This window comes from Periplaneta americana, chromosome 15 (genome assembly GCF_040183065.1).
Source record: "Periplaneta americana isolate PAMFEO1 chromosome 15, P.americana_PAMFEO1_priV1, whole genome shotgun sequence".
Classification (NCBI taxonomy): Eukaryota; Metazoa; Arthropoda; class Insecta; order Blattodea; family Blattidae; genus Periplaneta; species Periplaneta americana.
In genome coordinates, this window is record NC_091131.1 from 43,621 (window position 1) to 165,516 (window position 121,896).

At 35.5% G+C, this 121,896-nt stretch overlaps 1 protein-coding gene across 6 annotated transcripts; it reads left to right on the plus strand.

Annotated features, from left to right (window-relative positions):
- The first annotated feature begins 18,856 nt into the window (after positions 1–18,856).
- On the plus strand, positions 18,857–121,282 carry Mms19 (MMS19 nucleotide excision repair protein). 6 transcript variants are annotated; one of them, XR_011336568.1, is made up of 20 exons: positions 18,946–19,296; positions 26,862–27,100; positions 30,206–30,350; positions 32,679–32,866; positions 33,025–33,186; positions 43,962–44,178; positions 45,909–46,021; positions 47,505–47,625; positions 60,229–60,406; positions 60,479–60,573; positions 60,805–60,964; positions 71,345–71,518; positions 71,595–71,670; positions 82,830–82,998; positions 83,558–83,837; positions 83,934–84,087; positions 91,610–91,777; positions 100,427–100,507; positions 115,173–115,335; positions 120,744–121,282. XR_011336568.1 is itself a non-coding variant. In XM_069848817.1 (19 exons), the coding sequence occupies exons 1-19, from the start codon at positions 19,143–19,145 to the stop codon at positions 120,852–120,854; spliced, it is 2,985 nt and encodes a 994-aa protein (XP_069704918.1). In that variant the 5' UTR covers positions 18,857–19,142; the 3' UTR covers positions 120,855–121,282. The 6 variants fall into 6 exon arrangements, 4 of the variants coding, with proteins under 4 accessions (XP_069704918.1, XP_069704921.1, XP_069704917.1 ...); XR_011336567.1 differs by lacking the exon at positions 115,173–115,335 and adding an exon at positions 118,894–118,995; XM_069848817.1 differs by lacking the exon at positions 115,173–115,335 and having other exon boundaries at positions 18,857–19,296.
- Positions 121,283–121,896: the final 614 nt, after the last annotated feature.

The following is a 121,896-nucleotide window of genomic DNA, read 5'->3' on the forward strand; positions in this document are numbered from 1 at the left end:
CTGTGAACGCGCGCACACTTGCGTACTTTTGCACGCAGGTATACATTTCCAGCACCCGTTACAAGCGTAACCTACTTGCGTAAGCTCATTGCGTAACTGTTACGCGTAACCTCATTGCGTAACTGTTACACGTAACCTACTTGCGTAGCTGTTACGCGTATCAGTTTGCGTAACCACGAACGCTTAATCTAGCACGCAGGTTAACCGTTTAGCTTATCACGTACGAGCTTATCCTCCTTGTGTACCGTTACATGCGTAACATTCTTGGGAAACTGTAACGCGTAACCTCCTTGCGTAACTGTAACGCGTAACTTTCTTGCGTAACTCTTAAGCGTGTCAAATTGAGTTACACAACGGAACAAATTGTAAACGTAACAATACATAAGCGTAACCATAAACGTAACCGTAAACGTAAACGTAACCGCAACCGTAACCGTTAAAGGAACCGTAGCTTTGAACGTAACCGTAACCGTTAAGGTAACTGTAACTGTAACCGTAAACGTAACCGCAAACGTAACCATAAAAGTAACCGTAACCGTAATCGTAAAGGTAACCGTAATCATAACTGTTGACGCAACTGAAACCGTAATCCTAGCCGTAACCGTAAACGTAACCGTATCCATAAACGTAACCGCAAACGTAACCATAAAACGTAACCGCAGCCATAAAAGTAAGAATAAACGTAACAAAACGTAAAAGTTACAATACATAAACGTACCCGTAAACGTAATCGTAAGAGTAAACGTAACGTTGTCCGTAAACGTATCAGAAAACGTAACCGTAGCCATACACGTAAGCGTAAACGTAACAACCAACCCTAATTATCTCAATATTTCCTAACATTTTCTAAATTTCTAAAAAATTTCAATTATTTCCAATACTCCCCCTGGCAGCACCGATAGGCTCGAGGTTACACATGTCAGCCACGGCATCCTCTGGGTTTCATCTGCAGGCTCGCCGCCAACTAGCACTACATTAAGTTCAAAAATTAAAGGATATTTAAGAACTTGTTAGAATTATCAATTTTTTTTTAATTTTTAAATATTCGTCAAAATTTTCAAAAATCGTCGAAATTCCAAATAATTTCAAAATTTTCAAAATTTTTCAAAATTTCCAAAAATCTTCAAAACTTCAAAAATTTCACAAATTTAAAATTTTTTTTCAAATCTTCAAAAATTTAAAAAATTTAAAAAATTTTCAAAAATCGTCGAAATTCCAAAACAATTCAAAATTTTCAAAAATTTAAAAAATTTTAAAAATTTCAAAAATTCTCAGAAATCTTCGAAATTCCAAAAAATTTCAAAATTTTCAAAACTGTTCATAATTTTCAAAAATTTTCAAGAATTTCATAAACGTTAAAATTCTTCCAAATTTTCAAAAAATTTTAAAAATTGTCGAAATTCCAAAAATTCTGAAAATTTCCTAACAATTTCTAAATTCCTCAAAAATTTCAATTATTTCCAATACTCTCCCTGGGAGCACCCATAGGCTCGAATCTACACGTCAGCCACGGCATCCTCTGGGTAGCATCTGCAGGCTCGCCGCTACCAACCAGAACTATGAGTTCAAATATTAAAGGAAATTTAAGAATTTGTTAAAATTATCAAATTTTTTTTAATTCTTACAAATTTTGTCAAAATTTTCAAAAATAGTCGAAATTCCAAGAAATTTCAAAATTTTAAAAATTTTCAAAATTTTCAAAAACTTCAAAATTTTCAAAAATTTCAAAAAAATCCAAAATTTTCAAGTATTTCAAAAATTTTCAAAAATCGTCGAAATTCCAAAAAATTTCAAAATTTTCAAAAATGTTAAAAAATTTCAAAATTTTCAAAAATTTTTAAAAATTTCAAAAATTTTCAAAAGTCGTCGAAATTCCAAAAAAATTTCAAAATTTTCAAAAGTTCAAATTTTCAAAATTTTCAAAAATTTTCAAAAATTTCAAAAACGTTAAAAATTCTTCCAAATTTTTAAAAGAATTTTAAAATTTGTCGAAATTACAAAAATTCTGAAAATTTCCTAACATTTTCTAAGTTCCTCAAAAATTTCAATTATTTCCAATACTCCCCCTGGCAGCACCGATAGACTCGAGGCTACACATCTGTCAGCCACGACATCCTCTGGGTTTGCAGGATCGCCGCTACCAACTAGCACTACAATAAGTTCAAAAATTAAAGGAAATTTAAGAATTTGTTAGAATTATCAAAATTTTTTAAATTTTTAAAAATTCGTCAAAATTTTCAAAAATCGTCGAAATTCCAAAAAATTTGAAAATTTTGAAAAATTTTCAAAAACTTAAATTTCAAAACTTTCAAAAATTTTCAAAAACTCCAAAATTTTCAAAAATTTCAAATATTAAAAAAATTTTCAAAAAAAAGTCTAAATTCAAAAAAATTCCAAAATTTTCAAAAATTTCAAAATTTAAAAAAAAAATTTAAAAATCGTCGAAATTCCAAAAAATTTCAAAATTTTCAAAAATTTTCAAAAAATCTCAAAACTTTAAAATAAATTTTCATAATTATCAAAAATTCTCAAGAATTTCAAAAACGTTAAAAATTCCTCCAAATTTTCAAAAATTCTACAAATTTGTCGAAATTCCAAAAATTCTGAAAATTTCCTAACAATTTCTAAATTCCTCAAAAATTTCAATTATTTCCAATACTCCCACTGGCAGCACCGATAGGCTCGAGGCTACACATGTCAGCCACGGCATCCTCTGGGTTGCATCTGGAGGCTCGCCGCTACCAACTAGCACTACAATAAGATAAAAAATTAAAGGATATTTAAGAAATTCTTTGAATTATCAAATTTTTTTTAAATTTTTAATAATTCGTCAAAATTTTCAAAATTCGTCGAAATTCCAAAAAATTTCAAAATTTTAAAAAATTTTCAACTACAAAATTATCAATAATTTCAAAAATTTTCAAAATAATCCAAAATTTAAAAAATTTTTAAAAAATCGTCGAAATTTCAAAGAATTTCAAAAATCGTCGAAATTCCAAAAATTTCAAAATTTTCAAAAATTTCAAAAATTTTCAATAATCGTCGCAATTCCAAAAAGTTTCAAAATTTTCAAAAATTTAAAAAAATTTAAAAATTTTCAAAGATTTTCAAAATTTTTTTAAAAATTTTCAAAAATTTCAAAAACGTTAAAAATTCTTCCGAATTTTCAAAAAAATTTAAAAATTCGTCGAAATTCCAAAAATTCTGAAAATTTCTTAACATTTTCTAATTTCCTCAAAAATTTCAATTATTTCCAATACTCCCCCTGGCAGCACCGATAGGCTCGAGGCTCCACATGTCAGACACGGCATCCTCTGGGTTTCTTCTGCAGGCTCGCCGCAACCAACTAGCACTACAATAAGTTCAAAAATTAAAGGAAATTTAGAATTTGTTAGAATTATCAAAATTTTTTTAATCTTTAAAAATCCGTCAAAATTTTCAAAAATTGTCGAAATTCCAAAAAATTTCAAAATTTTCAAAAACTTGGAAATTTTCAAATATTTTCAAAATCTCAAAAAATTTCAAAAATTTAAAAAATTTTCAAAAATCGTCGAAATTCCAAAAAATTTCAAAATTTCCAAAAATTTTCAAATTTTTAAAAAATTTTCAAAAACTTCAATATTTTAAAATATTTCAAAAATTAAAAAAAAAATCCAAAATTTTCAAAAATTTTCTCAAAGTCGTCGAAATTCCAAAAACTTTCAAAAATCGTCGAAATACCAAATAATTTTCCAAATTTTCAGTTTTCAAAAATTTCTAAATTCTCAAAAATTTTCAAAAATTTCAAATATTTTCAAAAATCGTCGAAATTCCAAAAAATTTCAAAATTTACAAAAATTTCCAGAACTTTTAAAAATTTTCAAAAAATCAATTTTTTCAAAAATTTAAAAAATTTAAAAAATTGTCCAAAATCGTTGAAATTCCAAAAAAATTCAAAATATTTAAAAATTTTCAAAAATCGTCGAAATTCCAAAAAATTTAAAAATTTTCAAAATTTTTCAAAATATCCAAAAATCTTCAAAACTACAAAAATTTCACAAATTTAAAATTTTTTTTTAAATTTTCAAAAATTTGAAAAATTTAAAAAATTTTCAAAAATCGTCGAAATTCCAAAAAAAATCAAAATTTTCAAAAATTTCAAAATTTTGAAAAATTTAAAAAATTTTAAAAATTTCAGAAATTCTCAGAAATCTTCGAAATTCCAAAAAATTTCAAAATTTTCAAAAATGTTCATAATTTTCAAAAATTTTCAAGAATTTCATAAACGTTAAAATTCTTCCAAATTTTCAAAAAATTTTAAAAATCGACGAAATTCCAAAAATTCTGAAAATTTCCTATTTCTAAATTCCTCAAAAATTTCAATTATTTCCAATACTCTCCCTGGGAGCACCCATAGGCTCGAATCTACACGTCAGCCACGGCATCCTCTGGGTAGCATCTGCAGGCTCGCCGCTACCAACCAGAACTATGAGTTCAAATATTAAAGGAAATTTAAGAATTTGTTAAAATTATCAAAATTTTTTTAATTCTTACAAATTTGTCAAAATTTTCAAAAATAGTCGAAATTCCAAAAAATTTCAAAATTTTCAAAAACTTCAAAATTTTCAAAAATTTCAAAAAAATCCAAAATTTTCAAATATTACAAAAATTTTCAAAAATCGTCGAAATTCCAAAAAATTTCAAAATTTTCAAAAATATTTAAAAATTTCAAAATTTTCAAAAATTTTCAAAAATTTTCAAAAATTTTTAAAAATTTCAAAAATGTTAAAAATTCTTCCAAATTTTCAAAAGAATTTTGAAATTTGTTGAAATTACAAAAATTCTGAAAATTTCCTAACATTTTCTAAGTTCCTCAAAAATTTCAATTATTTCCAATACTCTCCCTGGCAGCACCGATAGACTCGAGGCTACACATCTGTCAGCCACGATATCCTCTGGGTTTGCAGGCTCGCCGCTACCAAGTAGCACTACAATAAGTTCAAAAATTAAAGGAAATTTAAGAATTTGTTAGAATTATCATAATTTTTTAAATTTTTAAAAATTTCTTCAAAATTTTCAAAAATCGTCGAAATTCCAAAAAATTTGAAAATTTTAAAAAATTTGAAAATTTTGAAAAATTTTCAAAAACTTAAATTTCAAAAATTTCAAAAATTTTCAAAAACTCCAAAATTTTCAAAAATTTAAAAAAAAGTCTAAATTCCAAAAAATTCCAAAATTTTCAAAAATTTTCAAAATTTAAAAAAATTTTTAAAAATCGTCGAAATTCCAAAAAATTTCAAAATTTTCAAAAATTTAAAAAAAATCTCAAAACTTTAAAAAAAATTTTCATAATTATCAAAAATTTTCAAGAATTTCAAAAACGTTAAAAATTCTTCCAAATTTTCAAAAATTTTACAAATTTGTCGAAATTCCAAAAATTCTGAAAATTTCCTAACAATTTCTAAATTCCTCAAAAATTTCAATTATTTCCAATACTCCCACTGGCAGCACCGATAGGCTCGAGGCTACACATCTGTCAGCCACGGCATCCTCTGGGTTGCATCTGGAGGCTCGCCGCTACCAACTAGCACTACAATAAGATCAAAAAGATCAACAAAGAAAAAACAGTGCATATGGTTTTCAGAAAGGGAGGAAAACCAGCAAAAGACGAGAAATTTACCTTGCAAGGAGATATGCTGGAGACCGTGAACACCTTTCGTTACCTAGGTGTATACTTGCAACCGACAATGACTTCCTACAGGATACATATCCAGGAAAGAGCAACGGCAGCCACGAAAGCCATAAACAGAATTCAGAACATCGGCAAACTCTCCCTCACCACAGCTATGTCATTATTTCATGCAGTCATAACACCGATTGCCTCCTATGGAATAGAATTAATATGGGAGAAAATGACGAACAACGACCTTGCAAAGTTAGAAAATGTGAAGGCAAGGTTCCTGAAGAGAGCCCTAAGAGTAGGAAAGCAGTTCCCTACCAGGATCGTCTACGTGCTGGCCAAAGAGAGTTTCTTCATAGAGGACCTCAGGCTGGAACTAATGCTACCATCAACAGGCCCATATCAAGCACACCTGGAGACACGGCGTAGGAAGCAAGAAGACATCGACCCGGACTTCTATTATACAACCGCAATGACGGACCGGAAGTGGACAGAGACGTGCCAGGACCAAAGACACGTGGTAACCAGACTCGCTATCCACGGCTTCCACCACAAGATATGTAGGACGCAAAGATTCCACCATCCAGACGACGACTGCATTTGCTCACTGTGCGACCGAAAGTGCGAACGCTATCACATTATGATGTGTGGAAAAAGAACAAAATCCATAACAGACTACAGTGAGTAATGTGACAGTGACAAGATCAACATATATAAAAGTCATACTTAATACTCTTTCGAGTGCTCCTTATATGTATTATTAAATACATACACATACAACATTAATAAGATTAAAAATTAAAGGTAATTTAAGAAATTCTTTGAATTATCAAATTTTTTTTAAATTTTTAATAATTCGTCAAAATTTTCAAAATTCATCGAAATTCCAAAAAATTTCAAAATTTTAAAAAATTTGAAAATTTTGAAAAATTTTCAAAAACTTAAATTTCAAAAATTTCAAAAATTTTCATAAACTCCAAAATTTTCAAAAATTTTCAAAAATTTCAAATAATAGAAAAATTTTCAAAAAAAAGTCTAAATTCCAAAAAATTCCAAAATTTTCAAGAATTTTAAAAAATTTCAAAATTTAAAAAAACCGTCGAAATTCCAAAAAATTTCAGAATTTTCAAAAATTTTTTAAAAATCTCAAACCTTTAAAATAAACTTTCATAATTATCAAAAATTTTCAAGAATTTCAAAAACGTTAAAAATTCTTCCAAATTTTCAAAAATTTCACAAATTTGTCGAAATTCCAAAAATTCTGAAATTTCCTAACAATTTCTAAATTCCTCAAAAATTTCAATTATTTCCAATACTCCCACTGGCAGCACCGATAGGCTCGAGGCTACACATCTGTCAGCCACGGCATCCTCTGGGTTGCATCTGGAGGCTCGCCGCTACCAACTAGCACTACAATAAGATAAAAAATTAAAGGAAATTTAAGAAATTCTTTGAATTACCAAATTTTTTTTAAATTTTTAATAATTCGTCAAAATTTTCAAAATTCGTCGAAATTCCAAAATATTTCAAAATTTTAAAAAATTTTCAACTACTAAATTATCAAACATTTCAAAAATTTTCAGAATAATCCAAAATTTTTAAAAAATTTTCAAAAATCGTCGAAATTTCAAAGAATTTCAAAAATCGTCGAAATTCCAAAAATTTCAAAATTTTCAAAAATTTTCAATAATCGTCGCAATTCCAAAAAGTTTCAAAATTTTCAAAAATTTCAAAAACGTTAAAAATTCTTCCGAATTTTCAAAAAAATTTAAAAATTTGTCGAAATTCCAAAAATTCTGAAAATTTCCTAACATTTTCTAAATTCCTCAAAAATTCCAATTATTTCCAATACTCCCCCTGGCAGCACCGATAGGCTCGAGGCTCCACATGTCAGAACGGCATCCTCTGGGATTCTTCTGCAGGCTCGCCGCTACCAACTAGCACTACAATAAGTTCAAAAATTAAAGGAAATTTAGAATTTGTTAGAATTATCAAAATTTTTTAAATCTTTAAAAATCCGTCAAAATTTTCAAAAATCGTCGAAATTCCAAAAAATTTCAACATTTTCAAAAACTTGGAAATTTTCAAATATTTTCAAAAACTCAAAAAATTTCAGAAATGCTCAAAAAAAAATTTTTTCAAAAATTTCAAAAATTTAAAAAATTTTCAAAAATCGTCGAAATTCCAAAAAATTTCAAAATTTCCAAAAATTTTCAAAATATTAAAAAATTTTCAAAAACTTCAAAATTTTAAAAAATTTCAAAAATTAAAAAAAAAATCCAAAATTTTCAAAAATTTTCTCTAAGTCGTCGAAATTCCAAAAAATTTCAAAAATCGTCGAAATTCCAAAAAATTTTCCAAATTTTCACTTTTCAAAAATTTCAAAATTCTCAAAAATTTTCAAAAATTTAAAAAATTTCAAATATTTTCAAAAATCGTCGAAATTCCAAAAAATTTCAAAATTTCCAAAAATTTTCAAAACTTTTAAAAACTTTCAAAAACTTCAAAATTTTCAAAAATAAAAAATTTTTAAAAATTTAAAAAATTTAAAAATTTGTCCAAAATCGTTGAAATTCCAAAAAATTTCAAAATTTTCAAAAATCGTCGAAATTCCAAAAAATTTAAAAATGGTCGAAATTCCAAAAAATTTCAAAATTTTCAAAAATTTTCAAAGCTTCAAAATTTTAAAAATTTCAAAAATTTTCAAAAAAATCCAAGATTTTAAAAAATTTTCAAAAATCGTCGAAATTGCAAATAATTTCAAAATTTTTCAGAGTTTTAAAAAATTTTCAAATCTTCCAAATTTTCAAAAATTTTCAAAAAATCCAAAATTTTCAAAAATCGTCGAAATTCCGAAAAATTTCAAAATTTTCAAAAATTTTCAAAATTTTCAAAAATTTCAAAAACGTTAAAAATTCTTCCAAATTTTCAAAAAAAAATAAAAATTTGTCGAATTTCCAAAAATTCTGAAAATTTCCTAACAATTTCTAAATTCCTCAAAAATTTCAATTATTTCCAATCCTCCCCATGGCAGCACCGATAGACTCGATGCTACACATGTCAGCCACGGCATCCTCTAGGTTGCATCTGCAGGCTCGCCACTCCCAAATAGCAGTACAATAAATTCTATAATGGAAATTTAAGAATTTGTTAGTTATCAAAATTTTTTAAATTTTTAAGAATTTCTCAAAATTTTCAAAAATCGTCGAAATTCCAAAAAATTTCAAAATTTTCAAAAATTTTCAAAACCTTCGAAATTTTCAAAAATTTCGAAAATTTTCAAAAAATCCAAAATTTTCAAAAATTTTCAAATATTGGAAAAATTTAAAAAATTTTCAAAAATCGTCGAAATTCCAAAAAATTTCAAAATTTTCAAAAATTTTCAAAAATTTAAAAATTTCAAAAATCTTCGAAATTGAAAAAAATTTCAATATTTTCAAAAATTTCAAAAACGTTAAAAATTCTTCCAAATTTTCAAAAATTTTGAAAATTTGTCGAAATTCCAAAAATTCTGAAAATTTCCTAACATTTTCTAAATTCCTAAAAAATTTCAATTATTTTCAATACTCCCCTTGGCTGCACCGATAGGCGCGAGGCTACAAATTGTCAGCCACGGCATCCTCTGGGTTGCATCTGCAGGCTCGCCGCTACCAACTAGCACTACAATAAGTTCAAAAATTAAAGGAAATTTAAGAAATTGTTAGAGTTATCAAAATTTTTTAAATTTTTAAAAATTCGTCAAAATTTTAAAAAATCGTCGAAATTCCAAAAAATTTCAAAATTTTCAAAAATTTCAAAAACGTTAAAAATTCTTCCAAATTTTCAAAAAAAAAAAAAAATTTGTCGAAATTCCAAACATTCTGACAATTTCCTAACATTTTCTAAATTCCACAAAAATTTCAATTATTTCCAATACTCCCCCTGGCAGCACCGATAGGCTCGAGGCTACACGTCAGCCACGGCATCCTCTAGGGTGCATCTGCAGGGTCGCCGCTCTCAATTAGCAGTACAATAAGTTCAATAATTTAAGGAAATTTAAGAATTTGTTAGAGTTATCAAAATGTTTTAAATTTTTAAAAATTTGTCAACATTTTCAAAAATCGTCGAAATTCCAAAAAATTTCAAAATTATCAAAAATTTTCAAAAATTTCAAATTTTTCAAAAAATTTTCAAAAACTTCAAAATTTTCAAAACTTTCAAAAATTTTCAAAAAATCCAAAATTTTCAAAAAATCCAAAATTTTCAAAACTTTTCAAAAATTTAAAAAATTTTGAAAAATCGTCGAAATTCCAAAAAATTTCCAAATTTTCAAAAATTTTCAAAAATTTCAAAACTTCCAATTATCAAAATTCTTCGAAATTCCAAAAAATTTCAAAATTTTCAAAAATTTCAAAATTTTCAAAAAAATCAAAATTTTCAAAATTTTCAAAAACTTCAAAATTTTAAAATATTTTCAAAAATTTCAAAAACGTTAAAAATTCTTCCAAATTTCCAATAATTTAAAACTTTGTCGAAATTCCAAAAATTCTGAAAATTTCCTAACATTTTCTAAATTCCTCCAAAATTTCAATTATTTCCAATACTACCCCTGGCAGCACCGATAGGCTCGAGGCTTCACATCTGTCAGCTGCGGCATCCTCTGGGTTGCATCTCCAGGCTCGCCGCTCCCAACTAGCACTGCAATAAGCACTAAAATTAAAGGAAATTTAAGAATTTGTTAGAATTATCAAAATATTTTAAATTTTAAAAAATTCGTCAAAATTTTAAAAAAATCGAAATTCAAAAAAATTTCAAAATTTTCAAAAATTTTCAAAAACTTCAAAATTTTAAAAAATTTTCAAAACATACAAAATTTTCAAAATTTTTGAAAAATTTCAAAAATTTCAAAAATTTTCAAATATCGTCAAAGTTCCAAAAAATTTTAAATTTTTAAAAATATTCAAAAATTTCAAAATTTTGAAAATTTTCAAAAATCGTCGACAAAACAAAAAAATTTCAAAATTTTCAAAAATTTTTTAAAATTTCAAAATTTTTCATAAATTTTCAAAAATTTCAAAAACGTTGAAAATTCTTCCAAATTTTCAAAAAAGATTTTAAAATTTGTCGAAATTCCAAAAATTCTGAAAGTTTCCTAACATTTTCTAAATTCCTCAAAAACTTCAATTATTTCCAATACTCCCCCTGGCAGCACCGATAGGCTCGAGGCTACACATGTCAGCCACGGCATCCTCGTTTACATCTGCATGCTCGCCGCTCCCAACTAGCGGAACAATAAGTTCAATAATTACACGAAATTTAAGAATTTGTTAGTTATCAAAATTTTTTAAATTTTTAAAAATTTGCCAAAAATTTTCAAAATTTTCAAATATTTTCAGAAACTTCAAAATTTTCAAAAAATCCAAAATTATCAAAAATTTTCAAAATTTTCAAAAATTTTCAAAAATCGTCGAAATTCCAAAATATTTCAAAATTTTAAAAAATTTTCAAAAATTTCAAAATTTTCAAAAATTTTCAAAAATTTTCAAAAATTTCAAAATTTTCAAAAATTTCTAAATTTTCAAAAATTTCTAAATTTTCAAAAATTTTCAAAAATTTCAGAATTTTCAAAAACTTCAAAATTTTAAAAATTTCAAAAATTTTCAAAAAATCCAAGATTTTAGTAAATTTTCAAAAATTTCAAATATTTAAAAAATTTTCAAAAATTGTCGAAATTCCAAATAATTTCAAAATTTTCAAAAATTAACAAAATTTTAAAAAATTTTCAAAACTTCGAAATTTTCAAAAAATCCAAAATTTTCAAAAATCGTCGAAATTCCGAAAAATTTCATATTTTCAAAAATTTTCAAAATATTCAAAAATTTCAAAAACGTTAAAAATTCTTCCAAATTTTCAAAAAAAATTAAAAATTTGCCGAATTTCCAAAAATTCTGAAAATTTCCTAACAATTTCTAGATTCCTCAAAAATTTCAATTATTTCCAATACTCCCCATGGCAGCACCGATAGGCTAGATGCTACACATGTCAGCCACGGCATCCTCTAGGTTGCATCTGCAGGCTCGCCACTCCCAACTAGCAGTACAATAAATTCTATAATGGAAATTTAAGAATTTGTCAAATTTTTCAAAAATCGTAGAAATTCCAAAAAATTTCAAAATTTTCAAAACCTTCAAAATTTTCAAAAATCTCGAAAATTTTCAAAAAATCCAAAATTTTCAAAAATTTGAAAAATTTAAAAAATTTCAAAAATCGTCGAAATTCCAAAAAATTTCAAAAATTTCAAGACAAAAAATTTCAAAAATTTTCAAAAATCTTCGAAATTCCAAAAAATTTCAAGACAAAAAATTTCAAAAATTTTCAAAAATCTTCGAAATTCCAAAAAATTTCAATATTTTCAAAAATTTCAAAAACGTTAAAAATTCTTCCAAATTTTCAAAAAATTTTAAAAATTTGTCGAAATTCTAAAAATTCTGAAAATTTCCTTACATTTTCTAAATTCCTCAAAAATTTCAATTATTTCCAATACTCCCCTTGGCTGCACCGATAGGCGCGACTACACATTGTCAGCCACGACATCCTCTTGGTTGCATCTGCAGGCTCGCCGCGACCAACTAGCACTACAATAAGTTCAAAAATTAAAGGAAATTTAAGAATTTGTTATCAAAATTTTTTAAATTTTTAAAGATTCGTCAGAATTTTCAAAAATCGGCGAAATTCCAAAAAATTTGAAAATTTTCAAAAAAATCCAAAATTTTCAAAAATTTTCAAAAATCGTCGAAATTCAAAAAAATTTCAAAATTTTCAAAAATTTTAAAAAGTTGTCGAAATTCCAACAAATTTCAAAATTTTCAAAAATTTCAAAATTTTCAAAAATTTTCAAAAATTTCAAAAACGTTAAAAATTCTTCCAAATTTTCAAAAAATTTTAAAAATTTGTCGAAATATTCTGAAAATTTCCTTACATTTTCTAAATTCCTCAAAAATTTCAATTATTTCCAATACTCCCCATGGCAGCACCGATAGGCTCGATGCTACACATGTCAGACACGGCATCCTCTGGGTTTCTTCTGCAGGCTCGCCGCTACCAACTAGCACTACAATAAGTTCAAAAATTAGAGGAAATTTAAGAATTTGTTAGAATTATCAAAATTTTTTAAATCTTTAAAAACCCGTCAAAATTTTCAAAAATCGTCGAAATTCCAAAAAATTTCAAAATTTCCAAAAATTTTCAAAAATTTAAAAAAATTTAAAAAATATTAAAAAATCTTCGAAATTCCAAAAAATTTCAATACTTTCAAAAATTTCAAAAACGTTAAAAACTCTTCCAAATTTAAAAAAAAAATAAAAATTTGTCTAAATTCCAAACATTCTGACAATTTCCTAACATTTTCTAAATTCCTCAAAAATTTCAATTATTTCCAATACTCCCCCTGGCAGCACGGATAGACTCGAGGCTACACATGTCAGCCACGGCATTCTCTGGGCTGCATCTGCAGGCTCGCCGCTCCCAACTAGCAGTAAAATAAGATCAATGTTTAAAGGAAATTTAAGAATTTGTTAGTTATCAAAGTTTTTTAAATTTTTAAAAATTTGTGAAAATTTTCAAAAATCGTAGAAATTCCAAAAAATTTCAAAATTTTCAAAAATTTTCAAAAACTTCAAAATTTTCAAAAATTTCAAAAAATTTCAAACAATCCAAAATTTTCAAAAATTTTCAAGTATTTCAAAAATTTAAAAAAATTTTCAAAAATCGTCGAAATTCCAAAAAATTTCAAAATTTTCAAAAATTTTCATCAACTTCAAGATCTTAAAAAATTTTCAAAAATTTAAAAAATTTCAAAAATTTTCAAAAATTTCAGAATTTTCAAAAACTTCAAAATCTAAATTCCTCCAAAATTTCAATTATTTCCTATACTACCCCTGGCAGCACCGATAGGCTCGAGGCTTCACATGTCAGCCACGGCATCCTCTGGGTTGCATCTGCAGGCTCGCCGCTCCCAACTAGCACTGCAATAAGTTCAAAAATTAAAGGAAATTTAAGAATTTGTTAGAGTTATCAAATTTTTTTAAATTTTTAAAGATTCGTCAAAATTTTCAAAAATCGGCGAAATTCCAAAAAATTTCAAAATTTTCAAAAATTTTCAAAAACTTCAAAATTTTCAAAAATTTCAAAAATTTTCAAAAAAATCCAAAATTTTCAAAAAATTAAAAAATTTTCAGAAATCGTCGAAATTCCAAGAAATTTCAAAATTTTCAAAAATTTTGAAAAGTTGTCGAAATTCCAACAAATTTCAAAATTTCAAAAGTTTTCAAAAATTTCAAAATTTTGAAAAATTTTCAAAAATTTCAAAAACGTTAAAAATTCTTCCAAATTTTCAAAAAATTTTAAAAATTTGTCGAAATTCTAAAAATTCTGAAAATTTCCTTACATTGTCAAAATTCCTCAAAAATTTCAATTTTTTCCAATACTCCCCCTGGCACCACCGATAGGCTCGAGGTTACACATGTCAGCCACGGCATCCTCTAGATTGCATCTGCAGGCTCGCCGCTCCCAACTAGCAGTACAATAAGTTCAATAATTAAAGGACATTTAAGAATTTGTTAGAATTATCAAAATTTTTTTAAATTTTTAAAATTTGTCACAATTTTCGAAAATCGTCGAAATTCCAGAAAATTTGAAAATTTTCAAAAATTTTCAAAAATTTCAAAAATTTTTTAAAAATCCACGATTTTCAAAAATTTTCAAATATTTAAATAATTTTCAAAAATCGTTGAAATTCCAAAAATTTCAAAATTTTCAAAAATTTCAAAATTTTCAAAAATGTCAAAATTTTCAAAAATTTTCAAAAATTTAAAAAATATAAAAAATTTTAAAAAATCGTCGAAATTCCAAAAAATTTCAAAATTTTGTCCTTGTCCCGACGTTGACCTGACCTTCACCTGACATTGCCCTGACCTTGACCTGACATTGACCTGACCTTCACCTGATCTTGACATAGACCTCACCTCGACCTAACATTGACCTGACTTTCACCTGACCTTGACTTGACATTGACCTGACCTTCACTTGACCATGACCTTGACCTGACTGTCCTGAATTTGACCTGACCTCGACCTCACATCGACCTGACCTTTTCCTTACGTTGGCCTTACATTGACCTGACCTTGACGTGACCACCTGACATTGACCTTGCCCAAACAATGACCTGACTTTCACCTGATATAGACGTTGAGAACGAAAGCTATTTTGAGATTTAATTAAGAAGAATATATTTAGGATAAACTTTAGAACACAGTTATCTTCCTTACTTATAGGTAGAAAATTCACCATAGTCCCTCCTATGAAATGTACATACGGTTATATTACTTAACTAGGGTTAAACGAGCGCTGAGGTATAATTCCGGTAACTTCTGAACTGAAAACAGTTGAATTTATTTTTTGTGGAGATGCATTTCATCCTCTAAGCAAGACATAATAAAAGCCTGAACTAACCGAACTAATTAGTATATGCAAGGTGTATGAATACGAAGGGAACTACCTCAGCGTTAGTTTAGCCCTGGTAACATATTAAACTAATCAGACTGGAGTACCGTATGAAACGAATAAATACAATTGAAGTGTAGACAAATTGCATTTACAAGTTATACGTAGCGTTATGCTTAATTATGATGCATAATAGCGAATATAGAAATAAGCCAAGTACTGATACAGTAAACATAACCTATAATGTCAACACATCAAAATATGAGTGCGATGCAACTGAAAATTGTTGAAACGTGCTTAAATGAATGTTCAAAAATTTCTTTATGAAGCGAGCGTGCTTTATTTCAATTAATTACAATATTAGATACTGTAAAAGTAATGTAAACTATAAGGTATAATTTTTCATAATATACTATATGTATCTCGCTTTTAGTTCAAATTGTGTATATTATCTAACGTCCTGTTATTTATAATGTAGATTATTCACATATTAGAAGGGCGCAATAATTTAAATTTAATAAAACAAATACGGTAAACTAACAATAATGGATTAGACATGAGTAACATCAGTAACGCTGCACTTAGGCCTAATCATATTTTACTTTACATCCCAGTCAATGTTTCATTTTCACGTGTATATTATTACGCATATTTACTGTTTATAACACCAAAAATTCACTTAACCACATAAGGGCGCAATATTTAATCGAAATAAAGGCAAGTATTACACATACGAACTTTGTGTGCAACAACGTAATTTTCACACCAAAATTAATATTATATCTTACGTTGCAAGTGAATTGTGTCACAAGTGTCTCATATTCACTGTTTACAATTTTACTGACGCGATTACACTGCATTTCAGAGGAATATATGTTATTTTTCATGTACTGCAACTAATTGATATGGTTGAAAGACTGCCCTTCGCGATCAGCTGTTAAGCGAGTCACGTGGTCTGCCTTACGGCCTGTATTAGATCACGATGGCAGTGATTGGCTGCGTTCAGCCGGGACAGCGCTGGGGTAGCGATTCATTTTTGCTGAGTTACAGCAGCTGTTTGTGGCTGAGCGTGCAAAATGTCCGCCGTGTTTACATAGAAACACGCCATTGTTCTGTCTACTCCGGCACCATTGGTTGATGTCAAAGAGTTTGTAATACTTACTACAGACACATACCCGTGAGTGGCAGGCGAGAAAAATGTCACAAATTGAATCGGCTAGCATCCGCCATTAAAGGGAGTGTTTGCGGCGCGAAATTCGAAAACAGTACCACAATACATTGATGTAGCCTGGTGATAGACACTATTTTAAACATCTTTTACAAAGGATGAGTCGTGATGAAATAAACATGATTGGCAGAGGAGCGCTATATTTATTAAAGTATTACAATGATTCATCTTTGGCGATATTCTAAAAAGTAAATTAAATCACCATATATACTCGGGATAAGTGTGTGAAATATTGAATAATGGCAATGTCAGCATTAATTTTCAATATTATTAGTATTGATTTAAAGACGTAATAATAGATATTTACTGTAATATTTAAAATGATCTATATTTCAGTCCTTTCATGCTAAGGAAGAGGAAGGTATATGGTGCTTAGAAAATATTTAGTGGTGAAATATGAGATCATAAAAAATCTGGAAACTGATTTAAAATATAATGAGACTAAATTTTATCATAAAACAATCTATTCATTGTGTAGTTGATGACCACCAAGTTAGAGGTCAGTACAGACTTTTTAATACAATTAGTAGCGGTAATAGTAGGCCTAGGAATAGTGGTAATAATAGGCCTAGTAGTAGTGGTAATAGTAGGCCTAGTAGTAGTGGTAATAATAGACCTAGTAGTAGTGGCAATAATAGGCCTTGTAGTAGAGGTAATAGGCCTAGTAGTAATGTAATAGGAGTCCTAGTTTTGGTAGTATTAGTAGGCCTAGTAGTAGTGGTAATAGTAGGCGCCTAGTAGTAGTGGTAATAGTAGACCTAGTAGTAGTGGTAATAGTAGACCTAGTAGTAGTGGTAATAGTAGGCGTAGTAGTAGTGGTAATATTAGGCCTAGTAGTGACAATAGTAGGCCTAGTAGTACTGGTAATAATAGGCCTAGTAGTAGTGGTAATAGTAGGGCTAGTTTTGGTGGTATTAGTAGGCCTAGTAGTAGTGGTAATAGTAGGCGCCTAGTAGTAGTCGTAATAGTAGACCTAGTAGTAGTGGTAATAGTAGACCTAGTAGTAGTGGTAATAGTAGGCGTAGTAGTAGTGGTAATAATAGGCCTAGTAGTGACAATAGTAGGCCTAGTAGTAGTGGTAATAGTAGGGCTAGTTTTGGTGGTATTAGTAGGCCTAGTAGTAGTGAGACCTAGTCAGTGGTAGTAGTAATAATAGACCTAATAGTAGTGTTATTAGTAGGCCTAGTAGTAGTGGTAATAGTAGGTGTAGTAATTGTGGTAGTAGTAGGTCTAGTTTTTGTGGCAATAGTAAGCCTAGTAGTAGTGGCAATAGTAGGCCTAGTAGTAGTGGTAATAATAGGCCTAGTAGTAGTGGCAATAGTAGGCCTACTAGTAGTGGTAATAATAGGCGTAGTAGTAGTGGTAATAGTAGGCCTAGTATTAGTGGTAGTAGGCCTAGTTTTGTGATAATAGTAGGCCTAGTAGTAGTGGTAATAATAGGCCTAGTAGTAGTGGTAATAGTAGGCCTAGTATTAGTGGTAGTAGTAGGCTTAGTTTTTGTGGTAATAGTAGGCCTAGTAGTAGTGGTAATAGTAGGCCTAGTTTTGGTGGTATTAGTAGGCCTAGTAGTAGTGAGACCTAGTCAGTAGTAGTGGTAATAATAGACCTAGTAGTAGTGGTAATAGTAGACCTAGTAGCAGTGGTAATAATAGGCCTAATAGTAGTGGTAATAGTAGGCCTAGTATTAGTGGTAGTAGTAGGCTTAGTTTTGTGGTAATAGTAGGCCTAGTAGTACTGGTAATAATAGGCCTAGTAGTAATGGTAATAGTAGGCCTAGTTTTGGTGGTATTAGTAGGCCTAGTAGTAGTGAGACCTAGTCAGTGGTAGTGGTAATAATAGACCTAATAGTAGTGGTAATAGTAGACCTAGTAGCAGTGGTAATAATAGGCCTAGTTAGGCCATCAGCTATATTTTCACTAATTTCTTTGCATTTAATACAACCAAAAACGAGAAGTACATGCTGTACAAAACGAAAATTATATGATTAATTCATTTGTTGTGAAACAAAAGAGTTTAGACAGATATAGTCTGCGGATTTTCTTATGCACTCTGCTATTATAATCCACTGTAATGTGATGGCATCTAACCCTTACATACATTGTTGAATTCAAGCTTATAAACCTGATTAATGTGTTTCTGGAAAAACTTTATTCAAGAAATATTCCGACATTCTGTAAACACATTTAAAGGAGGAACTGTATTTGGAACATTCTTCCAAATATTAAGATACGCATGCTTTCCTGAGCATCCTACAATAAGGAGCTGTGTTCGAACAATTATTTGCGGCGCAGTATTTCACCATTTTCTTATTATTTCCCTTCAAGTGTACTTATATTTATTCGTACTCCTCAATAAGCATGAACTATTTGCACTCCCGGCGAAGCATCAACTCCCTTTAATGGCGGCCGAAAAGCGGTTCAATTTTGTACGCGAAACTAGCGCCGTTGGTGTCTCTTTGGTTGATGTCTACCCCCTCCACTTTCGCTGGTTAGCAGCAGGCTTGCAGCGAAAATAATTTTGCTACGAAAAATGGCGGCCGCTATTTCAGCGCTGTCGGCCAGCAAGGCGTTCAGTGCTGTCGCTATATCAGCGCTACCGCAGCGCTGTCCCGGCTGAACGCAGCCATTGTCTTTATTATTAAAAAAAGACACACGGTACATGTGGCGTCTTATTATGTATTGTGTGTGTATAGTTTTTAGGTGAACACTTTCGTTAAGTGCGTTTGCTTGTAATTATGTAATTTGGTTTGTTGTAAGTTAAATTGATTATGAAAATATGAGTGTTAGGAGCATCCCTTCTTCGTTAAATATTTGTGACGGGATGAAAGCTGTCGAAACGACAGACAACGGATGGTTGGAAGAAGTAATAAAAGAGGCAATTGGGGACGACAAAAATGTGATGAATTCGAAGTGCCGTAATATTGCACGAAGTAAGTGTGCTTCTTGAGTATTACACACACACACATTTAAAGAACATCCCTCATTTTGTGTGCACGAAGTTTGAATTATGGGTCATGAGAGAAAGGAAGTTTAAAAGGTTAATTCTCGAGATTGTTGTTGACTGTACCACTACCGAGAGAGGTGCAGGAGGAGTTGCAAGGGCAATGTACGTCTGTACAATGTGGGAGCCCAAGGAAGTGAAAGAAAAAGGATTCTGTAATGATACAGTTGATTGGGTGAATTAGTGGTAAAAGGGGGGGGGGGAATTAGATACCAGGCAGCTTTTCTGCGTATAGAAGGATTGGTGAATGTTACTTATGGGACACTATAGGCCAGTTTTACACTAATCCTAAACATATTTAGTGTAACTTGTTGCTTGTGGCCATCCCAAACCCCGACTTCCACCCCTAAGAGCGCCAGTCCTTATTTACCCGTCAGTCAAGGCCTTCTGACAAAAGCATTTGACAATAGATATCTCAGTCATGACAACCTCATAAAATATCCTATCAATTGAATAATCGTTCTTCCTACGTACAACATAATTATATTATATTATTAGGAATAACTTCAGAAATGTACACTAGACACAAGTTAATAAATATACCACGCTTAATATACTAAATTTACACAATTCTACTCAGTAAACAGTTCTGTGGTTACAAAGCAAAATAACCTATGTCAATTTTTAGAGATAATGAGATTTTGCGATCTGTGTTTAGAATGGCCAACTGTGGTAAATAAAATTAGGCCTATCGGCGATTTTACACATGCAGCAAATTTGCATGAATACCAAGTACAGGTTCGACTAAGGAAACAGTTCCTTTTTATTGAAGAGTATACTTACCGGTACTGGTGACATCTGATATGAGGCTACTTATGTTCCGGGCACTATAGGGGATTTTTAAAATATCTTAAAATGCCTTTGAATTGTACTATGGAGTAGTAGAAATTGGATATGATCACTGGGAGAGCTGTAAGCCACCCAACCCGATCAACACACGTACCTTCCTCGCCCGTGAATGAAGATGACGGCCATATTTCATCATATTACTCGATGCCTGTGTTCGGCCGAAAGAAGGAGCATTTCCAACCTCTCATATATTACTACACGCCTAATCTAACCTAACCTTTGAGAATGCCACACACTTGATCTAACCTAACATAACCTAATATAATACTACACACCTAATCTAATCACTTCTCAGTGCCATTAATTTATTTTGTGTGCACAAGGTGGAATTTTGAAGTGGGCCTACTGTAATTTTCCACGAGGATGGGGGTTTGTGTGTGTGTGTGTGTGTGTGTGTGTGTGTGTGTGGTATTTTTTTTTTCACTAATTAAAAAACAACAATTGTTATAAAAATATAGTGTGTAGGCCTAAAATTCGTATAAAACATTTAATTTCTGCCTAAAGTTGGTATAAAATGTTTCATTTTTTAAATTCCTTGAACTAAAAACTTACAAATATTGATTACTTTAATTTCTTTCCTATATAAAACAAGCTTATACATATTTGTGATAAGTAGGTAGCTACCATACTAGGTCTATGTATTAATAAATTAGTGGTGTATTTATTTGCACATTAGGTAAATGGTAGGCCTAACTGATTTTCTGATATGAATTTAAAATTGTTTTAATTAATAATATTAATTACCGTACCTTACCCAAGGTATCATTTATCAATTCTAAATGGGCCTTTTCAGTGACGTGCAGTCCACCCAAGCAACCCAAGCACGGCTTGGTCCCAAAGTGCTTCAAGTATTCCTGCATGCCGTATATTTTCTGCTACTCTTTTTGGGCTTGCAGCATTTTTTTTCCAAATCATCAAAGCACACAAAATTTCTTGAGGACTTTCTGGGCCGACGATTACCACATGTTTCCCCAACAAGTTGAAATAGCTCGTCACGACTTACTAATCCTTAGAGTAGGCCTAGTCTTTTATAATAGTATTTTTAATTTTAGGCAGTAGTTGCAGTAGGCCTAATCTTAGGCCTATAGATTTTGTAAAAAAAAATGGTGCCAAATACCAATGTATTTTTATAATTAGTAATATTATAAGTATTTTAATCAAATATAAATAGTAAGAAGGAAAAGAAAACTTGACTGCGCAGCTGCTTGGGTAATCTGTTGGGCCACCGCACGTCACTGGCCTTTTTAAAATCTATGTTAGTTGTTCTATTAATATCATAAATATTTATACATATTGAATATTTTTGTGATAGTATTTTCAAGAATTTCAGTTAGATTAATTTAGTTTGAGTTAGCACAAAATATGAGGTAATATCAGCCCACTGAATCACTGATCCAAATTCCATAGTAGGCCTCCTCTACTACAAAAACAACGGCAGCATGATCAACTATGCACTCAGTGTTACGCAGTTATTTCTAATGTTTTGAAACATACAACATCTTAGTCAAAAATTTTGAACAAAGCAACACTTGATGATTTTTGCAGTAATAGAACAATAAAGAAAGTAACTTAGGAGGAGATTGTGGTGTTGTAACATATGATGACATCAAATATGTAGGCTAAGGCACTTGCTCGCTGATTCAGAGTTGTGCTCGGGTGCAGGTTCGATTCCTGGTTGGGTTTTTTCCAACCGTAAGGTGAATGTCAGGTAATCTATGGCGAATCCTCGGCCTCATCTCGCCAAATACCAATCTCATCAACGCTAAATAATCTAGTGGTTGATACAGCGTTAAATAACAAAGTAAAAAAAAAAGACTTCAAATTTCCGGGGGAAGTTACAAAAGCTTGTGGTGGCGAAGGATTTAAGGTGCCTATGATATTCAAGGAAGGAAAGTGCTACAAATGGCAGAAAAAGTGAACATATTGGTGTATTCGTCGCATGACATTACACAGGAAATATCACCATGGATATTTTAAAACTGAAAGTGTATTTTTGTGTAATCAAGTGTTGTTTTGTATAAGAACTGTAGGCACAGTATCTTTCACAAGAAGTGATGCATTATAGTGGTTTTAAAACAATTAGTAATTAACATGACATAAATGTTCGTGTGTCACAACATATTTGCAATATTTTTTTTTTTTTTGAGTTTGTGATTTAGGAATTACAAGTGCCTTAATAGTTTGGAAAACAACTGAATGCTTTTATCTCATGTGGCACAATGACATGGACATTTTCCATTGTGGTAAAAAATTAAGTGGCAAGAAAATGTTCGTGTGTCACACCATATAATATTTAATATTTTTACATTGTTAATTATTCCTTTTCATTAAGAATTTGTGTTTATTTGTATGTATGTTAAAAGACAGCAATGTCTTTTTCATGAACTACTAAGTATTTCATTAAATATTCTGCGAAGATCATAGTTGGTTACTTCGACAATGTTACGTGTCTCATTTTGGAATAACCCATGATAATATTACGATTGAAAGTAAAATTTACAGTGTCGTGTGTTGTGAGATATTTCTACACATGGCAGGATTGTAACAAACCGCATGTGTTTATAGCCTAGCATTCCAAAATTCAGCAATCTATTCTTTTTTTTTTTTCCTCCTATATCAGTGTTTAGAAGCAGTAAGTTATACTTACTGATTTACGGCTTTTAAGGAACCCGAAGGTTCATTGCTGCCCTCACATAAGCCCACAATCGGTCCCTATCCTGTCCAAGATTAATCCAGTCTCTGTCATCTAATCCCACCTCCCTCAAATCCATTTTAATGTTATCTTCGGAATATGTAGGCCTATGATAAGTCTTTATTGTGTTAAATTCTAACATACCTTGTTAACATGTTTCTACCATTTATGGGTCATCCTCAGAACCGGTCGTTGTTGGTCTTGGCGCCTCTTGTTTTGTTTTCTGTGGGGGTGTGTTCGTGTGGTGTAATGTAGAGTCAAAGAGTGTGTGTGTTCTGAAATTGAGTTGTGTGTTGAGAATTTCGTTGGGGTGTGTTTTCGTGTGTCTGTATATTTGATATTGTTCTAGTGTGTTTAGTTTCTGGCTTTTTGGTTGGATATGTAGTATTTTCATGTCTGTGTTGATGTCTCTGTGGGTGTGGTTAGCATTTGTGATGTGTTCTGCATATGTGGAGGTGTTTTGTTATTTTGTTATATGGCTGTGATGTGTTCTTTGTAACGTGTTTGAAATGATCTGCCTGTCTGTCCTATGTAGTTGTTGCAGGTGTTACATTTGAGTTTGTATACGCCTGTGTGTTTGTATTTGTTTGTTTGTGTGTTGAGATGTTTTTGTAGAGTGTTATTTGTTCTGTATGCGATGTTGTAATTTAATTTCTTGAATGAGGTTGCAATTTTGTCTGTGTTTTTGTTTTCATATGTTAGTGTGATGTATTTTTTATGTTCTTGTGCTTGTGTTGTATTCTTATTTTTTGTCTTACGTATTATGTTGTCTATTATGTTGGGGTTGTATCCGTTTTCTTGTGCTATGTATTTGATTGTGTTTAGCTCTTCGTTGTAATCCTGTTGGTTCATTGGTATGTTGAGTAGTCTGTGTACTATTGTTCGGAATGCTGCTTGTTTGTGTTGTGTTGGGTTGTTGGATGTTTTGTGTATGTGTGTATGGTTAATTTTATCCTCCCATCTACGTCTTGGTCTCCCCAAAGGTCATTTCCTGTCCGGTCTCACAACTAACACACTATATTTCTGGATGCGTCTATACATGCTACATGCCCAGCCCATTAAGAAGAAAATTTGGGCCTTGATAATTTTGGCACATTGGACTAACTTTTGTAAGAGCGTTTAATATAGGCCTAGAAGAGGGGTAAAACTAGCTCAGTTGGTTCTGGTGATTTCGAAAGTGAAAATCCGCCATTACACTACCTTACTACAGATCAGGGCTAAACTAGCACTGAGTACTTCACTTATTGCACCTTGCATATAAGAATCTGTGGCAGATAAGTTCGGTTACTTAGACTTTTATTATGCCGTTCATATATGATCAACTACATCTCGACAAAAAAAAATCCCTTATAAATTCAATGATTTTCACTTCCGAAATCAATAAATTCAATCTTTTTCACTTCAGAAATTACCGAAACTACCTCAGTGTTAGTTTCACCTTAATTTTGAAACAAATTGAGTGCAAGTGTCACACCCGTAACCATGGAATGGCCCATACCCTCGCTCAGTTTCAGTTCATCATGTAGGAACGTAACACAAATCAGATGTCAGTCCCGTGTGTGCTGCATGTGAGATTAAAGATTAAATAAGTCATCGTAGAAATGGCTCATAATGAAAGCATCGGTGCCTCTGATTCTGCATCGAAAGACATTCTCCAACCTAGCCAACATAAATTCTCACGAACTCATTGTCGATATCCTATAGCCATATAGACCCAGTGTCACCTCCTTGCAATTTCTTCTGTGGCTTGCCTAAGATTTTAAGCAGAAGCATGAAAACCTATTTGCAGCAGTGGCATTTCTTTTTTAACTGCTTCCATTGTGAGGCGTATAAGTGGAGTACGAAGGGAACTACCTCATTGCTAGTTTAGCCAAAATTAAGTTTAATCTAAAATACGTTTATTTTGGCACACCAATTATTGGAATATCTTCTTCCCAAGAAGAGCAAACACCTCCAAAAATAGATTTGAAAAAATCATTATAACAAATGAAGTAGGCCTAAGTATTTAACTTTGGTTATGGGTGTGACATTTTTCGGACATTGATTTGTGACCTTAAATGTTCTAATGAATAACTCTGTGAATTATGTTGAGAGTAGTGAATATAATTATTTTTCCAAAAATGTACAGTTAATGAGGTATCTATTCCATAGTATGAAAGTATTTTTGGATTATCTTTTAGATATGAATTTTTTTGTTTGTTACGGGTGTGAAGAGTCCACCAAGGTGTTGAATTAAGTGCGTAATAGCCTATGTAGGAAACAGTGCTTCATTTTACAACAAAACCTACGTATTGTACAAATGAAGTCAGAAATAGGTTTTGAAACTTCTTTTTTTAGTGAAGTACCTTTAGTAAGTAGGTCACACAATTGCAAATCATAGCCTAAAATGAACTTTGTAGGCCTACGCCCTTGTACAACACTGATCCTACTTTCCTAATTAGTTTGAAGTGGGAAATGTTATTTTACTTATTAACTAGGAAAACAAAATAAAAAGTAGTTGTTAACGATGTAATGAACCTTGAGCCTTGAAGTTGGTCATTCAGCTCTTCGAGTGGAGCTTCCACTTTCTAGGTTTCGACCGGCTGCATACTCCATTCCACCGTCTGTAAGTAACAGTCTTTTCCATATTTGTCTCGGTATGAATGATATGGTAAAAAATCATAGTTTTACAAATTAGCACAGTCTAGCCATAAATTTTTCCTCAGTAATGTTGCAAGATAAGATTTCCAAAAGTTGACCTGCTATTTCCAGGAAAATATGATACTTCCTTTTTTACAGCTTCAGCTTTCTAACATTGAAATTTGCATGACAGTGGCAGATGCAAACATTGTGAAGTGACCACATGAGGTCGTAATTCGTAGAACTCATTCACTGCCTTTTGAATTTTCTTCTGTAAATAATTGAAAGGCTTCCCTTACAATAACAACCATGTATCTGTGCTGCAAAATATGTTACTTACCTGTTTCTGGATCTTTAGTATCTCTTTTCCCCTGAGCGTGGCAACTAATGTCATCTCTGCAATAAAATATATACAAGAGTTCAATTTGCTCTCTGGAACATACGTTTGCTCCCTTAGCCATCTTAAATGCAGGCTGAATTTTCAGTGTTAATTTCATGAGAACAGCTTGCTGCTTCGATGAACTTTTGGGCATTGACATCTTGACTTTGCTGCTAGCCTTTCTGTGTGACTGAATGGACATTTCTTCCTAAGGTGGTTGCTGCATGGAAGCAAGTTTTTCTTCTTTCTGCACATTTCTTCTAACGAGCATTGACTCTTGCTTGTTTATCTTAACCTTTTAGAATCTGATAACAATTCAGACCATAGTTTCTGCTACACCCACGATGAGATGAGATGATGATGGAGATTTGTTGGGATGCCACAGGGAAACCAGAGCTCATGGAAAAACACCCGTGTTCCCTGATCATTGGTTTATCCAATAAAGTTTGTAACTCGGGGAGCAAAGCTGTGTTCTAGCCACTAGACCAGGATGGCAAATAATAAGCTGTGTTGCTTGAATGAATACCTACTGCTATTCCTTAGCATTGGGATCAATGGACAAGACGAATATACTTTAAATCTGTATAACTTCAAAACTTGAAGGTGTATAAATCTAAACTTTGGAGGGTAATTGATACACTTTATGTGTGTTTACTATTCCCCCTGAATTCTGTCCACTACTTCCCATTAGTAGTAACGACTACTTCTTATTTCCCCATTCAGAGTAATAAATTTTACTGCATACAATTTTTCTTTTTTTTTTTTTTTTTTTTTTTAGATTTGCTTATTTTTTTTCTGTTATTACAAGAAAATTTAGCCGAGTTTTTATTTAAAGTGATAGTGATATCTCTGACCATTACGACTTGTGCCCATTCTCATTTAATCACCAAAATCATTTTATCCCATCCTTCATGCTTTTAAAGATTTTAGAGATTTATATGATTTATTTTTTCAGGTATCCAAGATCAACGCACCGACCTCCTAAACTTAGTAAAAAAATTGGAGCCAATAGTGACAGAAAAACATTCAGATGTGAGAGAAAGAGGGACGCACATTCTTTCTGGAGTTGTCCAGAACCTACCGAAGAACTTTTTACACCAATCTGAATTGCATTACCTTACACTGTTCTTCTGTGATCGCCTTAAGGACTATAACATAGTTATCCCAGCCATATTGCAAGGAATTCTCGCTTTGGTATGTCTACTGTGAGGTGCATGTAAAGGATTGACATTTCGTGGAATTGTTCTGCAAGGAAGAACAACTTAAAGAAATAATCTATACTTTCTACCGTAAGACATGCAGTCTTAGCAGTCATTTGTTTAACATTGCATATAGCCTACATGCAAAACGAGTTCTAGCGTTTCTATCACATTGTTATGTATGGTTCTTGACTCCATACAGTTTTAACTTTCCTGTAATTTTGTAGTGAAGTTTTGTTATTTATGTAACTAAACATTTGTTGGTTTTCTATATCGTTACACCTTTGTCTTATAATATTCAAAACATTATTTTAACTTTAATGATTTTCTCTCAACAATTGTCCCAGACCAATCTTGTCAAGTTCATTTTTTTTTAACTGCTATCCCAATTTATTTTATTGCCATACTCTAGAATACCATGTAAGTACTTATGTATAAAGACTGTGCAAATTATAAATAATTAAAACACATGTTTTTTATTGATGGCACAAGGATAGATAAATAAATAAATACATAAAAAAGATATGGGCCAAAAATAAATAATTCGATAGAACAGTAATAACATGCATCCTTCTGAAGTAGTTCTGCCATTCGAAATGTTTGTTACAGCAGCTACTTTTGGAGTGGAGGTGGTGGGTTCATTAAAGAAGTGGCCTAGTTTTCAGTCTGTGAAGTTTCATCGAATTTTCTAGGTTGGTTATTTGTTTTGTTGGACACAGAACTGGTTTCTTCAAATTTCCGTACTAGATCTATCACATACTGCTACACAGTTTTTCTCAGGATGCCTGTTGTTGAAAGCTCTAGCAGTTCTGCAGGCACAACGATATTCAGTTCTATAAATGAATATGATTTCTGTTGTCTCTTAAAAGGTATACACCATTATAAAATAATTTAATACACAAACACAACTATTACATGAAATACTCATTAGTCTTTGTAGCATTATTCTCTTCAGCTCTAATCAACAATAACAGCAGTCCAGGTTACAAGGCGACGATAGAAAACAAAAGATGTATAAACATTTGAATACTCACAAGATAGGGGTGCCATTTGAAATTTCAAAGTGGGCTTGGCTGAGAGTGAGGAAGTGCAATTAAGACTGGTTTTAAACTTCCCCTCCCCCCCCCAATATCTAAATTGACGTGTTTTTTGTTTAATTAAATTCACTTTAAATTATATAGTTATTTAGACTGGGAAGTTTTGGTGACACTAAAGTATTGGACTTGTGTGCGGTATTTGTTCAGTTCTGTTATTTTGAGTGACCACAGAAAAAACAGACAATTTATGAATATTGTGGTGCAGACGCAATACTAAAGAAACTAGTAATTCATCCTGGACCTGTCGGCAAAGTGGAAGCCAAAGAAAGAGAGATTTTGATATGTGTTGCGTGATGTATAGTTATGAAGAGAGATGGCGTTGCTTATTCAGTTAATAAGATGGAGAGGAGGGGATGTGTATATGTGCTGAGAGTTGGCGTTGTATTGCGAATGTCATTCTCAGAAATTCCTCGCCATACAGAAACTGTACATAAGCAGACCTTTAACAATGTAAAATTAATCCAGCCATTTTCAGTGGCAAGTGAATAGTACACAGTCGGATTTAATAATTGTTCCAGGGCTGGGTATCAAACCCAGGACCTTTGGCTGAGCGTGTCAGTGCTCTACTGACTGAGCTACCCAGGGACGTGCCAGACACTGGCTCAATTTTTGCCTTTACATTCACATGCCTCAAGTGGCTGACAAGACGTCAAGGACCCAACATTGAGAGCAAACAAACTCTGTGAGACTTGAATTGTGGTGGATTTCTGTTCACCAACAGTGACATAGGCTATATTATGCAAATCTGGCTTTCAGATATGGCTACTTGGTCCTGGAACAATTTTTCCTTTGGAATTATTGAAATCAGCTTCACAGGGAGTTATACCTGAAAGTCAGATTTGTACTCAGCCAGATGTTTACTAAGCGCAACTTCCACTCTTCATTTCGCTTTATAAGTTAATGTAGTACCTTGTTGTACATTAAATTCAGTTTAAGATCAAGTAATAATGCCAACAAAGAAAGACAAGCTCAACTAATTTCAGACACTTATCATGTGTACTGCAAACATGTTTTTACTGCACTGGTTGGTAGTAGTAGTTGCACATGTACTTAACCTACAACTTCAATCACTTCTTGTATGTGTACTATTATTTACATGAATATGCCAAAGAATCATGTTATCATTAACTAATATAACACTCTTTTATAACAAGTATCTCAATTTTAGTATGTGTAAATCTTAATGGTACAAGGCTGTTTTGAAAAGTTTTGCCTCTTAATTTTTTACTTGAAAATGGTTATACTGTAGTTACTTGAGTAAAACAAAATATGGTAACTTCTTACAACTTTATTGTTGATATCCATATAATTATTTCTCCACATAGTCCCCCTGGCAATCAACTAATGGAAGACCAGTTTCTTGATACTGTCGCTGTAGAATATTTCACTCACTTCTGTCTGCACTGCATAGTTAGAACAAAGGTACAGTCCTCTCAGTTTTGGGAACCGATGAAAATCTGATGATGCCAGGTTGAGAATGATCAAAGACAGTGAAACCAAGTCCCATCATGCACCAAGTTTTCGGAATCCTATTGCCTGCACATACTCTGTCACACACCATTGCAAAGTACTGATGTCTAGGGTCTACACATTCATCTCCAAAACAGCCTTCATTCTTCTGATGAATGTCAATTGTTATATTTCCTTTATCACAGCACGCTGCTTCAGACATAGTGCTGTTACATGCTGCCTTGTTTCAGATTATGATTCAGAGCTCTCTAGTGGCAGAAGTACGAAACTTGCGCCAGTACTTAGAATAGTGTTAACAGTAACACAAAAAATTATGAAGCTTGCTTTCAAAACACCCCCTTATTTCCGTCTTATACTTACCTTTGAGATTTGTGTACTGCAATAACATACCGGAATCAAAATGACTTTGAAAATGATCAGTTTTAGAGATTAAGGTTGTGTACATACAAGTGAGATGAAATGATGGAAAAGGTAATTGAGGCTCTAATTCTCTCAAAAATGATTTTTTCACTTGACCACCTTGTATGTTATAGGTGCAGATGCACCATCTTCCACGAGATGCACCAGCCCACATAGTAACCACTGTGTTCGAACAAGTTCAGTGCCAGACACTCAAGCAAGATGATCGCAGGACAGTTTACAAGATCCTGGAAGTGCTCACTCTGAGTTACAAAGAAGGTATGTTAACATGTGACTGATCTGACAACTATGAATGGAAAAACAGCCAAGATGAGCATGCTAAAATTCAAGTGAGTTTGCGATATAATAAATTTCATTATTCTGTAATGCTTTCACAGTTGTGTTTGTTTGATCTTTGAAATTCTCTTTATCTCTTGTTACACGCACACACACACACACGTTCTGTCCATGAGCAGGTCTTTCACTGCAAACCCAGCATTATCCAAACTTTTCTATTTTCTGCCTTCCTCTTAGTCTCTGCATATGATCCATATATCTTAATGTCGTCTATCATCTGATATCTTCTTCTGCCCCGAACTCTTCTCCCGTCCACCATTCCTTCCAGTGCATTCTTCAATAGGCAGCTTCTTCTCAGCTAGTGATCCAACCAATTCCTTTCTCTCTTTCTGATCAGTTACAGCATCATTCTTTCTTCAACCACTCTTTCCAAATAAGCTTCAGTTCTTATTCTGTCCGTCTGCTTCACACGCTTCATTCTTCTCAATATCCATATTTCAAATGCTTCTATCCGTTTCTCTTCATTTCATTGTAATGTCCACATTTCTGTCCCGTGCAATGCCCTACTCCCTACAAAGGCACTTCACTAGTCTCTCCCTTAGTTCTTTTTCTTTTTTGTTGTTTTCCTTTTTGATTAAGTTTTAAGATGTGTTATATATTTTCCTTCATATTAAAGAGCATCGAAACACAAAATGCGTTCTCCATTCTTTCTTGATAAAATATGTAAGGAGAGGAAATGAACTGTAACGAGGGTTGCCATGAGCTCTTGGCTGCAGTTCATCTCGATTTAAAATCAAGACAAGCACTCTATATTCCGAGCAGAACAGCGTGCCACACATCTGTGTGGTGGAAACAACAGAAACAGAAAGGTAGAGCAGTGCAGAAAGTGCATGCATTTTAGTTTTAAACTATGTTATTAATTTTATGTATTGGTTTGTTGTGCAGCTCCAAATTGCAGAAGTAATAGTAGGCATGCAGAGTTTAAGTTCTACCTTTTACATGCTAACAAAGGAAGAAGTTCTATTCTGTATTCTGTCAGGAGCAGGTGGTACACACAATACATCAAAATGCTAAATTGAAGTTGGCATAGTGCAAATATCCGGAATTGACAGAAGGCGGAAATTCAACAAAATAACTTACAAAGATGTTTTACAAACAACTAGATACGTGATAATTAAGGCTAGGATTTGTATGTAATTACATGTTCTTTCCCTTTGCATATACATAACTAAAACTGATAAATGTTCGCGAATTAGAACGTTACCCACCATATACCATATGAATATTTATCATTACATTTTTTTTTTTACATATTTCATAATGATTACATATTTTTACTTTCTTTTATGTAAAACTGCATGTTCTGTCTCTTAATTTAAAAAAATTCGTAAATTGAATATAATTTGAAACAGTCTATATGACAATATTTGTTCACATTAGAAACCCTGGTACCTGACACTGAAACGGATTTTCCAAGCTATTCTAAAGCTGCTGAGAAAGGGTCAAGGAAGATTTCCATTCACTCAATACCGTAAATAAAGATAATACACTGCTGGTTTTCCAGCATTCCAAGAAATTGTAAAGGTATTGATGTAGAAAAGGGCATGAGAATGCACCTCACACCCTGCTTTCTTTCTTCACAGTTTGTGTTACTGTAGATAGGTCATTCATCGTTTATTTCAGTTGTCCAGGCACTATATTTCCTCCCACCCTGCAGAGAAGAAGTGCACCTCACAATATTGATTCTTGAATTCGTCTGGCAATCACAGTGTTTCATTGCATCACACATAGCAAAGTTAAAATAGACGATTCGTTCACTACTGATGGAGATGTGGTTCTGTGCCAGGCTTGTAATTAGATAGGATGTTCAATGAAATCCCAACTTGACCAACATGTCCGCAGTGTCTGCTTTGCAAACATCTAAAAAGCAAGTGCTTCTGTCTCAAATGCAACAGTCTTCAAATGGAAGAAATGACGTGTAGTGCAATTATCCCTTGGTATAAACTCCAGGTACCTAAATATCGCTCATTTTTAAAGAAGTATTGCGAGATGCAGATACCTAATGATTCTATGCTCCGAAAAAGCTAGCTGCATTTAAACGCTGGCATATGTGCGATGTCATATAGGCAGTAACTTGAACCTAGTCTTACATTCTTTTATGTGTTGCATTGTTTCTTAATGATATGACATTTTGTGTAAGTGTGGGTTTCATCTGCTTTTCTAATTATTTGTCTGTTATTTTGATATAATGTAACTCATACAGTTGGGGTCTTCCTGAAGATAACGTTCTTCAATCTGCTTTTCTTACAGAACTGCGTGTGCTGGGTCCTGAGTTAGTTGCTGGTGTTATCGCAACAATTGATGGAGAGCGAGACCCCCGTAACTTGATGCAGCTGTTCGCAATGTTGCCGAGTTTTTTGACAGCATTTACACTTGGCCATCTTGCAGAGGAAATGTTTGATGTGATGGCATGCTATTTCCCTGTCGATTTCTACTCGGTGCGTATCAATACAAAGTGGTTTCATAGACTGCTGTCCTTCGGATTATATTTTATAAATATTATTTCTTCTCAATTGAAATTGCCTTTAAAGCCGTATTTGCATTGTGCAGTGCATTGAACCATGGTGCCATGGTCTTTCTTATCTGCTTTGTTTAGGTTCCCAGCCATCCCAATGCAGTAACTCGTGATGAGCTGGCCACTGCCCTGAAGTTGTGCCTTGTGGCTGTGCCTGAATTTGTGGACTTCTGCATGCCACTGCTTCTAGAGAAACTGGACTCACAGCTCCGCATTGCCAAGATAGATTCTCTGCAGTTGCTGGTGAGCGCATATACTGTAAATAATGACTGTACATCTTCATTCTCTTTGGAACCTTTTTTCTTTAAGATTTCTTTCTTTATTCTCACTTTAGTAGAATATTTATTTCTGTTATATTTATTCACTTATTATTTCATAAGTTCAAACATTTATTAGGCTTCTGTTCTATAATTTTCGTGTAACATTTACAGTCCATTTACTGCGGATCACAAGAGAGAGAGAAAAATTATATTCACAAATGGACATCAGACGCCATATTGTCACTGTATGCTAGATATCATGTTTGATGAAAGAATGCAACAAGTCTCACACAGTGCAGCGAATGTGAACACAACAATAAACTACAGTGGCGACGATAGAGTGCGTTCATTTTAATTGATCGAGTAGGTTGCGTGGTACCAGTGGCCATCATGCTGTTAAAATTATATATGTATACATGGTATTAGATACGGTTTCTGCACTAATATGAAATGTATACTCGCTCATAGGAGCTATGTCTGGTGATAATTCCATCGACACACACTTATATTGTAACATTAATTTACATTGCAAATCAGCATTAGCACAAACACATGTTCTGTATCGTAGGCCTCCGTTTCACAGTTAATTACAGTGTTGCCAACGTATAGCTCCGGCTTGTAACTGAAGAAGGCTCTATCTTATGTCATATTTTCTTGCGACTTCTCTTTTCTTCTCTCCTCTGTCTGCTTCTTCAATGACTTTTCTCTTCTTGTCTAGCGTAAACTGCTTTCTTGTCTTTTTTCTGCCATACCTGCTTCTTTACTCAGTCAATGTAGAATATCCACTGCCCACTGAACGAATATTTCACACTTTTATCACTGCCAATGCTGCGCTATAAACCAATTTTCGGCAATCTAATGTAAAAGACTGCCTACAGATATTTGAAAAGTTTCAGAGAAAATACACAAATTCAATCTTCTAACACGATTTTTTTGTTTTTATGAATTAAGTAATTTGCTGGGAGATAGCGTTAGATATAGACCACTCTTACACTAAACCTGTGGTAATTTGAGCTTATTAATCAGATATGATTCTACTTGCTGTTTTTTTATATGCTCACCTGTATGTAATGTTTATTTTATACATATTTCATTGTTATTTTCCATCCAAAGATAATTAAGAATGCTGAATATTACTTAATATCTCCTATCTTTCTTCAAATAGTGATTATATGCCATGTTGATTTTTATTTGTTTTCATAAGTTAACAATGGTGCACATTGGCAGCAACATATAAGAAATTATTTTCCTACACAATCCACGCTATATTCACGTTGTTTTGAAATGATTAATCGAAGATGGTTTGCTTATTGTTTATTACACGCACATTAATTGTATGTAATTTCTATTCCATACATTTTTTTTTCTATCCCAAGATCATTAAGAATGGTGAATAATATTTACTTTTGGAGCAAGCCGCTACGGAAAGTTTGGGCACAAAAAGAAAATGGTCTAGGAAAAAAGGATTAAGAACATGGGATGATGACACAGCGAAAGTCATATCAGATAAAAAAGAAGCCTATAAGAAATATTTGTGTACTAAAGCAGAGGAGGATAAAATAGAATATCATAGAAAAAGAGCTATCACTAAAAGAAAAGTACAGAAAAACCATAGACATAATTGAGAAGAATTTGTAGCTTATTTAGAGAATGATTTGTACAGACCTCAACCACAAACATACAAAATCCTTAAGAATTTAAACAACGAAGTGAGAGAAAATGTTAAGGTAAGTGTTTTTCCGTTAAAAAATTGGTTACAATATTTTCAGCAATTATGGTCCCAAACTGTTGAAGACCAAAATATTGTACGAAATGGAAATATAATAATTGGAGATTTATCCTTCGAAGAGGTGGAAAAATTCAAATATCTTGGAGCAACAGTAACAAATATAAATGACACTCGGGAGGAAATTAAACGCAGAATAAATACGAAAATGCGTGTTATTATTCGGTTGAGAAGCTCTTATCATCCAGTCTGCTGTCCAAAAATCTGAAAGTTAGAATTTATAAAACAGTTATATTACCGGTTCTTCTGTATGGTTGTGAAACTTGGACTCTCACTCTGAGAGAGGAACATAGGTTCAGGGTGTTTGAGAATAAGGTGCTTAGGAAAATATTTGGGGCTAAGCGGGATGAAGTTACAGGAGAATGGAGAAAGTTACACAACACAGAACTGCATGCATTGTATTCTTCACCTGACATAATTAGGAACATTAAACCCAGACGTTTGAGATGGGCAGGGCATGTAGCACGTATGGGCGAATCCAGATATGCATATAGAGTGTTAGTTGGGAGACCGGACGGAAAAAGACCTTTAGGGAGGCCGAGACGTAGATGGGAGGATAATATTAAAATGGATTTGAGGGAGGTGGGGTATGATGATAGAGACTGGATTAATCTTGCACAGGATAGGGACTCCTGGCGGGCTTATGTGAGGGTGGCAATGAACCTTCGGGTTCCTTAAAAGCCATTTGTAAGTAAGTAAGTAAACTGTTGAAGCTCTTGAATTACCAGTTTCTGCTAATACTGAAATTGAACCTGTCTCCAAATTTGAACTAGTTCAAGTTTTAAAGAAATTGAACAATAAAACTCCAGGAGAGGATTTACTGAATACCGAATTGTTTAAATATGCCAGCCAGACATTTATAAATAGACTCCTTCACTTTCTAAATAAGATATGGACAGGAGATGATATACCAACAAGTTGGACAAAATCAATCGTAGTGCCTATATTCAAAAGAGGAGACATAAAATCGTATGACAACTACAGAGGGATCAGTCTGTTAAATACAGGACATAAAATCTTTACCAGCATAATCAAGAACAAATTGTATAAACATTATGAAACACTTTTCGGAGAAGAACAAAATGGCTTCTGAAAGGGAAGATCATGTTGCGATGGATATTTTACATTAAAATTATTGATGGAAAAACACTGGGAATTCAACTTAGAAACACATATTGCTTTCATTGATTTGGAAAAAGCATTTGACAGGGTGAACAGAAATAAATTATTAAATATATTAGCCACAAACCATATTCCACAACAACTTATAGCAAACATATACAATATCTATGAAACAAATCTAATTGCAGTAAGGTGTGACAATAAATTATCGCATTGGACAGAAATTCATACAGGAGTAAGACTAGGCTGCGGCTTTTCACTGTTGCTATTTATTATATATATGAATCAAATAATTAGAGATTGGAAACAATTGCCTCATGGATATATACAACTCAGTAGACATTTACAACTAGATTCATTACTTTTTGCAGACGATTTAGCTCTGGTGGCATCCTCAGAAGATGAATTACAATGTTCAATTTTTAATTTTAACAAAATTGGAATTAAATATGATATGAAAATCAATAAAGAAAAACCTAAAATTATGGCCTTCTGCGGAAAATACCCTGTGCCTAGCAAAATATGTTTAGATTCAAAAATATTAGAAAGAGTAAATTATTTTACATATCTCGGATACACATTATCTTTTTTCGATGAAGTAGACATTTCACAGAAAATTTCTAAATACACCAAAACAATGGGAATAATTAACAACATTATGAAACCTTCCCTAGTGCAAAGGCATACTAGAATTCGCCTATACAAGACCTTGGCGAGACCTGTACTTTGTTACGGCAGTGAGGCATGGACAATGAGGAAGAAAGACGAAAGCAGAATAACGGCTAATGAAATGAAATTTATGAGATATACAGCAGGATATACAAAATGGGATCACAAACGCGATGAAAATGTAATGGAAGAATTACAACTAGAACCTGTAATTAATCACGTAAAACATTATCAGAACTGGATAAATCATCTGCATCGCATGCATGGAGATAGAATCCCAAAAGCCATGCTCCACTATCGTCCAAACGGGAAGATATCTCTCGGTCATCCAAAGAAACGCTGGATTTAAAATTCAACTGTGAGATCGTAACAGGCCATTTGACCTAATACTTGAAGGGAAGAAGAAGAAGAAGAATATTCATGCTTGTTTCCTGTATTTCTTAAAATATGTGGCATGTTAGTTTTTATTTGTCGTTATTTACGTAAAAATGATGCGCCAAAAAATTATAATAATTTTGTACTCACTCCTCATCTCTATATTCACATTTGTTTTTCAGTGATTTATTAAAGAATGTACCGGTATTTAAAAGACTGATTATTTAGAAACATGTTACATAAATCATCCTTGTGCCAAAAGAGAATGCTCCCTGGACCAAATTATATTAAAGAATGTACCAGTAGTTAAAAGACTAATTTAGAAACATGTTACATAAATCATCTTTCTGCCGAAAGAGAATGCTCCCTGGGCCAAATTATATTAAAGAATGTAGCGGTATTTGAAAGACAAATTTAGAAACATGTTACATAAATCATCCTTGTGCCAAAAGAGAATGCTCCCTGGACCAAATTGTCGTATTTTGCAGTGGTCGTCAGTACTCGCTGAAATGGGTAATAATCTAATAATATAATATAATTATGTTCGTAGGAAGAATGATTATTCAATTGATAGGATATTTTATGAGGTTGTCATGACTGAGATATCTATTGTCAGTTGCTTTTATTTGTCAGAAGGCCTTGACTGACGGGTATATAAGGACTGGCGCTCTTAGCGGTGGAAGTCGGGGTTTGGGATGGCCCACAAGCTACAAGTTATACTAAATATGTTTAGGATTACTGTAAAACTGGCCTATGTCTCCTATAGTGGGCGGGACATAAGTAACATTCACCTTTACTTCTTCCCTCAACAACGTTTAGGAACAAACTGTCTTTGAAAGTTCGATTTTATTAAATGGTTTCATTTCAGTACAAATTAAAACTACAACAATTGCATTTACTGAAGTGCATTCAGAAAACTCACTGAAACCAAGAGTGACTGAAGCCTAGCGATAACTCATTTATTTTATTTTCTTTCGAATTTATTGTAAGTAATTTTTAACTGCTAATTGGGCCTAATTTCGTTATAATAATTTTTTTTTGTAGCGGGATGAATTATTACGTTAAAATGAATACTTTGTTACCAGTGGCGTATACTGGTTTAAGGGTCTGGGCTACCACTGACCCTATTATTACACAAAATATATTTTTAAAACCCTATAATAAAATTCCTTACCTATTTATATGTGAATTCCAGACGTCTTGATTGGGACGAAAATACTTTGATGACTTCGTCATTGAAATTACAGTTGGGCCGCTTGCGAAGTTTCTGTAGAAATGACTTTTCAATTGACATCAGTGCCAAGCCGGATAAACGTTCTTGTGTATGAGTTGATCTACAGTAGGATTTTATTCTCTTCAACGCAGAAAATGTTCTTTCTACCGATGCTGACGTAGCTGGTATTGTCACAATTAATGTTGTCAATTTAAGGACTTCAGGAATAACTTGGTTCAGCTGGTTTTCATATATGGCAGATAGTATTTCATGGATAGGTTTGTTCGAAAAATCAAAGACTTCTGCTGAATATATTACACTTAATACATTTTTCAAACGTACTTGATCAAAGTGACTGTTATAGGACTGAAATAATTTGTTTAGTGCCTCATTCGGGAAGTTTTCTCTATAAGCAGAAAATTTTTGAGAATCTAGAAGATGTGTGAACTGAAGCTTTCCATAATCAGAAAATCTGTCAGTAATTTCCATGTGCATACGATCTAGTATGCTGTAGTACAGCTGCCTGTATTTCAATTCATCATCTCCTTTTCTTCGCTTTAATGGTGGTTCCATTGTATTGTCTGAAGAATTTACATTTTCCATATTACTCCATATGGATGGAAACCCACTACGTCTGAACTTGGATATAGTATGTTTTAACTTTGATACCTCTTGCAAGCAGTATGCTATGTCTAGACTTTTTGTCTGAAGAATATTGTAGAGCACATCTGTATGTGCGAACACTCTAGCATAGACTTCAAGAAGAAATATATTCTGAAACTGTGTGAAAAAATACAAATATCCTTGAGCCTGCACAATTACATCATCATCCCAGTTTTCTTCAGAGTCATTACAAATGATATTTTCAAAGAAAGCAGTCAGTTGTTCTCTGTATTACTTTATTGTATTTACAAGCCGAGATGTAAAATTCCATCTAGTTGGTGCTACTTTTTGGAGTTTCTTTTTCATAAATTCCTTGAGTTTTTCTGATCTTTTAGGAGATGATGAGAAAAATGCAGCTAAACCCGACAGTGTTTTGAAAAAAATGCGGCATTCTGGAATGGATAAAGTAGTTTGTTGCAAAACTAAATTGAGAACATGGCTGTAACAATGGACAAATAGTGCTTGAGGATACTTTTCTTGAACTTTTGTTTTTAAGCCATTAATATTTCCTGCCATAACTGAAGCACCATCGTATGTCTGTGCAATTAACTTATTGCCGACATTGTATTCTGCTATAACACCTTCCACATGCTGAAACAAAGCAGCAGCAGTTTTGCCCGAACTGACATTTGTGAATCCTATAAACCATTCTTGAACATTGGCAGTACTGTCGACGTATCTTAAAACAGTGGACACTTGACTCTGATTAGAGCAGTCACTTGTTTCATCAACAACAATGGCCACAAAAGGTGCTTCTTCTATTTCAGATTTTATGTTCTTTATCATAACCCCACTTATAGCAAATATTAAGTCATTCTGAATTGCGGGAGAAGTACCACGGAATACTGTTGAACTCTCAAGATGATTGGCCAGTAAATGGTCAAATTCACTTAAGGAACTTAAATATTCAATATAATTTCCTCTATTGTCTGATTCCACACTCTCATTATGACCCCGAAAAGCCAATTCTTGTTTTCCTAGAAAGCAGACTGCGTTAATAAGACGCAGTAAAATCTCCCGATTTTTTTTCACAAGAGCATTGTGTTGGTTGATGTGTAGAGCTTTTTGCTTATCTAGCTGTAAATCAATTCTTGTCTTCCCAAAGTTTGCAAAGTTCATGCTACTATAAATATGAGCTTATGATTTGTCGTGTTTTAGGACTGCCGTTCGAAGGGAGTTCATATTAGAAAACCCCTCTTTTGACCACACATTAGTTTCGCGGCTAAATAACAAACATGGCCAGCAAAATAGTTTAGACAGTTTAGAACTACCACACAACCTATTCCACTTACCATATGATGTTGAAGTGAAATGGCGTGTGTACTCACACTGTTTTTCTTTTATGTCCATGGACAAATTTAACTCAGGAGTTGGTCTTTCCATTTTCACAATTTCAACTTTCTCGTTGTATGTACGACGGTTAAAAGGCACTTTTAATAAACCTTCTATTACACAGTCATTTTCAACACAAACCTCTCCAGAAACTTGTTCTGCCATATTTTTCACAATATCACTTAATTGGGAAATTAAAAACTTAATAATTCACAATTAATATAACTCTTAGACACTCGAACAAATCACAAATTTAAAATACTGCACTGCAAGAACACAATCACATTAATGAGCTAGCCTACTAAGCATATTGTTGCTTCGCGCCTTCCAAGAAACCGATCACGAGAGTGGCAACTCACCCGCCTACAGTGCACGATGGAAACAGGAGGGAGCGGGGTGACGAGGAGTTGTGCGACGTGAGCGGAACGGTCACAGGCTACCCTTCGCGGCAGCGGTTTCTCCAGTGATGCCGCCTCGACAACTTGTTTCTTTTCGAGAGCAGAGAGCGCATATAAATCTAACAATTATTTTAATTTTAATTACTGTGGTAAAACTAATACGGTAATACAAAATTATTACATTATGTTATATTATAAACTTTTTCTTTTGTAATTTCCTTGGGCTACCGCCGGTAGCCCCGGTAGTCCACAAAATATGCCCCTGTTTGTTACTTATGCTTTTTTAAACTGAACATTTTTAACATATAAATTAATAGTAAAATGGCTGAGACTAAAAAATTATTTCGTTATTCTGAAAAATTCGTAATAGCGGCATTTCACTGTGTTTGCTTACATTTTCTCTTTACTACTGCAGTATGCAATTTTTTTAGTTAAACATTCATACTGAAAATGTGATAATATAAAAGTGGTAAATGTATAAAATTAAGATCTGTGAGCAGAGAACAGGTAATTACTCTGCATAAGGTTTGTTTTAATAATGTTTTGCACAATTAGCAGGATGATTTTGTATAGACCTGATGTTTGTATATACAATAAGCTTACTGTGTAGTAATCCATTGTCAACATAATTATCCAGATTCCCACCCATTTACAATATTTAAAATGCACTGCTTAATAAAAATAAAAATATATTAAAAGCGTAGCTCAACTAATATACAGGGTGATTCAGACACCTGTAACAGTCATTATTTTCGGAAACTAGTGCATTAAAATTTTCGAGACAAAAAATTTGCAACGAAAGCGCATGTGAAGTTTCACTTGAGCTTGATTTCATCAGTCAGCCCTAACAGGAAGTAGGGTCAGTGGCGTATCACTTTAAATTTCAAATGGAAATCTGAATCAAATAGGGTATCATTTGATAGAGGTTTCAAAACAAACAACTGTCATAGGAAACGTTTTTATCGATTCCTTTAATATTAAGAAATATTACAAGAAGAAAATGTAATCAAGACAACTAATGTTGACAGATGTTACTGAAAGACTGGACAGTGCCATTAATTTTTACAAATGTTCAAACTGTCTGCCGTTCTGAGCAGCACACACCTGTACTCTTCTTCTAACACTGTCAGTGACTCCTAAACTTTGGCGTGGGCAAGTGACTGGCAGGTCTCCTGGATTCGCTGTTTCATGTCATCTCTTGTTGTGGGACGATCTTGATAGATATTGTTTTTTTAACCGTCCCCAAAGATAGAAATCCAAAGGATTCAAGTCAGAAGATCGTGCTGGCCATGCTACAGCCGCATCTCCCAACCCATCGCCCAGGGAAGAGCTGATTTGCTGCGTCACATGCCACCAAAGAGGAATGGGCTGGGCAACCACCTTGCTGCAGCCACATTACTGCTTGTGTTGCCAGTGGCACGTCTTCCAAATGCTGGTTGAGAATGTTCTTCAGGAAGTCAGCATACATGACACCATTCAGAGCACCTTCAAAGAAATGAGGTCCAATGATTTGGTGTCCAAAGATGCCACACCAGACATTGACACTCCACCTATGCTAGTGTCCACTTCTCTCAGCCAGAGAAGATTGAGTACTGAGCATTATGGATTTTGACATCCCCATTGCCCTTGAATGTCGCTTCATCTGTCCAGAGAATACTGCAATAAAATCGGCTATTTTTGTCTGACAACCAATTGCAGAAAACCACACGACTCTGAAAATCTTCTTCTTGAAGCTGCTAGTGCATATTATACAAGGTACAGATTGCTGTGCACTTAACTGTGGAATCCCGGCCATTAGTCACTCAGCTGAGTGCGCTCCTTGTATAATGGCAGTTGACTTGAAATATAAACGTCAACGTATATGCCCAACTTGGAGTCAGGCCACAAAAAGGGAAACACTGTAGGAGGAGAGTTCGGTCCGGTGCTGTGGATTGAGTTCGGCATAGCTCAGTGGTCAGAGCGCTTTGTACGTAGAACCAAGGACCCGGGTTCGATCCCCGGCACCAGAGCGAATTTTTCTCCTCAAATATTAATTGAAGGCATTTATGGTCATTGGCTTGGTGCTAATACCTCGCACCTCCACTCCATTCACTTTCGTCAGCTGCCACTACTGTTTCTCGCACATTCGACCTTGAGCATAAAGATACTATATGTTGCAGTGGCGGCACATTGTTTTTAAATAATTCTAGATAGTGATAAACAGAAATATCCATGCAATGATTATACCGTATGCTTCTGCATCCCAGTGGACCATCTCCATCATATGCTGATCCTACAAGATCAGACATATGAATCTTATCTAAGCAATCAATTTTGATGATGTCACTTGATCTGCAAATTTCAACAAGAAGAACTTAATGTCTCCCACATGAAGAGAGCAAAATCAACAAAAACCATATTATATCAACATGTAAATAGGTACAGTGACTGCTTTTAAAACAAAAATTATTCCTGAAACCTTAGCAATATGGTGGACCTGTGTATGTGAAAACATTCTAGTCAGTAACTCCACACGTTTCTGAAGTTCCAAAATGAAACTTACAGGATATTTAAAGATTAGGCCTATGTAGACCAACAACATTTTTTTTTTTTTTCGAAATTTTAAAATTGTTCAGTTTTTAATAATTCAGGGTTAAATATTCTTATATGCTATGACCTTGAACAGCATTCAGGGTCATAGCATGGTTGTCATTTCTTAAGCTTCAAGGTAAGACAAATTTTATTTCTTTGACTTCAGTTGTTGAATAGCTATAAAAAATGTTCTTATATCTTACACGCCAAATTTTACTGTTTTTCTCATTTTCAATGACTGATAACTCCTAAGATATTTACATTACACTTTAGATATATTGCATTTTTACTTTTCTTTCCATGGTCAATATCTGACAAAAATTTGATTGAAATCTAAGAGGATCAGATTGAAAATGATTAAGAAGTGTGTTGATTTGACATGGACGGACCTTACATTACTGTATTATATAATTATTGTCATCTATTGTGAAGAGTGTTGTTTCCATACGTTGTTGTTACTAGTGTCTTCAGAGGAAGACAATTTTAACAAAATGTATTATATTACATATATTGTAGGATAAAATAGATTACTTTTGTCTGAATGGGTAATCTTTCCACTTCAGGGAGGTAGCACCTATCCCCAGTCCCCTTGAAAGAAACATAGGAGTGTGAACTCTTCCTCTTTTCAGCAAGAAGGCTGTAGGACTTTCGCAGTGAATGGCATGGAGAAGTATTTATATGACTTGTGCAAATCCCTTCAGCGGGAAGTGGTTTCCAGCATAGACAAGGAAGTGTGCAAGGAGGCACTTTCAGCTCTGGAAGCGTTAATGCGCATGATTTTCAGCAGCCCCCTGCACAAAGACACAGCACATGTGTTCCACACGTGTCTGGACAACGTTATCAGTGGTGAGTATCCTCTCCTGCTCCTTCCTCATTTTCTTGAGCGTTACCGTCTTCCCCTTCTTTTTACAGTTATTGTAATGCTATAAAAATGGATTCGGAATTTACACGGAAATGCACGTTTTTACCATCCCAAATACGAAAAAGTGTTTTTGGACATGCGAGCTGTCTCTGATGTATCCTATTCTCTAGAACAGATTTTGTTCATTTTCAGTCTCTACAATTATTCATTGTATTCAGGAATGATTAATGTGAAATACAACTTTGACTAAATAATGATTGGAAATCAACACACAGTGGCTCTTTACTCCAAATCAAATGAAGATATTATACACAGTGGCTCTTCATTCTAAATATCATTTTTCATTTCATTTACTGTATTCCTTAGATCTTACATTAGTACTGAAGCTTAAAGATGTGGAACAAGTCAAGGGTCATACAAGTTTTTGGTAAGATGAAGAGAAGTCAAGGATTCTCCATAGATAACGTGGCATTTGCCTTATGGTTGGGGAAGACCTCGGAAAAAACCTAAAATGGTAAACTAACCAAGTGGGAATCAAGCCCAAGCGCAGCTCCGGCAGACAAGCAAGTTTGCTGACTGAGCTGTGTTGGTGGCTCTACGAAAAATATACAAGCAGATAATTCAGTTTAGAAACCTAAACGATTATTCAACAGTTGAGTTATGAAAAATATAGTACATGGCAAGTGAATTAATACAGTTTAAAAGAATAAACAATTCAATCAGTTGAGATATACAAAAAAAAAAATAGATAATATATATCATGCAGGTTAATATTCAATTCACAAGGATATACAATTCATCAGTTGAGGTATATAGAAATATATAATACGGTACATAGTAAGCAGATTAATTTAATTTAAAAGCACATTTTAGTTGAGTTATACAAAATTGTACAATATTTGGCAAGTAGATGAATTGAATTTACAAGCATTTTATCAGTTGTGTGGAAGGTATGAATATGAAGAAATTTGGTTAATTCTGCTCTAAACTTTTTCCCATGGTATTTCAAAGCTTTTAGTTAATTAGGCAGTGCATTGAAGACTGTAGTATATGTATAGTTAACTCCTTTCTTGTAACAATTTAGACTAACAGAGGGTAGATGGAGATGTGATTTGTGTCTTGTATTAATATTATGGATATCTTGATTGGTGCTAAATGTATCTTGGTGATATAAAACATCATTAGGATAAGAATGTACTCACGAGGTAAGGTCAATATTTCGAAATTTTGGAAAATCTTTTTACATGATGTCCTTTTATGTACACCAGCTATTATTCTTATAGCTTTCTTTTGTAAAACAAAAATGTGTTTAGCTTCAGCCGAGTTGCCCCAGAATATTAATCCATATTTCGTTATAGAATGAAAGTATGCAAAGTATGACATTTTAAGTTTGCTTGTATCGCCAATAGAAGATAAGGATCTTAATGCATAGCAGGCAGAGTTCAGTTTAGTAGTAATATATTCTATGTGTGTTTTCCAGTTCAAGTGATTGTCCAACTCTAAACCAAGAAATTCCGTGCTTATAGATTCTTTGAGATCAGTTCAATTTAATCTAATATTGTAGGGAAACAGCACTATTATATGCACTAAATTTGACTACACTGCTTCTATCAACATTAAGTACTAGTTGATTCATTCATTAGATTCAACAGTGTATTAAAAGTGTGTATAAAGTGATCGTATTGTTTGCTTGATATCACACTTTTATCATCAGGTGCTTGCCTTCAGCTGCAGAACGTGGAACTGAGCACCTTCCAGTCGTCTGTGCAAATGCTGCTGGCCATCAGTCACGCCTCTTCAGCGTCATGTGAAGCTGTTGCCAAAGCGGTGAGAGCCAGCTTAGGTCCTTGTCTACCTATATTTAGAGGTGTTTGTTTTTGTTGACATGCGATAAAAACAGAAGTCTATTTTCATACATTTGTTTGCAATATCTTTGCATATTTCGGGCATTAGAACCCTTTAGATGTACGAGGGCTATTCATAAAGTAATTTCAGTTTATTTTTTACAAACCTGTGAATGACGTTACAGAATTGGGTTACAATACCTTTGAAAGTATACACTCTAGTTTATTTTTGCACACAGTTTCCAGTCACATTGAGACACTTGTCGTAGCATTTGACGAGCTTTGAAATTTCGCAATCATAGAATTCGGCCGCCTGCGACTGAAGCCAACCTACATCGCTGGTTTTCAACTCTTCGTCATCGTCAAAGCGCTTTGAGCCAAGCCACGTCTTCATGTGCAAGAAGAGATGGTAATCGCTAGGCGCCAAATCTGGGCTGTAGGCAGGGTGATCCAATACTTCCCAGTTGAACTCTTGCAGTTTGGTCGCAGTACGACATGCTGTATGCGGCCGGGCGTTGTCATGCAGGAAAATCACTCCAGAGCTCAACATGCCTTGACGTTTCTTTTGATGGCCCTTTTCAAGTTTGTTAGTGTGTTACAGTAACACTCAGCATTAATTGTGGCATTCCTCTCCAAGAACTCCACTAGCAAACTAATTTATGCCTACGTCTGCTTAGCCAGTCTACTTTATGAAAAAGAAAATGGTCCCAAGGTCAGAAAATACATTTCTCTATTGTAGTACGTCTTTACGAACATTATTGAAGAGAAATTGGGTTTAAATGAAAGAAATGCTGAAGACAGTGGGTAGTGCCATTGGTTAGAGACCTTATTCTGAGTTGACAGCACCAATATTTAGTACAAATTCGCATTAGAGAGTAAGTACTGCTATCAAATTTAATCTTTTGAAGTTTTGCCAGAAGACAACTTAATAAACCAAAAAGTCATTATCTTCGAGAAGTCATTTGATTTACAATTAACAATAACAGAATAACCAAAATATTTATCATATTGACTGTTTGAAAAGACCATTATCGAAGAAGGGAGTACAGATACTGCTAAAAATTTGTGAACACTTTTATTACTGTATGTTTCATATATCTAGAAAGGAAATTGATGTCTAAGTAAATAATAAAGGAATATATTACATGTGTGGAGTCTTATGGCATGTTTCTTTTTTAGGATATCTCTAAAGGTTTAGTCGAAGGAAAATACATAAAAGTAGTTGAGTTTGTGGATAAAATATGTTTGTGTACGAATGTGCATATGTGCACTTTGGTTTCCATTATTCTTTAACATAATAAAAAAAAGAAAAGAGAAAAAGAAGGGACTGGATGAATGTGTCTTATCAGTCTTTTCAACTTATGTATGTCTCAATCTTTGGCATTTTCTCTCTCATTATGCCTGGGAAGCTTTTTGTAATACGAATGAGAAATGTTGGGGACAGTCAGTTTTATCTTGTGTTGCAGGTCGTGCCAATGTTGTTGAAGCAGAGCCAAATGGGGCTAGATGAAGAGAACATGACCACTCTCCTACAGACACTCACCTCTTTCCTCAGCATATGTGAGAAGCAGCAAGTCATTCCTGCAGGTGATTATCCAATAATCCACAGTAGGTCCCATAATAGCATTAGCAAGCTATGATGACAAACGCACAGGAGATCCCAATCAGAGTAGGCGACACAGAATTGCAGTATGTCTCTGAATATGTGTATTTGGGTCAAATAATTGCCTTCTCACAAAGAGATCAATAGACGAATTTCATCGGCATGGAAGGCGTTCTGGAGCCTGAAGTTCATATGGACGGACAAGACAATCAACCGCAATCTCAAGTTCGAGGCACTAGAGACATGTATAATCCCAGTTTTGCTATATGGCTGCCAAACTTGGACATTGACCGAGAGACAACGCTCAAGTATACAAACATGCCAGAGGAAGATGCAAAGAAAAATACTGGGCACCACGCTACGAGACAGAATGACTAACGAAACACTACAAAGACTGACGAACACTACTGACGCAGCAGAACGAGCCACGGCAACGAAGTGGACCTGGGGGGACATGTGGCGAGACTACATCAGGCAAGCTGGACCCATGCAGTCACGATGTGGGACCCCTACGTCGGAAAGAGAGGACAGGGAAGACCACGGCTCAGATGGTCTGACATGTTTACCAGAGAGGCGGGGAAACAATGGTCGAGGACAGCAAAGAACAGAGTTTTGTGGAAAGAACTAGGGAAGGTCATTGTAAATAGATAACGTAACCAGTGTTAAGATATTGTAAATAGCAAAGTCAGTATTAGTGAAAGTGTAAGATAAGTTTTGTAAATAGTTAAGTCAGTGAAAAAGTGCCAGGTAAATAGTGTAAATAACAATCAGTGTTTGTCAAAGTGCCAGTGTCAGTATAATGTGTATAATACAAGAAAAAATGAACAAAGAACAGAGTGCTGAGACTGGTTAAAGTCTAATAGAATTATTAACCATATCACAAAAGTAGTGTACACGACAAGCTCGCCTGGATTGGCTCACCAAGCGAGTACACTTGAGCCATCCCTGTCGAAGGAGGTTCTAACCCCATCACATGAGGCCTGTGCCCAACATGGGACATCATGGCTAACATTCATTCATTCATTCATTCATCAAGTTTTGAAGAAGAGTATGGAAGAACGAGAGAGAAAGGAGAATGGTTTAATAAGGCTGTCAATTAATTTCAGTTGTTAAAAGTGACATTTCTCTTCCAGTTTCAGACGATGATGATGATGATGATGATGATATAATGAGCCTTTATTAAACACAGTGTGTACAACTTGCAGCCATTTTTTTATTTGTTGTGGGGACCTGGCTCAGTACCTCAACAGAGTGAGAGTAATTGGTGGAATAATGATGATAATGATGAGAGTTAACTGAGGAAAACCCGTCATGCTCGCTTTGTCCACCACAGATTCATGGCCTAGACGGGGATCAAACCCGAGTCACAGTGGTGGAAGACAGAGAAGCTAACTACTTAGTGTCCTGTGTACAGCTTGAAAAATGTGAAAACATATTTCCAGAAATCTTCGGGGAATTCTACAGTCTTAGTTCCCCATAAATGCATTGATGTATAGGACACTGCAACTGTAGCCATAGGTTTGGAGAAAGAAGTACCACAAAAAAGTAATGGGCCAGGTACAAGACACTGCACATGCTGAGACACGTAGAGCACAAATACATAAGTGATCGCTAACAGAGTTACTGAAATTCGTTGTTTCGAGTATTGTCATAACCTGTTCTGAAACACACTTCAAAAGGTAGGAAGAAAATAGATTCGCTGTAAATAATATAATATATGTATTTATTCACACTGCAATTGGGTAAATACCCGGTGGCAGTGGTGACTAATTACACTCAATAACGACAATTAATAGTAATAATAATTATAATTAATACTAAAAATAATAATTAATAACAATACTATAATAATATTAACAAGGAGCATCCTAAATTAATTGAAGCTTGATCACTTAAAATAACATTTAATGTAACTGGCAGTGGTGACTAATTACACTCAATAACGACAATTAATAGTAATAATAATTATAATTAATACTAAAAATAATAATTAATAACAATACTATAATAATATTAACAAGGAGCATCCTAAATTAAATGAAGCTTGATCACTTAAAATTACATTTAAAGTAAGTGGCAGTGGTGACTAATTACACTCAATAACGACAATTAATAGTAATAATAATTATAATTAATACTAAAAATAATAATTAATAACAATACTATAATAATATTAACAAGGAGCATCCTAAATTAAATGAAACTTGATCACTTAAAATAACATTTAATGTAAATCTAATTTGTATCTTAACCTTCAGGTCGAAATAAAACCCACGAGTATGATATGTTCATATCTGCACAAGTACCTTTCAGCACTACACTCATTTTGCTGTCAACTCCTCATTGCACTGGAACTGCGACACATTTCACTGATACTATTCTGATGTCACTAACACTTCAAAAACATTTCACTGTTCAAATACTGGATGTTTGTGTGTGTTCGCGTGCATGCGTATACATATGTAATACTTAATACATTACTGTAAACTTAATTTCTTTTCTAAATTAATTTATTTTTAATTTTTTCAAAGCTAATAACTTTAATGGAGATTGAGTTACAGAACGTGTATTCGTAACAATGTTATTTTTAATTTATATCAATTTTTTTTATGCCACCAGGTTGTCTTTTCGACATTTCTGGTCTTCTCTCCTGGCCGTGGCTTAGTTGTAACCCACTTCTGAGGTTGGGGTGCCTGGAAGGCGGAGTTACATTACCCCGATGATGTGATAGGATGATTATGATAATGTGGTGCCAGGAGAGGTCTTAAATCTAAACTTAACCTAAATTCCAGACCATGGACGAACACAGGAATAATCCCCTTTAAGGAAAAATTCCTGTGCTCTAACCGGGAATCGAACCCGGGACCTCATGAACTATAGCCAGAAGCTCTGACCACTAGACCATGAGGCTGGTCTATATTCAATTATAATTGTAAAAGTCTATTCTATTTATATATCTCTTATTTTCTCTATTTACAGTCTCCATTGTTTATAACTATGTTGTTATTTAGTCAAATGTCCAAAGACAGGTTTAAACCTCAAAAGTGACACCAATAAGGCATCACTCACGAGGCAACTAATAGGGTAGGATGGCCAGTTCCTTTCCCCTTATATTTTATAGCTATAATCTTCACTAATTCGTATTATTTTTTTTGACAACGCATAATCATTTTCCGAAGTGCTGCTTCTAAATCTAACTCAGTATTGGAATAACTGTTCACTCACATTGTCAGCATTAATTTGGAATTTGTATCATAGGCCTAAACCTCGAAAATTTCTATTTGGCACTTTTCTAAAAGTACTGAACTGGGGATCTACTCTTTCTTTATTGGAAACATAATTTTGTGTAAAATACAAAAAGCTTTAACAGTGAGTATCATTAGATCAACACTTGTTTCAATAGGTTTCAGAATTAGCTAACATTCTGAAAGTACATTCTATTGACTTCTTTTCTCTTGAAAGTCTATTAAAGATTCTCTGCATATCATTCAAATTCCTTTTTGGAATATGGTTTCATTAACACCAAAGAACCAGATAAGCTTAATCACCTAATAAAAAAAATTGAACTTTTATTCCTGTGCTGAGTAGTTCTGTATCTGGTGGGACATGAAGTCTTCGTTTTCCAACATTTAAAATGTGTGACACTCCTAACATTTAACCAGAACAATGTAATTTAATTTCTTTCGTGTCAACATGACGATACGAAGGTAGGAAGTGTAAAGGAACCTTTAAAGGAAATGCTTTTGTTTTATAAGAATGTACATTCTTTACTATTTTGTAACTACCAGTACATAAAAAGCAAAGAAATCAACAGATACCTGTACTGTAAATGTTAAATAAGTTTCATGTATTAAATTTAGAGCAAAAGAGGTTTTAGCATAATAAAGAATGTTAAAAACCAAACAATTTGCGTAATTAAATTCATGGGATATTTTTGTTTTGATTGAAACGTATCTGAGAAGATGTTTTGTTCACATTCTTCTCTCGCAAGTCTTGCGGAGTAGAGCTACATTCACCTCCAGGAGCACTGCTACTTACATTTCGTATTCGTGTCAAAATATTTATTTGACAAAACTTATTCGGATTTACTTGATCCATTACCTCTGTTAATTAATATAATAGGTTCCCTTCCACTGTGTATATATAAATCGTGCAGAAGTGAAACCTTCCATCTAATCTCAGTGATATATGATATGATACATGGTTTGGTGTGGTGCGCTACGCTATGATTTGTTTTCTTGATCCTGCTGACCCTTCACATTCCTGTATGTGGACCAACATGTCCTTTCTTTAACATTTTTACACCTTGTGTGACTCATTTCGCCCCTCATTCTTATTACTCTCTCTTTCATACTACTTCCCTTCCCTTTTTTCCTTTGAATCAAATTTCTCACTATACTAATCTACTCCTTTACATTTCCTCTTCTACTCCTATCATTATCTCCTATCCATTTCTTTTCACATTTAATTCTTTCTACTATCTTTTCTACTAGTATACTTTACCATTAATAACTCTTCACTGTTTTTATTTTATTTTATTTTTTCCTCCACTTTGTAGTATATCTCTGTTTCTGCTTTACTTCCTTGTCCCCTTCTTCTTTCTTGCCTTCACTAATGTCTAAAACTTCACTCTGACCTTTCTTACTGCCTACGCTGCTTCACTATTTCATTTGTTACCTTACACTTTACATTATTTATAACACTATGTTCTTCTCTCCCACTACACACCATAATTTTTTTTTGAATATCTTTTACCACTTGTTTACCATTTACATACCATTTTTTAAAATTGTAGATTGACTTTCCTTCACTGATGCACATTTGTTTATCGTTATCTGGTCACTGTCCGCTGTCTGTACTCCTCAGCTGGTTACCTGTGTTCACTTTGCTTATGCTGCTTGTCGCGCATTCCCGTTTTCTTGATTCCTATCTCCTCTTGTTTGACCTCGGTGTGACTTTATCACTGATTTCTTCCAGGTGTCGAAACCACTAATCCCCACTTTTCTTGCCGTCACTCCCTCCATTTATACCCTTCATCGACACGCACATAGGGTTTCTTGACCTCGCACTCATGGCATTACCAGAATTTCCTGGGGCTAGCTGTTTTTCCACTTCAGAACTCTCTTGCATTCTTGACCTCCCATCTCCATCTGTTTCAACTATTCCTATCATTGAATGTTTCTTCACTACGTCTCTTACCTTGTCCTTCAGGTTCTTCATTTTTCCTTCATTTACATTTTTTACTATTTCTGTCTGGTTTATGCTTTCCAGACAAAATTCTATATAAAAAACTCTCCATTAATTTTCAGTTTATGTTTATTTAGTCTTACGAAGTGCCCATTTGTTCTTGCCAGCAGCAAAAAAGGGTACAAAAACCTTTCTTCTACATTTTGCATCGTATTCGAAGTCTTTTTCTATACTAACATTATTTACCTTTGTCATTAACTTCACGAACTTGACCAATATAGGCCTATTTTGCCCTCTCACTAACCTGAAAACTTTCTTCATTTGTCCATTCCCAATGTCTAATCCCAACCATTCCCAATACATATTCACTATCACTTCATATGTTTTTCATGAATTCTTTTTTTTTATTCTATACCAAAGAATATCAGTTTTTTTTTCCTTTGTTCGTCTTCCAAGTCATACTATTTTCCTTCTGTAATGTCTTTAGATTCTTATTTATGTCACGCTCTCTGGATCCATTATGTTCTGGTCAACTTTCTCACTTCGCTACAATTGCAGGGACTGAGTCACCACATTATGCTGCTTGTTGAGGACTGATCTCGTCTCAGTAGCTCAGATGGCTCAGACATGTGCGTGTGAAGCAGAGGGGGGCAGGTTCGAGTCTCATTTCTGTGAATGTTTTTTATTTCCTGATTAACTTTAAAGTGGAATTCTAAAGAGTCTTGAGACTGATGTTTCAGTTTGTTTAATGAAAAGTGGAATAATTACTGCCCAATTCCTTATCACTTTGACCTGGCTCAAAAAAAAAAAATTGCAAGATAGTTTGTCTTCCTCAAACAAAAAAAGATTAACATAATTATGAAAAAAAAAAGTTATTCAAAACTCCACTGTAACGTTATTCTGATTGAAAACTAACCTAACTAGCATGATATAGTGTCTACTCGTACTTGCTAATAATGTCTCCACTTGCTGCTCTTCTCAAACAGTTTCCTAGAACATTCCTTTGCCAAGACCAGGTGTCAATTCAGGACAAGATACTGAGTGCATTTAACCATGTCATAGCCCAGCTGTGATAAATGTATCCTGTAAGCTGAGCAATATGCCAAGTGTTTCAGTGTAAGATGCTCTTCTCACTTGTGCATTTGCGCCAATATTTCCGTTGTTATGGTGTCTGTGGTAATATAAACATTTCATAAACAAGCCACATAGATGTGTAGTGCCTGGTTGCTTAAGTAAGTACGATAAGACAATAAAAACAAAAGGATATATCAATTGTTTTCAGTTTCCTAAAGCTCCCGAACTTCGCATTAAATGGATTTGTTCGGTTCCACGAGCAGACTGGTCACCAACCAGCAGAGCTGTGGTATGCATGAAACATTTTTAGGAAAGTGACTTGAGCTTTCTTGAGAAATACATTGACAGGGACAGAAAGACATGTTTTCGTAAATGCTACCACCCAGTTTTGTGTATAGGTGCAATTCCGAATGTGTTTCCAAATTTTCCTTCATATCTAAGTAATGCAACTGAAACCAAATGGAAAAATCCGCAACAGAAGAAATTGACAGTCACCTTAAAAAGCAAGAGGAGGATGAAAAGAGACAAAGAAACCAGTGTGCAGGATTTTCGTAATTTCTTGGAAAATGTATAAAAGAAAGATTGGTCACTATTTAAGAACGAATCTTGTTATTATAATGTATAACTAGTGCTCCCAAAATAACTGCTAGCATTAGAATAAACAGCGATTTTAGTGTGGAAGTGCATGTGAATGGTGGATGTCTGCCGAATGGGGTTCTAAGATATACAGCTTTTAACTTGCTGATATATAGAAATTCTTTGCTTACAGAATGCAATCAACTTTCATCTATAACAGATTTTGTGACGTTATGTTTCACCAGATATGAACAGCAAAAGCACTCTTGTATCTCACATTACTGCCTCAGTACGAAGTTTGAAATTGTTGTTGGAAAACAATGAGAACTGTGATGAAAGCAGCTTAAAATTTTTATCTTTTATGTAATCAGTTTCATCTAATATTTATGAAAAAACGTCAATTATTAACTCTTTTTTTAATTTATATCTAGAGTGCAAAGTGTAACGTCATTAGATTGAACATCATCTCGTCATTACCACACCCTCGAAACTGTCTTCCTTGTGCCAAATATTTCTTTCTTCAGTAACTGAGAAGTCACATTTTTTTTTTAACATTTTGTTAGACAAGCTTTCAGAGAGTGAAAAAATTGTGAACCTTCAAGTAGATGAAATTTATGTAAAAGGAACTGTAGACAAAAAAAAAATGAACAGTTGTTTGGGGTTGCTGCAAATAAAACAAATGATCTTGCGAAAGTGCTTTTTAATTAGTGCTGCATTTGGTAATTTCAAAGAGGTGATAAGACTTGTTCTGGTTTAAGAACTTACAGGGTCAGATTCAGAAGAAATATATAAAGATGTTTTACAACAAATACATTTATGTGGATTACAGACAATAATATGGTGAATCGCATAATGTTTAGTCGAAGCTTGTATGTTGAAAGAGTCTGATATGTTTGTGAAATCAGCTCCACATCTAAAGCATAAAAGCCTGTATCCAAATACATTTGAGCAGCATGTACATTTTTAAAGAAAGGACTGTCTCAGCTTTAGGAAACTCAGCATACTCTGTTCATGTGATTTTCATTTGATGGTATCTTGTTAACATAAAAAAACTTATCTTGTGAAAAACAATCCTCTAAAGAAACCATATGAAAAACATTGATTGGCTTTTCTTACCAATTTTTTTGGCTTGGCTTGAGGAATGGAAGAAGATTAGCAACAAAAACCACAGTATGTACTGCTTGACATTAAATGCATACACTGCCTTGCATCGTTGTACAGCTGTCAAAAGAAAAAGTGGCCGCTCTCCTGGAACAAAGTTCCCTTCGGGTATCTTCGCTACAATTCGGAGACAGGCGATGTTACATGTTGTTGGACCACGTTGCCTGATATCTACAGTTATAATTGAAGTATTCTGTGTGTTATTGATAGCATAATGGTAGCGTTCAGGCCTCTTATTCATGAGGTCTTGCGTTCGACTACAACCACGTGCTTTTTATGTTCTTTTTTGTTCTGTTTTTGGGAGAGACAAACTATACATAATGGCTCCTTTCTCTTTTATGATTATTTTAGTAATTAACATCAGGTTCATTAATATATTATGCCATGACTTTATCATTATGATATTGTGGCTGCAAATGGAAAGAAAAAAGATTTTATTCTCAATAAAATATCTTTCGTGGCATAAACAAAACAAATTTACTGGCATCGGCCTTAAAACATTCGAACAATTAAACGTTCAAAAAACAAAACAAAAAGCCACAATTCAATATTTAGTCTATCTTCCTTTTATCTCGATCATCTTGCAGTCGAGTGGGCATGGAATTGACTAGTCTTTGCAAATAGCGACTGTTTTTAGACACGATATTCCAGGTATTCTGAACAGACATACATAAGTGTTCTGTCCATGGGCAGGTCTTTCATTGCAAACCCAGCAATCTCCAATCTTTCCTATTTTCTGCCTTCCTCTTAGTCTCCGCATATGATCCACATATCCTAATGTCGTCTATTATTCTTTTCAACCAGAGACCCAACCAGTTACGTTTTATCTTTCTAATCAGTTTCAGCATCATTCTTTCTTCACTCACTTTTTCAAACACAATTTTATTTCTTATTTTGTCTGTCCACTTCACACGCACCGTTCTTCTCCACATCCACATTTCAAATGCTTCAATTCGTTTCTCTTCATTTCGTCGTAATGTCCATGTTCCTTCCCCATACAATGCCACACTCCACACAAAGCACTGCACTAGTCTCTTCCTTAGTTCTTTTTCCAGAGGTCCGCAGAAGATCCTTCTTCTTCTATTTAAAGCTTCCTTTGTTCATGTTTGCAGTTTTTCTTAGGAAGGATAGGCCTAAATGCGGTAACATCCCGTTGCTTTCCGCACACCACTATCTCTTTCGCATCTTATTGAATTCCAGGGGGCCCAAGCGTGGAGATGAGGAGAGTGGATTTGACTAATTGGGCCCTCCGGACTTCACCGAAAGTCACGGCAAGGGCTAAATATTAATTATATCAGGATGTTTGACCCTATCAGAGATCGGGAAATCTCAATTAGCCTTTGCCCCCCGCATCCTGGACTATCTTCTACGAATCATCAGAAAATCTTAGAGTGTGATTGGGCCAATTTTTCCGAAAATGTTTCCACACTTTTGCCCTCGTAGCTCAGCGGACGAACGTCGGAATTTAGATGTCAACGTCTCAGGTTCAATTCCTCGTTACTCCTTTTCATTTTATTGTGGTTCAAGATAGTATAATGTAATAATACAAAAAGAAAAATTAATAGCAGTATTATGCAACTGGATTTTTCCAAACCTAATATTAAATTTATGTTATTTATATCGCTAAAGAACGATTACAATATAAATAACTTGAATATTATTTCTACAGTATCACTAAAGAACGATAACAGAATACAAATGATAAATATCGGTTTGTTTAATTAATATAAGATATTATATAATACGTATTTAATTATCTAAATAAAATAACCTATTTTACAAAGAAAGATGGTTATTTGTGTTATAATAATTACCTACATAAAATACAGATTATTTATATTGCGAAAGAACAATAACAATATAAATAACTTGAATATTATTTTATAATGCTAATGAAGGAAAACAATATAAATGATAACTTGAATATTATTTATATCGCTAAAGAACGATAACAATATAAAAAACGTGAATATTATTCCTATCGGAATTTCACAAATTTATTACAGATGTATTTAAGAAATTGTACAAGAATAGTAATTAGTAACAGTGTCCTATTTATTCTTCTTGGAGCCAAATTTGTAACTTTTAAAAGTGTGGTTACTATGTTGAAGTGTATGTGTTGCAACGGATGCTTGATTTGTTATGTATGTGAGTCAGTTATGGGATGCTTGATGTCGTCGCAATGTCGTAATTATAGTTTGTGTTTGTGTGACTATTGTGTATTAATTTATGATGTATGGTACGGGAAGCTGCATATTTGTGTAATAGAAGTGTTACGTATGTGTGTTGTTAATGTTTTTGTATGTTTCAAATTGATAACTGATATTTGTTTTGTAATCGCAATGCCTAATTTACAGATTGTTTATGTTTTGTTTACATTGCGTAAGCTAATTTAATTTTCTTTTCCATTTCTCTTTATGCTTATCTTTTTTGTGTATAAAACTATAGCCCTAACATACATATGTAAAATTGGGCTAACCCCCATTGGAGATACTGTAGCTACAATAGTAATAATTATTATTCATATCGTTATAAAACGATAACAAAATATAAATAACGTGATATCCATCAAGAACGATAACTGGATATAAATGATAATTTGAATATCATTTACATCGCTAAAGAACAATTAAAAAATAAAATGAAAACTTGAAGAAGGCGCGAACCCAGAACCTTTGAATCATTAAACAAGCACTCTACCGCTGGTCTGCGAGGAGCAGATATGGAACACTTTCATAGTTCCGGAACTGCTTGTACAAGCACATGCATCGTGTAACATCGCCGCGACCCGAAGTGGACTTTGAAAATATTCGCTGTTCACGAGTGCGGCCACTTTTTTTTTTGACAGCTGTACATATTATGTGCTAAAAGAAATTGTCGTATGCATATGCTCTAAATAATTTCAATGTCAGGCAGACAATCTGGATTTAGTCAATGCAGACAGCTGGCAAGCAGTAATGATATGTGTGACACAGATATTAGAAGCTGAAAAAAAATTAGTGTTGAAAGTTTATTAGCATTTCATTCAGCAAGATATGGGCAGGTGAGGTTTTGGAGGACATTTGGAATAATGACAAAGAAATAGATCATTTCTTTTATGACATTTTAAATACTAATTACTTATGAAATTTAAGTTGTGATGAGTCAGTATTTCTCTATATCTGTGGATATGCAAAAATGAAATGTAATACTTGCAAGTGTGCTTTGATAAATACAAATGTATGTGATGATGCATGCTTTAATGATATAAATAGAATAAAGTGTCTGTGCCTTCCGACTTTATTTTAGGGTGTATTCAAACATGTGCTTGAAATTGTGCAGGCTCTAGTTTCTTTTTGTTAACATATCACCAAAAGAATGATATTCAAGTTCTTGGTAAATGTGCAGTCGTAAAAAGCTTTCAAATTTACGGGAAAACAAAGAGCTCTATGTAATTGAGAATATAATAACCACTATCAGTGACACACTATTAGGTAGTTCTCAGACAAAGTGAACAACAAAAGGAAATTGCAGCAAGTTCTTCATGGAAACTAAAAACTTGGTTAAATAAAGACGTATTTAATGACAATATTTCAATTTTTATTTCCTTAACTGTCCCCTCATGAATAAAATTCAGAAGTAACCTTGATAGAAAATGTTCACAGTGTGACGACAAGTCAACAGCCATTCAGCGTGTCAAAGATAAATCAATTTCCCTGATGTGCAGTGTTCTCACATTTGCCAACTGTGCAACAGGGCAGATGGCAACTATCACATTATGTGTCATTACTGGGCCATAACTAGAGAGGGCTATGATTTAACGCAGTTTCCAGGAAAGTTACAGTATAATTCAACCACTGACTGTTCTTAGCTAAAACTTTCTTAAGAGTTTGATTACTTTCAGTCCATGTTTTAAGTACGCTATATAATTTGCCGTTAGTATTTCTTACAATGTCATCAGTACACTTCGTTTCTCCAATATATTCTTTCTTTTAAAAGAAACTCACTTTGTCTTCACCAGACATATAATAGCTATCCCAGCATAATCTGTGCCCCTGAACTTGAAAATAAATAAATATCCGAAAGTGGCGAAAAAATGCCAGCTAATCCTTGGTAAGATAACTTCAAGGGCAAGTTTAATAATAACTAGAGCTCGGATGTTTGGCAAATGACTTTTTACTGGGTGGAAGTAAATCATCATTTTCATAGATATAAATGTTGATATATAAAGTTGATATTTGTGAGCAAGTATTATAATTTCTCAACTGATTCTCATGAAAGAAAGCATTCGCCCTGGACCAAATAATCGAAAACGATGAAATAAAGGTTATTAACAATTTCCAACTCAGTAATAGTATACTGCAACCAGTGTTAGTTATTCATCACTTTGTGTAAGGAAACTGAAATAAATAAATAAATCTGTCTCTTGATTAACTGCCACAGAGACATAGCAGGAACATCAAAATGCCAAACCACATTCACTTTTTTTTTTTGGTGTGTGTGTGCGCGTGTTTTTTTATCTACTATTTAAACTCAATAATTTTGCATTTAAGACAAGTATATATTAGAAAGAAGTGAAACTACTTACGTGAGTATGTAACTGTTTGCAGATGTTGGAGAAGCACACAGTTTGTATCTGGAAATGGCACAGGGTGCAGTCCCCGCATCTCAGCTGGAAGGCATGCGTGGCCTCTCAGTGTCGGTCACTTCACTGACTCGAGATGCGAGACTGCAAGCGTACGAGCTGGCGTGTGCTTATGTGCTGCAGGGGGGGAGGGACCGCGTCAGGTCAGTCCCTTCACATACGGATTCTCGTCGCCTCCTGTGCAGTGTGAGAGCCTAATGTAAATTATTTTACAGGCAAGAGGCCATTGCCTGCTTGAAGAGACTGGCTCTGCATTACCCCAACGAAGTTATGGAGTTCGTTGTAAGTTCCAGACTGCAGTGCAGAGAAGGTGATTGGTAATTCTATACAAACACTGCCATAACGGCACATATATAATGAGGTACAAAGGCAAACTGGAATGCACGTGCCTTGTTGTGGAAGTTGTGAATATAAGTAGGCTGTGAAAGATCATTATAGATCTCAGCATGTCAAGTAGTTTTCAGTTTTATTTCTAATTATCAATTAATGAAAAAAAATGAACTCTGGCAGAATTCTGGAAGCTGTGTTGAGCTTGTTCCAGAAGGCGAGCAAGATGTCGTACGCATGGACCGCTGTGTGGATGCGCTCTGTTGCATTGCTGTCATAGAGCCCTTCACAGCTTGCATCGTCCCACAACTGCTTGGCTTTGTGACAGACCACCAGGAGACCGATGTTTGCCACATGGGAGTCAGGTGTTTGAGGTATAACTGATACACTAATGATGTAAGGTAGACTCCACAGCTTTATGTACCCTCTGTAAGTTACTAAATTTATTTTAGTTCACTTCCCTCTCCCAGATTTGAACTTAAAATTCTTGGGTCCAAGATTATGGAAACCACTTGACCATCTAGGATAATAGATTTGTTTCCATTCATTTTGTGCGTGTAACTAGATATTTGTATGTTCTATGTATTACTAAATAAAATTATATCGTAGGATTTTCTGTATGCAGAAATGTGGTGGTACACCATAACTGGTATAAATGTTGATGACAATACAAATAAATATCTTAGGATTTAACATTATGTTCAATAATGCCACTTCCATAGATTAACAATAATCTTAAGACTGCAGCTCTGTATGCACAACAAATTCAATTCTTTGTTAAAAAATTAAATGTTTTTTTTTGTTATAAGATCGTTACATTTCAGTGAATTAGGGTCATCTTCAAAGTCTGCATTGGTATTAATATATACCAGGTGTCTCTAAAATTCTCCGGCAACCTTAGAAATGGTTTTACACACAAAAAGAATGAAAAAATTTCACATACACATACGTCGAAGCATTTCAGAGCTAGTGTCCCTCAAAGTAGTTGTTCTCCATCACAATACACACTTAGACACAATGCTGTCGTACTCGATCCAACATTCTAAGTGATTGGGGATTGGTTGCACATGCTTAAAAAAATTCACCGATGCAATGTTTTCACATCGTCCATTGAGGTACCATAAACTAAACATTTCATTTGTCCTCACAAGGAGAAGTCTAAAATATTAAGATCAGGTGAACGAGGAGGACATATTATAGGCCTATCACGATCTAACCATTAAAACATTAAATGGCAGCGAACATTCTATGGATATGAGTCAGTGCTCCATTATGCCTTACCTTATGTCCAAGGGTACATCTTTAAGGTCTTCCAGCAGTACATTGACAAAAAAATCAGGGTAAGCCTATCTCTTAAATGGTTCAATTACGGACATATGCGTATATGCTTTTTTTTTTAATCACTTTCCAAAGTTTTTTGAAGCATTTTAGCGACATTGTGTATATTTTTTTATATGAGAACTGAATATTGACTTAAAAATGTTATACTTGTTATGGAGGACATACCACGGATTTCAACTGGGGGGTGGGGAGGGGGATATGGCTCATACCAGAATGGAAGGGGGAGAGTGAGTGTGACAAGTGTAAAGGTGTAGCACGATGACATGTACAGTAAAACCCCTTTTTAACATTCTCGTTTTTCTCATAACCTGTGAAGTTCTACCTGATGGATCCACCACAGAGAAATATTGGAGAGCAAGAACGCTAATGGCTTCGTTGCCAAAGCCCGGCATTAGATAACAACAACAACATTCTCGTTTATAAGGAATAATCTGCTAAATCCCAGTCAAATTACTGTAAGAATAATGTAATTAATTTCTGCTTTTAAGGAATATTTTTTAAGTAGATTTGTGATAATTAAGCCCAAAATATTGAATCGACTTTCAATAATCAATAGTGCATCTCAATCGATAGTAATGCAGCGGCATTATTCTTTATGGCCTTGCTTTCACAGAGTGGTTGCTTTGCTTGTGTGTATCCTGTTTCCAAGTTTTTATGCTGTTTATGCATCGTTTTAATGATAATTAAACAAAAGAAATTAACTATCTGACAGAAAGTGAAAATAATAAGGGATGTCGAGGTTAATCCTCAAATAATAAAATAACATCAGCTTTGTAATGATGGGTAGTTTCAGAACCATCTTTAGTTACAAGCCTGAGACTACCGGTACTTGATCCGCCTACAGTATGTTGAATATTACAGGTCTGTACTACTGGATCCACATAAACAGTATATTGGAGTGCAAGAGGTCAAATGACTTTATTGTCAAATGCCTGGCATTAGAAAACAACAACAACATATTCTGTAACTATGAACATGGGGAGACAGATCCCGTGCACAGTGCCTGAGCTTCCTTACCAAGATTTCTTTTATGCCACTAGACCAGTGTTTCCCAAGGGGTCGTCTAAAGACCTGAGGGGGGGGGGGGATTCGCGAGGTGATTTAGAAAATAAACAACACATTATGTTGTATTCAGAAATATAAACAAAATTGAACATAAAAATAAAATTTAAAAAAAGGTTTCAATAGTTACAGCGAAATTAAAAAATAATGCTATAAATGTATGTCTTTTTGAGAAAGTAGCTTCTGAAATCTTCACTCTGTATTCAATATGCACACAATTGTATCATTTTCAATTTCAAGGAGATTTCTCGCTTTTGCTTTGATGGAAATCTTAGACTGGAAATTTATTTTGCATAGATATGAGTGCAAATGCTATCAAAACTGTAAGAGTTTCTTTTGCAAGCTCGAGATATTCTTACATTTTGTTGATCTAAAACTAATCTAGGCTGTAAAAAAAAATATACTTTTAGGCTTTCATCAGTAAACATATTTTAATAAGTCTTTTCCTTTTTTTTTTTCAACCAGTTGAATGCAACTGTTAGAAACGGATTCAATATCTATCAGTCGTCTGCAAAATCAAACTCAGAATTTGTCGTATCATACAATACGTAGAAAAATTTTCCGTGAGTTCTGCAATGCACTGGAATGAGTAAATTTAATAAATTTTCTTTTTGTCCAGTAATGTCTACCAGAAAGCAGGTTTCCTTATAAATCTGTCAATTTTATCTCTGACTCTTGTGTTAACATCTTGGCTTTGCAAACTGCTATTTCAAGTGTTCTAAGTGTTTAAAAAAATATATCAGAAAGGAAGGTCAGTCTGAGAAGCCAAAAATAATTGAAATAGTATATGACGATACAAGGTTGGGCAGTGCTTTTTACAAAATCGAGGAAAAGTTTGAAAAACGAGCATAAGAATTTTCCTATTTCCGAGATTTTGTAATGCACTTCACAAACTTGTATTGTACTACATTTTATGTATGTTCATATTTTTAAAATTGCAACTACAATATATTTTGTATTGAAAATTTAGAGCAATATTATTCCAAAGCCTTCGCAAAACTGCACTGTAATGGTAACTAAGTACAGTCAACTTTGGATACAGTGAACCTCTGTGAACTTGCATATTTCATTCACTATATCCGAGGTTCACTAAATCCGAAGTATCTCTCCTCTAACCTTAAATGAAATTGTGAACAAGAAAATAAAATACTACACAGTAATTAAAATATTTCATTTTTGTGGAATGGATTACACTATATACTGTGTAGTGTTACAGTTGATTGACTTAAACTATCCTGTCGACCCACGTCCGCTTGTGAAAAACCATGCTCAATGTTCAAATACAGCAAAAAGTAGGTTTGCATTTTGCAGTTTCTCGTCTTGCAGGTATGACACATCAGAAGTTGTGTGGTATTTACTGATTTTGAGTAAAATTGTCGTTCGGGACCTTTTATTTTTCGAATGGAGACTGGTAGGTAATGGGGGGGATCGCAAACAAATGTCTCACCCAAAAGCGGGTCGCACCTTCGAAAAGTTTGGTAACCACTGCACTAGACTAAACTGTAATATTAATGAAAGTGGTTGTAGGAAGTTCGAGTGCATCATGTAAATTAATTATGATATTGTAATTTTATTAGTAACAACAATGAGATTTATTCGTCACAACAGTAATTCCTTTCTACAATTCACCTTAAACGCTCTCGTCAACAATTGGATCCTCACTCAACACAGTATTCGTTATAGCACTCCACCGACAACAATGATAATTTACTTGGACTATTACGCACAAAAATGAACTGTTAATCTTAACTAATATTTACAAAGCACTATTTACAAATCAGAACTACCAGTTCTCAGTTCACAGTTCTTCTATCTCAGTCACTCGAGTTCACAGTATCTCGAACCACAGACCTTCAGAGACAGTTCACTGTACTCGAACTCGGGTCCCTCCAACTGCGGTCCACTGCACTCGAACTCAGGTCCCTCCAACTGCGGTCCACTGCACTCGAACTCAGGCCTTCGGATGCTGACGCAGATGCGGACGCACACTCGAGTCGAACTCCGGTACACAAGACTGGCTTCCTTGCTCTGGCTTTCTCACTGACTGAATAACTGAAAACTCAGAAAACTGAAACTGCTGTCGTTCCTTCGCGACCGTAATTTATAACTACAGCGACGTAGCCTCGAAAGTTCGACCCGTCTCTAGAGATGGCATTCCAGAGAAATCCAGGGCCCTCTCCTCTCTACCAGCACCAGATGCGCGCGCAAACTCGTCGCGTGACGTAATACACCCTCTCTCTTCTCTCCACCGCGCGACGTCACTCAATGTTCCGTGGAGCCTGTGCGATCTGCTTTCATGCGGGACGCTGGTCGTGAGTTCGATTCTCACGTCGCTGTCACATTGCCCCCTCCTTAGGGCTGCTCGTCCCGGGCAGTCCCTTGGTAGGATGCTAATCGGTCCAGATGCACCACCATCATCTTCCCTCGAGGTTGTCGCGGATGCGGTACACCACGTCGTTGATCCGGGTCACCACGCAGTATGGTCCATCCCAGGCACGCTGCAGCTTTGGTGATTTCCCTTTGGTCCTGGTAGGTCGATACAGCCACACCCGGTCGCCCTCCTGGAATCCTGCAGAGTTGGCTAATCTGTCGTAGCGCACCTTCATCCTGTCGCTGGCCATCTTGAGGTGCTCTCTGGCCAGTTGGTGAACTCCATTCAACTTCTCGGTGAGTTCTGCCACATAGTCAGTCGCTGGCTGGTCGGCACTGGGTGACGTGCCAAACAGCAGCTCACAGGGCAGGCGCAGCTCTCTCCCGAAGACCATGTTTGCCGGTGTCATCCCTGTTGTATCGTGGACCGAAGCTCTGTAGGCCAAGAGGAACAGTGGAACTCTGGCATCCCAGTCTCGTTGATGGTTGGACACCACCTTGCGCAGGTGCTCCTCCACGGTTTTGATGTATCGTTCCACCATGCCGTCGGACTGTGGGTGGAGGGGAGTGGTCCTGGTTTTATGCACCCCCATACGCTCGAACAATTCTCCCATCAGGTTGGATTCGAAGTTGCGCCCCTGATCGCTATGCAATTCGCGGGGCACCCCGAATCGGCAGATGAAGTTGTCAAGCAGCGCGTCGGCCACCGTCGAAGCCTCTTGGTTGGGAATCGCGTACACCTCTGGCCATTTTGTGAAGTAATCCATGGCGACTAGCAGGTAGTGGTTCCCGCGATCCGTGATCGGGAACGGTCCAGCAACGTCGATGGCGATCCTCTCAAAAGGAGCTCCCACGTTGTACTGCTGCATGGCTCCCCTGCTGCGGGTCCTTGGTCCGCGACTGGCTGCACAGGTGTCGCATCTTCGGCACCATTGTTCCGTGTCGGTTCTCTGATGCAACCAATAGAACCTCTGCCTTAACTTGTCCAGCGTCCTGTTGGCTCCCAGGTGGCCTCCAGTCACTCCAGCATGAGTCTCCTCCAGCACTTCCTTCACTTTGCTCCTGGGCAGGACAAGTTGTTCTATGCGGGTCCTTCCATCGGCCGACTCCCAAATCCTCTTCAGGATACCGTCCTTGACAGTGAAGGATTCCCACTGGGCCCAGTAGCTCTTGTAAGTGGTGCTACGGTTGGCGATATCGGCCCATACTGGTCTCTGGCCGGACTCCACATCACGCAGTAGCTGTCCAATGTTTGGGTCCTCCAGCTGCTCCCTCCTTATGGCGGCGTTATCCCATCCTGGGCTCGGCTGGGCGGCAATTGCTCGGACTTTGTGGGCGCCATCCCACTCTTCCACTTTCAGGCAGTGTTTGCAGCCATCCGGGCACGGACGTCGTGACAAGGCATCAGCGTTGGAATGTTTCTTCCCTTGGCGGTGTTCGGAGGTGAAGTTGTACTCCTGCAGACGTTGAACCCAACGGGCGGTCTGCCCCTCCAGATTCTTGAAGCCCAATAGCCAGGTGAGTGCAGAATGGTCTGTCCTCAAATGGAATTCCTGGCCATACAAATATTTGTGGAAGTGCTTCAGGGCTTCCACAATGGCAAGAAGTTCTCTACGGGTCACGCAGTAGTTTCTCTCAGCCTTGGACAATGTTCGGCTGAAGTAGGCAATCACCCTCTCTTGCCCGTCCTGTTCCTGAGAGAGTACTCCGCCGATGCCTACGTTGCTAGCGTCCGTGTCGAGCGTGAACTTCCTTCCAGGGATGGGATATCCCAGTACAGGAGCAGTGCAGAGCGCCTCTTTCAGCGACTGGAAGGATGACTCCGCCTCGTCTGTCCACTGGAATTGTCGTTTCTCCTCGGTCAGCTGGGTTAGAGGCTTAGCGATGTTGGCGTACCCAGCTACGAACCTTCTGTAATAAGTGCAGAGGCCGAGAAAGCGGCGCAACTCCTGTTTGTCCCTCGGTCTCGGCCATCCTCTGATGGCTTGTAGCTTCTCCGGGTCCGTGGCCACTCCGTTCGTCCCAACTACGTGTCCCAAGTAGTTGACCTTCTTCTGGAATAGATGACATTTCTTCGGGTTCAACTTCAGTCTGGCTTGTCGCAGTCTCTCGAACACTTTCCTCAGGTTCAACAGCTGTTCGCTGAAAGTCTTGCCCACCACGATGACGTCATCAAGGTACAGCAAACAAGTGTCGTATGTCAGGCCTCTCATTACGGACTCCATTAGTCTCTGGAATGTAGCCGGGGCGTTGCAGAGGCCGAACGGCATAACGGTGAACTGCCATAGTCCCTGGCCTGTAGAGAATGCTGTTTTCTCCTTGTCCTCAGGATGTAGCGCCACCTGCCAGTATCCTGACTTGAGATCCAACGTCGAGAACCACTCTGCTCCGGCCAGGGTGTCCAAGGTGTCGTCAATTCGTGGGAGGGGAAAGCAGTCTTTCCTGGTGACGTCATTCAGTCTTCTGTAGTCCACGCAGAAACGCAGGTCCCCATTCTTCTTCTTCACCAGCACTACAGGTGATGACCAAGGGCTGTCAGATTCCTCGATGACCCCTCTTGCTTTCATGCCCTCCAGTTGGCTGTCAATCTCCCTCTGTTTAGCTAGAGGGACGCGTCGAGGAGGTTGTCTGATTGGGCGAGCATTTCCGGTGTCGATGCGGTGCTGAACTTTCTCCGTTCTCCCGTAGTCATTTTCAGACAGACTGAACACGTCCTGAAATTCTGTCAGTAGATCGTGGACTTGTCTTCTTTCTCTTTTGCTTAAATTCGCCGGCAATTCTCGAGCCAGCTCTTTCAGTGATGGGTCTAGATCTGGATGTGGTCGGTGACACTCCTCGTTTTCTGCCAGAGACGTCACAGACACCACCGGCTCGACGTTACCTAGTACAGTTCCACTAGGCACCTCCTTGTCCCGATTGGTGACATTCAGGACCCTCACCGGTACCACCTTCTGATTCGGGAGTAGGGATCTGGCCACATAAACCCCATCTATCGAAGTTGTCTGCGAATCGAGGAGCAGGTTTCTCTTAGGCTGTCCGTCCAGTCTTGCCGTCACCACCATCTCGCAGCCTGCCGGGATTGTCACATGATTTTCCAAGGTGAGTCTGCTGGCCATGGGTTGGTCTTCGACGTCCCTCAGGAACACTTCATCCTGACCAAAACGCAGGATACGGCGCCTGACGTCCACCGTTGCATCGAAGATCCGCATGGCGTCGAGTCCCAGGATGACGTCTTCAGTGATGTTGGCGACGAACACCCACATCTCCAGTCTCCTCTTTCCCAAGGTCAAATCCAGGAAAACCTCTTTCTGGATGGGCAGGCTCTCGCCTGAGGCAGTACGTAGCTCGTATTGGCGCAGCGGCGTCCTCCCAGGTAGGCCACGCACGACGTCTGGTCCGGCGATGGTGAGCGACGCCCCGGTGTCTACTAGTACTCTGCATGGGCGGCCTCTTATCCATCCGTCAGCAATGAGCCCATCGTCGCATCTTCTGTTAACCGTCTTCAAGATCAGCCGAGGGGATGGTGATGACGGCGCCGACGTGCCCCTCATCGCATCGGCCCCTTTCAGTTTTCCTGTTTGTGACCAGATCGGTCACAGTCCCTCCTCAGGTGTCCAGGCTCGCCGCAGGACCAGCAGGTGGGCACTCCTCGTCTTCGTCGCTCGGGTGATTTCGGTTGACGTTCCTCGACGTCGGCCGCTGCGACGCTCCTAATCCGGTGCGATGCCGAGACGTTCGCCGTCAACTTGGCTGCCTCCATCCTGAGGGCCGCCGCCAGAGCTGCATTGATGGTGCGATGCTCTGCCAAGAGTAGCTGTTGCTTTATTTCCGGGTCTCGAACTCCGCTGCCGAAGGTGTAGGCCGCCTCTCCAGCGATGAAGTCATTAGGTAGGCCCCTGAGCGCCTTATGGGCCAGTTGTTCCACCGCCATCGCGAATTCTTGCAGGGACTCGCCTGACTGTTGGACCCTCGTTTTCAGTTGGGTCCTGAATGCTGCAGCAAGTTGATGGTCACCATAACGTCCCTCCAGGGCCGCCATTATCTCAGCGGCTGTCCCATCTTCTGGGACGCTTTGAAGAATCTCCGACGCCTGTCCTTGAAGCGCGGTCAGCAGCTGAGTAGTCTTCTCTGCTGGGGTCCACCCATTATGTGCTGCGGTGGCCTCGAACTGGCGACGGAATATCGCCCAAGACGTCGTACCGTCGAACTTCGGCGTCTTGACGTTGTGATGTCTGGCTGAAGCCGATGGTTCCGCAGGGGCACTATATGGAGTCCTCAACTCTGTGGCCGCTTCTTGCATGGCACGTCGAACCTCCTCGGCAACTATCTGTTTATGTTCTTTAGCCTGGCGATCCACCAACGCGAGGATGTGCTTGTTTTCTTCAGCATGTCGGTCCATCAACGTGAGTATGTGCTTGTTTTCCTCGGCGTGTTTGTCCATCACCTCACTCGTCTTGTCCAGCAACTCGCTCGTCTGCTCTTGACGACGCTCGAGATCGCGGATTTTGCCGTCGAAATGGTCTACCTCTTGTCTCAATTCGGTTACTGTCTCGTTTATAGTTGTAAAATTCTTGTTTAGGTTGTCAAGATCGGCTTTGAGTTCGTCTTTCACGATGGCGACAATTCCATCTACGTGGGCTGAAACGCTTTCAATTTGCGTAGTGACGTCATCTTTTACTCCGCTGATGTCGCCTTTCACTCCGCTGATGTCGCCTTTCACTCCGCTTATGTCGCCTTTCACTCCACTTATGTCGCCTTTCACTTCACTTATGTCACTTTTCATCTCCGTTTTAACATCACTTATGTCGTTCTTAACCTCACTGATGTGCTTGTTCATGTTATCTTTTACTTCACTAATGTGCATGTTCATTTCTGCTTTCATTTCTGCGATGGCTTGCAGGATCTGCTGTAGGTTCTCCATTGTCGATAATATCCCACTTCTGACACCAATGTAATTTTATTAGTAACAACAATGAGATTTATTCGTCACAACAGTAATTCCTTTCTACAATTCACCTTAAACGCTCTCGTCAACAATTGGATCCTCACTCAACACAGTATTCGTTATAGCACTCCACCGACAACAATGATAATTTACTTGGACTATTACGCACAACAATGAACTGTTAATCTTAACTAATATTTACAAAGCACTATTTACAAATCAGAACTACCAGTTCTCAGTTCACAGTTCTTCTATCTCAGTCACTCGAGTTCACAGTATCTCGAACCACAGACCTTCAGAGACAGTTCACTGTACTCGAACTCGGGTCCCTCCAACTGCGGTCCACTGCACTCGAACTCAGGTCCCTCCAACTGCGGTCCACTGCACTCGAACTCAGGCCTTCGGATGCTGACGCAGATGCGGACGCACACTCGAGTCGAACTCCGGTACACAAGACTGGCTTCCTTGCTCTGGCTTTCTCACTGACTGAATAACTGAAAACTCAGAAAACTGAAACTGCTGTCGTTCCTTCGCGACCGTAATTTATAACTACAGCGACGTAGCCTCGAAAGTTCGACCCGTCTCTAGAGATGGCATTCCAGAGAAATCCAGGGCCCTCTCCTCTCTACCAGCACCAGATGCGCGCGCAAACTCGTCGCGTGACGTAATACACCCTCTCTCTTCTCTCCACCGCGCGACGTCACTCAATGTTCCGTGGAGCCTGTGCGATCTGCTTTCATGCGGGACGCTGGTCGTGAGTTCGATTCTCACGTCGCTGTCACAATATTGTTTAATATATGTTAGTAAATGTATCTTAGCTCGAATGATTTTCTTATGCATGTGTGGGCAAAATGTGGTGGGTTCTAAAAAAATGGGGCTAACATGTGAAAATGTTAGAGTTTTTTCTATCTCTGACTGTGAGATATGCTGTACAACCTGACTACGATCTTGCATCATTAAACACAGTGATAGATCACTTTAACTTGCATCTCATCAAGTGATGGGAACTTGAGATTAAACCATACTGTTCTGCCAGGAAACTCGTCCTGCTGCCTGATGCGAGTGCCTCTGTGCACGGCTACCTGCACATGCAGTGTGGTGCAGTGTCGCGGCTTGTCAGGTGGTGGCTGTCTGGGAACCACGACGATGAACAACTCTTGTTGGACAGTGCCACAGTGGTCAGCACCATTGTGAGGATGCTGGATCATAGGTGTGTTTTGAAGTCTAATAGAAACCATCGCTCCGGTATTCTGATGTCATTATCTCATTCACATGTTTTGTTGCAGGTCTCAGTCAGAAGTGTTGCAGGAGCTCCTCCCACTTTTTGGGGAAGGCGACACACTATCACATCATACTCAGTCTGCAAGTATCCATCTTCTCCCTGCCATTGCTTCACGACAGTCATGCACTCTTTTAATAGATTCTGCGGTTCTCAATTAGCACAGGAAGTTGCATAGTTGGATCACACCCTCTCTTTATTGCAGAAACTAATATATTTTAATTATTCATTTTGTGAGACTTCTTAAAATGGATGTGACACTGTAGCACAAGATGTACTAAGTTATGCTAGCATTCACAGTTATCTAGTTGGTAATTGGCTCCTTTGTAATTGCATGGTAATTGTTGTTCACGAGTGTTCCCCATTAACAGCCATTCAGTCACCGGTGTAACTCAGTCGGCTAAGGCGCTTGCCTGCCGATCCGGAGTTGTGCTTGGGTGCAGGTTCGATTCCCGCTTGGGCTGATTAACTGGTTGGGGTTTTTCCTGAGGTTTTCCCCAACTATAAGACAAATGTCAGGTAAACTATGGTGAATCCTCGGCCTCATCTCGCTCCATCACCAATTTCCATTGATGCTAAACAACCTTGTAGTTGATATGTCGATAAATAACCAAGTAAAAAAAAATAACAGCCATTCCATGCTCACAGGTGTATTACTTGTTCTCATTTTTTCAGTTTCAAAGTGTAAATGTTAATATTAAATTGCAATAACTCAGTAATACTAAATATGACATATTAATGTCCGTAATAAATAATTGTGAGGTAAAAATTGTAACTATCTAATAATAAACTTACATAATCACGGGTGTGACTCGTCTGATTTTCAGTTTATTGCAATGTACTAATTAATTTTGTACAATGTTAAAACATTTTCAAGGTAGAGATTTCCATGCTAATCGCTCTTAAAATAATTATTATATAGAAAGTTCACATCTTGAAAATGAATGATATGTAAAGGTTTTATGATTGCATTCAAAGTTATTAAAGATGAAACAAGGTAAATAAGCACATAAGAAATAGCTTATTAAACTTAAATTAAATGAGCATAAAATTAGTGATGAACTCCTTATTCTACAAACACAATCTATAAATTCAAAAGTAATACAGAAGTAATACATTGTTACATGAGTTTCAACATTTGAAATTTTTCTGTAGTCAACTACACACACAAATAATTCTTTGGAACATACTCTGGTAATAGAGAGGATAGTTTGAAGATTATAGTGCCAGAAATACAATCTTGTGATGGTGCTTGTTCTTGTGCTTACAATTTTAAAAAATGTAACAAACGTCACGTCAAAGGACATGGATTATTAAGTTATGAAAGACTTTCGTGAATCTCTGTTCTTATGATATTTCATGTCACAAAAAAATAAAGCTTCAATCTAGAAAAATTGCAGAACTTAATGACATAAATGTTTTTAATTCTATAGATGTATGTTACCTGAAAATAATTCTAAACTTAGAGTAACAAACGTTACAGAGTCAGCATTGAACACTTTGTAAATATCATCCTAGTGATAATTAAAAAAAATAAGGTTTAAGAGTACAGTACAATAACTTTCTTACTCAACTAGCACAGTGAAATTTGTTTTGACAGAGTGGCACAGTCGGTATAGTGCTTGCCTTCTATGCCCAAGATGGCAGGTTCGAACCCGGCCCAGGTCAGTGACATTTAATAATAATAATAATAATAATAATAATAATAATAATAACAACAATAATCCATGGTGCCACAGTCCTTGAAGGGTCCAGACCAACCAGCCGGCTGCTGGCAGAGGTAGACGATCATCTAACCAGAATGGAGGTATCATGTGGTTAGCACGATGATCCCCCAGCTGTTATAGCTGGCTTTCACAACCGGATTAGTACCTATTGTAGCTCCCCAAGTGCATCATGATGCTGGGTGGGCACCGGTCCCATACACTGGCTGAAATTTCATGAGGAAATTTCTTCCCCCATGAGGATTCGAACCAGCGTGCATTCCATAACACGAGTCCTAGGATGCCTTAGACCCCAACGCCACAGTGTGGGACCAATGGCTTAAATGCGACAGGCTCATGTCAGCAGATTTACTGGCATGTAAAAGAACTCCTGCGGGACAAAATTCCGGCACACTAACGACGCTGATATAATTTCGGCAGTTGCAAGCATCGTTAAATACAACTTTTTTTTTTTTTTTTTTTTTTTTTTTTTTTTTTTTAGGTAGATTATGTGTCCAACATAATGTTGTCCATTTGATGGGTAATAAACCAATACCTACATACTTAGTCCCAACTGGTATTTTTGAAAATGTTGAATTCATGGAAGGATCAATGGAGTAATTGGATTTTGTATGACTGCTTGTTGCTTCCTGTTTTTATTTATTTATTTTTAATGTTTCTTTCTTCAGTATTTGAGAAGAATATAACTGTGTTTGGTGTGGCAACTTTCATACATCGGGTTTGTTGGATTCCTACTACTGGCAATGCACTTTTCCATTCTTCTAAATGTTTTGCAGCTATTGAGTCAATTTTACAGCAGGAACATAAAAACATTGTATATTGTGTTAGAATTTATGATGTGGTAAACTTGCTTAGCATTTTGCACTGGAGCATTTCCTTCTAGAACTCGCTTCCATGCACTGTGCTTAAGGGTAACTTTATGAAGACTTTTTATTCTGCTGTTTCTTTCATTGTGTTGTTTTATTGTATGTGTGATTCGATAGTTGAATCAGCTGATTGTTGAAAAATGGAGAATTCATTTAGGCTACATGCATACTTCGTGAATCAAATGTCCGCCTTCCCATTGCTTAGTGTGAACCTCACCACAGTCATCATCAATTTTTGTAATTTTTGTGGATTCAATATCTACACATTCTTGGCAACTTCTTTTCATACAGTTCTTTTTTTCAATTTCACGAACTGTTTCTTTTAGAAGCTACTGGATGGGTTTTCATTTGTTTTCCAGGTTACTGCTGAAATCATTCACTGCATATTTTAACAGTAAGGACAGCGGCACACTACCTGGTACTTGTCAGAGACTAACCTAACATGTTTCACAAAATGTTGATAGGCCAGTCTTTACAATTGGATTCTGTGTATACTTCACGCAGATTGAAGACCTAGATATGCTTGATTAGAAATTGCAATACAGGAGATGAAAGATAGAGCAACAGAAGTTGAGTGGAAATGACAAAAGCAGCAAGATCCATATCATACTAGTGGGTAAACAGAATGTTGAGGATCGTCTGACTGAAAACGAGATACCTAAGATTGGCAAAAAGGAATAATTGTCCCTGTATACAAGAAGGGGAATAGAACCTTATGCAAAAATTATAGGGACATAACATGCCATTGTTTCAAAATTTATGAAAGAATTTTGGTCAAAAAATTGTAGAAAAATCTTTAAGAGAAGAACAGCACACATTTAGAAGTGGAAGATCAACATTGGACTTAATTTTTTGTGTAAGACAACTTATTGAGAAGAGATGGGAATATGGAAAAGAATTGTACATAGCATTTATAGATTTCGTAAAAGCTTATGATTATGTGGACCATGCAAAAATAAGGGAAGCATTACAAAATTTAAAGATACCCAACAATCTAATCAAAAAAATAAAAACATACGACAAATGTGAGAATTGAATCAAAACACCAGTAGGAATGACAGATTGATTTGAAACAAATGCTGGGGTGAGACAAGGGAATGTATTTTCACCCATATTGTTTAATGTAGTAATGGATGAAATTGCAAATGAAGCAATATGGAAAGCAGGAAACCAGATTTAAAAACATTAATATATGCAGATGATGTGATGATTTGGGACAACTCAGCAAACAACATAGAACAAAGATTGGAGTATTGGAAGATGGTAGCACAAACATATTGCTTAAAAATTAATTTTGAAAAAACAGTAGTTATGAAAATATAAAGAACACAGAGTGAAGACTGAAATATTAAGTTATCAGACACAAATTTGAACAGAAATTACTTCAAACGGAAAAATACAGCATGAAATTAGCAAAAGAATATAGGAAAGTTCAAATATATACAGTTTAATAAAACATTTAATGTACCCATACAGAGCAAAATGGCAATGTATAAAACATATTTCAAGCCAGTTTTGACATAGGCTTCAGAATCCTGGACATACACTGAAAAAGATCTGAGCAGTTTTCAAACCTCGCATGAAAACCCTGTGAGGTATTTTACAGAAGACACGAAGAGACATAATCAGGAAACTCTGAATGTTGAAAAATTAACAACACAATCAGAAAATAAGAGATTACGATGGTTTGGGCATCTTAACAGAATGAAAAGGGAATGGCTGCCAAAGAGAATGTTAAATTTAAAAGTGAAAGGAAGATGACCAATGGGAAGACCACACTAAAGATGGATAGATCAAATTCAGAAGAACTTATTAGACCAGGGATACAAGTGGGATGAAATAAACATGAAAAAACGCTTGAGAAGACAGACACGAATGGAGGGATATTTGGAATCAACCTTCCAGAAGGAGGACACGATAAGAGGATGATGATGATGATATACATAAGGAGTTTTTTTTTCATGTACTTCTTTCCATTCCCATGTGCTATAACAAGGAGTTGATGGGCAACATCTTCATATTCATAAAAATTCTTCACTTTTGCATAGTATTTACAGTAAGACAATGCAGAAGTTGTGGAATGTACTAGTAGATTAAATGATTTGGCAAGCTGTTCTTTTTCGAGGGCTTCTAGGAAGTTTTCTTTGTGCTCTTTTCATAGCCTCTCCAAACGAATTTGCACTCTTATAAGGAGGACTTTTTGAAGAACTATCTTTTGAAATATGGGAATTCAAATATTTTGCTTTCTGTCTTCTATGATATTCTTATACCATCTTCCTAATGGCCTCTCTTTCTGCTACTTTTTCTGATTTTGGCCTTTTCCTAAGTTTCCTCATTATACACTTTTCTAGTCTCTCTTGAGTTTTTACTGGGTCCATTTTAACCCTGTACTCATGCATTCTCTCAACAGCTGATTTTGGAATTTTTTAAATATTGAAATGCATATTACATGGTCCGTCAAACATCGGAATATACTAAAACACATCTTATTTTAAATTAGGCCACAAATTAATAATTTTGTGTATTTACATCTATTATTTTTTGTGTAACAAATGTTACCACATTAATATGTAGGCCTAACTTTTGTTACTATTTAATGTAACATTTGTTAGGAAAAGTTTATATAAAATTATTGTTTTGAAAAATCAGAATGTCTAGTAATTATGTAGATTACATTAGGAAGTAAGGTAATATAAAGTTTCATTTTAAGATAAAAACAGTTGTTTAATTATGAAACAAAATTCATATTTTCTGTAAGAAACATTAAATGATCTAAGATTTCTTTTAAGAGTGAATAATTCCTTTAATAGATTATAGCCTATTTCCACTCCATGTTATTACTACAGGCACTAAAACAATTATTACTTTCAAATGTAACTTAGTGCTAACTTCATGGCATTTGGTATTCTGGCTAAAATCAAATGATGTCATTTTACCAGAATTCCTCTGTAGCAGCCATGTTGACTTTGCTTGTTGGGAAAAAAACAGATTTTAGTGCCAAAATTAAAATTACACCATAAAGTCTTCGCAAGTCCATTATTTTGTTTGCAGATTTTTTGGTTGAATTCGAAATAGTTCTGTGATGTAATAATCTATACTGTAGCCGAAATTTTTCTGGTAATTTTCGAGTTTCCAAAAATAATTGGTCCTAACATATATAATTAACCACCCTGAAATCGAAAATCGCTTTTTTTTAATTTTTGTCTGTCTGCCTGTCTGTCTGGATGTTTGTTACCTTTCCACGCGATAATGGCTGAACGGATTTTGAAGAAAATTGGAATGTAAATTAAGTTCGTTGTAACTTAGATTATAGGCTATATGGCATTCAAAATACTTTATTTAAAAGGGGGTTATAAGGGGGCCTGAATTAAATCGAAATATCTCGCTTATTATTGATTTTTGTGAAAAATGTTACATAACAAAAGTTTCTTTAAAAATGATTTCCGATAAGTTTTATGCCAAGCAAAATTTTGATAAGACTGATATTTAAGGATATACAAGAGTTTTAAAATAACAATACAATACATTTCCACCGCCACCTCAGATTATAGCGTCGTTGTTCCGTAACTCCTGTGTACAAAATATAACATTTTTAAGTAGAAAGAAAAACAGATTTATTCATTCATTCTATGGCAGTGGTACATAGGTGATCGTGAATTCTTACATTTTCGAAAGAAAGAAATATAATTACATATAGTAGATTGTATTAGCCTATTTTCTGTATAACTATTTACGTTATTTAATAGAGCAAAAATCTGAAAATCGATATGTCACATAGGAGTTATTGCAGGAACGACAACGATGGCTATATTGAAATGAAAAAAATGACTCCGTCTATTTGAGGCGGCCTTGATGTTTATCAATATTAATATATTAATTTGTAGTTTCTCTAGATTGATGTAATGTTACATAATGAAAACTGAGGTAAGATGAAAATAGATCTTTACGCACAGAAAATTTGATATTCTGTCGAAATATTGTATAACTTGATTATTGAAACTTTAATTGGTCCACATAAAATACTCTAATTTTATACACTTAAATTTCTTTTTGTTCACAGAACATAATAGTTAAGAGTTTTGTCGTAAAGATGAGTATTTTTACTTGACCAAAAATACAGCTGCTCACTGGAGTTGAGTTATTTTAAAAGGTGTCACAATATGGCGTTCCTCCACTCATAATTTACGCATATTCGTTTCCTGCATTTCTTAAAACAATATTTATGTAGGGTACATCATTTTTTTATTTGCATAAACAATGATATACAACCGAGCGAGTTGGCTCAGACGGTAGCATTTGAGACACGCATTCGGGAAGTCCCGGGTTCAAACCCCGTGGATGACCAATCTGACTGGGGTTTTTCATGGTTTCCCTTAGTCATAAAGGCAAATGCCGGATTGGAAAATGCATGCTATGATTCATCACCGCCTCAGTTACCAATACCAAAGACATTAATCAAAGTCTATAGTCAGTTAAATGAACACAAGCCATCTAGAACAGACAATGGAAACAGGAACTCAACAAGAGTAAAAACGGCCTACTAATATACCCACACATTCTAAACACGCGACATGACCACAGATGTTAAGGCGTGAATAAAATAAACTTAACAAAAAAATATGCACAGTGTCTTCGTACACAATCAACTCTATTAATTTGGAGTGATTTATTAAAGGATGCATTCAAGACTAATTTAGAAAAATGTTAAACGAATTATCCTTGCACAAAAAACGGATGTTCTCTGAACCAAATGACCATATTTTAATTATTTGCATGTAATAACAATTAAGAAACATGTCAAAGGAATTATCATTGCACTAAATGAGTGGTCTCTGGATCAAAATGATCGCATTTTAATTATTTAAATACAATTTAAGTGACATATTTATCGATTTACCCTTCTATCAAACATGAATGTTCCCTGGACCAGATGTCCTATTTTAATTATGTAATTACTTTATATTTATTTCTAACAAGTGCAGCGGAGCGCACGGGTACAGCTAGTATGTAATAATTTTATTATTTGTTCGATTTTAGTATTTGGTAATTCGGCTTCATTTAGTTTTGTTTCTTGAATGGGGATATTAGTATACACATTTTCTATGTCTAATGACATTAATTTTGAATCTTGTTGATGTTTGTATTTTCTAATTTGTTTATTAAATGTTTTGTATTGTTTATTGTGTATTTGTGTTGTAATTGTAATGTTCGTTTTAGCAATTATTTTTATGAACTTTACTTAATTTGTAGTTTGGTGCATTCTAATTGTTTATTATGAGTCTCATTGTTACTGCTTTCTTCTGAGTGTTTGGTAATGTTTTTAATGTAGGAATAGTATATATATGCAACTTAAAATCCATACAAAAAAATTACAAAACATAACACATATATGGATGACCCAATATAGTACATAACCTTTAAAATGCATTAGGATTTATTAGGCAGTCACTCTAGCTTGCTAAATATCAGGCTCTTGTATTGCCCGGCTGGTGGACCTCAGCTGCAGTGCAACATCAAAAAATTTAATTGTCAGAAGTACAACATTCCCCCACAAAGATATACATAAATTTACTTGGACTTTTCCTGATGGATTGACACAACCAAATAGATCACATCTTGATAAATAAACGAAGACATACTGGTATAGTAGACATTGGAACTTTCAGGGAGGGGGGGGGGGGAGACAGTAATTCTGACCATTATTTGGTATTGGAGAATTAAGAGAAAGACTATCAGTAGCCAAGCGAGTAGAGCAACAAGTTAATATTAGTAGATTCAATATTCTGAAATTAAACGACGAGGAAACTAAGCAACATTATCAGGTCGAAATTTCGAATAGGTTTGCCACTTTAGGAAGTTCCGACGAAGTTGAGAAAGACTTAAATGTTAATAGCGTGTGGGAAAATATCAGAGATAATATCAAAATTGCAGCTGAGCAGAGCATAGGTTATTATGAAACTAAGAAAAAGAAACCTTGGGTTGATGAAGATTGTTGCATGGTAGTAGAAGGGAAAATCGTCTGTGGCTGCATTTAGATTGGCAACAGGCCATGATTGTTTGGCCAAACACCTGCATAGAATTGGAATATATCAGTCCCCTAACTGCTCATTGTGCAACTCAAACCAAGAAATGGATTCGGAACACCTCAAAATCTGTGCTTCAGTGGCTGGCCATGATAATATCTTTGAAAAATATTGGAGTGCAAGAGGTCAAATGACTTTATTGTCAAACGCCTGGCATTAGAAAACAACAACAACAACATGGTAGTAGAAGGAAGGAAACAGACAAAATTGAAATTCTTACAGGACCCAGTTGAGGAGAATAGAGATAATTATTTCAATGAAAGACGGGAAGCAAGTCGTACACTTAGGAATAAAAAGAGATATTACTTGAAAGAAAAACTGAATGAGGTAGAAAGAAATAGTACGAATAAAAACATTCGAGATTTATATAAGGGTTTAAAGGAATTTAGGAATGGATATCATCTGAACATATTGCTGGAGATACCTAATTTCTGGAGTTTTAGTAATAATTTATTTCTCCAAACAGAGTCATATGCTAACTGAAAGTCAATAAATATTGCCAGGGTATCTTCTTTCTTGTTAAAACTGTCTTTTATTTCTTGGCCGAGCCGTATGACTTGTTCATTAGTAGAGTGTAGTTGTCGAAAGCCGGCTTGTCTTGATGATAAAAGATTTTGGGATTCTAAATACCAAGTTAATCTGTTGGACGCCATGGTTTTTGCTATCATGCTTAATAGTGCTATTGGTCGATTACTATTAACATCATGAGCAGCTTTCCCTTTTTTGTGAATTGGTACTATGATTGCTTTTTTTCCAAGCTGCAGGAATTGAGGTGTTCCATGATAAATTGAAAATGGACTTGATACAGTATGAAGTAACTACTGAAGCTTTCCTGGCGACGTGGTAATTCGAAATTTTCTCGGGCTTCCAGCCAGGTCATAAGTTGGTGATCCACCGATGTTTCGAGGATGTTCATCTTCCTCATCTTCAGGGTTAAATTATATCTGGGGGTACCCAGCTCCTTAATTTATAGTGCCAGAGGGGGGAGTCAGCCGAGGAGCTGTGCGCCGATTGGCTGTTATTAGTTCGAGCCGCGGCGAGAACGCAGCCGACGTGTCGTCTTGCTTTGTGCTTTTCGGCTGAATGACCTTGGGTCTCACGGTGGGCTCAGCGGACGAGTTCTCATGTGTCCTCCACTGATGACGGCCCGTCATCCGGGCGGTGAGAAATTTAATAGCCGGTGCCCATGCCGCGCTTAGTTGAAGACCTGAGTCCCGATTCAGGTTACTGCGTTCCGCCGCTATGGCCAATAGCTATCCCAATAGCCCGAGCACTTCGCCAGGACCTCGGTGTTATTGAAATTAGCCCTATGGCTTTTTTCAATACAATGTTCAGCCAATCCGGATTTTTCGGGCTGCATTAATCTGATGCTTCTTTGATGAAGCGGAAAAACCAGCCACAGCCTGTCTACCATTCACAGGGAAGTTGTCGGGAAAGATAAGCAGACTGCTCCACAAACATGGAATAAAAACAATCCACAAACCTCCGCCGAAAATTAGGAACAAGGTCAGATCAGTGAAAGACGATCTGGGCCTCAGAGTACCAGGGATCTACCGCATCCCGTGTGAATGTGATGCTGCTTACATTGAACAGACTGGACGCACAATAACGACGCGTCTTTCGGAACATCAAAGAAGCATCAGATTAATGCAGCCCGAAAAATCCGGATTGGTTGAACATTGTATTGAAAAAAGCCATAGGGCTAATTTCAATAACACCGAGGTCCTGGTGAAGTGTTCGGGCTATTGGGATAGAAGAGTAAAGGAAACCCTGGCCATAGCGGCGGAACGCGGTAACCTGAATCGGGACTCGGGTCTTCAACTAAGCGCGGCATGGGCACCGGCTATTAAATTTCTCACTGCCCGGACGACGGGCCGTCATCAGCGGAGGATACATGAGAACTCGTCCACCGAGCCCACCGTGAGACCCAAGGTCATTCAGCCGAACAGCACAAAGCAAGACGACACGTCGGCCGCGTTCTCACCGCAGTCCGCACTAATAACAGCCAATCAGCGCACAGCTCCTCGGCTGACTCCTCTCTCTGGCACTATAAATTAAGGAGCTGGGTACCCCCAGATATCATTTATCCCTGAAGATGAGGAAGATGAACATCCTCGAAACGTCGGTGGATCACCAACTTATGACCTGGCTGGAAGCCCAAGAGAATTTGGAATTGATACTGTATTGTAATGATTATTAAAGGTGGTGATGGTAACTTCGACAAAGAGCAGGCAGCTTTTAGAGTTATATCCAAGACCTGACAACTCTGCATACTGTATTCTCTATTGCTCTTGTACCAACAGCATTGATCAAATTGAAATGTGGCTCATATAATGCAATGTATAGATTGGCATGTTTCTGCCTTTTTAGATAAAATATCAAAAATGCTATGCAGTTGCTGTACACTAATAAAAACAAGTTAAATTGGTTATGCATATACGTATAATATGTTAAAACAGCAGTGCACATACTCGTCTTTTAGAACTTCAACTTGCAAACAGTTGCCATTTTCTTTCACTAAGAAAACTTTGCCATCTTTGACCAAGCTAAACTGGTTGTGTTCATGCAGGTGGTGCTGTTGGAGGCTTTGCTTGGTGTGGTGTACCGGGACGTGGTCATTCCAGCCTTGCCGCAGTTACTTTCACAACTTCAGATGCTTGTCATTCAATCCTCGCACCCCCTCACTGTAAAGTCTTCTGCTCGGCTGCTGGCTTGCCTCGTGAACAAAGCCCGTGATGGTGAGTAGTTTATACTTACTACTTTGTGCCAATTATTTTAATTGTAGTGAGTTTATTGGATATATATATATATTTTACTTGAGATTAACTTTTTTGTTCCCAGTATGAATCTGTTGTGTGCATTTAATAATAAATGTTTTGTAGTCTTGATAAATGAGGTCTTCATATATTTTACAGTTGCTAAATTTTAGTGTCAAACAATCATGTTCTGTATAAATTTTGATTTTGTAATTGCTTTTGTCGTAAAGTGTGAAGAGTTCCAGCATTAGTACCAGTAATTAAATTTATGAAAAGAGTGTTTCTTAGCAACATTTCAAAAGTCTCACAGCAAGAGAGTTGTTACATAATAAAAAGAATGTAAAATGATGTCTGGGTTTTATACAGTATAGTGCTGGGTTGTGAAGCATTTGTGTGTCTTGAGATGATGATTTGCTGACTTTACTGTCTGGGTTGTTATGTAGTGTTGGATGGTGAAGCATTTGTGTGTCTTACAGATGACTGCTGTCTGGGTTGTTATACAGTATAGTGCTGGACGGTGAAGCATTTGTGTATCTTGCAGATGACGATTTGCTGACTTTGCTGTCTGGGTTTTTGGCTATGATAGAGACCATCCTGGATAATCCTAGTGCTTCTCTGATAGAGGTTACAAATGCTACGACTTTAATTTTGTGGATAACGAAAGCCCTAGTTTTGAGAGGCCATAAAAGTGTGGAGTCCTGGGCAGACAAGTTGGTAATCCTTTTGGAACATCCGTTGGTGGGTGCTGTGGCAGCTGAGGGGTTCAGGCTTGTCATGGACCATGATGAATACCTAAGCAGCGGCAACCATTGCATCATTAGGTCAGTGAGTGTTCGTTGGTACTATTGTCTAACTTTCCTTACAGTTCCACATTGAATAATGAAAAAGGATTCTGCTCACTGAAAACATTGTTTCAGGATTTTATATCGCCAAAGATTCTTTCAAGTAATTGAAAAACTCGTAAAGCATTATGACGAAACAGAGGATTGTGTGAGGACCAACTTTCTCATTGCTCTGACTTACCTGCTGCAGGGGGTGCCAAATGTTGTGCTAGGCCTAGGGTTGTCAGAGGTAAGGAAACATAGCATGCTTAAAAATGCATCTTCCTGTACATACAGACGTATACATGTGTAATCATGCTATGCAAAATTGAATGATTTTAAGCAAAAATATTACTTACTATTGGCGAATTGTATAATGGTCTTTCTAAAATACCGTAATTAAGTGAACAAATGAATCAGTATTTCATATTATTTTAATTTTTAACAGATACTGTATTTCCTTTATTTGCTGAGTGGAAGAGAAGGCCACACAGCCTTAATTCTGCCAGAAAAAAATAAAGCATTATTATTACTATTATTATTATTATTATTATTATTTTCGTATTTATTCGGCTTTAAAACTGTCTCAAAAGTGCTTGATCTCAAAATGTATTGAGTGTGCATGTGAGGAATTGCATTTTATATTAGTTTTAAAGCAAATCATTGTACAATAGCAGTAATGGATGTCACTTACACAAACGTTTTATAAGCATTTACAGAGTTTTTCAGAAGTAAGACGTAAGAGATAACTTTAATTGCTCATATTTTCTGCACAATCTTAAAAATCGGCCTTGGCTTATTACACAAGAAGTGGGACTTTTTGTATCACCATGACAACGAATTTTTGTTTTTTATTGTTATAATAGTCATGTTATCATTATCAGTAGCCACTTTCTTGTAACTTGACCTGCAAGATCGCCAGATATTAACCCAACAGATTATTGGTTATGGGTCTATTTAAAGGAAAGAGTGTTCTTGAGTAAACTACGATTATTTTATTGATGAGTTGAAGGACTCCATCGCATACACATGGGTAGATATTCTAGAAGACGAATTTAGAGCTGCTGTATACAGCATTGAAGAGAGGTTGTTACTTGTACAAGAACAAAATGGTGGACTCATAGAACATGTACGATTGTTATGATGTTGGATGGTGATTTATAAAAACCCATTTCTGTTTAATATGCCAGTACCAGAATTTTTTGAGATTGTGTAGAAAATAGAGCAATTAGTATTAATTAAGGTTACCTCTCACTTTTGAAAAACCCTATATTATAGGCCTCTATATATATATATATATATATATATGTTGTTATTTGTTGTTTTCTAATGCCGGCGTTTGACAATAAAGTCATTTGGCCTCTTGCACTCCAATATTAATATATATATATATAAAGGGTGCCAAAAAAATGTATACACACTTCAAGCAAGGAAAAAACTATGTTAAAATAACAAAGCTGAATTCACACAAACAGAAAATGATGAGCACTAATCATCTTAGACTTTTACAGTTACAACAGTTGCTCAAAGTGCCCACCATGGGCGTCGACACACTTCTGAGTACGTTGAACTACTGTTCGAGCAATGTTTGCAAAAGTGTCCTCAGCGATTGCAGCACATGCCATTCAATTTCTTCCCGAAGTGCTGCCAGTGTAGCTGGTTTTCTACGGTATACAACATTCTTAAGAGTTCCCCATAGGTAAAAGTCCAACGAAGTTAGATCCAGAGAATGCAGTGGGAACTCAATCGGACCTCTTCGTCCTATCCAGTGCCCTGGAAGATTGTCATCAAGGTATGCATGTACATCTAGGTGGTAATGTGGTGGTGCACCATCCTGTTGGAAGTAGAATTCCTCATTTCCATAGAGTGTACGAATGGCGGGTAAGACAGATGTGCGTAAGATGTTCAGATACACTTGGCCAGTTACTGTTCCATGAAAAAAGAATGATCCAATTAGACCCCTAGATGACAACCCACACCAAACATTAATTCCAGGTAAATTAACAGACTTTTTCACAAAAACGTGTGGATTGTTTTCACACCAGTAGACACAGTTATGCCTGTTAACAGTTCCGTTCAACTTAAATTGTGCTTCATCGGACCAAACAACTTTCCCTACAAAGGCCTCATCCTCTTGCATCATGTTCCAAAACCACTCACAATACTGCATTCTCCGATCAGGGTCATCTTCATTTAATACATGCAAAAGTCTTGGGATGAAAACTTTCAACTTTGCTGTTTTAATAATACGATGTACGCTGGTTCTGCTAATCCCAGTCACATGCACATTGCTTTGTAGATTTCTGCAGTCTGGTTCTGTTAATCCCAGTCACGTGCACATTGCTTTGTAGATTTCTGCAGTCTGGTTCTGCTAATCCCAGTCACGTGCACATTGCTTTGTAGATTTCTGCGGTGAATGCTCAAAACGTTCAAAAACCATAGCCGAGGATGCGGGGCTTGTTGATGTACAAGGTCTTCCAGATCTGCCCTTGTAAACATCGCTTAACGATGCCATGAGTCTCAAATTTGTCATGAATGCGTGCAATTGTTAATTGGTGGTTCTGTTCTGTACTCACTTCTTGGTTCTCCAATACCACTTCAAAATTGCTTTCAGCTGTTCAAACGATAATCTTGGCTCCAATTTGTTGTTGTTGGTTGACCTGTCGTGCAGCAACGCTAGCATAACGTATGTAAGTCTCATCTGTTTACAGGACATCATACTACACATTACTGTTATTTTTCTGTCCAACTTTGAAATATATTAAATAGATATCTCCTGTCAGAGTGTGTATACATTTTTTCTGCACCCTCTGGATGTAATATATATATATATATATATAAAACGTTAAGCATGTAATGTTGTTGTTAAAAAGAAAAAAGGACTAATTATCATCAGTGCACTATATGCTCATGTACAAAAATTTGGATTTATGTTCCGAGATATTTAATTAAGTAAAACACACTTTAGTATGTTCATGCAGACAATTGCACCCACTACACTTCAATTGACTCATGCATGGCACCATACCCTGAGCTTCTGGCATTTTGACCATTGTTTGCAGACGAATATTTTTTAAACAGTACCTCCACACTGGAAACTGGTATAACAGAGTGCATTGAAAGTGCCCTAGCACTAGTTTAGGCATTTCCAAAATTACTTTCTATTTTACTCTCATTTTCTTATAAACATCTTTTGTATAAAAAACTAAATATTATACCATTATTATTTGAATTTCCTAGTCCTGCGTTTTTAAATAGTTTAGAAAATGTTGGAACAAGTGAACAGCAACAGTGTCATGTTTTGGACACTCAGGTATAGGAGATGTTTTCCCTTTTGTAATAAATTATATTGGTGCAGAGTGACCAGGTTGTTACTGCCAGTGAATTCATTGCACAAGTCTTGTATCACCATTGAATATTTTTCTGATAAAATCACAAAGTACCAAACACTCATTGAGCTGCAAATTTTTTATTTATTTTTTCTGTTACAGATGTGTACCATTGTCTAGTACCGTAATAAATGCATGTGTAATTAATCTTGACAGATAATTTATCTAAAAACTCGTCAATAGATTTCTGGACTCTCTCTCTCTCTCTCTCTCTTTTTGTAGCCATTCTTTGCATGTTAAATATCCTGTAATATTTTTTTTATTATACAAATCTTGCAACATATGGACTAAAAATTCCATAAAGATTTTTTGAAGTGACATTTCAGTGCAGAGACTTGTCACATAACAAGAGCAAAACAGTCTTTATAAATTTAGAGCCAGGATTTACATGCACAAACAAAGTCTGAAATCTGCATAATAAAGAAAAGAAATATGCAAAAACCTGCGAAATTCAATTTCTTGTAGGGTTTATTATCTTTCTAAAAAGGTACACTTAATTTATTTGTTTATCTTATTTTTTCTGGTTGCAAAACACAACTGATAACTTTTCAAAGTTCTCTGTTGTCTTACTTATCTCTTATCTACAAGAATATTTTTGAATGCTGAAATGATAGTCCAACATCACACGAAGTGGACAAAATGTTAGTTTACAGATTGTGAGTTTGTAAGATCCAGATTCAAGCAAGGCACACTTTCTTGGCATGCTGCAACCAGCACCATGTTTAGTTTTGTCACCAATGAGCCCTTGTGCGTGGAAAATGTGTTCCAGAGATTCTACTACTTCCAATCAATAATTTTGCAGGAGGTATCATGAACAAACCACATACAAAATAAAAAAATCACATATGTAACACTCGGAATACTGGCATGTCAACTAATGAGTGAAATGGAGAAAAGGTGGGTAGAGGGTGTTAAGAGTCAGGTATGTAGGAATGTTTGGGAGTGCAGTGGAACAAAAGCAGGAAGTGGTATCCTTCATATGCAAGGAAGTTCCAGCCATCAAGTACATTGAACCAAAAAAATATGTGCTGACAATCAACCAATCCAGAATCTTATTTTATTTTACAAAATATGCATATTTGGGGGTTATACTAAAAGAATGCTACAATATATGTAAGTACATTAGTCTATTATATGCAGAAACCTCTGAAATGCAAAAAAAATGCACGATTAACTTTGCATTATCATCTTCACTGATGTTTAAAACATGTATAAAATTAATCTTGGAATGTAGACTTTCACAGCCGGCGTTATATGGATCGATGTTATCTGGGCTAAAGGACTGTGGTCTGTTGCTACCATACGTTTCATCTGCTGCTGCGGCAGACATCGTCAGTGGTGTGGCACACAAAGGAATACTCATAAGTAACGTAGTAACGGGATGTAACTCTAATACTCTTACATTTTAAAAGTACAAAAGAACCCAGAAAACAGGCATATTCATTCATTCATTCATAGTGTTCTGCCCAAGGGCAGGTCTTTCACTGCAAACACAGCTTTCTCCAATCTTTCCTATTTTCTGCCTTTCTATTTGTTTCTGCTTATGGTCCAAATATCTTGATATTGTCTATCTGATATCTTCTTCCCCGAACTCTTCTCCCGTTCATCATTCCTTCCAGTGCATCCTTCAGTAGGCAGTTTATTCTCAGCCAGTGACCCAACCAGTTCATTTTCCTTTTTCTGATCAGTATCAGCATCATTCTTTATCCACACACTCTTTCCAACACAGCTTCATTTCTTATTCTGTCTGTCCACTTCACTCGTTCCATTCTTCTCCATTTCCACATTTCAAGTGCTTCTATTCACCTCGTCTAATGTCCAAGTTTTTGCCCCATATAAAGCACTTCACTAGTCTGTTCCTTAGTTCTTTTTCTAGAGCTCCGCAGAAGATGCTCCTTTTTCTATTAAAAGCTTTCTTGGCCATTGTTATTCTCCTTTTGACTTCCTGGCAGCAGCTCATGTTACTGCTTGTAGTACATCCCAAGTATTTGAAGCTGTCCACTTGCTCTACTGCCTCATTTAGAATTCGCAATTTTATCTTCATTCCATACTGCTCACAGCTGTCATTTAGCTCCAGTAACATATCCCTTAGTATCAATTCCTCTTCTGCTAACAACGCCATATCATCAGCAAATCTTACACACTGTATTCTTCTTCCTCCTACTATCACTCCTCCCATGCTCTGAAAACAATTCTTCACTAAATCCTCCAAGTAATGTTGAACAGCATATGTACTTCTCTTCCAATTTCACTTCCTTCTGACATTTCTTCTCCTTTTCTGACTTGGGCATACAAAAAGCAAGAAAAACCTTAAGGTGGCAATGATAATCTTAATAGAGTGCAGGTCAAAAATAACAGAATAGCATAAGTCTTGAGCTGCTAATAACCTATTTCGATGCAAACCAACACTTCACTCTTACCTGAAAGGACTGGGAAACAGCCGAGAGCATGCTCACAGATTTGGGACTAACCGGTAATTTCAGTTAATGAAAAAGAAGGCACTAACCATATTCAATAAAGTTTCCACAACACTACTATGAAATTGGACCTGGGTAACTGGACATGACATCCCAAAAACGCCCATTTATTGTGTGCTGGGTATGCCTGTTCTGTAGAGTTTGCGACGAATGTGATCAGACACTCACTGATTATCACGTTTGTCTTTGCCCTCTTCCAAACACTCCCGAACAAAATGCCCCAAACATCTACAACGAAAGCACCTCCCATCCATAACAGTGGAAAAATGCCGTCGCGGCTCTATTCCCTCAATCTTGTAACTACAAGCATCTGGCTCCAAACACACAACTGTTCTAACTGTACAAAAGTCTGGGTGAATTAGCAGAAAGAAATTGAGACCTTATCTCCAGGTCAACTGTGCCAGATATAACGGCTTCCACTATTTGTTTTTCCAAAAACCCTGACTTAAAAATCTGGACTATCATCTTAAGTGCTTCTGCATATTCGAAAAAGGTCTCGTCTGAGTATTGTTTCCGATAAAAGCATTGGTCAGACAAAGCATACCTCATTCTATCTGGAAGAAAATCCATTCGAATATCTTGATGAAATTCATCCAGATTTTTCTTTTTCTTAATAGCCGTAAGCTATTGTTGGGTTAAAACACCAATGACAAAAGGAAAAATGAGTTGGAGATTCTGTGCTCCAGAAAAAGCGAAAGTGTGAACTGAAGTTTGGAATTGAACTACAACCCAAAAAAATTCCAAAACACTTTCCACATTGCTGGTCGAAGAACTCATTGAAGGCTTAAATATGGCATCAAAGTGATTGGGGACCTTAAGAGGCTTAAAACTAATGTCCTCGCCAGAACTTATGTTTTTGCTTAAGGCTGACCCCACATTATTCGCCATCGAGGTGGTAGCTTGTCTATCAACTTGCACATCACGGGGATAACAATCACCTCCCCTTACCAGGCTCGGTCTTTTAGTACTCTGAACTCCCAGTGAGACCTTTAATGTAACTAATGAATTTTTTGCCATAAGTAACCATTGTAGGTTATCTTTACACCTCTCGAAAATTCTCTACTCTAATTTGGTCATTACCATATCTTCAAGTTTATTTTTCCAGTATAGTATTCTATTAAATATTCTGTTATAGTGGTCCTTACTAAAATCCACCCTCAAATCTTCAATAACTTTCAGAAAGGAATCTGAACATTTACCCAGTTCATTCTCCAGATTTACTTGCGGTAGTTTCCTTAGAGAGTACCTCGAACTGGAAGCCAACTCTTTCCCTCTCGTAAATATAGCCGCCCATCTCTGCACAGCTCACACTGCAACTAGTCCTTGCTATAGGCTGGTGAACCATCATGGAACAAACTCTAACAATATAGATAAAATAATCACACCACATACAACAATGTAACACAAAATGGGAAAAAGAATCCTGTGAAAAACCAGGAAAATATGACCACTGAGAGATACTGAGCACACTAATCGTAGTATTCAACCAACTTTGCTATCACGAAGCGTGCTGTCCCTACCCCAGCTGCAAACATAACAGGATAACAAGAAAAGATTGTAATGGAGACCTACTGGATGCCTTGGAATCTAACAAATACAATATATTTTTTAATATGAGAGGGTCCTTTAAGGGAACGTAAGTGAACAAGAAAATACTAATAACAAAATATGTATGTATATATATCTTTTTTTGCCTTTCCTCAACAATATTTAAAAAATAACTATAAAAAAAACTCGTCCCCTGCGAGTGGAGAGAGCACCAAAAACAAAATAAACTTTCCTTAAACCCTAAGTTATACACAGATAATGATAAACAAGCTTAATAAGTCACGAGAGCCTATTAAACATGAATTGGGAAGCGTGGTAGCACGTACTGAGTGAGATTTGAACACTATCTGTGTTACAGTATGTTCCACTTCTGAAAGAGGCTCTGGAGCAGACAGAAGTGGTTCTGTTACTGTCCGCCATGCAGACTCTGAGTGACCTCCTGGAATCCAAGCAGTCAGCGCTGGAAGACCACATCCACACATTCCTGTTACACTTCTTGCGGCTGACCAAGTTTAAAGATTCTATGGTAAGACTTTACTTACTTACTTATTTGTTTATAAGGTGTAGACACACAAGTTCACAGCAGTTTCCTGTCTGAGCTGCAGCTGATTGATTGTTGGATTTCAATGCATCAAATACCTTACTAAAACAATAACAGTCACCTGTATGCTAGCAACATTGACGTGAGTGTGAAATCTCGTGGAGTGGTGTGGCATTAAGCCTACAGATACAAATATCGTATTTTCTTGAATACCCAGTGCACTTTTTTTTTTTTTTTTTAAATTAATATGGGTGCTCGGCTTATTCGAAATGAAATTGGCAACATTATCCACTTTTTCTTCTGTGCAACTCCTAAGGTGGTAGGGTATGCCATTATCTTTCCTTGCAGGTATTTCAATTGCTAACATTGTTAAATGGCATTTGGATTAGCAGTACATTTGTTAGAACCAAGTTTAAGTGTGGTACAGGGCCTGGATTTTGATGACCTAAAAATATCTAAAAAGTGATCTATAAAATGACGTAAAAAAATCAATAAAATTATCTAAAAAAGTTACTTAAAAATTTTTGTCTTCATTTTATGGTATAGGAGTACAGCACAGTTCTTATTTCTGTAATGTTAGAACTGAAAGTAAAAACTAATATTAATTTAAACTCGCGAATTTGTTTGCGTATAAAAAATATTACCTTATTCAGAATTATTGCAGTGGGTAACCGTCAGCATGCACAGGTTCTCGAAAGTTAGGGAACACCTGTTGTTAAAAAGCACATTTCTGTACTGTGAGAAACTCCTTTCCACATCCGCTGATACAACTGAAGCATACTTGAAATGCACTAAATCACTGGCAGTGAGATATTCTTCAATGCAGTAAGTATCAAATGTTTCACCACCAGTTAGCACTTGAGAAATGTGACGCAAAAATTCGTATCCAGAGTTTTTATCAAGAATGCTTTCTACTTTCTGAGATACCCTTCTTCCAACTTCTCCCTCTACTCTTCAGGATTCAGTGTTCCAATAACACGTTTCACCATTTGCAAATAATTGCTGAATCTATCCAGGTGCCCCAATGGATAATGATAAGTTCTGGTGGGCATGGAACACCGGGAACCATGGACTTGAAGAGCAGTTTACGAGAGGACACCTTGACAGAAATTTTCTTTCTCTTTGACACTAAGGAATCCACTTCAGAAAAATTTTCTTTAACTTCCTCTGCCACCCTATGCATATTGTGTGCTATGCAAGTAATGTGGACCATTTTCGGGTAAAAGTCTTGTATTGACTTTCCTGCTTTCACAATATATGGTGCTGTACTGATCACAAAAAACCAAGATGTCGTCATTTCTGATACCCTCAGGCCATAACAAAAACATAAACTACAAATTAACAGTTCCTAATACTTCACTTGTGAGCAGAAACACTTCACCTGATTCGTCGATCTCCAATGTACCAAAGATAATGTTAGCACTCGTTTCATTGATGAATACGAAGCTCTTCTTTCCATGTACTTTTCGCCATATCTTGCTAATGGTGTTGTCTTAACATTGCAACAGCAAGTTCTTCTGAAGAGTTGATTCGTCTGGGATAGGACATCCGAAATGCAGTTCCAGAAAGCTCTTCAATTTTGCACTGTTTGGTGTCCAAAATGAGATGTTTGCAGAAACTAGAGCTTCACAGAAGTCCCTGTAAAAATCTGATGATTTATTCTCCTTCATGGATACACTTATTTGCAGTAAAAGTTGCGTGAATTTCTTCTCACTTGCGAGTTGCACTGCCCGTATATGCTCATCGCGACCCACATGTTGAACAGTGAATTTTTTTTCAGCTGATATTTTTGTTTCGCACAATTTACAAAATAATACTTCAGCGTCCATAGAGAAAACACCACATTCAAATTGAGATACAGTCTGTCTTAAATGACAAGATTTAGATGGCTTTATTTTAGGCATGGCTGAATGAAACTATGAAAACTGAACATCAAACATTCCTCTCTAAAAATCTGTAATTAACTAAACCTGTGACAGTGAAAATAACAAATCAAACGCTTGCCGCGATAGGAAGTATCTAAAATAACTACTTTCACCATGTACAGTATGTACAGTGTCGAGCAGCATGTTGTCTTTTTTTTTGTTCTTACGGTTTGGAAATAGGAGAATTACTTGCAGTGACAACAATAGCTAAGACACAGACTCTCAACATGTACATTGGCGAACCACTGATCAGACTTGCAATTATTTTGTTAGATTAAAAATAAATTTTAAATAATATAAATTAATTTAATATTATGCAAAAAAAAAAAAAAAAAAAAAGAAAGAAAGAAAGAAAGAAAGAGAAGGACCAGAAAATGAAGTAAAATGCGAAAACAATGGCCAAAAAATGACTTAAAACTTCAAAAATAGAAAATATGATCAAAAAATGCACAATAGAATTAATATTTTTATAACCAGAGGTTCGTGTTCAGTATTTTAATACTATTGAGAGCAATGCATACTGCAGGAGTAAAGAAAGATGACATCATCAAAATCTGGGCCCTGGTGATAAGTAGAGCCCGGAATTCCATGCACTATCATATTACAAAACATGCACAGTGAAACGAAAAAATATTTTAAATATGCACTATCGATATCTACAGTATGTTAAATTTTTATTTTATTTTGAAACAATGTATTACAACTAATTTCTCAGATTTTTTTCACTTAAGCTCGTGTGTTTATTTGAAAAACGTTGTTGAACACAGAAAATTATCTTTCTACATCACAAGAAGTGACAGGTGCGTACTGAAGCGAAAAGTGAGGTTGAATTGTATTTCCTCATGACACCATGACCCCATCGGGAATTGAATCTGCGACCTTCTGACTTTGCAGCATTACGCCTTAACTGCAACGCTGTTGTGTGCCCCAAAATAAAATAGTACTTAAGTCTTTATTATAACAATCACAATTAACTTCATCACTGTCCATCTTCAGAAATTCCTTTCCCTCAATCCATTTAGACAAAGATCTCTTCTAAAAGGAGCTATAGCAACACTTCACAATTCGACAGAAAAGTTTGCAAGCATGCTGCTTCTGTCTTCTTTTCTGTCAGTATTTTGACCTCCAGTTTGTAACGAGCGAGGGTTAGGGATTGGAAATTCAAGTATAACAAAGGGAGGATTTAGTGGGAAGTACAAAGATGAATTGTCAGCTATGATGCCACGAAATCAAATTACCAGTAGCTTTCTTTTATTTGTTTTTTCTCAATAGACAAATAACGTGGAAATACAGGATTCTACAAAGAAAAATTCATAAATGGCACTATTATGCAAGTTAACATAATATATGTTATATATAAAAGAACATAATATGCAATATAAAAGTCTAAATCTGCGCTGTTAAATCTAAAATCTTCAAAATGAGCATTGCACATGAATCTACTCCCAAACATGCAAAAAGTACAGTTATTTGGAATTGATGAGTCATAAAAAGTGTAACAAGCTTATACACTGTGTCCCTCTTAAAACACCAATAAAATAAATGGTTATAACTCCAAATATGTATGGCAAAGAGAACTATATCTAGTCAGGTTTCATAGTGCAGATCTTGCAATATGTAACAATGGTTGACATGGAGAAATAACTGCAAACTAATTCTGTAAAACTAGCCATGTGAACTGTACAGTAGAAAGTCTCGTGTGTTCTTTGGTTAGTATGAAAAATGTTCAATGCTGATTTTGTCGGGAATACAACCTTCAAAGACATTTAAATAACTGCTTGTTTTATTTTCTATTAATATCACAAAGTGAGATCTTTACTAATTACATGTTATACATACTTGTAGTATTACTGGTAATGTTTTCGTCGTACTCTGTTTTGGCATCATCAGATACTTTTGATTTTTTTCAATAACTAACCTCATGTACCTATATAGTGTCTTTAAGTTTATGTAATAATCATGTGAGATCACCACGCTAGAACCTTAATATGGTGTTTAAAACATGGATATAAAAGTCGTAAGATTTAATAAATGATTTGTAATACATTAAAATTTAAAAATATACTATTTACGAGCTTTCAGTTAAGTATTTAATTTAATTGTACAATTTGGATATCATGTATATGTTTGTTGCCTGAATCATATCAACGTGCATTACTGTTGCGTTTACATATAAATGAAAACTTGTTTACAATAAAATACCTTATATAAAACAATTATTGTTCATAAGCATATGGGTTGTATTATGTGATACGTGGTTTGATAATGTAATTGAGAGATTGTGTGTGTAATCTCAATTAAATTAAAATGGATTATTATTTCGTGATGCACAGTTCCATTTTGTGTAATCAATCACTGTCATGCGTAAACTTGTTACAGTATAATAACTGTCTTATTAACCTAATAAATAATACAAAAATTACACAATCAAACATGACTAGCGCTTTCGCCAATTAATGGCATCTTCAGGTCTGTTAGCATATAGGAATGCATGGATTCTGTATTTTAACATTTAGAAGTTTAATCACTACAGCCACTACGCCTTTAAGTGATTATTATTACATTGCTTTGTGATTGTACAGTTATTCATGTAATACTGTTTTCATTTAATCTCCTCCTATTTCACATTTTATTATTTTGCCATTTACCTATGTCTGAAGGAAAATAAATATATCTATGTTTTATTGTGTGTTTCACTGGGAATGCGAGTTGTTTTATGTTAGCTGCTTACGTATTATCCATATTGTGCTTGTGTACAATGTTGTAGGAGAGCAACTGTCTCTCGTGTATGAAACTAGGGTTGTGGATGGATACGCGTATTGATACATGTGTGTGGTTGCATGTGCTATAAAATGTTCAGTAAATTAAGTCAATTTCAAGTAAGGAATTAAATATGATATCAGATGTTCTGTAAATTGTAAGTTTTAAATGTATCTGTTTGAGAACCTAGTTCATGTTCATTTTGTATTAAATGGGTAGCATACTTTGATTTTGTTCTATTAAATTTGAAGTGTGATAAATGCTCTCTGTATCGTGTTTTAAAGTTTCGTTTAGTTTGTCCAATATATTTTACTTTACATGTTTTGCATTGTAACATGTATGCACCTTTCTTATTGATTCTATCTATGTTGTGCAGGTGATTGTTTATGTTATTGTTGAGTTTGTTGTTAGTTTTATGAGCTATTTTACTGTTTGCTTTTCGAAAAAAGTTGGTTAATTTGTTTGAAATATGTCTATTGTATGTGAGGAAGGACCATATTGTAGTTCTGTCTTTGTTAATTTGGTTATGTGGTACTATTTTCTTTTTTGTGTGCTTTTTCTTTCTTTGAGTTAAGTTTCTTAATTATAGTTTTATTGTATCCATTTTCATGTGCAATATTTAATATATTTTGTATTTCTTTTTTGACAGTGGTATTTGTAAGGCTCTATTTATCAAATAATGAAACATGCTTAGTTCGTGCGATTGTGGATGTTCTGATGTAGCTGGTATACTATGGTTTGTGACTAGGTTTTCTATAAATGTCAAAAACAAGTTTGTTTTTATATTTTGTTATTTTAACGTCCAGAAATGGTATGGAGTTATTTGACTCAAATTCTGCTGTGAATTTTAAATGTTTGATTAAATGTTGTAATAATGGACGCTCCATTTGTTTTGCTATTGTACATTATAATGGTATCATTTACATATCTGCGATAATATATTATATTGTGTTTTTCTTTTAAATCTAATTGAAAAATACTGCTTTTCATCATATTTAAGCATCCTGTCCCCTTAAATAAATGTCTGTCTTAGATTATAATGTGACATTACACTTCTCCATTTTGAATCTTGCTTACACCACTTTTAACACTTGAATATAATTAATTGATGACTTACGCATGTTAAATATGTAATATTTGTCCGGCTTACAGCTGTTTCAATGCTTCACGCACCATCATCAGAGCCTACTAGATCGCGGCGTCATCTCGAACTTCTCTGCCTGTTAAGAGGGTGTGTTTTATTGTTGGAAGGTGTTGAAGTGTGGAGTCGAATAGTGTGTGTGTACTGAAATTTATCTGTGTGTTGAGGATTTGCAGCACCTAAACTCAATGCACTACCCAAAATACACAAAGAAAACATAACTATCAGACCCCTAATCAACTACAGACAGGCACCAGCACACAGACTAGCCACACACATGGACAAAATCATCAGAAACAACAAAATTCAGAGAACAGACAACAATAAAGAACACTATAGACCTCGTCAACAAAACAAAACAACACATACCACACTGTGCAACACTAGCATCATTCGATATCACCAACTTATACACTAATATACCAATACAGGACACATTACAGATACTAAAACAAATGCTCACAGATAACAACACACCACAAGAATACATCGAAGAAATCATCGAAATCACAGACATCATAACAAAGCAAAACTATTTCACACACAACAACAAATACTACACCCAAACAGAAGGATTGCCAATGGGATCACCCATATCCAGCATACTAGCAGAGATATTTTTACACAACATAGAACAAACATACATACTCAACAATGATCACAATAAATATGCAGAAAACATAATATAATGGCACAGATACGTAGACGACATACTCATACTATACAAAGGAAACAAAAGACAAATACACAAACTACACCAATACATAAACAAATTACACCCAAAACTTCAATACACACTAGAACTTGAAAATAACAACTCTATAAATTTCCTAGACATCACCATAACAAAAATCGACAACAAACACACCTTCAAAATATACAGAAAACCAACCACCACCACCACACACATACACAACACATCTAATCACCCCACACAACACAAACAAGCTGCATTCAGGACAATGGTACACAGATTACTCAACATACCCATGAGCCAACAACACTACAATGAAGAAGTGAACACAATCAGATACATAGCACAAGAAAACGGATACAATCCAAACATAATAGACAACATCATAAGGAAGACAAAACAAAAACTTAATAAACACAAAATACAGAAAACACAACACAAACACAAGAACACAAGAAATACATCACACTAACATATGAAAACAAAAGCACACATAAGATATCGCATCTTCATTCAGAAAACAGAAATACAACATAACATACAGAACAGAAAACACACTACAAAGACATCTCAACACACAAAAAACACAAACAAATAAATACGACCACACAGGTGTATACAAACTCACATGTAATATTTGCGACAAGTTCTACATAGGACAGATAGGCAGATCATTCCAAACACGCTACAAAGAACACATTAAAGCAATAACCAGAGGACACAATACATCTACATACGCCGATCACATAACCAATACTAACCATACATACAATAACATAAATACGGACAAGGAAATCCTACACATACAATCCAGGAACCAAAAACTCAACACATTAGAACAATATGAAATATACAAACAGACTAAAACACACCCCAATCAAATCCTCAACACACAGATCAATTTCAGTACACACACACACTATTCGACTCCACACTTCAACACCTTCCAACAATAAAACACACCCTCTTAACAGGCAGAGAAGTTCGAGATGACGCCGCGATCTAGTAGGCTCTGATGATGGTGCGTGAAGCACTGAAACAGCTGTAAGCCGGACAAATATTACATATTTAACACGAGTAAGTCCACTAGTTCATCAGTTAATTACACTTTTGTTGTTTCTCGTAAGTAAACTTTCTGCTTCCATTATCCAGTCAAACATTTTTCGGAAAGGGGAAGCCAAAACACTTTTCATTTGAATAATGCGACACATGGGTCTTTCCATCATCTGTGAAGAAATGTTGGATTAAAAGAAAGGAAGTATTACTAACCATTTTTCATCCTAGCTGTAACATAGAGATGCATCTGTGATGGTTGCAATTGACAGCCTTGTTTAATATATATTGAATAGTGATTTTACTAACTGATATATTTCGGATAGCTGGTAGTGTGCACAAAATATAGTAGGAACAGCATCCCATCGTAAAATACTCTCATTATCTTGCCATTTATTTTCAGTAAAATGGTTCTGTAAAGGCATAAACCCACGTTTAAGAACAAGTCATGCAGTATGATAGATGCAATTAAAGTATAGAATAAATTTACAATAATAGGCATCAGATGTATGAAAATGTTGCAACAGTTATTTTTTCATTTCTAACTAAGAAACATATCTCAAAAATGTACCCTTGCTTAGACAGTGGATCTTTATTATACTTATAATCCACTTTTATTCCTTTCATGTTGTGACAGAGAAAACAAACAGACACATTTTTCAATTCTCTGTGAACAGCACGGCATTACACTGCACAAGAAGCTCCTGTACAGTTAGGAGGTTCCAGAACAACACAGCTGTTGCTTATGGCTACTGTGTTCACATGTTGTATAAATGAAGAGGACAAAATCATTGGCTCATTGATTTCAGTTCTTTTGGTCATTGTCTATCGTCATTGGTAATTTATTGTACCTTAATAGGTAATCCCACATTAAAAAATGGAGTTCAACTCTGCCAGATTGATAGAATTGCAGAAAGGTCTTTGTTGATCATATCTGTAAACATTAGAAACAAAGCAACTTTACATACATGACTCTGCCAAAATGGGGTAAAGATATAAAAGCTCTGCCAATGTTTTAGCTGTCTTAATGGAATGAGAGCTTGGGCATGTTTCTGTTACAGAAAGTACGCATTGCTGCACTGCAGTGCGTGGCACACATCTGCAACTATCCTACCCATCTACTCCTGCCACTGAAACATCAGGTAAGAGCCTCACGGTGTGCAGTGTGCTAGCTGCTTTGGTAACTAGCTTGCTGAATTTCCAGATTAGGTTTCTTGCTATTTTTCACACGTGCTTGCATGCTGGGCACAGTTGCCAAGTTAGTTGTTTTGCAACTAATTTCCCCCCCCCCCCCAAGAATACAGCAATTAAATATTGGACTTGGTTGTTTTACATTTCTGGTTTAGTTACTATTGTTGTTGTATAACTTTAGTGCTTTTCTAGTTACGTTTAGTTTATTTTCATCATGAGTGTTGTCAGCACTCTGCTGGGAGTAAAAAAGCAGCAGACAATTTTACAGTTTGGATTTGAACTGAAAAGTTTGTATTACAGATGGATCGAGGATCAAGTGATTACTCTAATTGAAGCATACAGGGAAGAAACTTGTCAGAGCCCAATAAACAAACACACGGAGGCTTTGAAAAAGACATCTTGGTCCGTGTTTCTACGCAGTAACAACTGTTTTCGGCTTCACATTTTTTTTTTTTTTTTTTTTTTTTTTTTTTTTTTTTTTTTTTTTTTTTTTTCCTGGATTGAGGTTCTGCTGATGTGTACATCTATTATTGGACAGTGCATCTTGCTTGATGATATGTTCAGAGGAGGAACAATTGTTTATATACACCTTAAGTTTGATTAGTGTAATATGTTACTAGTCAGCAATGTATGCAATGAAAGGGAAAGAAACTGGCCATCCTACTCCATTATCTCCTGGCTTAGTTGCCTCGTGAGTGTCATTTATGAGTAGGGAGAGAGAGTTTAGTAACAAAAGCAATCAGATTGAAGCAGAGAGTACAGCAGTCACCTGTTGTGCACACTGCATCAACATGCCTACGGCATAGAAATCCAAAGGTAATACATCTAATCTGCCTAGCCCTGAGTTACGGAAGAAATTAGAGTCTGCGTTAGTGAAGAAGATATTTGTAAAAGTTCCTTCCAGAATCAAGAAATTTAGGAAATGACATTTGGAATTTTTTTGCTCCATTCTGAGGGACATGGTTAGATGCAGCTTAAAACTATAACACAGGTAGTTGTTCAAGCAATCAGTGCCTTAGGAGAGGAGCATAATTCTCCATAAAGATAGTAAAAGATTTAGTTTCACTACAACTTTTGGAAAATCTGTTACATATTTCGAGAAATTTCAGTTCTATAGTAAGTACCTGCGATAAAGTACTTAGAATCATCGAAACTAGAAATTGTCAAACGGTCTTCAGTCAGTAGAACAGGTATTATTATCACTGAATCACGCACAAAGGGTCAGAGATAAACTGGCAAGTGTTCTAGAGAAGAATCCTGGGTATGCACGAATGTGGGATGCATTACTCACTCAAATAATGCTGATATCCCACTAAATTGTAAATCAGTTGTATACACTGTACATTATATGTACACAAATTGTAAATTAAACACTTACGCATAATGAAATAACTGCTTTTGAAGCAGTTTGTACCTGTGAATATCCGATTTCTTTACAGATAAACTGCAAGCTTAACAACTCCACCCAGTTTCATATAGTTCACATACTAAACTCCCGCTTCCTAGTTATGAGGTTCCAACCTGTCTTCGGACAGTTGAATAAACAACATTTTTCCTTTCTGAACTTTATGATCGTTTTCCTCAGCATCCAAAGCCAGCAAAACAGAAAAGGCTGCTAAATATCTCCTTCGTACAGCATCTATATTTGAAGTTTACGAATTTTTATGTCCCAGCATGCAAAATACCTCGCTGTGTATGAATGGTAGCCATCATCGAAACAAACATGGAAGCAGCAGCACAGCTAACACATCAGCAAGCTTGCTGGCCAGCAACGAAATGTGCGTGTTCACTGCATCGTATTACACTCACTGAACGAAAACAATCTCGTATTGCACGCATCAGCTTTCTGTAAATCTGTCCATGATTCTTGGAGGAGCAATTTTTTCGATGCATGCGATAATGGCCATCTTTAATAAGTCAAATTGTAATTGCTCAACCCTTCATAGGTATTATGTCGCGCCAAAATGGAAGACAGAAAACTTATTTCGCTTGTAGAATTATAATTTGAGGCGTCTCTATTACAGTAATCAAGTATACTGTATTATGTATCCACTATCTCTTTCGGTTTTGTAATATTATTGAGGAAGAGAGGTACAACCTGTTGCTCTAATGCTGTTACTCTTACTTGTAAATGAATTATCATCATGTCAGCTGTTTTGTTCATTTGGACTAGCGTAAGATGAACTTGGTCTGGATCCATGAAAAGTAGTTTCCCTGGGAATGTTTTCTACTAACTGTGATAGTTTTCTCTGGTTTGTTAGTGAGTTGTGATTCTTATTATTACTTTTCAGCTATCTTGTCACACATTGTTTCTGGAGAAATTAAATGAATTTTTTCTCCATCCTAATCAGGATACCGTACTTTTCCTTTAATTTTCTTTGATGTCCTAATGTCCTTGGTCAGTGTACTCTATTAAATTTTTCATATTACAGACTTGAACTAATGTTATGTTCGATGGTAACTCACAAATACATTGTTTCCGTCAGTAATTCCACCTTATTAGACACTATTAAAACATCTTCAAGAGGTAGAATTAGCTTATTTCATTTAAGGTGCATCTACACAGTTCAACTTTTCTTTCAACTTCATGCATTCAAGCAATGCATGCAATATTGATGACCAGGGAAAGGATTTATATGTAAATACATATTTACTTATAAAGCTAATATAATTTATATTTTGCATTATCTTTATGTTTCACAATGTGTAGGGTTGAAAAATCCTACTTTTATTTTCCATATTTTTCCATATTTTAGAGTTTAGTACATATTTTCGTTAATTTCCATATATTTTCCATATTTCATATAAAACAGTCCATATTATATTAGGTTTAACAATAAAACAAAACAAAATTCCATTAACTTTTAAAAATACATTTCAACAATAGAGATTTAAACACATGTTCAGTAATCCCTTTAACATCAGAGTTATTTGAAAATTAGCAGTCCTATCAACAATGGGAAAGTAAGTTACAAAACTGTATTAATTTAATTTAAAATTTTTAATAGACTTCAGTTGTGCAGCTCAACAGTTAAATGCCAGTCAGAGTACACATAGGTTCAGTTTTGTAAATCATACTATAAAGACGGTAAATATGCCAAAAGTACGTCATTCAGTCAATTTAAAATCAAAACTAACAAGTTACATTTCAGAATTTAAAGAAGATGGTTTATCAACTGACAATAAAATATTATTTTGTAATTTGTGTCAGTGTGCAGTATCATCTACACAAAAGTTCCTGGTGCAACAACACATTACAACTAGTAAACATCAGGCCAACAAACAACTAAATTCCAAGCAGAGACAATTGTTTTTAACACAACCAACAACATCGAATGTAAGATCTGAGTTTAACATCGACCTGTGCCGTTCTCTCATCTCTGCTGATATTCCTCTCTACAAACTAAAGAATAAGGTCTTCAGGGAATTCCTTGAAAAATATACTCAACATACAATCCCGGATGAGTCAACACTTAGGAAGACGTATGCTCCATCCATCTACGATGAGACAATACAGAAGATAAGAGATGAAATTAAAGATAGTTCAATTTGGGTTTCCATTGATGAGACTCCCGACAAAGAAGGTAGACTTGTTGGTAATGTAGTTATCGGTTTGTTAAGTGAACAATATTCTGAACGAATTCTTTTACATTGTGATGTTCTAGAAAAGTGCAATAACAAAACTATAGTTAAACTGTTCAACGAAGCTATGGGTATCCTGTGGCCAAAGGGTATTATGTACGATAATGTGTTATTCTTTATTAGCGATGCTGCCCCTTATATGGTCAAAGCTGGACAAGCATTATCTGTTGTATATCCTAAATTGACTCATTTTACTTGTGTGGCGCATGCATTTCATCGTGTGGCAGAAGTGGTCAGAGACAATTTCCCTAAAGTAGATTTGTTGATTTCATCAGTGAAAAAAGTATTTCTCAAAGCTCCCAGTAGAGTTAACGTGTTGAAAGAAATGTACCCTGAAATTCCATTGCCACCAAAGCCAATTTTAACTAGATGGGGTACATGGCTAGAAGCAGTTGAATATTATGCCGAACATATAGACTCTATTAACAATGTTCTCCTTGCATTGGACTCTGAAGATGCAGTCTCAATTGATACTGCGAAAACAGTTACCTGTGACATAAGTGTGAAGAATGACTTAGCTCACATTCAGCATACATTTTCATGCATCATAAAAACGCTCAAAAGTCTCCAAAATAGGCACCTTTCACTATCTGAAAGTTTTGAAATTATAAATAGTACTGTGGAACAACTGAATCGTGGTAGAGGTAAAGTTGCAGATGCAGTAAGAGCTAAGGTGGACACTGTACTTTCAAAAAACCCTGGATATGAAGAACTACAAAAGGTTGTTGCTGTGATGAGTGGTGAATCAACAGTGAAGATTAACTTGGACTTATCCCCAGCAGACATTGTGAAATTGAATTATGTACCAGTTACTTCTTGTGACGTCGAACGCTCTTTTAGTCAGTATAAATCTATCCTCAGAGACAATAGAAGAAGATTCACTTTTCAGCACTTGAAAGAAATGTTTGTAACCTATTGTTATGGTAACAGACAATAAAAATTGTGTTTTGTTGAAACTACATTGGAAGATAGGTACGTCCATTATATTTTTTGTTTAGTTTGATTAAAATGTACCAATATTTAACGTACATAGTCATTTTTTTATAATTTTAAGTCCATATTTAATTCCATATTTTGGTAAAAATCCATATTTAATTCCATATTTTGGTAAAAATAACTACATATATATTTACATATTTCATATATTTTTAGTCCATATAAATCCGTTCCCTGTTGATGACGTTCAAAATGGCGCACCAGGTACACACAAGATCTTCATGCATCTTAATTGAACACGCGTTTTAAACTTTATTTTTTCAAAATTCTTCCCAGATTGCATGTGTACACATATAGAAAATTGAACCATGTAGATGCAGCTTAAGTGTCTCAATCATGCATGCTTTATATCCTAAAGTCTCTTTTGTACATGTAATGTTGGTATTTTCTTCCAAAACATGCCTGTTTCGTCATGGTTGGAAACTTGCCTAGGACTGTATTTTCTCTCCTTGCAGTACGAAATGGAAATATAAAAATTGAAAATTTATTATCTGAAGGGAAGGAAAAATTCAAATTTCTTGGAGCAACAGTAACAAATATAAATGACACTCGAGAGGAAATTAAACAAAGTAAATATGGGAAATGCCTGCTATTATTCAGTTGAGAAGTTTTGTCATCTAGTCTGCTTTCAAAAAAACTGAAAGTTATCATTTATAATACCGGTTGTTCTGTATGAGTATGAAACTTTGACTCTCACTTTGAGAGAGGAACAGAGGCTAAGGGCTGTAGTCTCAATAGCACTTTAAACTATCTTTTAATTTACTGTTGCCCACGTGCATCAACGTCGGTTAGTGTAACCACCACTTAAAATTGTCATCTAACCTCTGGTTAAGCATTTTTACAGTGGATCGACCTCGGTTACGACTTAAATAGGAGGTTAACCACAGAAATCTATAACCGGCCATTTTCGAGCGGTTAAAGGAGATAACCAGTGATTAGTAGAGCAAGTAAAGCAAAATGGCGGCCAGAGCCACAGATGTTTACTTTGAAGACGATTATTATTGTACAGTACTTGAATTACTTGGATAGAGCGTGGGCGTGAAGTTTCTTTAGTGGAAAGAGAGAATCTTTACGAGGAATTAGGTGACAGAAAATTTGAGGAGGGATTTTGTTTATCAAAATCTACAAATGGCTCACTTGCAATAACTCAAAAACAGTCATATTTCTTCTGTTGATCAGCTCCTTATGTTAAGATTCTATGTAACTGTTATTTTCTGTATTTTAAGAGGGAATACTTGAATATCTCTTTCTCTGTCACTGGCTGAACAAAAAGAGGTTATGGATGGATCTTAGGATAATGAACAGTATCCTGGTGTAAATGGGATCTTGGGTCGTACACACACTTCTACTAATCTTCTGCATCCTTTTCCTTTATGGATATTCCTTCTTTATTATAAAATATATTTAAATCTATTAAGTAAGTCTATCGATACTTAACCTCACATTGGGATATAATCATTTTTGCATTCAATTTTCTATTTTGTACGATTTTAACCTAACAGCAATGAAAAACAAAGAAATGCAACTCGCAAATATAACAGCGCCCAAAGGCAAACAAATGCAACGCGAAAATGTAGGACATGTTCACTTCGATGTAGAACGGAGTGAGCGCAGTCGTTTTTAGATGTTAACTATTATCTTTGCTGTGGTATGAATGCTTTCCTTTAGTCATTTTGTAGAAACAGTGTACCATCATAGACTTTGCTCTGGTTAAATGAAGTGTCAGCTAACTATGTTTAAGTAATCGGTGATTATGAATGGTGCACAGAAATTACATTTTAACCACGGTTACTGTTTAACCGTCGTTTCGTAATCTATGATTACTGCGTTTTTAACTGATGTTGATGCACTTCGCCATGTAAGTATAAACTGTGATTTAAGCAAAAAAAAAAAAAACATATTCTCAAGTTCAGTTTAACTGCCTTTCTTGGTTTAAACAGTTTAGTTTGATAGTTTAAACTATGCGAGATAATTAAACTTCTTACTATAATCAAAAAGCAAACTGTTAATTGTAGATGATGGAGGAATTGATGGAAATCTTAAATGAAATTGAATATGAAGATGCAAGAATTTTAGCCAGAGCAAGAACTTTTAGGCCAAGAGTAAGTCATTTTCAATAATGGAATGGAAGGATGCTGCAGATATAGTGTTAAATCAAATAGAAAACAAAATAAAATCACCTATAGACAGAAACCATGCTCTTTTTCCAGCTGACAAATTTTGTACAGCCTTAACATATTATGCATCAGCAAATTTTCAAAGAAATGTTGGGGACCATTGCTGCATACTACATCAGAATACTTAAGTAAAGTGATACATGAAGTTTCTCAGGCAAAGCAGGTTTATCTTCTATGATACAATGAGTGCTGACAGTTTCTCTATAATTTAATTGAGCTTAACAAATGTATTTTGTCATATTTTTTTTTCGAGACCAAAGGTCGAGAAAAAGTTATCTTATGACAACATACACGAGTTCAGAAGTGCAATTAAATTATCACAGAGAAAATATCAAGCACGAATTGTATTCAGTGAGAAAATTCCGATGCAAAAAAGATGTCATTTTGATAGGAATTTTTATAATATCATGATATTCATGTTCATGGCAGTGACTTGCCTCTTTCATCTTTGCAAAACACACAAATTTTATTACCTTTATTGCAAGAGAACAACGTGGATATCTGAAATTTAATTTATTTAAAAACAACTGAACATTCCAGGTTATAGCAACATGATGAACTGCCATTAATCAATAGCAGAATGCATGTTTTCTCTACTGAAATTGAATGCACCAGAGATGGTAGGAATAAAACGAATTATAGAAGAAAACTAAACAATTGAGTTAGAGAGCATGATGAAAGTTGTTCAGATTGTCAATTAATATAGATAAATACAATATAATATTTGTTACTCAGTCAAATGACAAATCAATGTAAAGTAATGACTTATATTATATGGTTATTAAGTTTTAAACACATAAATTACATATTGCAAATGTTTTCGCCTATTCAGGCATCTTCAGGCGTAATTATACAATATCTCAATATCAAACTGTATAGTCATTACATTGATGATAGATAAACTGTTTAAAATTAATGATGTACATACTACTTACTTACTTACTTACTTACTGGCTTTTAAGGAACCCGGAGGTTCATTGCCGCCCTCACATAAGCCTGCCACTGGTCCCTATCCTGAGCAAGATTAATCCAGTCTCTATCATCATATCTCACCTCCCTCAAATCCATTTTAATATTATCTTCCCATCTACGTCTCGGCCTCCCTAAAGGTCTTTTTCCCTCCAGCCTCCCAACTAACACTCTATATGCATTTCTGGATTCGCCCATACGTGCTACATGCCCTGCCCATCTCAAACGTCTGGATTTAATGTTCCTAATTATGTCAGGTGAAGAATACAATGCGTGCAGTTCTGCGTTGTGTAACTTTCTCCATTCTCCCGTAACTTCATCCCTCTTAGCCCCAAATATTTTCCTAAGCACCTTATTCTCAAACACCCTTAACCTATGTTCCTCTCTCAAAGTGAGAGTCCAAGTTTCACAACCATAAAGAACAACCAGTAATATAACTGTTTTATAAATTCTAACTTTCAGATATTTTGACAGCAGACTGGATGATAAAAGTTTCTCAACCGAATAATAACAGGCATTTCCCATATTTATTCTGTGTTTAATTTCTTCCCGAGTATCATTTATATTTGTTACTGTTGCTCCCAGATGTTTGAATTTCTCCACTTCTTCAAAAGATAAATTTCCAATTTTTATATTTCCAATTCGTACAATATTCTCGTCACGAGACATAATCATATACTTTGTCTTTTCGGGATTTACTTCCAAATCTATCGCTTTACTTGCTTCAAGTAAAATTTTCGTGTTTTCCCTAATCGTTTGTGGATTTTCTCCTAACATATTCACGTCATCCGCATAGACAAGCAGCTGATGTAACTTGTTCAATTCCAAACCCCCTCTGTTACCTTGGACTTTCCTAATGGCATACTCTAGAGCAAAGTTAAAAAGTAAAGGAGATAGTGCATCTCCTTGCTTCAGCCCACAGTGAATTGGAAACGCATCTGACAGAAACTGACCTATACGAACTCTGCTGTACGTTTCACTGAGACACATTTTAATTAATCGAACTAGTTTCTTGGGAATACCAAATTCCATAAGAATATCATATAAAACTTCTCTCTTAACTGATTCATATGCCTTTTTGAAATCTATGAATAACTGATGCACTGTACCCTTATACTCCCATTTTTTCTCCATTATCTGTCGAATACAAAATATCTGGCTAATAGTTGATCTGTTACGCCTAAAACCGCACTGATGATCCCCGATAATTTCATCTACATATAGAGTGAACCTTCTCAAAAGAATATTGGACAAAATTTTGTACGACGTCAACAAAAGTGATATTCCTCGAAAGTTACTACAGTTAGTCTTGTCCCCCTTCTTAAAGATAGGTACGATTATGGACTCCTTCCATTGATCTGGTACAATTTCCTTTTCCCAAATAGCAAGTACAAGCTTATAAATTTCGTTAGATAATGCGCTTCCACCCTCTTGTATTAATTCTGCTGGAATTTGATCAATACCTGGAGACTTATAATTTTTCCGATTTTCTATCGCAATTTCGACTTCAGAAAGTGTGGGTTCGGGTATAAATGGCTCAGCAGTTTGTATTTCAATTTCGTCCCGATCATTCCTATTTGCCTATGTATATTTAGTAGTTGTCCAAAATAGTTTTTCCATCTGTTCAGGATTGATGGAGAGTCTGCAAGCAAGTCACCATTCTCATCCTTGATCACGTTTACCCTTGCCTGATATCCATTCTTGAATTTCTTTATGCCCTTATATAAATCTCTAATATTTTTATTTTTACTATTTGTTTCTACCTCATTCAGTTTTTCCTTCAAGTAACCTCTCTTTTTATTCCTAAGCTTACGATTTGCTTCCCATCTTTTATTGAAATAATTATCTCTATTCGCCTCAACTGGATCCTGTAAGAATTTCAATTTTGCCTGTTTCCTTCTTTCTACTGCCATGCAACAATCTTCATCAAACCACGGTTTCTTTTTCTTAGTTTCATAATAACCTATGCTCTGTTCAGCTGCAATTTTGATATTATCTCTGATATTTTCCCACATGCTATTAACATCTAACTCTTCCTCAACTTCGTCGGAACTTGCTAATATGGCAAACCTATTTGAAATTTCGACTTGATAATGTTGCTTAGTTTCCTCATCCTTTAATTTCGGAATATTGAATCTTCTAATATTAACTTGTTGCTCTACTCGCTTCGCTACTGATAGTCTTTCTCTTAGTTCTCCAATTACCAAATAATGGTCAGAATTACAGTCTGCCCCCCTGAAGGTTCGAATGTCTACTGTACTAGTGTGTCTTCTTTTATCTATCAAGATATGATCTATCTGGTTATGTGTCAATCCATCTGGAGAAGTCCAAGTATATTTATTTGTATCCTTATGGGAGAATGTTGTACTTGTAACAATTAAATTTTTTGATGTGGCAAAGTTGACTAACCTAACTCCATTGTCAGTACTAGATATGTGTAGGCTCTCTTTTCCAATAGTCGGTTTAAAAATATCCTCCCGTCCTACTTTAGCATTGAAATCCCCCAATAAAATTTTCATGTGATATCTAGGTAACTGATCAAAAGTCTGTTCCAATTCCTCATAGAAACTATCCTTTATATGATCGTCTTTCTCATCTGTTCTCATCTGTAGGGGCATGAGCATTTATGACTACCCTTAAGTATTAAATACGATAACCTATCACTGATAAATTCGACCTTTTTTACTGCTGATTTTATTCTTTTATGAATAAAGAATCCTGTTCCTAATTGGTGATTATCGTTTCCTTCCCCATAATACAATAAATAATCTCCTATTTGTGATATGCCATTCCCATCTAACCTAACCTCCTGTACTCCCACAAAGTCTATTCTATATCTAGCTAGTTCTTTTGCTACTAATGTTACCCCTCCTGTTATATATAGACTTGTAACATTCCAAGTACCAAATCTCAAAACCTTATTCCTTTGCTGTGGTCGTGCCAGAGAATCAGTCCCAATCTGAGGCTTATTTGAAGGATTCGTAACAAGCTGTTTTTTACGGTGATGGGTTGTTAGCCCTTCGCCCAACCCCCAAGCTGGAGGACCACCCCTCGGCTCTCTGCGACTGCTTATTCAATATATTCGCAGCTACCCTCCATATCTGGAGGCCGTCTCCTTGATCCGCAACCTGAGGACGCTCCATGCCGTGGTGATAGAGACCCACAATACATGGATTAATGATGTACAACATCTCCATAATTAAAATGTAATATTACAGGTCATAAAATTAAAATAATATTAATTAGAAACAAGTAGTGTTATGATAGAGTCCAATGATTGATGGATTATATCTGAAATATATAAATATTGCTTATTTTTTTGTCAGAAGACAAATGCCCTACATCTTGAAATCTTTCTTTAGGGATTCTAAGTGACTGCTTTGGCTCTATTTTATTCAGAGCCAATTGAAACTGTTTTCAGCAATCATAAAAAAATGAGGTGACAGATATGTCAGCAAATAAAGTTTTAGAGGAACTAGAAATAATAATAAGGAAAATGAAATGAAGAAAGAGGATAACTTTCAAACAACGAAAATTCAGTCCTATTCCCAGAGGATGGCTTACTTAAAGAATCTTGAGTTCTTGGAAATTTCAACCTTATTTTATGGCACATTCATTGAATACATTGAAAAATGGGCTTGCCCTTTTCACGGGCTGAAACCATTTAAGTGGGTTCAACTCAACAATGCTCTTCTTTGAAAGTTATGGAAAGCCTTAAAACTTTAACAGAATTTGATGTAAATATTTTGAAAGAAATATGTGAAGATGAACTTTCTGAGAAAGTGAGCCATGTTACAAATATATACGAAATGAAAAACCATGATCTAAGAACTGTTAAGTGTGTGGGTAACAGGTGAAACCATAAGGGAGAAGTGGAATGAAGCATTTTTCTTTTACCTTCTACCATTAATAACCAATAATACATCTCACTTCACACTGCTGCTAAGTCAGACGTAACAGGTGTGTTGGTTTGGTTGGTTTGCGCAGTGGAAATTAATAGATAATAACATAACAAATATAATTTGACTGAATGATTAAGAATACAACAACAATGTACAGTGAATTGATGAATGGATAACAAAGATGCAGTCCACACCTGTGGAGTAACGGTTAGCGTGTCTGGCCGGGAAACCAGGTGGCCCAGGTTCGATTCCTGGTTGGGGCAAGTTACCTGGTTGAGGTTTTTTCCGGGGTTTTCCCTCAACCCAATATGAGCAAATGCTGGGTAACTTTCGGTGCTGGAACCCAGACTCATTTCACCGCATTATCACCTTCATCTCATTCAGATGCTAAATTACCTAAGATGTTGATAAAGCGTCGTAAAATAACCTACTAAAATAAAAAAATAAACAAAGATGTATATGCTAGACAATGAAAATGTTAAGATACAATAATAATTCTACCATGTACCTAATGACAGCCACTCAGTTAACTTCATATAATACGATTCTATCAATAATGTTGCCTTCAGATAAGTACCCACACAATATGATCATACAAACTAATTGTCTGAGTTGGCCTTGATACAATACGGTCACACATATAAGTTTTCACTATATCTCATTGCTTTAACGTCTATACAATTCAATCAATGAGTTCTTGTACAACATGATAACACAATACACTGTGACCACACTAAAAGTATACATAAAAACCAGCTTATACCGTAACTTGGAGAAGATTTATTAAATAAATTTCTTCTGCATTGTATAGAGTAACTGAAGAAGTTTTTATCTCCACTAGTACACTTCAATATGAGCACCATTTATAGCTTGACAGGTACCGAAGCGATACTCAGCCTCGCGCCAGGTGTTCACCAACATATCGGGTGTTACAAGCTCAACTGCTTGAATGATACGCTGTCTCAAATCAATCAAATTACGAACTTTTCTGCTGTACACAAAATTTTTAATAAATCCCTGTGCAAAAAAAATTCAAAGGAGTTAAATCCGGCAGCCAGGAAGTTGGCCCACCCCTACAATCCAATTTCGTGGAAAGGTTACATGAAAAAACATTTTAACATTTCGATGGAAGTGTGGTGGAGCACCGTTCTGCTGAAATGTTAAACCTGGCAGAAATTGCATAGTAGCACCAGCATATCAAGGTATGTGACTCCCGTCACTGTACGCTCCATAAAAAAGAATGGGCCAATTACTCCATTTTTGGGAATTCCCAACCAGACATTGACTTTTAGCGAGTCCCTTTCATGTTCAATCACTCTGTAGGGATTCTGAGAATCCCATATGCGGCAATTATGATGATTAACCTTCCCGCAAACGTGAAAGGTTGCTTCATCACTGAATAGCAACAAATCGACATACCTGGGATTTTCATCAATACGCTGAATCATCTCATCACAGAAATTAGCTCTCTTGCAACAATCATCTGGTTTCAGTTGATGAAGGAGCTGAAGTTTGTAAGCACGCATACGGAGACGTTTGCGTAGATCTTGTGAACTGTTGAACGAGGATCTGCAGTTCCCTACTAGCCTGCCTAATTGATTTACGTGGGCTTCTAGCAAATGATTCACGCACCTGATCCACAGTCATTTCGGCCACATGCTTTTTAGAATGTTTTCCTGCCTTTGAAATCAAGCTTCCATTATCTCGTAGAATTTTGTCCCACTTGTAAATGGATTTGCGTGTAGGAGGATCCACATTCAATTCTGCAAACCAGAGCATGCATTGAACTTTTTGCTGTACCATCCACATCTCTACTGACAAGAAACTAGACTAATAAATGCAAATTTTCATTCATGCAACAATAAGCTTGAAACGAAACATTTCACATAACAATGGCCATGCAACAATAAGCTTGAAACAAAACATTGCACACACACACACACACACACACACACACACAGTGGCTATGGAAAAGGATAAAACGAAATCTTGCAGAGTTTTTCTATTGATTGAGCTTTATCTTAAGGAATTATAGTGAAATTATAAGCTATTATTTCTGTATACTCTTAGTGTGGACACGGAATATAATCCCTAGGGATAAATTCCTATTCCATACAATCATACCATATACACTTCCACTATATCTCATTGCTATCAGTTAATTCGACATACATAATGTTCATACTATTGAATCAGTGAGTTCCTATACAGCACAATAATATAAGTTTCAACTACTTTTCACACAATATAGAATCATAGTATGTTAACTATAACCATGTGAACACATCTGTACAATACTTTACTTTACAAGTTTTGGTATATCGCACAAAGAGGAGGAATCAACTAGTCAATGTGTTCCCATTTAACTACTCCAATCCATACAATTACTTCTATAGGCACCGTACATGCTCCTCTGGTGGCGACTGTTGTTACTAACTGCGGGACAGCAGCGATAGAGTTGTGCTTGACGTGTATGAGTATACTTAACATATCAGGTTAAATGATTAGAAATATGGATGATCCTAAAAAGCGGAACGGTAATGCAAATTGCTGTGTTCTTGAATGTAGTAATGCTTATATGAACACACCAACCGATATTGTTTTTATTCATTCCCAAAACAGAAAACTGAAGCGCAGCGACGCTAATTGTAGATCCATGCAGTACGCAGACGAAAGTAAATAAGGCTACACTGCTTGTAATCATAGTATTATTATATACTAGGCCTGATATAAAAATAGAATGTATATAGTATTATGTTTATAAATAACCATTAAGTTAATAACGACAGGAATTTATCATTTAAATTTCAAAAAGTACATAATTACTGAATTCTTTACATATATATATACATGTATAATATTCGCAACAATAAATAATAATATACTTTTTTTTAATGTATTCATATCGATATTTAATTCTTGATTTCAAGTGCTGATGGTTCACCTTGGAAACCAACACCCGCAGCAAGAATTTGCAGTATTCATTTTATTGGGAACGAGATGAGAACACCCCCAAAACTAGCATACCGTTCCCAGTATTTTTATAAAATATTACAAGAAAAAGACTGCCTCATCTCAACTAGCTCCAGAAAGGTACGAAAGAGATGCATGAAGAAGAAGAAAAGATGAAAATTTACGTTTTATGGAAGCCGAATGCTCAACAAGTGTTATTTCGAAAAATGAAGTAGCCATACAGGCAGAAGTAAAATGAAACCATTCTTAGTGATTTTGTTTTTTCTTTCACAATTGAATTATGTGAATTGTCTACTCATGTGTCCATTCCATTACATGCCGAACTGAAGTCACATAAGAAATGTTATGACAAGCGTTCAGGAACAGATGATATGTTTAATGAAATGCAAGGTTTCCGAAATTATTCTACAATAAAATATGAGACAGAACCACCAGACTTAATGGGAGTGACATTTGTGGTTTCGAATATATAGTTAAAATTGCTGCCAATTGAAACACAATCATACCCGTAGAATCATAATAAGAAACATTTCCAATTCTATCATTTAACCCAAAAATAGCTACCATAGATAGTCGAAACTCCCCAAGATGTAGACCATATTATTTTTGCCATTTTTATTAGTGAATTTCACATCGAAAGCTTTCGAAAAATTCTGTCCAAGAGTAAGATTAGTAAAGAAAATCGTCTATCATATTTTCCAATTAAAATGTAAACTGGATTGTCGTATTCTGCTATGAGGGTGATGTTCGGAGTTAATCGTACAATTATAATTATAATGTATTTTTACCGACACTTTAATGTTGTTGACATCCACAATGGTTACTGTAATTTTGGGTTTTGGCCTAGCAGAGAAAGTATTCGGGAAACAATGCCTGCAATATTGAAAAATTTAGAGTAACAATTAATTGTTCAGAAGTGGAACAGCCATCCAATGTGGATCAGATGGTGACACATTCATAACAACTGATTGCGGATTATTGACTTTATTAGAAGGTGGTGATGAAGTCAGGTTTTCCCGGAATAATAACAAACCTCTCCAATAAAGGGATCATTGTTGTTACTCCACCGTATCTGTATGATGACAAATTAACGGCTGAAGAAGCCGAAACTACTTACAGCTTTGCCAGTGTTCGAATTCATGTTGAAAGGTGCATTCAGCGAATTAAAATATACAATATAACATTTTACAAAAACCATCAATTGAACTGCTTCCGCATATTGATCTTGTTGTTTATTCAGCTGTCCAAAGAGAAGTCTGAACCTCACAAGTGATACCAACAAGGCACCACGTATGAGGCAACTAGGCCAGAATATCATGGGGTAGAGTGGCCAGTTCTTTTTCCCTTCCATTGCATATATTGCCGACTAGCTACACATTACACTAGTCAGACTTCATATGCATACAAACAATATTGTTCTTCCTCTGACACATACCGTCAGTGAGATGTACTGCCTGATAACAGATGCACATATCAGCCAGAACCTCAATCAGAGGTAGTATGTTGATGATATTGTTCATTATGTGTTGTGTTTTAGAGAATTTGCAGTCGCCCATTATTCAGGAAGTGTAATTAAGACTACTTTTAGAATTAAATCACATTAAAATACGTAATTTATAGAGACATTATACACACAAATATTACGCACGTCATGACATCAAATATAAGTATATCACTGTTTTCGTAATATGACTGTTCACCCTCATTCAATGGTCTGAAATCTCATTTAAGTGCCAAACAACTTCACTGATATTTCAGGAACTTTGTAGTTACATTTTTACACTTCTCTAGCAATACTGAACTTTCTACTGAGTCTATAAAATAATTAAAGACTGGAGATTGCTGGGTTTGCAGTGAAAGACCTGACCTTGGGCAGAACACTATGAATCAATGAACCCATTCTTACTAATATTACAACTTTTTATCGGCAGAAAGCCGTATGTAATTTCTGTATCACACATGACTAGTGAATGACTGCGAGCCTGTAGTTAATTAGGAATTGAGACACTGCGCGGCACCACCAGTACGATTTTGAGACCCATGCACGGTGCCTATAGCGATCTAGAATCTCCTGTGTTCTAAGTGATAATATTTTAGGACGTTCCGCCTATTCTCAATATTACAGACACTCTGAGTACAGCCTGCGTAATTCTACTCGCGACATAAACTCATACAACTGCCGAAACCTCAAACTGTTCGTAATGGAAACTTGCCGATAACCATCCTCAATATACAGACTCACTGGTCCTGAGTATGTTATCCAAAATACTGTATAATTCCACGACAACATCACTATTCTCTAAGTACCTCACAGTATTCTCATAATACTCGACGACTATAACCTTCCAAGAAACTACCATATCCATATGCCACGAGAATAACTTAACACAGAATTACACACGACAGATATCTAAATAACTTCACTGTTATTATCTCCATATCACTACGTCTCAGCGAATTCTAGTAACGATCGCAACTTAGTAGTAGCACACTGTATGCCGAACATGACTAGTAACCTATCACTAGCAAACCTCTCTTTCTGAGTGTGCTAAACCAGCAGATGTTCACAGTCTGCTAGACTAGTAGATATTAACTATGACGCTGGAGTTTTCGAGTGTCAGGTCTATCTCTCGGCACTTCTCAGGAAACCTCTATTCCCCCTCTCTCCGATACCCATAATTCCCACTGGCCAATGAAAAGGGTAACAAGGAAATGCACATAGAAATATAGAATAGACGGCCTCAGGCGAAGTATCGCTGTCGTGCATGGCTCACAAGTGGTCTGTTATTTTCAACTTCTTTGCATCCCAAGATATCTCCTGGATTTGAGCTAGCTTTACTTGGCACCAACTCTGGTACTGAAAGATTGTTTTCCATGAAATGGTTTGTGGATTGATGACAAGAATAGATTTAGTACGGAAACTGCGAAGGAAATAATTATTACTGAAGTTCATTTTCAAGACATTTTGTTTAGATTTTATAAAATTCTGTTGGAAAATGTCAAACTCCTGAATGATGTACATTCTTCTGCAAAATATAACAAATAAGCAATTTTGGAAACTTCCCACACTGAAACCTCCAAGCCAATTGAGAGCCGCAAATAGGTAATAGGTCTGATGGTGGGAGCACGAGGTACCATACCCTCCTTCTTTGCCAACAAATGTAAAAACCTGGGGCTAACACACAGCACTGTGAAGGAAATCGCCATTAGTCTTCTCAAAGGATCAGTTCAGATATTGAGAAATCATTTGTATGGGAGTAATAATGGAAATTTCAAGTTAGCTTAACCGATGGCTGTTGATTGGTTTAGATATCAATGCCAATAAATCCGTACTATTATTTTTATCGAGGTATATGGCATTCAAATCATTCTAACCTATCTGATGATATTTTTTCCCCCCTTTTCTTAACTGTAAATGAGCACAAACGCTACTTACGTTTAAATTTTTCTGACATTTTGTATATTGGATTCCCTGACCGTTTCAAATGTATATCATTTTACCTTTTAGGTGTGTTTCCAAATTATATGTAATACGCTTTGTCAAATCTGGCAACATTTTCATAAGGGAAGCTAAATTTATATATATATGTAAATTGAATATAATCCTTGCTTGCCATAGTGTTTAGACTTCATTATAATAACACTGAAATATCTGTATTCTTTACATGTGTGTTAAAGGTTAACCATAACAAATAGAAAGAAGTAGTGGTCGCACTCTGTTAATTCAAACGGCCGATACCACGCGGCGCTAATGCAGAGTTCGCTCAGTCTGTTCCATGTGTAAGTACGTAAATACATTTAACGTAAGTTGCACTGTTTACCTTTCGCTCCATATACGTACGTAACTGGCATTGTACTTACAACATTAAGACTATTTGAAAGAAAAACACATTCATAAACATCACACTGTAAAACAAATAATAGTTTAATATGTAAAACTTTACTTAGGGCTGCTTGTAGGCATGCAATATGTACTCACCAACAGTTACTTGTCCGACACTTTGGAGAATTTACGAGATGATTTGGCGGCTCTCGGAGCTTGGAGTTCTCGTCGGATTTGTTTCGTCCGGAAGAAGAACCGACATTTCATATAGTGAAAAATTAGTTTCGGTATGATATCCATGGCATGATCCAAGCAGCATCCTGTTCCCGGTGGCTGAATTACAATTGAGGTAATATTGTCTATGCACTCGTGAAATATGTCGCCCCACATTCCATCGCTCAATTTTTCTTTCATTGTCTGTTCTGTTTGCATAAGCAAATGAAACACGCACGCCCTACAACCCGGAACAAAACACGAAGGTATTGCTTCAAATATAACACGACAAAAACATAATAATCTCGTCCTTTAATAAATAAATCGTGAGAGCTACTCACTTGTCACTCGTGTACGAATAATTGCAGATTAATGTATTGGCACTTAAAGTATTTAACGCACTTAATTACACTAAAAAAGCAAACGAAATGAACGAACACTCTACTGCTTCTTTTATGGATATTCGCTTCCAACTGAGCAATACCGATCGCAGCGCCACTAATTCTCTTGGTCACCGTCGACAATGCTGAACAGATATGAGTGCGCACACTTCTTCTTTCTATTCGTTATGGGTTAACAATAAAATATACAGGTACGCAATCAGCAATGCAAGGGAATATATCGCGGGTGCTCGTGTAAAGGGGGTTAAGTATGTTTTCGCTAAACTGAGATAAGTACAGATTTCAACTCTCCACAATTACTTTTTTCTTGTGTTAAAAGGGTTAAATCATTCTTCTATGCATGATGCAGTTACAGAACTCCGTATTTTGTGACAAAAGGGTTTTGTTCAGTACCAAAGGAGAGAAGTTTACATACCTTACAATTTGACTTAACCCCCTTTACACGAGCACCCGCGATATAATGTTAAAATAATGATTATGTCATTATATGATCAAATGTATTTTCTGTTGAGTGTACATTTCAATAAAAAAGTATGATTATAATAATAATAATAATAATAATAATAATCAAAGTGTTCCGTATTTGAATGTGTTTAATCTGGTCACCCTAATTTATAAGGATTGTTTTCTATGTCCATTACTTTTTAAAAGAAAGATTCATTCTTCCATATAACGTGGTAATCTTTACATAGGCCTACTATTTTATTTTATTACTATTTCAGTCATATCCAGAATGTTCACTTTCTCAATAATGGAAATGACATCACAGCTTAGGCTTATAACCACTACCAGCATCATTGTTCTTGCACTTTGGTGCCATTATTACATCAAATAAACTTTTGCACTAACGAGGCAACTGATGAGAATGCTAGAGGCAGAAGAGACCATTTCACGGCACTGCTGGATTTCAGAACCATTTATTTCCTCTTCCCTCCTCCCTAAATTGCATACAGCTCGATAAATAGCTGCTACCTTCCGAGTGTGTACTACGGTGCTATAAGGATAGTATCTTAATGCAAATGTGAGTTTCGAATATAAAGTATAGTGTACAAATGTGAGTGTTATAATGATTGTAACATTGATTTTGGCAGACTGTGCAGCAGCTGACTTCCTGCCTGGACGATCACAAGCGTCTGGTGCGCCAGCAAGCAGTGGCCACGTGCTCATGCTGGCACCTGGTGGGTGCACCAGTCAAGTCATAGCAATAGACTATACCCATGCTGCAATATCCATTGTATGTTGAAGAAAATCAAAAGCATAGCAGAACAAAGTGCAGTCTTCTCGTCATGAAGATGATGCACTCCAAGGCCAAAATAATGGTATGAAGCCTGACGTTGCCTTAGACTTGAAGTGACTGTAAATTTTTACGTGAAACATGTAATTCGTAAATAGACATGATGTGATATGTTTATAGGTTTCAAACAGTTTGTGTGTATTCGATTCACAAGCTACAACTTGCTTTGCAATAACAGTGATTCTGGAACAGTTATTTCAGTGCCCACAGTTATGTTCATGTTGATTAATAATATTGGAATAAACAGCATAATATATACTAATTCTTCTTTCTCTCCACAGATTGTTTGTGATTTATTGCTACAAGGAAAAGTATAAAATAAATGTTCAATGTAGAGACTATTTTATTATTTACTGTTATTATTTACTTATCAGATTACCAGGAAACAATTGGCATTCATACAGTCCTCTCTGTAGATTGAAAACTCAAAAAAGTTTCATATCCATGGTTCAAGAATTAAAACAGAAAATCAATATCCCGAATTTAAAAGAAAACTTACAAATTAAACCAAACCCTTTAACTCTATTAAATATAGAATAATTATAATCTAAATTTAACAGAAGAAATACTGAAATCAGAAGTAAGCACTGAAATAATGAAACAATTGTCTTTAGACACAATTAATATTAGGTACCCTCCACAACATTGGCTTCATTTATACACTGATGGATCCTTGATCTCCAGAGAACAAGGTGCCGGTGCAGGTGTTATGTGCTGTCTCTTCTCACTTTATAGATCTCTTGGATATGGAACAACAAGTTTTGATGGAGAAATCGTTGCAATAAGTGAAAGTCTCAGGAATCTTCTATTTCACATCAATAAATTGAAAAATGCAGTTATATTGTCAGACTCCAAGGCAGCTATTCTATCAATAGTCTCTAAACACACCTTCATCTCAAAAAGCAGAAATAACTAAAATGCTCTCTGAATATCACTCAATAAAAGAATTG

What these genes read in the sequence shown, in the direction of transcription:
- Mms19 (XM_069848817.1), top strand. Translation starts at nt 19,143, where the DNA reads ATGAGTGTTAGGAGCATCCCTTCTTCGTTAAATATTTGTGACGGGATG. An exon ending in GCAGCAAGTCATTCCTGCAG is followed by an intron (nt 47,626 to 60,228) that starts GTGATTATCCAA and finishes AACTGTTTGCAG; the next exon opens with ATGTTGGAGAAGCACACAGT. An exon ending in GTGAGGATGCTGGATCATAG is followed by an intron (nt 71,519 to 71,594) that starts GTGTGTTTTGAA and finishes GTTTTGTTGCAG; the next exon opens with GTCTCAGTCAGAAGTGTTGC.